The sequence below is a fragment of the Mirounga angustirostris genome, unplaced genomic scaffold (genome assembly GCF_029215605.1).
Source record: "Mirounga angustirostris isolate CCGP_5_RB_7025 unplaced genomic scaffold, mMirAng1.0.hap1 SCAF_2, whole genome shotgun sequence".
NCBI classification, from domain to species: domain Eukaryota; kingdom Metazoa; phylum Chordata; class Mammalia; order Carnivora; family Phocidae; genus Mirounga; species Mirounga angustirostris.
The window spans coordinates 154,808,573-154,952,751 of NW_026991710.1; the positions used below are offsets into that span (position 1 = coordinate 154,808,573).

A 144,179-nucleotide genomic window follows, 5' to 3' on the forward strand; every position below is an offset into this window, starting at 1 on the left:
TGAATCCCTGTCCTGTGGACGTGAAATTCCAGCATCAGACATGGAGAAAACAGACTTACAGAGACTGCTTAACCAGCTCTCCCAATTGTGTGGGGCCACATTCCTGTAACAATCCCTTGATCCCCTACCCCTTTGCATATTTTGGTCCTTTTTCCTATGGGTACTACTTCTCTGGTTAAACACACTAACACACCTGGAATTTTAAAATGAACTTTGCCTGCTTCCAGGGAGAGGAATGGGGCAGACTGGGCATGGAGCCTGTCTTGGAGAAATCAGAGCAGGAACATCATATGCTGCATGTATGGAGCACAAGAAGCCTGAAACAAGAGGTAACCAAGAGTTAGCACCAAAGAGGTAGCAGCCAAGCTTTCACTAAGCAAAGCATGGGGCTTAGGGGTGGAGCCAGGGTCAATTACTAGGGGTCAAACTCAAAACAGAACCAACTTGAGTGGTTGGTGGTGACAAGGGTCACACCTGTGCCATAAAAAGCCACAGTGGCTAAAATGGTCAGAGTGAGTAGAACAGAGATTGGCTTGGGAAGGCAGCGACCCCTCCCCTCTACACCCTCACCCTATGCACCCTCATCAGGATCTATTTATATCAGATAATTTGCATATTGTCTCAGTCAATATCAAGACAGGAAAACAGAAACCACTCTGGATAGAGAAAATGGGATGTAATGCTGCGAATTGGTTACAAATGTGTTGGCAGAACTGGGGAAGTAAAATAGGATGAGGATGGGGATTATCCAGAGATCAGGAATCTGCTACCTGAGCTGGAGCCACACTTGCTGCCACTGTGGTTTCTGGAACTCTGTCACTGCTGTGGCTGCAGCAATGCTGTTGGACCCTTCCATCACCTGCTTCTGCTGCTGCTTCCGGTGCCGGACACAGGGAGAGCCTTCTATCTCGTGCTTCCTGCTGATGGGCCTTACCTGCTAAACAGCCAGCAGGGGAGCCTGAAAAAGGCAGTTTTCAGACTTCTGGCCCCCTGCAAAATAGAGGAGAACACAGAAAGCAGCAATGGAGCTGAGTGCCAACAGACAGCATCTGACACGCATGCCGTGCTCTTTTTTTTCCCCAACTGTCTAGAGGAATAGGGATGGTTTTGTGAATGGGCATCTTGGGGCGAGATGGGGACAAGAGAGGAGATGGCATTAAATCTCTTCCCACCTAGACTTACGGGCTGATTCTGATCCATCCTGGAGCAAAGTCAGAAAAGTCAGTCGCTGTTTTCTTGCAAGTCCTTGCGAACAGAAAGCAGTCAGGCCCAGGTGACAGACTGTAACAAATCTGTAGGGATCAAGTTTGTTGGATTGCATGCAAGTGCTTAAATCCATAGGAGCATGAAGAGAGTACACAACCTGCTCGCACTAGTTGTAAGGGTGTAAGTTAGGGAGATGAAAAGACAGCTCTGCAACCAGAGGGAGTTTGTCAGTCTCTGAAGAGCCCTGTTTTATGTTGCTCAGGCTGCCATCACAAAGTACCGCAGACTGTGTGGATTAAACAACAGACATTTCTTTTCTCACAAGTCTTGAGGCTCTAAGTCTAAGATCAAGGTGTCAGCAGGGTTGGTTCCTGCCCAGGCTTCCCTCCTTGGCTTGTGGGTGGCCACCTTCTCACCATGTCCTCACATGGTCTTTCTTCTGTGTGTACATCCCAGTGTCTCTCTCTCATTTTGCAAGGACACAATCATATTAGATTAATGACTAATGACCTCATTTTAACTTAATCACCTCTTTAAAGAGCTTATCTCCAAAAACAGTCATATTCTAAGGTACTAGGGGTTAGGACTTCAATATATGAATTGGGGGAGGGGAAATAATTCAGCCTATAAGTCCGGAAGTTTGCAGGGTCAGGGGAGCCAAAGAATCTTCAGGAATGCCTCTGAGCTCTGAGCAGCCACGCTTCCTGATGGGAGAGACCCAGGTGATATTTTCAACTCAATAAGGCACATATAAGTGCACTGACGTTAGGATGCATGTACTACTGCAACAGAACTCACCTGATCACTGTCAGCTCATTTATAATTTCGGATGCAGTTGAAGTCAGTGCTTCTCAAAGTTTCTTGTGTGTACAAATGCTGGGAGTTTGTTAACACAGATTCTGATTCAGTGCGCCAGGGTAGGGCCAGAGCTTCTTCATTCCGACACACTTCTAGGGACCCCTCCCTTTCCCATGCTTCAGGTCTACAAACCATACTTTAAGTAGCAGGCAGTAGTTCTCAACCTTGACCATGTTAGAATCTGGGGAGCTTTTAAGACCCCCAAGGGCTGGGCTTTACCTCACACTAATGAGATCTGAATGCTGATCCTGGGACCCAGGCATCAGTATTTATAAAGCTCCCCAGGCAGTTCCAATAAGCAGCCGAGATGGAGAATCATTTCTATTGATGAACGGCCACTACCCAAAGTGTGATGAAATCGGGAAAGAGATCATTCCTCCAGCTGTAGCTTCACCATGCTCCCCTCCACCGGGCAGCTTTGACACCAGGCAGCATGCAGACGGCAGCCAGTGACATTACCAGAAACAGGCCGGTCTCAAGTGAGTCACTGCATCTCCACCAGAGACAGAGAGGCAGACTAATTCCTAAGGACGTGGGGGAAACACTGGGGAGTCCCCAAAATAACTAGAGGAGAATCTGAGGAAGCTAAAGTTTCACATCAGCACGTGGGAGATAGGAAGTTAGCAAAATCTGGGTGGCAGTTTTAAAAAGACCTCTTTCACCTCCGCAGTCTGGTGAGATGTGGGACATTCAGGTTACACAGGTTCAAAGGCCAGGGTAATAGACAAGGCAAAGGGAGATAAGGTTGTGGGCAGAAATCACTAGGCTGTCTGAGAACCTGTCTGGCACTTGGGAGGTAGGGAAGCGGTCACCAGTCACAGGCGTGAGTGCTATTGCGTTAAGTGTTCTTCCAAGTGAAAGGTACAAGGCAAGGAGTGCTGGTCTGGACTCATGGAAACATTGGCCTGATGGCTGTGTGTCTGGTAAAGCCTACTTCCATTAGCAGTTTTCTTTCTCAGTACATCTGGGCAAAGGTACTGGACATCCTAAGATGCCGCCTGTGCACATACCTTCAGAATAAAGAAAGAGACTTAACTCATGGCAAATATAAGATCAAACACTAAGTCTACAGGCTTTAACGGGAAGCTGAGTTTCCTCCGTATCTCAATCCCATGCCCCAGCTCACAGTCTCTGAAGAAGCCACACCTGAGCCCCACCAAAGAGCCAGAATTGAAATACCTGGCACTGACAAAGCGTGTCACTATTGCAAACCAGGTTTAGCCGAGAGCAAGCTATAGCAATTAAATTTAAAAATACTTTTTTTTTTAAAGATTTTTATTTATTTATTTGACAGAGAGAGACACAGCGAGAGAGGGAACACAAGCAGGGGGAGTGGGAGAGGGAGAAGCAGGCTCCCTGCAGAGCAGGGAGCCCGATGCGGGACTCGATCCCAGGACCCTGGGATCATGACCTGAGCTGAAGGCAGTCGCTTAACCAACTGGGCCACCCAGGCGCCCTAAAAATACTTTTTTAAAATTCCTTTCCTCAAACCTTTCCTCATCCCCACCCCCTTTGATCCCGAAAACGACAGAGACCTAAGGAAATGGGGAAAGGAGAAAAATGTGATTATGCTCCTTCCCCACTGTGGGTCCTGTTTTGGGCTTGTCCTGTTCTGAATTATGTCCCCCCAGAATTCATATGTTGAAGTTCCAACCCCCAGCACCTTAGAACATGACTGTATTTGGAGACAGGGCCTTTAAAGAAGTCATTAAGTTAAAAAATAAAGTGATTAGTGGGTCCTAACCCAATACGACTGGGGTCCTTCTAAGAGGAGAAGGACAGACATGTAGAGAAAGAAGACCGTGTGAGGACCCAGGGAAAGGACCGCCATCTGCAAGCCAAGGAGAGAGGCCCAAGAGGAAACTTGACACCTTGATCTCAAGCTCCACAGCCTCTAGGATTTTGAGAAAAAAAATTTCTGTTGTTTAAAGCACCCAATGTGTGGGACTTTGAAGCCCGAACAAACTACCCTAGTCCCCAGCCACAGATCAGCCTGGAATTGGGATGAAGGGTGAAAAAGCAGGATGTGGTATTTTGGGCTGGTCCTTTTCATTGTGAAACTAGGTTACGACTGTCAAATGGGACTTGTTTTTATTACTGAAAGCACTTTAAATGCCGCGGTTTCTGCAGGAGACGCCGCCGAAGAGTAGGAAGCACATCGCAGAGCCAGTCTGAAGGCGGTGCGGGAGGCGATACAAGTCACCTCCTGTTTGGACGCCACCGAGGTCAGCCTGTTCCATAAACCCATCACACCCAGCATGGTTTAGTGTCGTCCACTGGCCTCTTTTCCCTTCTGAGCCTTTCTTCCCTAATTATATCTTTTTGAAATCCTTTTGCTCCATTTTTCTGATTCCTGGAATTCTTTAAAAGGGGAAGCACTCTTTAAAAGATCTTAAATGTTAAGATCCGAGTGTTTTCATGTCATTTCTGAATTTTTAGTGTTCACCCATCATAGGGTGAAGAGGACTTCACATCTCAAGAGATTTTTCATGAGTAATTTCTTCTTGCGGCATACTCTCTCGTGCTTATGTAAAGCCCTTGTTTATTGAGCCATGAATTCAATTTACAGGGCCACTTCAGGTGTGAGCCATCTACATGAATCTGGACAGCAGTTTACTCTCAGCCACGAAGAAACAATGGTTTCCATGATGATCAGTCTCAGCATTTCCTGGATGAAAAGGGTCCCGGGCCATAGTAGTCAAGGCCCTTCCGTTATGAGCAACAGACTCCGGTTAGCTCTTCAAAGGGGGCGGGGAAGAATTGTACTGGGAAACACTGAATTAGTAAGAATTAAGAAGCCATACCTTAAGGAAGACAAAGTCCGGGAGCCCACGGAGCAGGAATGCACTGAACCGTTCCTTGTGTGCTGCATTATTACGGCTCAGCTCTACCGACTGTCAGACTCCGTTCCTCTGTTCAAATACACACAACGGACTAATACTGAACCTCAAAAAGAAAAGAAACCCTGACACATGCTACAATGAACCTTAAAGACATTATGCAGTCACAACAGGACAAATACTATAGGATTCTACCTATATGAGGGACCCACAGTAGTGGGATTAGTAGAGACATAAAATAGAAGGGTTGGGGGGAGGGGAGAGTGGGAGCTGTTGCTTCGTGGGTACAGAGTTTCAGTTTGGGAAGATAGGAAAAGTTCTGGAGGTGGATGGGGGTGATGGTTGCGCAATTGTGTGAATGTGCTTAATGCCACTGAAGTGTATACTTAAATATGGTAAAGATATTCAAAAGCAAAGAGAAAGAAAGAAAAAGAAAAAAAAGAAGAAGAAAAGGAAAAAGAGAAAAGAAATAGAAATGGCGACTAAGAGGTTAAGTCCAACCCTGATTCTGATGCCAGGAGCTAATCCCACTCCAAAGACTACAGGCTTGTGTTTCAGTTATCAAATAGACAGAGCAGACCCTGAGAAACAGACGACAGGAAGTGATTTGCCCACGAAGAAGAGAATTGATGTTGGGTGACGACCAGGTGCATACCCTGACATCGAGAACTGGGTGCTTACTGTCAGGATTGTAGGAAGGAACCATGGCCTGTGCTGTGCTTGCTATCTCCAGGGCAGTGAGCCTTTGCTCAGGTGGGATGCTCTGTTCCCAGCCACCTCTCTCAGTTCAGCTCACTTTGTAGCAGTAGCAGGTTATCCAGTGCTAAGAGGGGTCTAACCACTATAGTTTCTTCTGCCATTGGTCAAGATAAAGCCAGAGGCCTCTGTCCTAGTCAAAGTACAGTATACCTGTATACCTGTTACATAAAGCCATGGCTGATCAGTCCTGTGTGTATCAACCTGATAAAAGGAAACTCTTTTAAGTCAGAGAACATAGAGAGCCAATGTTTTACTTATATTTAGTGTCAAGAGGCTCTATTACTCTAAGCAGACCGCTTCAACATGTCAAGCAATTAACTCTCCTCCAGTCTTTACAAACAAAACAAACCACAGTCCCTTAATTGTTCGCATTTATAATCTAGTTATGGCTCCAGGCTCAGACAGTTTGGGGGGCAAGTCTTTCCAAACTTTCAAACAATAGACAATTCTTGTGCTATGTAAACTATTCTGCAGCACAGAAACAAATGGAAACAATCCAAATTAATTTAAGAAGATACCATAGCCCTAAAACCAAAATCTGATAAAACTGACATATGCATAAAAATTAGATCATTCTTAGTAATAAATATTGATCCAAATAAAGTTCTAACAAGTTGATATCATCTTTATGTTAAAAATAATATGCATAAATTAATTTGATTTATCACTTCAATAGATTTTTTTAATATAATTATCCCAATAGGATATGATAAAATTCAGATCCAAAATAGGATTTTAAAAATATTTTCCTAACATGATAAAGAATGTCTATACTAACACAACAGCCAAAGCTATATTTACTTGGTATATCTTAAAGTATGTCCCAAATAATTTTAGTTTTGATGGATTTTATTAGTAAGTATTAAATTGTGCTTTGAACAAATAAATTTGAGAAATGACCAATTAACCAAATTAAACAGGCTTTTATGTGTTTATATGTATTTTAACTGTGCATATGTTTCATATCCATTTGATCCTATGGCATATTATTTCTACCGAGTGTGTCACCAGACTAGTATTTTATAGAAATTCACTTTGGAAAATGTTGTAGTGATGGTCTCCCTAGTAATATGGACGACAAAATGGAATGCTGCTGACTCCACTTTAACATTGTTCTAAAACTTCAGATTAAATTATTCTCAGGTAGGAGCACCTAGGTTGCTCAGTCGTTAAGCGTCTGCCTTCGGCTCAGGTCATGATCCCAGGGTCCTGGGATCGAGCCCTGCACTGGGCTCCCTGATTGGAGGAAGCCTGCTTCTCCCTCTCCCACTCCCCCTGCTTGTGTTCCCTCTCTCGCTGTGTCTCTCTTGTCAAATAAATACATAAAATCTTTTTAAAAAATTATTCTCAGGTATACCATATTGGTATGAACTAATATAAGAAGCAGACAGATAATCAATGTGAACATTAGAAGATTCGAATGACTCTATCATCCAATTTGACCTACTGGCACTCATAGAGTATTCCATCTACCAACAGCAGAAAGTTAATTCTTCTCAAGTGCACTTGGCACATTTTTCAAGATGGACCACATTTAGGTCCATAAAACAATTCTCAATAAATGAAAAGTTATTTAAGTCACAGAAAATATGATCTTTAGTTATAATGAAATTAAAATAGAAACAATAACAGAAAGATCTCTGCACAAGCTCTAAATACTTAGAAACTAAATACCACATTTCTCAATAAACTGAAATAATATATAATCTATAACTAGATTATAAATTAAGGGACTGTGGTTTGTTTCTCAATAAAAGAAAGTAAAACACTAACCAAAATAAAATTTATAGCACTAAATGCCTATATTAGAAAAGAAGAAATATTTCAGATACACTTCAGGAAACTAGAAAAAGAAGACCAAATTAAACTCGAAGTAAATAGAACAAAGGAAATTATAAAGATCAGAGTACATTATCAATTAAATAGAAAAGAGTAACACAATAGAGAAAATCAATGAAACCGAAAGCTGGTTCTTTGAGAAGATCAATAAAATTGATAGCTTCTAGCCATTGTGATCAGGCAAAAAAGAGAGAAGACACAAATTACTAATATCAGGAATGAGATGGTGACACTGTACAAGTTCTACAGATACCAAAAACATAAGGAAATAGTATTGACATAATATTTATTAGCATAAATTCAACAACTCAGATGAAATAGATCAGTTCCTTAAAAGACACAAATTTCCAAAGTGTATGCAAAAAGAAATAGATAACCTAAATAGCCCTCTACCTTTTTTTTTAATATATTTTTAAAGATTTTATTTATTTATTTGAGAGAGAGAGAATGAGAGAGAGCACATGAGAGGGGTTAGGGTCAGAGGGAGAAACAGACTCCCTGCCGAGCAGGGAGCCTGATGCGGGACTTGATCCAGGGACTCCAGGATCATGACCTGAGCCGAAGGCAGTCGCTTAACCAACTGAGCCACCCAGGCACTCAGCCCTCTACCTTTTGAAGAAAGTGAATTTGTAATCTAAAAATCTTAGCACAGGGGCGCCTGGGTGGCTCAGTCGTTAAGCATCTGCCTTCGGCTCAGGTCATGATCCCGGGGTCCTGGGATCGAGCCCCGCATCGGGCTCCCTGCTCAGTGGGAAGCCTGCTTCTCCCTCTCCCACTCCCCCTGCTTGTGTTCCCTCTCTTGCTGTGTGTCTCTCTGTCAAATAAATAAAATCTTAAAAAATAAATAAATAAATAAATAAATAAAAAATCTTACCACAAAGATAATTCCAAGACTAGATGGCTTTGATAGTAAATTCTACCAAACAGTTTAGAAAGAAAGAATTCCAATTCTACACAAGGTCTTTTAGAGACTGAGGAGAAAATACTTCAAAATTTATTATATAAAACCAACATTACATGGATAGCAACCAAAGACATTACAAGTAAAGAAAACTCAGATCACTATTTCCCATGAACAAGATATAAACATTCTAAATAAAAGTTTAGCAAATTGAATCAAACAATGTAACAGAAGGATAATACATTAGGGCAGTTTTTCCCAGGAATGCAAGGTTTGAAGATCAATCTAGGTAATCCATCATACTAAAAATTTTAAAATAAAAAGCATAAGGTCATCTCAATAAATAAAGAAAAAGCACTTGGAAAAAATCTAACATCTATTCTTATTCTTTTTTTAAATTCTCAAGGGGTGCCTGGATGGCTCAGTCAGTTAAGTGTCTAACCCTTGATTTTGACTCAGGTCATGACCTCAGGGTTGTGAGATCAAGCCCCACACTGGGCATGGATCCTGCTTAAGATTCTCTCTCTCACTCTCCCTCTGCTCCTCCCCACCTCTCTCTCCCTCTCTTAAAATAAATAAAGAAATAAATACAATTTAAAAATAAAGTATTTTATTGGTAGTGACTTAAAAAAATAATTCTCAGGAAACAAGGAATAGAAGGGAATTTCCTCAAACTTATAAAGAATATCTACAGGTATCTACAGATATTCTTACAGACGACATCATACTTTAAAAGACTAAATGTCTTCCCCATAAGATGAGGAACATGATAAAGATTTCTCTTCTCTCTGCTTCTATTTAACATTAAACTAGATGTTCTAGCCAATGTAATAAGGTATGAAAAAGAAATAAAGGGACCTAGATTAAAAAGAAACAAGTAAAATTGTTTTTATTTGCAGACAACTTAATTGTCTCAACAGAAAATTCAATGGGATCTACAAAAAGCTACTGAAACAAATAAGCAAGATTAGCAAGATTGCAAGATCCATATATAAAGATCAACTGTATATCTAAACACTAACAACAAATTAAAATTTATAAAACAATCCCACTTTGAATAGCATCAAAAATACAAAATGGGAAAAATCTGACAAAAATGAAAGATCGGGGGGTGGGGGGGCTGGGTGGCTCAGTCCGTTAAGCATCTGCCTTCAGCTCAGGTCATGATCCCAGGGTCCTGGGATGGAGCCCCACATCGGGCTCCCTGCTCAGCCAGGAGCCTGCTTCTCCCTCTCCTGCTTCCCCTTCTGTGTTCTCTCTCTCTCTCTCTGTCAAATAAATAAATAAAATCTTTAAAAAAATTTTTTTTAATTAAAGATCTGTACATTAAAAATCTATATACTCTACCCCCAAAGAAGTGGCCCATAACTCCTCACTCCTAAGTGCAAGATGTGCATGGTGACTTTTTTCCAAAGAGAATAGTGTGTAAGGAAGGAAAAAAATAGTAACTTCACAGAAGAAAAACCTGAAATACTCTTCCTCAGCCAAGTGATCAAGATTCACATCAACAATGATAAATCATGTTGATAATATACACCTTTGATATGATGTGATGAGATATATGTAATGATAAGGATACTTTACCTCTGTGGTCATCCTCCCAAAACCAATAACCCCAGGCTAATTGTGAGAAAAACATCAGACAAATCCCTACTGAGGGACATTCTTCAAAGTACCTAACATATACTCTTCAACACTATCAAGATCATCAAAAACAAGGAAAGTCTGAGAAACTATCACAGCCAAGAGGAGCCTAAGGAGACAAGACAACTTGTCTCACTGGAGGGGATCCCATATCATCGAAAGCACATTAGGTAAAAACTAAGGAAATATGAGTAAAATATAGATTTTAGTTATTAATAATATATCAATATTGGTTCCTTAAATGTGACAAATGTACCATACTTACATAAGATGTTAATGATAGGAGAAACTAGGTGTGGGGGGCATGGGAAATCTCTGTACTATATTCACAATTTTTCTGTAACTCTAAAACTATGAAAAGTAAAAATAGATTTAAAATAAAAGTCTACATGCTGAAGGTTATTTTATAAAAGCCTTAAAAAATGGAGAGATATATTATATTTATGGGTTAGATAACTCAATGTTGTAAAAATTTCCATTCTCTCCCAAACTGATCTACCACACAATCCCAATCAGGCTTTTTCTGTAAAAAATGACAAACTCATTCTAAAATTCCTAAGGAAACTTAGGGGACCTAGAAAAGTCAAAAAAATTTTGAGGACTAACACTAACTGATTCTAAGACTTATTATCAAGACAGTGAAATACTGGCGTCAAGATACACAAATAGGTCAATGCCACAAAATAAGAAGTCCAGAAATAGGCCCACACATATATGAACATCTGCTTTTTAATAGAAGTACAAAAGCATTTCAGTGGAGAATGAAAAGACAACCCCACAGATTGGAGAAAATATTTGCAAGATATATATCTAATAAAAACATGAATCCAGAATATCTCAAACCCTCAAAAATGGATAAGTTCTGGTGTCACAGTGAAACACAGGGCCATATGCTCATTATCTTTATTCTGGTGTTGCTGTCATACAAGTATACAGGTGTCCAAGTGTGTTCGTTGAAGAATGAGTTATAACAAAAAAGAAGATATACAGATGGCAAATAAGTATATGAAAAGATGTTTGACATTATGCACCATTGGGAAAATACAATTTAAATATTAAAAAGACTGATCATACCACATGTTGGTCAGGGGAAGAAGCAACTAGAACTCTCATACCTGCTGGTGGAAATGTAAAGTGGTACAAGGTCTTTGAAAAATAGTTTGGCTGTTTATTTTTTTTTTTAAGTGAAACATGCCATATGATCTAGCCATTCCATTCCCAGGTATTTACATACAAAAGCAAATGTCCATACAAAGAGTATACCTGAAAGTTCATGGCAGTTTTTATTGTAGCAGCAAAAAAGTGGCAACAATCCAAATGACTCTCAACAAGTAAATGGATAAACAACTTATCTATGCAAGGTAACACTGTCCAGCCATGAAAAGGAATGGACTACTGATATATGCAACAACATGGATGAATATAAAAATAATTATACTGGGGCGCCTGGGTGGCTCAGTCGTTAAGCGTCTGCCTTCGGCTCAGGTCACGATCCCAGGGTCCTGGGATCGAGCCCCATATCGGGCTCCCTGCTCGGCGGGAAGCCTGCTTCTCCCTCTCCCACTCCCCCTGCTTGTGTTCCCTCTCTCTGTCAAAATAAATAAATAAAATCTTTAAAAAATATAATAATTATTATACTAAGAGTAAGAAGCCAGGTAAAATGAATCATACATACTATAGGGTTCCATTTATATGGAATTCTAGAAAATGCAAATTAGCTGCTAGTGACAGAAAGCAGATCAAAGGTTGCCTGGGGTTACGGATGGAAGGCAGGGCGGATTTACACGGGCACAATGAAACACAGGGCCATATGCTCATTATCTTTATTCTGCTGTTGGTGTCATACAAGTATACAGGTGTCCAAACATCAAATTGGTCACTTTAAATATGTATAGTTTAGTATATTTCAATTATATCTCAATGAAGCTGTTAAAGAACTAACAGACTTTTTAAATATATTTAAAAAGCAAATGATGAATGGGGCACATGGGTGTCTCAGTTGGTTAAGCAGCCGACTGTTGGTTTTAGCTCAGGTCATGATCTCAGGGTCCTGGGATTGAGCCCCACATCAGGCTCCATGCTCAGCAGGGGTCTGCCCGAGTTTCTCTCTCTCCTTCTGCCGCCCCCTGCCCCCCGCTCATACACACACACACACACACTCTTTCTCTCTCTCTCAAATAAATAAATAAGTCTTTTTTTTTTAAAAAGCAAATGACGAATTAAGGAAATATTTGCAAATACATTACAGAGAAAGTGTAAATATCTGTATACAAAGACTTCATACAAATCAATGGAAATAATAAACATATAAATTTTAAATGGACAAATGACATGAATATGCAATTTACAAAGAATAAGCACAAATATAAATAATAAATATAAACATAAGAAAATGAAGTAAGTATAAGAAACAGTAATCAAAGAACTATAAATAGCACAAAAAATAGAATTCTCCTGCCTATCCAATTGGCAAATACTATTTTTAAACTTAGTATATTCGGTGTTAGTGAGGATGTGAGGGAACTCAGGTAAACACTTTCTGAAGGTCATTTTGACAATGCATATCACAGTCTTAAAATGGGCATACCTTTTGACTAAAGAATTTGGTTCCTAGTAATTTGTACTAAGGCTAAAATCATGAATGAATGCAAAGATCTATCTGCAAGTGTGTTCGTTAAAGAATGAGTTATAACAGGAGCGCCTGGGTGGCTCAGTCGGTTAAGTTGCTGCCTTCGGCTCAGGTCATGATCCCAGGGTCCTGGGATAGAGCCCCACATTGGGCTCCCCGCTCAGCGGGAAGCCTGCTTCTCCCTGTCCCTCTGCCTGCCTCTCTGCCTACTTGTTCTCTCTCTCTCTCTGTCAAATAAATGAATAAAATCTTTAAAAAAAAAAAATGAGTTATAACAGAAAAGAATGAAAATCAACAAGAACAGGGGATTGGTCAAATACATTATACTTTTTTAGAACGGAGTACTAACCGGCCATTAAAAATGACATTACTAGGGACACCCAACTCCTATAGTGTCCTATAGCTGACAACACTGCTGAAAACAAGCCACCCCCAACAGAAAGACCACCTTACTTAATGGGGGGACTTGAGACTTTGGCCCCTAGTAATCAGCTTTTCTAGCGACTCCTGTTAATTCTCCACACCACTTTGTATTAACACATAACTCTCCAAACTTAGAGTCATCCACTGGTCTCCTCACAGACAGAACACAGCCCGTCTCCATATATAGTGGGCTGGGTGCTTGTTTAGGAATGGGCTGTGCCCGGGGCCTGGGTGGCTCAGTTGGTTAAGCGACTGCCTTCAGCTCAGGTCATGGTCCCAGAGCCCTGGGATCGAGTCCCACATCGGGCTCCCGGCTCAGCGGGGAGCCTGCTTCTCCCTCTGACCCTCTCCCCTCTCATGCTGTTTCTCTCTCTCTCTCTCAAATAAATAAATAAAATCTTTAAAAAAAAAAAAAAGAAAAGGAATGGGCTGTGCCCTGACTTAGACGTTGCGTTGGGTTCTGTTTCCAGTGTTCAGAGGCTTGCTCTTGCAGAGCTGCTACACTGCTGCCATCTAGTGGGGAAATTGTGCAACTTGCCAGAGTGGAGTTCTTGATACCCTTCATTCCAAACTCCTCACCAAATATTTTGTCAACTGAGACTGTCATGTCTTCAGCCGGGCATCCAGGAAGAAAAGGGCATGGCGAGGGCAGACAGGACTCCATATGAAAATGGAATTAAGCACTTAAAGGCAATCAGGTGAAGGACTGTTCTTCTAAGTAAGGACCAGAAGGACAGGATGGCATCCTGGAATGAGTGGAGGCTGAGCGGCAGGGTGGAGTGTGGAGAAGATGAAGAAGTGGGAATGAGAAACAGAAAGGGCATTAATAATTCCAATGGGGTAATCCTTTGTGAAAATTATAGTGTTTCAATAAGTGTCAGGTTTGCAAATGGATTACTAAGAACTGACAAATATTTCTTGGGGAATACAGAAGGACCAGAGGAACAGGACATCTGGTCACCTCAGTCCTAACACAGTTACATAAAAAGCTCAAGTTCAAGCATCAGATTAGTATCCTTGGAGATGAACTGGGCCTGAGGTATAGATACAATGGGCCTGGGGGTCTCTGCTCTGCAGGAGCAGACTTCCCCATTTTTGTCTTTCTTCCATTTTCATTGTTTAAGACTCATTAATTCGGGGCGCCTGGGTGGCTCAGTTGGTTAAGCGACTGCCTTCGGCTCAGGTCATGATCCTGGAGTCCCGGGATCGAATCCCGCATTGGGCTCCCTGCTCGGCAGGGAGTCTGCCTCTCTCTCTGACCCTCCTCCCTCTCATGCTCTCTGTCTCTCATTCTCTCTCTCTCAAATAAATAAATAAAATCTTAAAAAAAAAAAGACTCATTAATTCCTTGTGAAATCTTTCCCTTTCCCTCAATTAGTACATTCTCCTGATTGTGTATCTTGTGGCTTATAGTTCTGTTGCAACACTAATCTGAATTGTTTGTTTACAAGTCTGCCTTCTTCTCTAGAACGAAACCTCATCTGATCCATTTGCTGTTGTAGTGGGCATGCCCCCAGGCCCCTGGGTCTGGTACAGGTCTACCTCTCCACAAACTGTGCACTGGAGGTGAGTATAATACACACTACACTGCCCTCTCCTCTCTGCCCAGTGAGCCCCAGTGAGGGGAATTTACGATGCAGCACTGAGGACAATTGTGTCAAGAGCTGAGGCCCACAACCTAGAGAGCTCTGAGATGCAGCTGGGATCCATGCAGTCTGGCACAAAGGGCATGGCGAGGGCAGACAGGACTCCCTATGAAAGTGGAATTAAGCACTTAAAGGCAATCAGGTGAAGGGCTGTTCTTCTAAGTAAGGACCAGAAGGACAGGATGGCATCCTGGAATGCGTGGAGGCTGAGCGGCAGGGTGGAGTGCTTTGGAATCACTTTCCCATTTTTCTTTAAATGAAAGCGATAAGAGTATCACATGGTGGAGAGGCACTTGGGCCTTGCAAATAATCTTTAAATAATCTGAGCGTAGTGACATCAACAGCATTTTCCACTCCTCTTCTGCTCCTATCACCCTGCTTTTCCTTCGGAGAACTCTCTCGTCCCTGGTGTGGCAGAGATCATATTCTGTGTTAAGCGAACTATGACACTGTCCGCCTGGACACACAGGAAGCCTGTATTTCCCAAGCTCCTTGCACGGAGGTGGGTCCTAAGATGAGTTCTGGCCAAGGGAATGCAAGCAAAATGCCGCGGATGTGTCCAGGCCTGACCTAAAAATCTCTCTCTCTCTTCTGGCAGGTCATGTGCTAAGGATGGTGATTTCAGAAAACTAAAGGAGCCAGGGTCCACATGAAATCAGGAACCAGGGTCCCTTAGAAGAAAGACACACAGGAAAGCCAATGTTTCTGGCGTGGAACAGCCATGTTGGAATTTGCATGAATTAGGATGAAAATGAACAGCGGCTGCGTCAGCCACTGAGATTTGAAGGTTGTTTGTTCTAAAAAGCCTACAATCCACTTGAGAGATAATACAGGTACCTTAAAAAGAAAATGACAGTAACAGCAAGCACTTTACATAGTGCTTATGATGAATCTGGCATTGTCCTAAGCACTTCACATATACTAACTTCTCCAGTCCTCACTGTGAACTTCCAAGGTGGGAAATACTGATTATCCTTAATTTTCAGATGAGGAAGCTGGGGCTCAGAGTGCTTAAGTCACTTGTTCAAGAGCACACAGCTAGTAAGCGGCAGGTCTGGGATCTGAACCCAGATTAGTAAGGCTCCAGAGTCTATGTTCCTAAATAGCATGCTGGCTGCTTTACAAGACGGTTCAAGGGACCTTTATTCGGCATCTGCCTGTGCAAGAAACCATGCTAAATGCTATGGGGGGCGATGCATAAAGCATGTCTCTATCATTAAAAAGCTTACATATAAGATAAAACTGAGAAGCATCTACTGAGGAGTACTGAGTATCGAGCACTGAGTACTGAGGATCAGTAGCGTAAGAGGCCAAAGAACGGAGCACTGACGGTGCAGTGAGCGTAGCAAGAACCTATTGAGCTCGTGGTGGGCACAAGCGAGCTCTCACACGCCGGCACATTCAAGCCTCACAACCGCCCTATGAAGTGTGTACTGTTTTTGTCCCCATCCTACAAAGGAGGAAACCGGCACAGACTTTCAATGCCTCGCCCACGCACTCAGCGGGGAGATGGCTAAGCTGGGATTCGCACCCACACAGCCTGGCTGCAGAGCCCCCGTGCCTACCCACTAGTCTGTCGCCTCTCGTGACTCAGCAAAAAAGAGCCCAGGATGAGACTCACAGATTGCAAATTTTGCCATTTGCAGGAATAGGGAGCTGGGCTCATTATTGAGCTTCCCTTAGCCTCAGTTTCATCATGCATGAAACGAAGCTAACGATGTCTCCTCCACTCACTAAATTGTATTTAGGGCTAGGATCATCGATATTATTATTATCACTGGTATTGTCATTAGATACGGAGGCAAACAAAAGAATAGAGAAGGATGGTGTTTCGGGCAAGCGCGCTGAGGTAGAACTCACAAGTATGTATAATAACCCTGCCACAAAATGTCTTGGGAGGTCTGTTAGTTATAAGAAAGAACTCAATCTTACTGAGTCAGCTAATTGTAAATACACCTGGTGGGAACGTTTCTTTATTGTGTTATCAGAAACCTTCCCATCAAAGCCAGTTTTCCTGGCTTGCTCCCACGAATCTCTCCCCCACCGTTCCTCTGCAACCTTCCTTCCCTACCTTCTAACTTTGGGTCATTAGCTTTATCCTGTTCTCCTCCCTGTGTGTGAGCCAGCAAGTCCCACTGAGCAACATCTTTTATATCATAGGCTATGGATTTTTACATTCTTCAGAGACAAGTACCTGTATAACAGCAGGGGAAAAAGCTCAGCTTCTCCTGCTGAAATGGATCACCTCTCATTAGCGTAACTCCAAAGCATTACTTGCTAACAGGTCCCCTTCACACCAGGGATGAAGACGGGATGGGACAAAGGAAGTGAAAGGGACTGGCATGTTTGGAAAATAATAATGAGAGTAGTCTGGCCGAAGCAGAGATTTCATTTGGGTAATGTGAAGAATTCAGTGAAATAAAGCCTTAGAAATACCAAGTTCAAATTAGCATATGAGACCTGGGGAGGAGAAACTGTTTTTTTCCTTCAACCAAAGTAGCTCCTGTTAAGTCGACTCATGTACCAGCCAACCTCAGTACTGAGTCTGTACCTGGTGGGATTTATTGTGCAATTAATTGTATAGTTTCATCCAAATATTTTCCCAGACATTCTGCTTTCTAAAGTAAGCAGCTGCTCCTGGCTGCGGAAAACCAGTCAAAAATGTAAATCAAGTCAGGAAAAGGTCTATGAGAAAAGACACAAAGGACACTGGATAGACTCGCCTTGGCTTTCTTTCTCCTTTTCTCTTCTGCAGCATCTAAGCCTGGGTCTTGCCAACTTCTTTAAAATGTAGCCAAAGGAACATGTCTATCTGGCCCTTGAATGAGGGGATGTTTAACTCAATTAAGTCCAGAAAAATTTTGAATAATTTTTATGAGCCGGATGTGATAAAATGAAGAATATAAATAGAAATAAGGAGTTTAATAAAAAATAATGGAGCTTAATAATAGGAGCTTAATAAAAAATGGGCAAATGATTTAAACAGCCATTTTACAATATCTCTAGATGGTAAAAATGTAAAAGTCTGATCATTTCAAGTGTTTTTGAGTATGTAGAGCCACGGGAGTTCTCATATATAGCCAGCCCGTGTGATGATGGTACAACCACTTTGGAAAATAGTTCAGCAATTTCTTAGAAAATTAAACATGCACCTACATTATGAACCAAAATTCCACTCCTAAGTATCTCTACTAAAACATATGAAAACATATGTCCACAAAAGTCAGTATAAAATGCACAGCAGCTTTATTCACAATAGCCAGAAACTAGAAACAACCCAAACATCCATCCCCTGGTTAATGGACAAATTGTGGTATTTTCATACAATGGAATGCTTTTTACTAATACAAAAGAAAGGGTTATTGAATCTCATGAACATCATACTGAGAAAAAAAGCTGGACACTAAAGAGTACATACTTTATGATTTGATGTATATGAAATTCTAGAACAGGCAAAACTAAACTATGATGTTAGAAAGCAGAAGACTGGTTGCCCCGGGTTGGGGCCGGGGTTGTTGTGGCAAAGACTGACTAGAAAAACATACAAGGAAACTTTCTGGGTGATGGAAATATACTTCACTGGGGCATCGGTTCCATGGGGGTATACATCTAGAAAAATCAAGAATTGTACACCTAAAACCTGCACCATCTTTTGTCTCTATACTTCAGTCAAGAAAAGTTAAACAAAAAAAATGCAAATGGATGCAATAAAACCACTTAAGAGATTCTTTAGTTATCTAGGAAAATCATAATGGTGGTTGAGACTAAGGCAATAGAGCAGAGGGAAGATAATAGGAATAGATATGAGACTGTGCATTTGAGAGATACTGAAGAGGTGGGATCAACAGACCTTGGGGACAGTTATGTAGGATGGGTGAAGGATGACTAGGAATTGAAGGTTTAGATTCTTGGTTTAAAACTTGTGTTTCAATTCCGTGAGACATGGAAGTTGAAACAGATTTGTAAAGGAAAGAAGACAGAGAACTCTATATTTTTCACACGTGCTTGAGATGGCCATAAATTATACAAGCAAGGTTTGAGTAAGAGTTGGATTATATGGGTTTGACTGGGAAGAGAAGTCATCATCCCAGGACCTCTTGGGAATCATTATCATATAGATAGAAAGGGAACTGTGGAAGAATAGATTGCCTAGGGAGAGAATGTAGGGTGAAGTGAAATAAAAGAGCCATTGTGACAGAGCCTTGAAAGATTCTTTTTTTTTTTTTTTTAAAGATTTTATTTATTTATTTGACAGAGAGAGGCACAGTGAGAGAGGGAACACAAGCAGGGGGAGTGGGAGAGGGAGAAACAGGCTTCCTGCGGAGCAGAGAGCCTGACGTGGGGCTCGATCCCAGGACCCTGGGATCATGACCTGAGCCGAAGGCAGACGCTTAAAGACTGAGCCACCCAGATGCCCCAGAGCCTTGAAAGATTCTAAATACCAGGTCAAGTGGCAAAGAAATGGCTGGCAAAGAATACTGAATAATGGCTGGAGAGATAGAAAGAAAATAAGGCAAATGAAATGAGAGTTAAAGAAAGAAAGGAGAAGTCAATTGCACCAAGTGCTTCCAAGAGGTCAGATAGGATAAAGATGGAACATCTCCCTTGAATTTAGTAACAGGGAGGTCATTTTGTGGTCCGGTCAGGATTTGAATAGGTTAAGGAGTAAATGGGATGTGGAAATATGGATCCAGTGAACCAGACACCTCATCCGAGAAAGTTGGCTCTGAAGAGGGGAGGAAGAAGACAGTGGTATCAGAATGGAAATGTAGAGTTAAGGGAGGGATTTATTAAAGATATTTGAGCATGCTTTGATGTGATAAAATTAGCCAGGAGAGAGAGAGATTGAAAATATAGATAAAATTTTCTGAGAAGGTGGGCACAGTTGGCACGGGGAGAGGGCCTGACTTAGATAAAATCTAAGGATGGGGACCACCATCCTTGCAGAGGCCCAAGGCCCTGGGGCCCCGCTGGAAGGGTGCTTGTCACCCCCTTGTTCCAAACTCCAGAACAGCACAAAGTGGATGTTCTAAAGGAACACTCAGCTGGGATTGGGAGGGAGCTCTTGGGTATGTCTCTCCATAGCCTAGAGCTGGGCCTGGGGGACCTCAGGAGCCCCCTCCAGTCTAGGCTGACTGGGAGGGCCCAGGCTGCCTGGTGCCCCTTCCCCACTTTGGGGGCCTGTTGAGAATATAAATATATCTGTATATTTAAAAAAAAAAAAGCACATAAGTTAGATAAAATGTGGGATTGGAGAGGAAGACAGGGTGAGTGGGGATAGCTACGATAGTTTTATTCATCTAGTAAAGAGATGTCAAAGAAGTTTCTGCTTGATGGTTTATATCTTCCTTGTGAAATGGGAGGAAAGAACATTTCCTGAGGGGTACATGGGAAAAAGGGGGACAGAGATTCAAGATATGGAAAGTAGGACACCAGCCTATAAATTAAAAAAAAAAAAAATTCCTGGAAAGTGTTCACAGGTCAGTGTTCAGTTGGAGTCAGTGACCAGGATTTTCTCATGATAGCAACCTGCCTTGTGTAATTTTCTCTAGCAGAATTCTGTGGTTCATGCCCAAGTTGTAGAGCAGGATGGTTGGGTTCTTCTAGGGTTGTGGTTTGACAAAGAGGATACCATGAAAAAGGACAAAGCGTCAAGGAATTAGAATATTGGCAAGAGAAGAATGAAATGATGTACCATGGAATCTAGGTAGGATATGGAAGGAAGACAGGAGGAAGCTGGTGGATAGAGAAGACAGATGGAATGAGGGACAGCAAGACTTGGTGCTGCCAAAGAGCAGGAGCGTTGGAAGTATTTGAATAGCAAGCCAAAAGGATCAGAGGATTGGCTAGAGACGAAATGTCTACAGTAGCAATTTCAGCAGAGTATTTTGGGGAAATTAAATGGCCCAGGGAGTAGGTAGCTAAGGTAGAGTGTAGAATGGATCATACAACTGAAGGTCTAGCATACTAGATGGGCCATCTCCATGGATGTTGAAGTAACTCCTACTGATGACAGGAGTTGTGGTAGAGGGCAAAGCTACACCATGGTTTGATGCCAAAGTCTTCCATAAATGAGAAGTGTCTCTGAATCAGTAGATTACAGCAGTGAGCAGGGTGTGAGAGCAGTAGAGCCAAATGGCAGAGGATGGAGGAAGTATAGAGGCTTGAGCAGCACGTCAACCCCCTACCATCCTGGAGAATGTGGGGAGTGAGATACAGAGGAACTTCCACTTGAGAAGACTAAAGATGAAATTTTGTCCAAGAACCAGGATTTCTTTTTAAAATCAAAGCTGTAGAGGAGAATTTTCAGTGAGGCTGGGAGTTTATTGACTTATATGAGTGAGTTTGTTGGTCATGAAGCACATAAGTAGATTTTGAGAGTGGGAGGTTTGGTCAAGGGGAGGAAGCACAGAAGAGGACAGATGCCCAGGACAACACGTGGGTGACAAGTGAGAAAAGAATGGAAAGCTAGGTGTCCCCTGAGAATCTAGCCGTGGCCTAGAGGGAGGCCATGCTGCTGGGGGGTGGGTCATGAATTCTCATTCCTCACGATCTGGCACATAGCATGGATGCCAGGGAGCAACTAAGCAATTGTGAGAAGATTCTTCACCCCGAAGCAGTTGTCCTTGCCCTCTGGGGTTGATGCTCTGGATCAAGACAGAGCGGTACAGGGGCTGCTGGCTGGCAGGGTTGCTGTGGTCAGGAATCCAGAATTGGGTTTGTTCAACAGGTACAATTCGAGGACATGGGTTCAAAGAAATTGAGGGAACTAATAAGAGAGTTCAAGTGCCTGCCATGGGGTCTTGGTGAGTTGCTAGGGGGAGACTAACAGCCAGAGGACAACCAAGTCACAAGACTGAAGGTGTATGACATTAAAACATGGGTGTAGTGGGAATAAATGAGTGGGAATGCTGGTCAGAGTGGAAGATAAAGCTGGGGGCCCATCTCCCTACATCTAGGCAGGACACCCACAGTCCATCCCAGCAGACAGCTAACCCCCTCTTTGTTCTCTTGAGAAACAAGGCAGTCCTTGATTCCATTCTGTGCTTTCTCACCTAACACTTAAATAAGTAAGAAAAGATAAAAGGTGATTGTCTCCAGCAGAGGGAGCGCAACACCATGGATAAGTAGACTTGTAATAGGCTTATTGCGTACTCAGAGGACTTTTGAAAGACTGAGGGATAAAAATGGTGACCGTTTGGAGTGATAGGAAAAATCAAGGGGAATAACCACCAGAAACGGAAAGCCTCAGTGTAAAGTCCACCGTTCATCTAGTCTTCTCTGAAGAGGGATCAACCCTTAAGAGCTGTGAACAGCATACAAGTTCCCCCCTTCTGCCCCCTTCTTCCCTGAGGCGCCTACACTTGAGTCCCATCGAGGGTCCCTGGTGTCCCCACAGTTGTAAGATAAAGCTGGAAATAGTTGGTCCCCAGCAAGGTCATTGCTGGAAGAGTATGGGCCACATCTCTCTGACCTCCACCCCACGCCCAACTCACGCAGCAGGTTTCCAAATAGTTATATGTTATAGGATGAAGTTTATGAGGATGAGGACTGTTTGCGTTAACTACAGCACAGACAAAGCTTAGCTGCCAAAACTAATCAAACAAACATCTTAATGCAATACATTATTTGAACCATAAGATTTTATGTGCTATCGTGTTTGGTCTTCAGTCCTCCCAGAGTTCCTTCCTCTCATGAGTCTCTCATGCTATGTCCATCCTTCAAGGCCCCAAGCCCTGAGTGGAGGCCACATCCCTCATTACTAAGGGTGGCATCTGCTGCCCTCGTCCTGACCGCACCAGCCCTATCTTGATATCCAACCTTCAAAAACAACAATGCATTTGTGTGTCTAGGTCCCTTTGCTCCTTTTCAAAGTACTTTTTTTTTTTTCAAACTCATGACCCTGAGATCAAGACCTCTGAGTTGAGACCAAGAGTCAGATGCTCAACCGACTGAGCCACGCAGGTGCCCCTCAAAGTATTTTCAATAGACATTACTTTTGAGGCACCTGGGTGGCTCAGTCAGTTGAGTGTCTGCCTTCAGCTCAGGTCATGATTCCGGGGTCCTGGGATCAAGCCCCACATCGGGTTCCCCGCTCAGTGGGGAGCCTGCTTCTCCCTCTTGCACTCCCCCCTGCTTGTGTTCCCTCTGTCTCAAATAATTAGATAAAATCTTTCTCTTTTTTTAAATTTTTTTATTGTTATGTTAATCGCCATACATTACATCATTAGTTTTAGATGAAGTGTTCCATGATTCATTGTTTGTGCATAACACCCAGTGCTCCATGCAGAACGTGCCCTCCTCAATACCCATCACCAGGCTAACCCATCCTCCCACCCCCCTCCCCTCTAGAACCCTCAGTTTGTTTTTCAGAGTCCATCGTCTCTCATGGTTCGTCTACCCCTCCGATTTCCCCCCCTTCATTCTTCCCCTCCCGCGATCTTCTTTTTTTTTTTTTTAATATTTTTAAATTTATTTGACAGAGAGAGAGACACAGCGAGAGAGGGAACACAAGCAGGGGGAGTGGGAGAGGGAGAAGCAGACTCCCTGTGGAGCAGGGGGCCCGATGCGGGGCTCGATCCCAGGACTCTGGGATCATGACCTGAGCCGAAGGCAGATGCTTAACGACTGAGCCACTCAGGCGCCCCTTAAATAAAATCTTTCAAAAAAAAAATAGACATTACTTTTTTCTTTCCACATCCTTATAAAAATTAATTATATATATGTACGTGTGTGTATACATGATTTGTAATTTTTCACCAAATCAATACAATTTCCCTAAATCTTCTGTATAAAACTCAACTATACTCAAATTATTATTGTTCTCCTTTACACTTGGTGCCCTCCTCCAAACCATTTTTCTCCTAGCTCCTAGTGTATTTTGTAGGCCTCTCCCTTCTCTTACCTAGAGCCCACATGTCTCCAAATCTGTGTCGGCTGCATGAGATCGTCGTGCTCTTTCTCGCCAAGCGCTCGCCTGTCCACAATTTCCCTCCATGAGTCTGCCTAACTGCCTGCCCGGGCTTATTCTCTGCCATTTTCCACCTTCTCGCTTTCCCACGTGCTTCTAAGCAGGAACTTTCTCATAAGAAATAGTAAAACAATAGTGATGAAGAACATGGGCACTGGCCCCAGACCAGAGGGGTTCAAAGCCCAGCTCTGAGCAAGTTGTTTAACACTCTGCTTCTGTCTCGTCCCCTGTCCCCAGGTGCCGTCTCCTGGGCTGCTGCAAAGCCTAACTGCGCTAACATGCCTTTAGAAGAGAGCCTGGCATGTAGTAATAAGTGCTAGCTACAGTCAGCGGGGCGTTAGGCAACAGATTGTTTCGTCTGACAATCGACACCATCTCTGGTGTGGCATGGTTCTGCAGTCTCTGCGCTCAACCACAGACCTCTGCCGTCACCAGTCATCTGCTAATCTAGTTCTATTTTAGGACAGACACTGAGGATACTGTTTCCAGCAGCTTCCTATTGCTCTTTCGCAATCCTCTGCTCTGCACCACATCTGATTTATGGCTCGTCCTTCCCGATTTGGTCCTAAAACTGAGAGTTAGGTTGAGTAGATAACATCACATCTCTATCTTGCAGAAAGGGTAAATGAGGCCAATAGAAGCTTTCCGAAAGATGCGGACCTCATCAGTGGCACCATCCAGACTTATCCCCACCTCAATTGATGAGAAAAGAATAAATCTGCCTTTTCTTACGTGTGCTATAGAAACTTGCCAGAGAGTATTACTTTCAATTCACAGCTACACAGGACAGAAACCCTTCCTGAAGGGGCTGCATTCCACTTGCCTTCCCTAGATGCTTTAAAATCTGTCTTTGGAGGGGCGCCTGGGTGGCTCAGTCAGTTAAGCCTCCGACTCTTGATTTCGGCTCAGGTCAGGATCTCAGGGTGGGAAGATCGGGCCCTGCGTCAGGCTCCCCGCTCAGTGCGGAGTGTGCTTCTTTCACTCTCCCTCTTTCTCTCGGCCCCTCCCCCCCACTTGTGCTCTCTCTCTCTCTCTCCAAAATAAATAAATAAATCTTTAAAATAATAAAATAAAATCTTTGTATTAAATCACACCGCTGAAGAGTTCTCTACCTGACTCCATCGTCTAGCCATGTGGCGCCCATAGGACTTTCTCTTTAGGGCACCTGCTCTCTGGCTTCCCTGCAATTGCCCGCTCAGATGGACCCACGCCTTCTCCCAGCACCTACTTGGGCCTCTCCCAGAGGGCAGACCTCACAGCCGGGGAGGACAGCCTTGGGGCGGCTGTTTGCTAGGGGATGGGAAGAACTCCTGGGACATGGGGCTGAGCTGTCCACAGGCATGAGCAGGAGGGCTTTCGTGATGTGGATGAAGCCAGGTGGGAAAGGAGCACGGGCTGTGGGCCTGGGATTTCCTTTCTTGTCACAGGTCCTCTGTAAAGCTTAGGGTGAGCCTTTTTGCCTCCGTCTCCTGGACAGATTTGATTTTCCTAGCTCACGGTGATCTGTCACCTCATACAGTGAGGGCAGTAGCCAACCCTAGACACACAACACTGATTACAGGGGTCGCCAGGACTTGCCAGTAGAGCTGAGGGCGGGAAACCTGTTTTTCTTCTGAAGGACTAGTGTATAAATGTTTTGTGGTCTTCTGGCCACATCTCCCTTTTTTTTGTATTTGCTGTTAGAACACTTAGAGCTCCCTCCCAAGTGTACAACTTCATGGCAGGGGTGTGGTATGAACCCCGCTCAGGCCTTATCTTATTTTCCCTTAACTCAAACACTCTAGTTTATAAAGCTTGGTATGGTGTATATATTTTTGTAAACCACCTCATATCCTATTTGGACAGGGCTGGATAGAAAACAAAGAGAAAGGAAGAAAGATTTCATCAATTGCAGGATGGACCTGGGGAGCCCCAAGCACACATTTTCTTCAGTGTCTTCAGACCCAATATACCAGTGTCAGTTAACAAGGTAACTATGGGAACCTAGCAACCAGCCTGCTGGGGTTGGCGTGGCTCACCCCACCCCCCAATGTGCATTCCTGGCACTTGCTCTGGGGGTAGAGAAACATGTACTCTATGTCCTGCTTTCCTGCAAGCTTACTTGACTGGGCCTTGGATGCAAGTCAACCCCAGTCTCTTATCTTGCATGCCCCTTGTAGCTTGAAGATTTTCCCAGGGTGAACCAGCTATACCAATGCAGAGAGCACAGAAGTCACCACACCAACCTATATCGTACCCCCACCCCACCCCCAGATTCCCACTTCCAAACTTGTGCTTGCAGCTTGATTCTAGAAGATCTCACACCCTCTCTAGGGTAGAGTCTCTGAATGTCTCACACTCAGCTCTGCCATACAGAGTTCTGTTCGGCATTAGACCTCAGTGGCCTGGACATAAGCTCAGAGCTGCCTACGAGTTTACAACATGCAGTGAAAACTCTTGAATGGGTACCATCACCAAAGCCAGGCCAAAGACACCGTGAATGCTTCCAGAAGGAAGGCTGCAGGCGGGCCGGGCCAAGCAACTGCCTCCTTGAACATCTCAACACAGACACACCCCTGAAACAACCACATTTTGCTTTATTAGGCGTTCCATGGTAATATAACACAGAGTTCTTAGGGAATAATAAACACGAGACTTTTTTTTTTTTTTTACCATAATTATTTTGCCATTAAGACAGTGGTTACAAAAAAAAAAAAAAAAAGGTACTCTCCTGGCTACACACATTATCAGCTTTAGCACTGAAAGTTCCTCCACTCATGGGTCACGATCACAATTCCAAGGATTAGAAACCATCTATTATTAAGTCCTACACTGTTTTAGAGCATCAAGTCACTGTAGTTCTTCAGTTCGGAGACACTGTCCATTTATTTTAGCATTTACACATGACATTCATTGAACAGACACACAAAGCAAGCCAACAGGTAAACATGCTTACACAGCCTGCAGAAATCTTCAGGTTTTAAATCGTTTTAAGAAAACAATCAAAATAACCAAAATCACCATGACCTGGCACAGGAAAAACAGGAAGACTCAGTGAATACTCAAAGAGCTGCAAGTGTTTCTTAGAATTGAAACAAAAAAAAAATTTTTTTCCAACTTGTTCAAATTTCCTCTAAGTGCAGGTGAGAAAAAAAAAGCAAATATATTAAGTTAACCAATTATTCTTTAAAAGTGCAATTTACTTTTAAAATAACAAATAAACAACAACAACAAAAATAAACCCCAACCACAACCCCAAAGGCAAAATGTGTGGAGAGATGAGTGTAATGATGTGACCTACTTTTCCATGTTATGCTTTACAAAAGCAGATTTGGTTCGATAAAAGCCTGCAAACGTTAACATTGCTTAAGAGAACCTGTAAACGCGTTTGGAAGGAAATGCAACACGAATCAGCAAAGACAGGGCCCGGCACGAAGGCAGCTAGCGGGAAGGGTCACAGAGACGAGGGCGGGGATGTGGACACAAGGTCACCTGCGGTCTCTACGGGGGCCACATGCTCGATTTGTAAGATCTTCTCCCCACAACAGCTCTGACGGGACGTATCGCTCCTTCAACAGATTTTTCCCCTTACAAAGTAAAACAGACTCTAAATCGAATTTCCCAAAGATTTTCTGAGTTTAGAAGGCCTCCCTATACAGCAGTCCCCCCTCATCTGTGGTCTTGCTTTTCGAGGTTTCAGTTCTTTGCGGTCAACTGAAGTCCAGAAGCAGGTGCTCCTCGCTCTGACGTACTGTCAAAAGGTCAGCAGGAGCCCACCGCTACGTCACAGTGCGTGTGTCATTCACGTCACAGAGCCATCTTACCCGCTGACATCATCACAAGAAGCGTGAGCACGGTATATTTTGAGAGAGACCATTCACATAACTTTTATCATAGTATATTGTTATAATCATTCTATGTTATTATTGTTGTTAACCTCCTACTGTGCCTAATTTATAAATTAAAGTGTATCACAAGTACGTATGGGAAAAAAACAATATATATCAAGTTTAGTACTATTTGCGATTTCAGGTATCCACTGGGGGTCTTAGAATGTATCCCCCGTGTCGAGGTGCGGAATGATATCTTCCAAAATAACTGAACAAGAAAAAATATTTTTTGCCCCGAAGCAAGAAGCCCCAGCATGCTCTGGAATCCCAAAAGATACTTAGCTGGGAAACAGCAGGCCCCAGGGTCAGACTCCTACCAGCTCAAAACTGAGCTGGTGGCTGGCTTGAGGCTGACTGGCTCACTTGGGTCATGGGGCTCAAGGTACAGATTTGATCGTGTCTTTCTTTAGCTAGTTAGCATTGCATGGAGGAAAAAACTTATGTCCTATAGCCTCAGGTTTCTGCAACATCTCAGTACTGTTTGAGGTTCTATTCTGAGCCCACAGGTGATAGTGTGGGTAGCTCAGCCCTTCGCTGCCCCTGGGGGGATCCCGAACTCAAACGCGTATCCTGGTGTCGGGTGGGTAGCACCAGTCGTGTCTGGACTAGGACAGCATATTACTATGGTTGCAATGACAAAGCTCAAACCCTTCCAGGCAGGTTCTTAAGACCACACTAGAACAGGAGACCTGGTCATCTGAGCAGACACGGGGGGACAGAGAGAAAAACATGGGTCTCAGAGACAAGGGCTGAAGGAAACACAAAAAAAGGGACAGACGTGAAAATAGTCATGAATGAAAAAGCTAGAGAGAGAGAGAGAAAGCAGAAAAGACGTTAAGAAAGGAGAAGAGAATCCTCGAAAAATGTAATCTGCAGCAAAATCTAGGCCAAAAAGAAATCCTGCCCTTTATCAACAGTTGACCCAGAAGACGATGGACTGCAATGTGGACAGTTTGGAGCCTCTCAGGAGGGACATGAGTTTGCCAACCACCCTGAACCAGCTCGATGGGTACATAATTGCATCATTAGGATGTCCAGTTCAAGCCCCTTGTATTAATATTGAATTAGGCTTCCCAATTTAGTATGTTAAAATAAAACAAAACAAAACACTACTCTCCCCCCTCCCCTACCCACCCTCTCCCCAGACCCACGAAGAAAACTTTTAAAAATTTAAAAAGAAAAAGGCAGCTCTGGGCAATTCACTTTATCTTCCCCACCCCCCGCCCCCCCTCCCCCCCATGAAAAGGAAGATGGTAACAAGTACAACGGAGGTTAGAGATGAAAAATGCCCTCGTTGTGATTTGCTTTGTTTCGCATGTCTGAGTGTTGGATGCAGTTCCGTGTATGGGGTTAGTGGATGGACCTGGGTGTGATATTCCTTAGATGTATAGGGAAGTGGGTGAGCAAAATCAGTGACTCCGGGTGAGGGACGGAGTGCAGGGCCCAAGAGGGAGCCCCATGAACTGGCTGCCCCACAGTAACTATCACAGGCTCTTAAAAAAAAAAAGTTAGGAAGGAAGTCTCAGAATGTCCTCAGGTGTCCCATTCCCCCATCCCCAAGTAGGCTGCAACCCGGGCCTCTAGCCCAGGCTGGTGATGTTGGCACGGCCACCAGGGGGAGCCACAATGCGCTGGGTGGTGCGGCGGGGAATGTTGTCGTCAATCTGAGCACCTGGAGAGAAGACAGGGGTGGGGGTCAAAAACAGTCCGGAGAGTTCCCGCGAGGTCCCGCGAGGTCCCGCTCTCAACCCAGACAGCACGGCCCAGGAGAAAAAGGGCCAGGCCCATTCTCTGTCCCTGTCTCAAAACCTCACTGCAAGTTTAAGCTACAAAAAAGGGGGCCGACCTAAAATAGCCAAAGAAATCAGTGACCCTGGAAGGCAGTCCTTGCAAAAGCTGGTGGAGTCCCTTACTTGAAAGAGTAGAACTGTATATAAAATAACACTGTTTCAGCTTGTGACTGACTGAGCCTACATCCTGCCTCTACCCTCAGTAGTCAGACTGAGTGGGGCCTGCGCTGCGAGCACAGCCCTGCAGGACTGGGCCCTAAGCAAACCATAACCGTACCGGACAAGCTGAATCCAGACTGGTGCAGGTTCCGGACAGGTGGGGCCTGCTGCTTGGCAGGAGATGTCTTAGCCGAGGAGGCAGGAGTGACTGTCTTGGGTGTCACAGACACCTCGCACACGGGTCCGTCGTAAAGGCCACGAGGAACCCCTCTCAGCTCTGCCAGCTGCAAAACACAAGAGCCCCCTGATTCAGGCCATCTTCAGAGGGCGAGTCTCCCTGGCGACTCTCCAAAGGGGAGAAAATGGCGGTCAGGAAGGGCCTGTGAGATGTAGGGATAGAGGGCTTCCCTTATGGACACACTCGGCAGGGACAGATGTCATCGAAGAGCCAGCCCCCACCGTTCCAGGCCACAGTTCCCCCAAGGGAGACCAAGGGTAGCTGGTTATGCTTCAAAAACTGACTAACGTCTCTTTCCATTGTCCCCCCCAGGGCACTTTAACTTACACCCAAGGCCAAAACTCCAAACACGTCGTGAAGAGATTTGGTCTCACATTCAAGATCTGGCCCCCAACTTTCCTTTCAATCTCTCTCTCTCTGTAATTCCCTCACAGCTCCATCCATTCTCTGCCTCATAGTCCCCAAGCACCAGTGCCTTACCATGCCCTGAATACACTCTACATCTTCCATGCTCATTCTAATTCCCTTGGGTCCCTTCTTTGACTTCTCAAACTCCTACCTAACCCTCAAAACCCAACTCAAAATGCCCTCTCCCCATGACACTTTCCCCTAAGACTCCACAGCAGTGGCTGCCTCCTCTGAACCTCACTGTACATGTCTCATCCCAGCACATACCACAGTCTTATTTCAATCTGGCTGGCTATGGACACACACCTGACTCATCCACTGGTATTCTGAACTCCAGAAATAAAAAAGATCATGTATCCCTTATTCCTGAGCCACCCCCTCCTCCATACCCATCTCAATATTCTAACTCAAAGTGCTTCCTCAGCATGTATGGAATTGAACTTAGCCCATAATAAAAAGAGTTTGCAAGATCAAAGCTACTCACTCTGCTCCTCGCCTTGATACGCTTGTAAACAAAATCAGGGAAGGGCTTCCGGGGGATGTAGCGCCCAGAGCCTTCAGTGACATGAAGGGTGCCATCCTCCAGGACAATCTTCCCCTGGCTGATGACCACCAGTGGAGAGCCACGGCACTCCATGCCCTCAAAGATGTTGTACTCGAGAGACTAGGAAGAGAGAACACATAAACTTTAGCATACACCTTGCCCAAGATCTCGCAGACAAAAGCAAGGCCCAGAGATGAAGTCCCTGTCCCGACTGGCCACCCCAGCAGGCACTTAATCTCTGTCCCGATTTCCCTGTCTGGAATACGGAATCATCTTTTCCTGCCTCTCAAAAAACTGGGGGAAAAATACTTGAACAGAAAAACTGTGTGGAAAAAAAGCATGAGGGTTTGTAAATGCTACACAAACATAAAGGAAGTGATTCCCTGTATTAGCAGCGACTTTGTCCTCATTGACTTAAGCACCCATCGGGCTAAAATCCCAAGATCTTCTCTGACCAAGTTCTAAATTTCAAAATGGGCCATCCACGAGCAGGTTTTCCCACCGGCGGTCCTAATTTTCCAGTCTGTTAGCGACGTGGTTCAACGGCAGTCCCTGAATGGAAAGCCTGTGGGAACTCGAGCCAATGCCTTCAATAAAATGTTGGTGTCTAGTTAACTTCTGGAACCATGCGGCTATCCTTTTAGCATCAAGCTTTGCAGAGTGACCTATCCGTGCGTCCTCTTGGAAAACAGGCGGGATCTTCACGTGCATGTGAGTCTGCTGTTACAGAAGAAGGCAACAGAAAAGAGGGGGCACTAGCCCACGTGCCACAGGCCCATCCCCCAGCTTCGGCTCACCCCGTGCTCCTTCCCCAGGTTCCACAATGCCCCGCGCTTCTTCCTGCCTGCCCTGTTCACGGGCACGAACGGCTGTGGCTGGAGAGTTCACAGGGAGCTCTCACCAGAGAGAAAGAAAGAAAGCGTGGCCTTCTGGGGAAAGTGAGACAGCTTATCAGCATTAAGGAATCGGTCTGCGGAGAAAGAGCTGTAACAGGGACAGTGAGGTTCAGGAGAACATGTCTGCCTGGCGCAGTGGCTCAGAAGGATGGGGAAGCCCCGGGCTGGCTTCACAGCTCGCATTCAGTTTCAGGATGCTGTGGTGTTGGTTGAAAACAGCAAGGAAAGGCTATCGGCACTGTTCTGAGACCCCCAAAGAATCCTGTAGAAGCTACCCAAGGAATGAGGCAGAGACGCACCTGCCGGGTGGGGGGGGGGGAGCGGGGGCTCCACACACACACACACTCCAGGACCAGAGTGTGTCCCCAAGTCTGGGACTGTCTTTTACCCATTTGAAGACACTCATCCCTGGAATCAGTATGTTTCTCACAGCAACGGAGCTATGCAACCCCTTGTCAAGTCTCCCCAGAACTGAGCTCTGCCAGTGGGATCTGGCTTTGCTTTTCCCACTGGCCCAGAGGATGACCACACTGAGGCCATTTTACATTAAATGCTCGGCGTGGCATTTTTCTACACCACTGTGGCAGAAGGAATTCAGACCACCAATGTGCGGGAGGACCGGCTTACAGCTCCTCTTCTCAGGAGCCATTTTTGCCTGCTCGGCACCCAATGCCAGTGTTGAGACACACAAGAGTCTTTGTTCCCCCTTTCTCCAGGGCAGATTCACCTCTTAGTTATCCTATGCGAAGCACAGGTGAGCCCTAGGTATCAAAGTCTATCTGTAAAGGAGTCTTGTAGCAGACTCAAAGCGGTGTCTCTTCTTTCACGGTGGTATACAAACTCAGGGAACAGCTTCAAATCGAAGGCATCTCAGATCTGGTGAAATCCGGGAGTTGTGTGTGGAACTCTGAGCAGATCACCTGAATCCCATCTCACAACTACAGGTTCTCCATCTGCCTGTCCCATGCGACTTACGTGGATATGACAACACAAAAGCAACGTACGTGTGTAGCTCACGCTGTCAGAATTCTGTCATCTCCGAAGTGACCTTTGGACAGGGTGTGCATCATCCTGAGGGCACCAAGCCCCATCTTTTACTCCGCAGCTGTGTCTACACTCTGACAAGCTCCTACTGGAGGATTGGCGACAACCCTGTGTTCATATATCCCAGGTCTGCCACACCCCGGCTGTGTGACTTCGGACAAGTCCCTTACACTCCTGAGACTCAGCTCCAGGGATAAAGCCCGCCCTGCAGGACTGATGCCAAGATTCAAGGAAATAAAATGAACAAAAGCATCCAGCACGGTACTTGGCACAGACTAGGCATTTAGGAAATGTTCCCTCATCCACTGTCTGTTTTTTTTTTATTGTGCTTTCACAATAAGACTGCAAGCTCTTTAATGACAAAGCCATCATAAGACGCCTATGTTGAGTTTAATTGCCTGTAAATGACACATCACAAATGCCTAAAAGGGCTTTGAGCCATTCCCCCATTTTTAAAAGATGGGAAGAACCAGCCCCATGACTCTACGTCACTTAAAATTAACAAGCCCAGTGGTCCGATCCCAGCTCAGGGTACACAGAACCGACCCTCTGTCAAACCGCGAAGCAGTGAGGCTTCGTTGCTCGCCCGGTATAAACATTTTTAACCTACATCCAACCCTGGCTCCCTAAAATGACTCATCTGGCTGGATGCCTGAAAAGCCCAAGCAGAGGCTTTAGCAACGGGGCTCAGTAATAGTTAGCTAAATGCTCCAAATTAAAGCTAATTAGCCCAGTGGTATGAAACACTGTATTACGCAGGGAAAGCCTCTCATTTGTATTTTCCCGGATGATTAATGCTGCACAAATGTGTTTAGTGTGGACTCTCCGAATCAGGTGAGGACAGAACAGAGGCATTTTCCTTACATGGGGTTGCCTGGAGGTAAAGGTAGGGTAGTGCTATTGCTCCGGAAAGGTTTGGGAGTGATGCATCTTCTCGAATCATCTCTCCATCACATCCTCTCTTCTGCCACAGTCAGGGCTCCAGATGCAAACTCCGCAGCTAGGTCGTCCACAGCTTAAATAATGAGCCCAGTTCACCCATCCCCTCTGCAGAAGGGACTGCCAGGTTGGGGAAGCATTCTCTCCATCTAAGCCTGGCCAAGAGGCTGCATATGCAGTCTGGTAGGGAAGAACCCTGGACAATGTGGGGTTGTAATTCACGAAGTAGCTTTGTAGCATCAGACTGGTCACTTAAGCTCTCGAAGCTTCCGTGTACTATCTTCCCACTAAGTAACTGGGGTAATGGTGCCATGTCTTTACTGAGAAGGCCCCATGAAGAGTAAATGGGACTGTGTTGTTAATGCAGATGAACAGGTAAGGTTCACTGGGCAGGTCCCTAGGAGCTCTGCCGGCAGAGGCCATTCTGGACCCCCAAGAGGTTGTGATCTAAGTTACAAGGAGGTGCGGCTGTAACGCTAAGCAGTGGCTTAAAAGAATAAAAGTGCCCAATGGGCATCTGAATGTTTGCTGCGGGTCCCTTGTGGCAGGCACTGCCGTGAAAGGTGCTGCCCCCAACCGTTAAAATGGGACGGTGCCTGACTTCTAGAAGCTTCTGATGTCCTGGCATGACTTTGGAGGCTCTGAAGGTCTATAGACAGAGAACTCTACCTGTAAAGAACTCCAAAATGCTGGGGCGCCTGGGTGGCTCAGTTGGTTAAGCGACTGCCTTCGGCTCAGGTCATGATCCCGGAATCCTGGGATCGCGTCCCACATCGGCCTCCCAGCTCAGCGGGGAGCCTGCTTCTCCCTCTGACCCTCTCCCGTCTCATGCTGTTTCTCTCTCTCTAATAAATAAATAAAATCTTAAAAAAAAAAAAAAAGAACTCCAAAATGCTGAGAAGAGTAACAGTCTTACTGTCCTGACCAAAGATAAGAAGATACCTTTTTTTTTTTTCTCAACAAATTACAAGTTATAATACATCCTAGGAAAAAGTTCAGCTCTTTCACCGCAAGCTCTTTCTGGGGACTGTCCCTGCCTCAGTCCCTTTCTAGGACTATAACTCATTCAGGATTGGGTCCATGCAGTTAACGGGACTTACACTGTTGTGCGTCTTGGCAGAGATGGTTTTGACGCTGTCGGGGTCCCAGATGACCAGGTCAGCATCGGATCCCACAGCAATGCGGCCTTTCCGAGGGTAAAGGTTGAAGACTTTGGCCGCATTGGTGCTGGTCACAGCCACAAACTGGTTCTCGTCCATCTTCCCAGTGACCTGAGGAGTCGGATGGACACACACACACACACACACACACACACACACACACACACACCCAAAAGCAAGTTAAAAAGTGGAAGGGTGGAACACTACTTAGCCAAAATAGGGACACACTTCGAATCCACACAACAGTTTGGATGGATGTTAAGGGCACTGTGCAGAGTGAAAGAACCAATCTCAAAAGGCCACACACCATACAGCTTCATTTCTAGCCCATTCTCAAAATAACGAAATTCTGGAGATGGAGAACGGACGAGGGGCGAGGTGGGGATTCCTCGAGGGGTCAGTGTGACTGTCACAGGGCAGCACAAAGGGGGTCTTTGTGGTGATGGACGAAATCTGGGTCTTGCCGGTGGCGGTGGATACATGACCCTACATAGGGCAAAATGACACCGAACCACACGCACACGTTGCAACATCATCACTCTGTGGGCTTGGATATGGTGCCATAATCACGCATCGGTGAGACCGGATGAAGGGTACCCAAGACCCCTCTGTCTTGTCTTTGTTAACGTCCTCTGAATCTACAATTATTTCAAAGTGGAAAGTTAAAAAAAAAAAAAAGGGTTGAAGGGGCTGCAGTGCCTCTTCAGGAAACCTCACTTGGCTTGAATGACTGTTCTTTTCACAACCACGGGCCCAGTCCTAGGCTTCCAGTCCGGCCCAGCTAGAGGTCCCAGGCTGGTGACTGGCTGTCCGCGGCATGCTGTAGGCGCTAATCCCAGTCTCCTCACAGCCTTCCCTGCAGCTCCTCTACTCTACCGCTTGTGCGTCTCTTCCCTTTAAATAGAGAATCTGAGGAAATTTCTGCCTATTTCTGAGTTAGGGAACCCACTCTGAAGCTAGTAGAAAAATAAGCAAAGGAAATGAGCAGGTATTAAGGAGAGAGGAATACAAATGTCCAATAAGGACGTGAAAAAGAAATTCACTGTAATCAGTAACTGAAGAGATTAAATGTAAAACAAATTCACCAGCCAGATCAGAAATACTTCTGTTTTGCTGATGATAATACCAGTTTGGACCTGGAAGATGGCACACGCCATGGCAGCATAAAACTGATGCAATCTTTCTGGAAGGAACTTTGACAATATATAGCAACAGCCTTAAAAATAGACACGCCCTTTGACCCACGAATACCACTTCTAGAAATTTCTTCTATAAGCATCATTAAAGATCTGTCTAAGGATGTGTATACAAGATGTTCGTCCCAGTAAAAGAAAAAAAATCAGAAACAACGTGAATGTTCAAAGAATGACAAATGAGTTACAGTCCAGCATTAAGATGGAATCTTCTGCTACTAAAGACCAAGTTTTTCAAGTCCATTTAAGGATGTGGAGACATTTTCATGATAGACGGTTTTCATAAAACAGGCCACAAAATAGTACAGAGGAAGCCAGTGTTACTCATTCCCACATACACGTGTGCTCTTACACGGGCAAAAACTAGAAGGACGTTTGCCAAAATGTTCACTGCAGTCATCTGAAAGATGGTGTGATGAGGGATTTTTACTCACTTCCTTATTCTTTTTGGAATAAGGATATATTGTTTCCATCATCTAAAAAAAAAAATCCTAAGAACCAGAAAACCGGTTTTGTTTTTATGTTTTACAACACTGAAAATCAAAGAGCCCAAAGGACCCCGGAAAGGTCGGGGGACGTTCAAAACAAGCCTGCCAGAAGCCTGCAGTGGGCAGAAAGGCTAACTCCAGAGAGCCCTAAAAGACAGTTTTAAGGAAACTGAGTCCATTTCCCAGAGTGGAAGATTGACTGAGACCGTCACCGGGTTGCTAAGAAAGTTTTTTCCTGAGTGATCAAAAAAGTCCTTATTTTTAAAGGGTCTCTGGGTTTGTTTGGTTTTTTTTTTTCAGTCTCCACTGATCCACAGAGGACAACGATAATAAATACATATGTAATATTTAGGAGGAAATGACCTCTAAGGAGCGGTCGTGGATTCCCAAACCGAAAAAATATTGTCACACAAGGACCAACTTCTAGAATTCTCTCCACTGCCATTTCAAGGCCTCCATGAGACCCATGACCGTGAGACGAGGAGGCGGGGGCAAGCTGACACCAGGCCACAAGCGAGGCCCGGGCTCCTTACCACAGCCTTATCCCAGATGACGGACATCCGCTCCTCGGTGCCATTGGTGCCTTCGGGGATCAGGGTGAAGTTGTCCTTTCCTACAGCCTTCTGGGCAGTGTTGAATGTACAATGGGCACTGCCAGTGACCTGCAGATCTCCGCTGGAAGGAAAACACACAGCCGGCTTTTAACTCATCTTCGACGTCAAAGCATCCTTGGACAGATTTTTAATTTGCCAAGCCACTGAGTTTTTGAAATAGCCTCTCCTCCCCCCTCAGGAGACAGGACATTCAGGAGGAAGTGACACGGTACTGAAGCTTCGTTATAAGGCTGTGTGTATCTAAATCCGTTCTGTGAGATAGCTTATCTTAGGGTGACTCTGCACCGCAGTGGAACCCTTTTGATACCTCATCCCCGCTGGTTGACTTTCAAGATGGCCCGGGTTTTATCTGGAACTTCCCCGCAGAACAACGTCAGCACGATAATCCCCCGTTCCCGCTTAGTGATCTGAATTTCGAGAACAAAGGTCTCTCTGTGTGCAAGGCTGATTTTGCCCACCAGGCTGTACCCTGACGGACCGGTCAGTCGGTCCGGGGAGAGGCTGGGAATGGGGAGCGTGACCAGGTCGCCAAGACTCACCAGGACAGCAAGGAGTTCAGAAAGTCCGGAGTGGTCGGGTCAGGGCTCAGGGGTGGGGAGGTGACAAAAGCGGCGGCCTTGGCCCAGTTCTTGCTCCAGTAGTGGGAGCCATCAGTCCCCAGGCTGGCAGTGATGGGCTCACCATACACCACGGTTCCTGACAAACAGAAGGACAAGGCTGAGTACTCACGATACAGCAGGGGCAAGAAACCACCCCGGTGCGAATCAGTACCCGCCTGGCCGCTTGCCACGGGCTCTCACCATCCCCTCCAAGGAGGCGCCAGCCCCCTCTCGCAGGTGAGGACGCCGATGGCCAGATACCTCCTCCGGCCAATGTCACCAATCCAACGTGTGCTCCCCAAGACTCCCCCATTGGGCCCCACTCTTCCGCCTCTGACACTGATGCTTCCCACGTCTATTAACAACCTCCTGCTCAGAGTGCATCCAAGCACCCAGTCCCAAATGCCATCTAGACTCGATTATTGGGGTGACCCCATGGCACCTCAAGCTTAACCTCACTGCTCACCAAACCCTTTCCCTGCTCTCCCAACATTGCCCCATTGCCCCCCTTTGCACAGCCCCATTCTGGGCTGAGAGGGGAAGTCAGACATGAGATCAGTGGGCTGAAGCCCTTGAGAACACATCTACAGCCCTCTGGGTGGGTCCAAGAGACAGCCGGGATCCCGAAGTCACCACCTGAGGGCAGCTGTCCCCAAGAGCCACCAGAGGTACAGCCGACTTGGTAAGACTGAGAAATGAAGGGCCCTGCACAGTTACACTACTGAGATGTCAGTGTTTCCAGAAGCTTAGTCTAACGTAATACATCGTCCGAGAATGTCAATTCTCTGATGCTCACTCAAATCAGGTGTTCCTCTCTGTCTGTTCCAGTGCAACCCGGAAAATCAGGAGTCATAAAGCCACCGAATGCCAGTGCTTTGACACCTTAAATACATCCTTCCCTGGCCCCCCCACATTTCTTCCTTTCCATCAGGGCTTCTTCCTTTCTCCCCGGCTCATTCCGCGGAGGCTCCCAATCACAGTTCAGATTTGCTTTTGCTTTCCCCACGTTCTTCCCCACCCCTCTGCTCATTCTCCAAGACGATCGTCCCCTGCCATTCTCTTGCATAAACTCCTCCTAAGCAGCCCTTCTGCCTTCAAGAATTGAAACAAACTTCCCAAGGAAGCATCTAATGCCCTTCATTATCCAGCTTCGTATCAAAGTTCATCTCTTCCCCAACACCATCCACAGCTCACCCAGTCCTCCCCTCCAATAATCCAATAATCACCCAGTTTTGAATTTTCTGATTCTCCGCTTGATGGGAGAATTCCTGAAGAAAATGAGTCTGCCTGCACACAGTAGGCACTCAATAAATGTGTGTCACACTGATGGAAGGGCATAATACTTCATTAGTGGAAGGCATCAGCGCCGGAATTTGACCTCCTCCAGCCTTGACCGCCACCAGGAATGCACCTCTCCTCACCACCTCCTCCCATCGTACACAGGGCTGACCCACCCCCACAGCAGTCGGCCACAGGGTTCCCTCTTCTCCAAACACAGGGCCCTCAAGGCCAAACACTTCCCAGTCAGGAATGCACCGCCTTTCCTCTCCCCAGCCTCTTCTAAGGACTTATCTCTTGATAATACACCACAACACCCTCCCTCCTGCAGCTCTAGAGCTGGCTCCTCCCGGCTGCCCCCTCCAGCCTCAGGAATTTCACGGAGGAGTGGCTCTCCAGCCAAGGGAGTGTTCGAGGCCAGGGCAGGCAGCTCACTGGGGCAAAATCAGCAACAACCCCCAGGCAGGAGGGCTGGCTCCAGAACCCAGGGGAAAGCCTCACACAGCAGGAAGCCCCCAGCCGGCAAAGGCCAATGCTCAGAATCACCTGGAAGGACTCCTGAGTTCCTGACCCACTCAAAGCCTCCCAGGCAGGATTTGGTCCGAGGAGCCAGCCTGGCTGCACGAGCAGCTCCAGCTCATCCCGAAGTGGAAAAACACTGCACAATAGAAGCCCTTAGCTGCTGCCAGCACCATGTATAAATGCAAATGGCCAAGCAGACCAGGGCTGGGCCCTGGGCTCTCACAGGACCTCAGGCTCCCAGCTTTTGGTTTGCACGTTCAGTGGCACCTTCTGACCCAGCCAGGTCTGGAGGTCCCGATACCGCCTGAGCACAAAGGGGAGGTCTCTGCCAGTCATTAGGGAACCAAAGGATCCCACCCTAAAGGTTTCCCAGTTCTGTGGACATGAGTAGGTTTGAGAGCAGAACACTCGGAGAACAAGAGTGGTTAGGCTGTCTCTGAAAAATCTGTGGGTTAACATAAACATTGTCCTGATTTTCCTGTAACTTGCTCTTGCTCATAATCTCCCTGAAACTTTCGTGCAAGGAGCAGCTGGTTCCTGTAACACCTCCTGGATCCCACAAGTGTGAGTGCCCTTGACCGTGGCCTTGATCTCACTCTGTGAAATTCAACGCAGACTGGCGAGTGGCGGGGGGGGGGAGGGGGGGCGGCTCCCGTTCTCTCTGTACACAGGAACATGCACCTCCCGGCAAAGGGATGAACACAGCCTGCAGCCCCCGGAAAGCCCAGAACTGGGTCAGAGCTTCAAGGCCATCACGGACCAGAACCTGCCTCCTTAGACCGAGGCTGAGCAGGACTCCTGGCCCAGGGCCGAGCCAAGATGGGGATCCTGGAGAAGGAGAGAGGCATCTTGTGGCTCATTTCTGCTTTGTCCTGTTCACATTCCAAGGGATTCAGGGATTCTTGCTGGCTTTCGGTTGATTTCTTTTCTTTAGCTCCCAAAGACAGGGTAGGAGTTAAGCCATCCTGTAGGGGGCCTCCACTTCCACGGAGATGTGGGATCATAAGTGGGGGGCTCTGCCTCCCAGTCCTAATGGCCTCCCAGTCCCTTCCCAGGGCACCTCTCCCATTTTATAAACACTGTACCGGAGGGAGCCGTGGATGAGCTCTCAGACTTCAATCAGGCCACAGACACCATTAAACTGTGTGCCAGAAAGAATTACCAATAATAATAATAAACCATGAAATAAGCTGAAATGGCCTTTACGCACTCCTCTAAACACACTGCTGACTCTTTCTTGGAGACAGACCTTCATGATTTTCTTCTCCAGGCAAAGTCTAAACTAAAGGATGTGACCCTGAGCCAGCCTTTGGCAGGCTCTCTAGGATGGCCGGGAACTGCAAGGCCCTGGGGGTGGTGTTTATTCACCACGAGCCTGGGGCCTGCGTGCATTCATGAAGAATAAATGCAAGGCTGGGGTTCAGAAATGTTTGACAGCTCCCGGCTCTGACCGTTAAGTCATTTCCCATGAACGACAGCAGGAGGACAAATCCAGGGTACAAACAATGGGAAACCATGTATGTGTATTTCAAAAGGCAGCCACAAAAGCAGAGTAAAAAACCAACTGGGACATGGACACACACACACACACACACACACTCAGCCACTCTCCCTCTCCTCTCAGAGGGCCCAGGCCAGAATTCAACAGCCTAGGGCCTCTCCATGGATAACCCTGTCAGATTTGGGGACCAAGAGTGGTTCCAGTGGAATAGAATCAAAAGTTTTCTGAATCAGTCCTGGGGTTTCTAGAATTACTTCTCTAATCTGATTTGATTTAAAGGTACTAATGCTTCTATTCCTGGTAGTAAGGCGAGCACTACCAGTCCATGGCGTGTTGGGGCAATAGAGAAGCACAAAATATCATCCCTGGATTCTCCTATCAAATACTTCTCCTAAGAGGCTAAGTTTGGGTTGACCGTGGATTTGATTCCTTAGAACATTTCTGTCAAACTGAGTCTAACAAGACTGGCTGGTTGTTCCTAATTACATTGGACAAAGTGGGGGAAAGGAAAGGACGAGTCCGGGGATTCAAACTCCCAGCCCGAGTGGCTACAGAAATGACACAGAAGTTTCCACGTCTGCCCTGAAAGAGAGCCACATCTCCAGTAGTCTTAGAATTTAGATGGCTGCAAACCAACCCCAGCGTCTCATCCGGAAAGTGGCTACACCACAACTCAGCACTGACCCCCCAACCTGGCAAGGACACTGCTTGGGAAGGAAGTCTGCCTCCAGACAGCCTCGGACTCCCTGAGTCTCCAGGCCTGCCAACCCACAACCACGAGAGCCGGTTCCTTAAGACCAATCAATCTCCTTCTCTGTCTCTCTCTCTCACTCTCTCCCTCCTTCCCTCCCTCTCTCCCCACCCCCTCTCTCCCTGTTTCTCTGAAGAGCCCTAACCCAGATCCAGATTTTGGTAAGAACTTATGATATTCACAAGCCAACCCATGTGCCACTCTTCAGGTCAAGATGGTTAGGCTGTGCATTAGCTTAATGCTAAGGCTTCGTCCCCAAGTTGGGGTGGTCTTCGCAGGCCCCATGAACACAAGTTTCTCATCACGCCAGAGTCATTCCGATTGACCCACAGGGCATAGCAAGTTTTGGCTCCAGTTTGGGTTCCCAGGGTTTAACGTGCCTCAGCAGTCACCAGATGTTCTAAACATTTCCGCATCTGGGTTACAGGGGTGGGGCGAGGAGGAGGACGGAGAAGGCTGTCTGTCAGATGAGCTTATCAGGCACGCCGACACACTACGGTTCATACACAGAAGGCACCAGCAGCCACACTAGATTCCGTTCATGGACAAATAGAGTCTGAGAGAGTCCATTCTAGAGAAATCCTCACACTGGACCCTCAGTGGAAAGAGAGGTGGCCAGGAATCTGGAACTATGGGCTGGGCGATCTGGGGCAAGATATTTACTTTCTGCATTTTAATTTCTCTTCCATGATATGAGCTTATTAAATTAACCAACACCTAAGTTCTTTTGAAGAGTAAAAATTGCCCCAAATATTCTTTTCCGGGCTGTGTCTTCATTTCCTTATCTGCAGAATGGGGTTGATGATCCTCGGTCCTGCTGACAGGCACAGTGCGCCGGGGGCAGCCTGAGCAATGCAGTCTCTCGAGAAGATGGGAAGACGGCAGGTGGTCGCCCTGGGTCAAGTGCACATAGAAAATACTCTCCTTCACATTCATCTCACATCCTCACTAGCCTATACCTCCTGTCTTAGATTTAGGACCAGCAGGCTTCTAGGTGAGGAGGCACACGGGCATTAATAAGACATAAAATCATGATCTTTCAATCGCTCCCACTGTAGAGAAATGTTGAGTCTCTTTATGCAGCCTGACCTCCCTGAGACAGGTAGGGTGTGTGTCTATAAACAGTGGCCCCTTCCTCTGTGTGTTCTAACCATACCTGGCTTGCACCTCTTCTACAACACTGACCATTTCCCATTGTGACATTCTATCCAAGTGTCCCACCCCTACAAGTAAAGGAGCTGAGGGCTGGGACCATGTCTCGCCTCCAGCGCAAAAGCCTGCAGGATCACATAATAAAAGTTTGCCGAATAAATGAAGACTCTCTCTATTTTACAGATGAAGAAAAGAAGCAGCAGAAAGTTGGCAGTGCCTTAACACTGGCCACCAGGGGACCCGAAGAACTCACCTGAAATAGAATCCCTAGCAGAAAACCCCTGACCTGGGTCAGCAGGCATCCTTGCTGTACTTCTAACCAATGCTTTACTCTCTAATCATGAGAACAGTGGCTACAGTTATTATATATGTCTTTACATACATTAGGTCAGTTTAGGCACCATCCTCACCCTAAAAGATGAGTCACTATCGCTAGCCCCGGCCCTTGCAGATAGGAAAATGAGACCTAGCGATGGTAAGGGAGCTGCCCGGCATCACATGCTAGTGCCCGCGAGCTGGGATTTGATCCAGGACATTGGTCCCGGAGTGCAAATGAGTAATAAAACCTTATCCTGTTTTCCTTCTTGGTTGTTTGGGAATCTTTTCTTCTATATGATACACAAGTCTACTGGGCGACAAGCTCCAGTTTCTACCAGGTTTGTTAAGAAACTAAACCCCAACAGGGGCGCCTGGGTGGCTCAGTCAGTTAAGCATCTGCCTTCGACTCAGGTCATGATCCCAGGGTCCTGGGATGGAGCCCCGCATCGGGCTCCTTGCTCGGCAGGGAGCCTGCTTCTCCCTCTCCCTCTGCTTGCTGCTCCCCCTGCTTGTGCGCTCTCTTTCTGTCAAATAAATAAAATCTTTAAAATAAAAAAAAAAGAAAGAAAGAAACTAAACCCCAAGAGATACCAGCATTGCTCATACTAAAATAATCTCAAAACAGAAAGGCAATTGAGATACTCAAGTGGATCTTCAGGCCTGAAGTCAGGCACCTGACAATCAAAGCCCAATCCCAACACTCATTCATTAGCTCTGAGCTACAGTTTACTTGGCTGCAAAGTAAACCAAAGTACAAAAATTCCTGCCTTGGCTGCCTCCCAAAGTTGTTATGATGAAGTTCCAACAAGATGGAAAGAACCTTAAGAGCCCACAAGCAAGCAAGGATCTCTCATTCTTGCTCATTAGCACCTAAATGCACCGGAAATTCCCTTCTGGCAGCTCAGGCCCATCTCAAGCAAAGGGTTTCACAGACTAAAGGGGTATGGTTGGAATGCAAAAGCCACCCCAGGAACCATGATGCAGGCAGCGTGGGACTCACACGTGGAAGGTTCTGGAACAAATAGACCGAAGTAGTCCCTTCTTAGTACTCACTACCCAATACACACACAGGATCAAAGTCCTAAAGACAACAGAGGGACATCATCAGGCACTGAGGTGAGAGTATTAGAGCAGGACTGGACTCTATAGTAACATACTCCCGCTCTACCTCTTCAAATAAGGAAACTGAGGCACAGGAAGGAGAAGCCCCAGCGCTGCTGGCCGGGCTGGCTCACAGGCCAGCACTCTGCGCCCCAGACCAGGGCTAGCGCCACCCGCCAGGCCCAGGGTCTCATGAGAGACTGACTCCTCCACCCTCCGATTTGGACAAGTGAAAAGTCTGAATCAGAAAGCAGGTTCTTGGGTTTTCCATCTGTTACATGGAACATTTAATTATATTAAAATTATGTTAAAATGCCCTACGCCCTATGCCTAATAAGACTCTTAACTCTTTGCTTATTATCATCATCTGGGTACAGTATGGTTCCTAAAATAAATAAAGCTGCCTGCTAACTTCCCTTTTTCAGCCACCAGCCAACTGTCCCATGCTCCATTAAAGCAGCAGTTCTGTGATCGGTGTTGGGGGCTGGGGCTGAAGCAAACATGTGCCCAGGTGACAAAGAGCCCAGGCGAGGGAGGGTCACCAACAGTAATCATCCACAGCATCTCCTAGAAAACAACTCGACGCTGATTCTGAGTAGATGCCGTTACTTCAGTAAATGTCCCTTTATTTCAAAAAGGCAATTCCTACTAGCTGCCAGGAGAGGGCAGGTGTCCAGGAAGATAGGAAGGCAGCAACCACGCATTGGCAAAGCCTCCAGACAGAGGCCCCCGGGGAGAGCTCCAAAGAGCCCGGGGAAGGAGCTGCTGGGTCCGTCTGGAAGCCATCATCTCTGGGGACAAGCTGACTCAGTGGGCATTGAGCAATCTGTTCTCGGTCTTGCACCGAGTCACCCGCCAGTGAGAAACTCCTATAGTCCTCCTCCTCCACGCGGATCACATCTCGCGGAGAACTAGCAACAGAAGCATAGAGATCAAACGGCTCCCTTCTTCACAGAGAAAGAGAAAGGGATAGAAAGAGAGTGAGACAGTCCAGGAGAAAGCTAGACAGAAATCAAGAGAGAAATGATGGGGCCAGGATGCGCACCCTCACAAACTACGCGCTATCGGGCTGTCCGTGGAGCTAGACTTCTAAGCGCAGGACACGTGGCTGGTGTGATGACTCAGACTCAGTCAATGGCAGATGACAAGAGGGTTCTGCCGCATTTATAACGTATAAGGTGCGCCAGCCTTTGGAAGCAGCAGGGGAAGCTGTACTTAGTAAATTACTTTCCAAGAACCTTCTCAACGGACTCCCTAGTTCTTACAGAGAACCAGCCTCAGCCCCAAATATGTCAATATAATTTACAGGGAGCGACTCAAGCACCCGGCGAACTAGACATGAGGAGGCCCGGGGCAAAGTCCCCTGCCCTACGCCCCCACAAGACTCTCTTACTTACCAGGGCAGAAAGCACTACCAGCAACGGAGCAGGGACTCATTTTGCAATAGAATGTTCCCCAGAAGGATTCTGGGGCAGATGGAGACTGACACCATCTGTGTATGTGCCTAGTTTATGGAGACTGCATCGAATTAAGTCCAACTTCTCTATGGAAGTGGGGGCAGGAGGGAAACGTGCCTGCCCACCCACTCTTTGCTGTGCGCGGCTTTAAATAGACAGCGACGAGTCGGCCGCAGTGGAACAGCCGGGAGAAACTGGAGCTCCCGGTCTTGCTCGGCGGTAATTAGGTTAATGCTGGAACGTGATGCACGCAGCCCACTTGGCATGCAGGTCTGGAAAAGGAGCCTTCCTCCCTTGCGAACCTGCCTGCAGTCAGACAGCTGGTAAGGCAACACTCACCCTTTTTCCGGGCCTGGGCGATGACTTCAGCCGCACTCTTGCTCATCACCTTGGTGACGTACAGGGGGCAGTTGGTCTGGTTGGCGATGGTAATCGAGCGATTCACGGCTTCGGCCTCGACCTGCAGAGGAGCACGTGAACGTTGAGAAGGGGGGCCAATCTGTGCCCACCCCACGAGCCCGTCTTTGCCCTCAACCCACCGAGGGAAGTCAAGAGGAACGAGCAGCCCCCACCGTGTCCTCAAGGTTCTGCCCTGAGTGGCACCACAGGAGGGGGATGGGACTTTCCCAGGGTCACTCAATACTGATGGGTGGAAATGATGGGGCAATTTCTTCCTAGACCTTGAGTGGCTGGAAGGGTGCCCAGCAGACTGACACCATCACCATCAGCCCTGAGTTGATAAGAAATGCAGATTCTCAGGCCCTTCCTGGACATTCCCCCACCCCCGGCCCCGCCGGATCAGTAACTCTGGGGATGGGACCCAGAATGTGGGTCTTAACAGCTCTAGGTGATTTTTATGCTTGCTCCTATGAGAAAACCACCAGGCATGGAAAGGGATTGCCCCCAAGTCAGTGATGAGATTTTTGTGCTGGGCTTCTATCCGACACCCACAAATGGGACCAAGGAACAACGCGACCTCACAGGGCTCCGGGAATGGAGCAGGCAGATTTGTGTCAAGCAATGGTCCTCAGTATGGGAAACATGCCCGTGGTTGCACAGGCTGGTACGACCTTCAATGCGAGATGGGAGAGCTACTCCAATTAATAATATGATTCTTTAAACCCGAGGCTTCAACGAGTAATATTCCAAAGACCCCAAGTGATTACCGCTACCTACCTGGCCAGGTAAGACTACGGAGATCAAGGTACATCCTATAGATACATGTGTGTTAGAATGGGCAACTGCAGAACACGTGAAATGGTAGAATGATGGATCTCAAAAGGCCTTCTGCTCCCTCCCCAAATCCTGGTAGAAGCTGTGGCTTCTTCAACTCCTCGCAGCAAAGGGCTGGGTTCGACTCAGATTTTTTTCTATCTCCTGCGCCCCACCCCCAAGAGTTCCCAGCGTAGTACACAGCAGTCGCCCCAAAATGTTTACTGAGCAAATAAAATATTTTATTGTATGTTAATGGTTAAAGCGAGGCTGTTCCATACAGAGCTGCTACTTTTCATAAGACATAGCTGAGCTCCTAACTGAATTATCTTAGCTAACCGAGTTTCTACAGGAGCTTGGCAGAGAGCTGAAGTTCTGTAATTGCATTAACTGATAATCTAATTTAATAAACGAAGACAACTTCATTCGCGTTGGCCCTTTCGGGCATCAACTACGTGAAGAGAGAGGTCTCAAAATTCAAAGGCAAACCAAATGGCTCTTGAAAAAGCTCATTAAACATCCAAATGTTTTTAATTCCTGGAATAGCTGAGCCATCGGCCCTCCCTCTCCTTGACTCCAGTTACAATAGAAGTGCCTCCAGCCCGGAGAAGCACAGTGGAGGGATGGCCTGAATCTCTGCGGTCACTTCAAGAGTCCAAAGTGGGAAGCATGGAAAGGACTCCCCTAGAAGCCTCACGGCTTCCCGGGGGCGCCAGTGACTACCCAATTAATTGGCCCAACACCAATACCTCTGAAAGTGAACAGAGGCACTATTAATAACTCCATGGGAGCAATGGGTATGGACTGGGACTGTCCTGGGTGAACTGGAATGTGAAATCAGACTAATTAGGAAGTAAATGGAGCGAAAGTGCCGGTTCTATGGGGGGCCCTGCCCCTGCAGGACTGGCATCCGAGGGCTCTGTGTGGATTCGCTCATCCGCTGTGAGGTGAGCTCTGACCCCTCCCCTGGCCCAGCACACGCCCGGGCGAGGGCACAGGCCTAACTACAAGGTTCCCTCATGGAAAGAGAAGGTCACTTAAACCCCAAGTCTCTGGGTTCCACCCAGAACCGTGGAAGGACCCACATTTACCCTTCTGTGTGTACCTGTGCATGCCCCTTACACTCAGCGAATGGATTTAAATTATTATTTAAATATTAAATATTAAAATATTATGAAAACCTTAAAATATTTAAGAAATATTATGAAAATCGCTTTACAGCTCAAAAATAAAAAAAAACTTTTGTCTGCCTTATTATAGAGTTATCAAGGATTTGGGGGGTCATCTAGCCTTGCTGATTTTTAAGATCAGGCACCCCAAGATCCAGAGAGGAAAGCCACTTGTCTAGGAACACACAACAGTGTCAGTACACACGAGAATCAAAATACACAATAGTGTCTGTACACAACACACCCTTTCACGCCCAGTCCCCCACTGTCTGCATACTCCAGTCGCAGTTCCCACAAGGCCCAGCTGGAAAGCTCCCTTCTCTGGGAAAGATTCTTTGTCACCGTCACCCTCATCTCCGTGTCCCCAACTTTCTTCCCAGGTGCCAGCCTTTCGGCCCAGAGCCCCTGTCACCTTCTGCCTTCCCTAGCAACTTCCCCCCGTCTCCTCCTCTCCAACTCATCCCCCATCCCTTCCTCATGCATCTCGCTGTCCCAGCAGGGCCCAGGCGTCACATGTGCAGGGCACCACCGGTGGACAGGTGGTTTCTAGACTTCCGCGTTCCCGGCAGTGTCTCCCTCTCAATCTTCCCGGCTGGGACCTGGGAAGAACCCTGCTGGCGATCTCACATGGTGGGCTGGAGGGAACAGCAGAGAGGGGCAGGAGCACGTTTTGTGCAGCTCAAGCCAAGCTCACCACCACAATGCACTGACAGATGAAGACACTCTGTCTCTGTCTGTCTGACGTGTTTGTATGTTATTAACCGCTGTTGCCGGTGTATGGGCGGGCTCTCCCTCACCACCCTGTCCAGCTCGAGTTCCTGCTTTCTTCTCTTCATTGTCCACAGAGGGTTTAACACACAACAGATCCCTGGCGACGAACAGAAAAATCACCACCAGGAGCTGAGGGAGAAGGCACCGGCTCATGCCTGGCGGTTCATGGGGCTATCGTAAGGGTGTACCTGCTCAGGGGAAGCACCCAATATTGGGGCTGACAGGGAGCAGGTGCCTCTGCATCAGCTAAGAAGAGGTGACCCCGGAAAGCACCCAAGACAGCCTTTCGTGAGACAAGAGGACCCTCCCCAAAAGCCAAGAGCTCCTCGAATTAAAGCACTCCAGATCTGCCAGCCCCCAAAGGCCTCATAATCCACCGCTGGGGACCCCGAAATTCTCCATGCAACAACTGCTACAAGAGAAATCTCCTGTGTCTAATCATGGAACAATGGGTTTGACTTTTGTGGTCAAAACAGCAACCAGAACAACTCTCCTCTGATAGCTTTTGCCCGTTCCGTAAACCCCGGGCTCGCGTCCCGTGTTCAAGCCTGCAGGGATCCGGGGATGCGGAGCAGACAGGAAAGAGGAAAGCAAGCCCCCAGGAAGGCTCTTACAAGTTCAACAAGAGTTTGGCTCTCAGAAGTAGCCTCGTGAAACAAGCTAAGTGGCACTGGTTTTTCTCAGAGGGCAACACATTCTTGCTTACCTGCACAGCTGGAACAACTGGATGAAGGCGAGAGCAAACTTTCTAAGCCAGGTGTCATCACCTGGTTACCAGGGCCCACTGGCTTTACGGCGAGCTGGGGCTCCCGACTGTTGTGTCTGTGTGCGCAGGAGCGTGCACGCATGCGAACATGTAAGTGCGAGCATTACAATGTGTGCGTGTACACGTGTGTACATGACTGCACACGTGTGCACGTATACGCTTGTGCGTGCGCATGTTACACGTACACACTAGCGCACAAAGCCAACCCCAGGTACTCTGAGCATCAGCTACTGAGACTCTCGCCCTCTCTCTCCGATAAGCTCCTCCCCAAGTCCCTGTCCACCAGCCCCAGTGACAGCATGCAGCCCTAACCCCGGGGCCAAAAGAGGTCACCTGCAACCTCCCTCGCCTGTGTGCTGGCTCCGGCTCATCCGTTCGGCTTTCTAGTGTGCGTGGAAGCTTGGAGGGTGTCAGAGGAACTACATACACCCCCAAAGAGAGACCGGACAGTCCTGAGAATGTCACAGCTTCCGTCCTTCAACTGACGAAGAGGAGAGTGTCCTCAGGGCCACAGATGGTGCCGAAGGTGCCCTGGTGTGTGCGCACGTGCAGCAAGAAGGGCAGGACAAGGAAGTGCAAATCCTCAGTGGGCACGGGACATTCCAAGTGCCTCCCCCTTCTCTTTTTTCAGCCTCTTTCTGACATTCTTTCTCTTTTCCCAGCCTCACTTCTCCCCCAAAGTCAGAGGAAAAAGGCTGTGGATACCCTGCCCTCACACCCCAACCTGGACAAACTTATTAATGGCACCTTTGGTCTCAAACCCTTGCGAATCTATTTTCTTCTTAGGGAGAGCAGGTGCCCCCTATCCCACGGCTCCTGAAGTGAACACTTCCCAGAGCCGGAGGGAACCTCCCTGTTCTCAAGTTCTGTGCTTTGGGGGCACCGGTCCCATTCATACTCCTCTGAGCAAGCATCTCCCTCCACCTGTCTCCACCAGGAAAAATCCTACTGTTAAGTCAACATCCAGTTGCTTGAGGACTTTATCTGCCCTTCTCTGCCTGTCACTTCTTTCCTGTAAGGAGAAAAGTCTGTTCATTTCCAGCATTCTCTTTGCTCAGAGCCGCCAGGCCCTCAAAAGTCTGACCTGGAACCTTTCGTCAAGGAGCCAATTTCCAAAAAGGTCACAGATTCTAAGTTTAGAAAAACAGATTCCCCAGCACGTAAGATGTGAGTACCTCCCTTGTCTTCCAAGCCTCACCATCCAAGACAGTGACCCTCAGCCTATGCTCCTGATCTCAGTGATCCCTCCCGGGTCTGGAAGATCGTCTGCTACTCTGCTGATACCCCGCGCAGACTTAGCACGGAAAAACTTATAATTCCCCTTATGCTTTTTAGCAATTTAGAAGAGCTGTTAGATCCCCGTGACTATGTCTCGGTGATGGTGAGATTTTGGAGGCCCCCACGTTATGAACCACGAAACCCACGCTGCAGGATGCTAACAAAAAGCTGTTTGTATCTACCCAAAGAAGGGCGTAGAGAATCAGAGACACAAAGGAGAGCCTCCGGGCTAAAGAACCCCGACCGCTGTACTCCACAGCTCAGGCGAGGACTTCACTTTGCCTACGTAGACACCCACACAAGTAACCTGTGACTTCTCAGAAGGCCCAAATTCAGATCCTGAGAAGCCCCAGTCTCGACAGGGTATGGGCTCTATGTGGCGCCGGCAGCACCCAAGGGACACCAAGTCACGCGTGCCATTCAATAGATGTTCACCTCCTCAGGCCGGCTCAGCACATGCCCCTCGGGGCCCGTGATGCCCAGATCCAGGATCCTCTGCTGTTCCTGCAAGGTTTGAAGAAAGCCAGGCATCAGGGAGAGCTGGACTGAAAATGGCTAGAGATCTTTTACCCAAAAGTCACTCGGGCAAGATGTAAAAACGGCTTTGCTGACCACCCAGCCCTCATCCCAGGACCTCGGGAATAGAAGAAGGGTTCACTACCCTGTCCCCAGTCCTGCCTGAGCTCCCACGTGAGTTCAGCTCTTCCCCCGGGATGCTGAAAGCCCACATGTGCCCAGCCCTGGGCCACAGTGTCTGTGTCCCAGCACCGAGGGAAATGACTCCTCTGCGGAAAGGGAACAGGCTGAGTGTCCCACGGAACCCAGGGAGGCGCGGGTCACCAACATCCATGCTGCTGGTGAGACTGCCACCAGCCCCGTGCCCCAGGACGGTGGCACCAGGTCACCCTGCTTTTCCTCCTTGCAGCTGAGCTACAGAGCGGCTTCCCTTTGCAGAGCCCACCTCTCGCCCTGCAGGCCATGAAGACACCTCGAAGAGGAAAGCGCCATACCTCTGCAATGATGTCACCATTTTCTGCGTGGACTTGGGCGATCGCACCGATATCCCGGATCACGCTCAGGACTTCATAGATCTGAGGGGGAAGAGCAGAGGTAGGGAGGTCCATCTCCCTGTTCCTGAGTACAGCCACTCCCCTGCCAGCCACAGGGGTCAGAAACAGCACCCGCGGCTACTAAAGCCAGCTCTCTTGACATGCCCCAAGGTCAAGGCTTCTGGTCACCCGGGGCAGAGCAGGACCACTCAGGAATCAAGAGGCAGCATAACCTAAAGGACGCAGAGTAGGGGAGGCTCATAGAGGACACTCGGGCCTGCGCCAGGTTTGCCAAGAGGGCTCTGAGGACACCTCTGGGCCATGCTGTCCCACAGAGGCAGCTCCGAGGCTGACTCCAGAGCCTGGTGGAACACCAGTCCGGGGGGGCCAGGGCACTGGGGTCATACCCTCTCTAAAGGTAAACTTATGCCAGGGCCCTCATTCCACCAGCCATTTCCCACGAAGCTAAGGGCAGCTTCCAAGACAACAGCATTGGCCCCGATGTACCAAATGCCAGTGAGCTTATGCAGAAAAGCCAACTCTTCTTACCTGGGAATCAGTTAGCTGGAAGCGATCCTTGAAAGCCATGTACACGAGGAAGGAATTTACCCCTAGTGGACAGACAAAACAGAGAGGCGGAGACGTGACTTTAATCAATAAACCAAATAATCTGGAAGCAAGTAAGAACGGTATGATACAACGTATATGTGTATATATAGAGAGAGAGGAAGGACAAGAGAGAGACACAGAGACAGAGGTGGAGACAGAGAAAGAAGGATAGAGCAAATGGGGTAAAATATAAAGAATTGGTGTAAAAAAAAAAAAAATCTGGGAATAGGGTGCAAAAGTTCTTTTTAGTACCCTGACAGCTGTTCTCTAAGGTTATCAAAATTTGAAGTTGCCCATGTATACCCATCCAAATACACAGCAGTGTTATTCACAATAGCCAAAGGGCACAAGTGTCCACGGACAGATGACTGGATACACGAAATGTCATACAGCCATACAACAGAATATTATTCAGCCTTAAGCGGGAGGAAATCCTGTCACATGGATGAACCCTGAGGACATGATGCTAAGGGAAGTATGCCAGTCACTAAAGGACAGATAGGTAGGATTCATTAATATGTCAAACTTCTAGAGACAGAAAGTAGAATGGGGGTTACAGGGGCTGGAAGAGGGAGGGGATGGGGGGTTTTGTGTTTAACAGGTATGGTGTTTTAGTTTGGAAAGATTAAAAGTTCTGGGGATGAATGGTGTGATGATTGCACAACAATGTAGATGTTCTTGATGTCACTGAACTGTACATTTAAAAATGACTAAGATGGTAAATTTCATGTTATGCTGTATTTTACCACAATCTAAAAAATTAAAAAATAGGGCGCCTGGGTGGCTCAGTTGGTTAAGCGACTGCCTTCGGCTCAGGTCATGATCCCGGAGTCCTGGGATCGAGTCCCACGTTGGGCTCCCTGCTCGGCAGGGAGTCTGCTTCTCCCTCTAACCCTCCCCCCTCTCATGTGCTCTCTCTCATTCTCTCTCACACAAATAAATAAAATCTTAAAAAAAAAAAATTAAAATAAAAAAAAAATTAAAAATTAAAAATTAAAAAATAAAAACAAAAGTTGCCCTTGACTGTTGTGACTTTAAGAAGATGACGAATTAGAGATTCAGTGGATGAAGAGCTATAATAAATGTCTTTTCTTTGGTAAACAGACTGCACGCCAAGCTGATTTTTAAGAAACCTTTTTAAGTAAGAAAGGGTCCAACGAGCCGATGTCGCAATTCTCACCCTGGCATTTCAGAGTCCTTGTCACCTAAGGCACCAGACCAAACATCCCTGCCCCATATCCATCATGATGGTAAACAACTGTACTGACAACCTCTAGTCGTCCTGCAGCTTAATTCAAGCCACCTGGGGGTGCTGGACGCTGCCCCAGGGTTCAATGGCTCAGGACATCCCAGCCTTTCTCTCCTGCCGGCAACAGTTGCTATGGTAACCCTTGTGGGGTGATTTGAAGTCAATTCACTTTCAGTATGGAAAGTTAAACCCCGCTGAGCCTCAGTATTCTCAAAAGTAAGAAAGGTTAAGGGTTACCTGTTTTCTTTTAGGTGGGACCTTTGTACCAGAATCTTAGGATATCTAGTCCAAAACCCTCATGTGAGAGATGTTTTTGTTTTAATTCAGACTCATAAAACTTAAGTAATTCCCCAAGGTCATAAGACTCCAGACTTTCATTCTGGGCATTTTCTGCCATATCTGTGGATACCTACCATACCCATGCCTAGAGATTTCCCTCCTGCTATTTTACTCACAGCTCATGGTACTTCTGAGCTTAGAAGTCTCGAAACCTGAAAGCAATAGGTGCTTCCCTGACAGTTAAGATCCAATGAGGTCAACATGTCACCCTAGGAGTTTAGTCTATAGCCAAGCTCAAGAGGACCCCAGAAGATGATGGGACTCGGCGATACCACCTCAACTCCCAAGCTCCTGTGGACAAAACAATCCCGGAGGGACCTTAAGGTAGTCCAGATTCCTCCAGCCTCCCCGGGAATCTTCCAGGGCCCAACCTCTGGAATCCTACTCCCTAAAATAGTCCTATGGAATAAAAAAGACCTGGGGCACCTGGGTGGCTCAGTTGGTTAAGTGTCTGAGTCTTGGTTTTGGCTCAGGTCATGATCTCAGGGTTAAGCCACTTTGGGCTCTGTGGTCAGTGGGAGTCTGCTTGAGATTCTCTCTCTCCATCTCCCTCTACCCCTCCTCTCCTACTCTCTCTCCCTCTAAAATAAATAAATCTTAAATCAATCCATCAATCTTAAGGAAGGAAGGAAGGAAGGGAGGGAAAGAGGAAGGAAGAAAGAAAGGAGGAAGGAAGGAAGAAAGGGAGGGAGGGAGGGAGGGAGGGAGAGAGAGAGAGAGAGAGAGAGAAAGAAAGAAAGAAAGAAAGAAAGAAAGAAAGAAAGAAAGAAAGAAAGAAAGAAAGAAAGGAAGGAGGAAGGAAGGTAGGAAGGAAAGAAGGAAGGAAGAGAGAGGGAAGGAAGGGAGGGAGGGAGGGAGGGAGGGAGGGAGGAAGGAAGGAAGGCAGGCAGGCAGGCAGGCTCTTCAGGTTGTCCCAGAGCCTCCTCACCCTCAAATCTACCCTGGTTCTTATGGGTTTGTACAAAGAGCTTGCCTGAGTCGCCCACTCAGCGTCCTGGGCACCGGCCCCCACCTATGACTGCCCAGAATCATCACTGGCATAAGCATTCTCGGCCTCAACTCTGCAATCCGGCTGGGTGCAGTTCCCTCAAACCAGTAAGCTGTGAGCCGTTGTTACATAAGAACCGATCCCCGTGGTGAGGCTCAGGTTCTCTTGTCCGCAAAAGCTTCTACTGCTGCACTGGGTTTGGTCACCTCCAATGGGCACCAGCTGCAGTTCGACCCTCTCTCCTGGCAGGCATGGAGGTGAGGCACAGAAGGGATGTGCAAGCGCAATTCACAGAGCTGTCCTTCACAGAGCTCTGCTGGCTCGTGCACTGAACTGGGAATATCCCCAGGGCCGTTTGGTCAGCACAACCTACCGTGGTCCTTCACCAGGGCCTCCATCTCCTCCTGGATGCCCTTATGCCACTCAGTGATGTCCACGTGCAGAGAGTAGTCACAGCAGGACTTGCTGTCAGCCCATTCCCTCCACTGGTCGAAGGCTGCCAGCAGGCTTGTCCCGGGCTCGGGCACGACATGGTCAACTAGGAAAGAAGAGACACTGGTCGTCACCAACAGAAATTTCAAGGGCCACGGGCCAGCAGCCGTTTTCCCACTGCAACCTTGAACAGGCTCCTTGGGTTCACAATCGAGATGGTGATCTCTATAGCCAGCTTCTAAGAATCCACTGAAACCAGCGGACTCCCCAAGAGGAAGAAAGCAGAAAGCAGAAACTCGGCATGGCGTGATCACTCCGGTGAAACCACACGCGCACCGCCCGGATCTGCTCGCCCAGCTCAAAGGGCCCTGAAAGCACGTACCTCGGGTACATTTCACGGACACTGAGTCCTTATGGACAATGGCAGTGTCAGATGGCCGGCCGGGGCTGCCAACCCTTCCCATGTGTTGATAGCTGCCAGTAAGACACCCCCACCAGACAGCATGGAAGCTGAAGATGCTGGACCACAGCCACGCAGACTGGGGCTTTGAAAGGTTCCCGGCATATCCAATCTCTCCGCACCGCTCATATTTCTGCCGCATAATACCACTTTGTAATTTAAGGGAGATCTTTCGTCTTAAGAGTTCAAAGCGTCTTTTAAAACGGTGGTTATTGTTATATTGTTACTGAGTTAGGCTGAGATGGAGGACAGGGGACTTTGGACTCCAGCTGACCTGCGTTGGTCTCCTGGCTCCACCACCTACCAGTAACGTGCTCTTGGGTGCTCTTGGGTAAGCGGCTTAATCTCCACCACCCTAAGTTTCTGGAGTGGTTTAAAATGGGGATGCGAACTGCCACACACAGTTCTTAAGAGGATTGAATGAATCAGCATATCTATCGATCTTTTGTCATTCGCCTATTTAAATCTTCCAACAGTCTCCCCTTGGTCTTAAGATAAAGAATCAAGGGGCGCCTGGGTGGCTCAGTCGTTAAGTGTCTGCTTTTGGTTCAGGTCATGATCCCAGGGTCCTGGGATCGAGCCCCCGCATCGGGCTCCCTGCTCAGCGGGAGTCTGCTTCTCCCTCTCCCACTCCCCCTACTTGTGTTCCTGCTCTCGCGCACGCGCTCTCTCTCTCTCTGTCAAATAAATAAAATCTTAAAAAAAAATAAAATAAAATAAAGAATCGAGCCCCCAACAGGGTCCACAAGAGTCTGCCCAGCTTGGCCCTTGCCTACCTCTACAATGTACAACATCACTCTGGATTATCTCCCACCTTGCACTCTGCTCTCCAACCACGTGGGCTATCTTTCAGTTCCTGCTCCCTCCTGCCACAGGGCCTTTGCAGAGATACTGTATCTCTATGTCTCAGAGAGCTCTTGCCCAGTTACCCTGATGAGGAGAGGTTTGCCAGAACAATTACTCCCCATCTTCTGCACAGAGACACTAAAATATGAAGTGAAAAGACTTTTCCAAGGTCAAACCAAACTTATGCCACAAAGAAGATAAAACCCAGGACTCTAGACACCTAAAGCAATGAATCATTCTTCTAAATAAAATATTAGGTTGTCTACAGCCAGGTAAGCAATTCTCAGCTAAGAAAATGCCAGCCCAGGAACTCTAGTGAGCTCAAATTTCTGAAATGGCTCAAATCTTGCAGATGCTGCTGAACAATAATCAACTGAGCTTGGTTTTATAGGTCTCCAAAATGTGGACCTCTAAGCTGAATTTTCTTTTGATGAAATGTACTTTTTTTTAATAAGTAACAGTATATGTAACTAAATGGGTCCATGCACCACTGGTATTGTAACACATAGAGTATTCTCTAGTGAAAGCAACGAGGACATGCACTTGTAAAGCAAGTTGGTTCCATCTGTAAAATGCTAACATAGAAATCCTGACAAAACAATTCCAATTTTCTTAAATTGTGTCCGCCCCCCCACACACACACAGGAAGAAGAACGGGGAGTGGGAGGGGGGAGAGGAAGAGGAGAGGGGAGGAGGAAGAGGAGGAGAAGAAAATATGACTCTGTGGCCATCACAGAATCTCCGTAGTCACGTCCCTGGCTTCATCACCCATCCCACCACACCAGCCTGCATAAGCAGCCAGATGGATCTTCTTAAATCTTCCCCCAGGTCCCACCACTCTGCTGATGAATCCTTCAGTAGCTGGCCACCACCCTAGGAGTCAAATTCAAATCCCCTCCCTTGATCCTGCAGATCGGGTCTCATCTCACCATGTACTCTCCACCCCCTTGCCCTGCTCACCACCATCAGCCCCCAGTTTTCATACCTTGACCTGCCTGACTCCTCCCCACCTCCAGGCCTTCATACCAGCAGTTCTCTCTCTCTCTCTGGAAACCCATTCCCTTGGCTCTTTACTTCGGCATCCCCGGCTCCTTGTCACTATCCCAGGGTCGCATCCCCATCTGCAGTAATTTCTGCCCCGGTTCCTCTCGTTTGCTATCTGACTCCCCACTAGGATGTAAACTCCCTCAGCACAGGGATTAAATGCTTGGAAAGAGGAAGTGCTCGATAAACGTTTTCGGTAAATGAATGAATGCTCCCTTCCAGCTCACAAGATCTGCACAGAAGGAGCCCAGAAGGAGGTGCTCTCCCGGGAATGTGACCAGATTTTCCTGCTCACCCACAAGTATATGTAAGGTCGTCTGGTGCTAAGCTACTCAAACTTGAGTGTGTTTAAGAATGCTCTTGAGAGCTTATGAAAACACAGGTTCCTAGACATCATCCCCACAGTTTCAGATTCTGTAGGTCTGTGCTGAAACCTGAGAAATTGCATTTTTAATAATCTCTCTTGGAGCGGATATGTCTGCCTTGGACCACTGTGAACATCACTGAGTGCAAATCTTTTCCCACTTACTTCTCCTACCACCTGAATTCACTCCTGCCCATTTTACCATGAGGGTCCTGTTGTACGACCCACCAGCATGATCACTTACAAAAAAATATCAGGTTCCCTGTGGCTGTAATACGATGGCTTCCCTCCATTTCCAAAAACAGCCCCTAGAGTGACAAACTCTTGCAAATTCAGGATGCAGACAAAGCTGAGGGCTCCAGGGAAATCCACATGTTTCCGCTAAGAACTAATGACACTCAAGAAACGCGGCCACGAAAAGCCTCCTCGTGTTTTCCCACAGTCCTCTTTCCATAGGAGCTCTCTCTGGGGAAAAGCTGCTCCAGGGAACAGGGCAGAATGTCATCCTCGCTTCCGGAGGGAGAAGAGATTCCCCACTGAAGACACAAGCCTGCAAAGGATTTGCCCAGAACTCGCAGGCCTTTCCTCTGGTGATTTTCCTAAGCTATCTGTCCCTGCAAGAGCCTGGCTCCTGCCTTGCAGCTAACTTTTTCCGCTCATGTAATAGGTGAGAGAAAGCTCATCAACCCAGCCTTCCATCAGGAAGGGAAGAGAATGACCCTGGGGTCAGCAAGCTGGTTCTTGCTGAAGTTCTGCCCAGCTGTGTATACTCTTTGGGAACTCCATTTCTTCATGCATAAAACATGGGCAGTGAGGGCTGCCGGAGGTTTAAGAAAGCGTGTACGAGAGCACCTGGCAAAATGTCTGGCACACACTGAAGTTTACATTCCTCAGGGATTTCAGCGGTTTCAGTGGTAGGCCCATGAATCTGGTCGATGAGGGAGCCAAGAACATGCCCCGGGACAGTGGCCTGAATCGAGGGGTCACAACCAGGGTGTGGAAGTGCCTGCATCTAGAAGACACCAGCTACTTCCAAACAACTATTATTACTTCTCTTAAAACTGTCAAAAGACCCCCAATTTTTTTTTAACAGTGTTATTGAAATGTAATTCACATACTACACAATTCGCCCATTTACACTGTATGATTCAATGGTGTTTGGGCTAGTCAGAGAGTTTGTGTAACCATCGCCACAATCTAATTGTGGAACATCACCCAAAAAAGAAACCCCATACCCGTCTGCAGTCCTTCCCCATTCCCTCCTAAGCCTGCTGCTCCCAGTCCCAGGCAACCACTAATTTGCTCGCTGTCTCTATAGATTGGCCCCGTCTGGACATTCATGTAAATGGAATCACACAGTATGTGGTCTTCAATGTCTGGCTTCTTTGACTCAGCATCATGTTCTCAAGGTTCATCCACATTGGAGCAGGTCAGCCCTCCATTCCTCTTTACTGCCCTGAGTGCTTCTGGTACCCTATTTTTATATTTATAGGATATTAGCAAGGTGCTGGACTCAAAAGAAATAAGTTGCTCCTTGAAAATTCAAATACAGAACTCCTCTGGAGTTTGTAGGATTTAGAAGACCCTACGTTTTTAACTTTTTACTTTGAGGTAACTGTAGGTTCACATGCAGTTGTAAGAGATCCTCAGACCCTCCACCCAGTGTCCCCCAGGGGTAACATCTTGCTTCATGTTAACACGACATCACAACCAGGACGTCCGCCTCGACACAATCCAAGACCCCAACTTTTTAAAAGGCCAGCAGTTGGTGTTTGTGACCAGCTCTCAAGGGGCCAGAGTTATTGAAAACACAGAGGTGCCAGAAAAGTCATCACTGCAGTCCCTGTTCGGGAATTGAGGTGGCTGAGCAGGAACCCCATCCCAAAAGTCTGCTGGGGAGAAGCAGGTGGAGCAGGAGAAAGAGGGGGATGGCCCTGCTGGGTCCCTCTCTGGCCCCAGGCTCTCTGAAGCCTCATACATGGTTGCACGGAGGGCAGTAGTTCTAGAAACTCCATTTAGTACACACACCACCCCGCACTCCCCACGGCATTTACTCTATCAGAATTGCCCATCTCCTGCCTCCCCTTCCAGAATCGTCCCTGCCTCATTCTCTAGTCCCTGCACTTAGCTATCTGTGCGTCTGCCTGCCTCTCCCATTCTCGACCTAGATGGAATCAGCGGACTTGAATTAAAAGCAAACCATCAGGAAGACAATGGTTCATCCATGGGGCATCCAGCTGCTACCTACTCAGCAAGATGCTGGGTGACCTATTCAGCAGAGAACGGCTTTTGTTGGTGGAGAGATAAGAGCCTCTGGGAGCGGCCCCCGGCCTGCCAGTTAGAATAACATGGTTTTGTTCTGGAAAAAAGCCGAAAGGGAAGAGAAAGCACCTGCCCTTGGGAACATAAGGGGTCCCCCGAGGAGCAGTGGTGGAGAAATGGAGCGAACACCAGTACCCAACCCACAGGGTTCCAGTGAGGTGTAATGAGTTAGCGTGGGAACTCCCTAGAAGATGCCTGCTACGGAGCCGTGCTCAATAAACACCAGGAGGGAGACAGTGACACTCCTTTGTACGGAGAACTACCACACGTAAACCCCGTCAGGAGGTATTTCATCTGCCTCTAAAGCACACGCTTACAGGGCTCCGTACTTGCCTTGCACAAACGTACTGCTTCTCCAGCAATGCCAAGAAGCATTTCCCACAGAGCTGGAACCACCTGGAATGTTTGTGCCTGACATGCTCATCTACAAACCAGTGAGAGTATCATCTCCCAGCACCTTTGTGAGTGCTCAGTGAGGTGGTATTAGTTAACAACAAAGCGCTATTCCAGTATGAGCACATCCTCTTGCCTGTGTCCCCCAGAGCACCAAGCAGAGGGCTGGCATACAGAAGGTGCTTAATAAGCAGAGGAGAGACCAAACGTCACACATGCCTCTGGCAAGAAAGGTCCTTGGCTCACTCTAGGACCAGAGCACCGAGGAACCTCTTCCTCCAAGAGGCCCAGCCACAGGGCTCTGTGATTGAACACTTGATCAGTGGATCCCTAGCACTCCCTGGGAAAGCTCTTGGAGCGCACAGCTTTCCTGTCCGTCTGCCATATAGACTCACTGCGGCTGGTTGCGAAATCCCAGCCCTCCTGAATGCTGGCAAGGGGACTCACCACAGTGACTACCTTTAACCTAAGTGTAACTCACACGCTTCAAAACGGGAGGAACGGTAAAAATAATCCTTATCGAATACTTCCTATGTCTGATTCGATTTTATGCAACTTTCGTGGATTATCTCGTTTAATCCTTACACTGGCCCGCTACGATTGGAGCCAGTGGGGGTCCCAGTTTTCAGGTGGAGAAGCTGAGGACAGTGGGGTTAAGTAACCCGCTCATATTCCTTAAAATGCAGAGATGCAGGGCGACCGGGTGGCTCAGATGGTTAAGCGTCTGCCTTCGGCTCAGGTCATGGTCCCGGAGTCCTGGGATCGAGTCCCGCATCAGGCTCCCCGCTCTGTGGGAAGTCTGCTTCTCCCTCTGCCTCTCTCTCTCTCTCTCTCTCATGAATAAATAAATAAAATCGTTAAAAAAAAAATGCAGAGATGCATACAGAAGGTGTGCAACATTCATACCCCCGTGCCTCAGCCAAGCAAGGCCCTTGGGAGAACTCTAGGAGGTGGTCAATAACGTGGCCATAGCCGGTAAAACGGCTGACCAGCAGAGGTGGAATTCGAGCCCAGGAAGTCTGACTCCAGAGCCTCTACTCTTAAAAGAGTGGAGAGGGCTGGATCACTGAGATGTGAAATGGAGCCTTATCCCTTTATATTTTATAACTACAGCATGTAGCTCAATTAATTCAATAAACAGGAAACTGTATAATTAGCCTAACAAGTCCAGGGATATTAACTCAGGCTCCTAACTGCTCGACCTTGGAGGCACCAGGGTAGTCCCCTCATTTCTCTCTCTGCCAAACTTTCTTTAATGTAATCTTGCTTCTAAAGCTAAACAAGTACAGTCATACAAAGTAAGCTGAGCCAGGAGTAATTGTTCAGCATCCAGTGATCACTGCTAGAATCATTAAGCCAGAATCTGGAGGGAATAAGGGCTGAAGCGAGATCCAGTAAAATGTATTTATAAAACAAGCAAACAACCTCTGACGTGATCTGATGATCAATCAGCCAGCTTCGGAGGAAAACAAAGAGGTAGAAGGTACAAACCATACCCTTAAAATGTTGAAAATCTAGTTTGGGGGGGAAAAAAAAAGACATTCAAGAGTGCAGGGAGGAAGTGATGTTGCTCCATCCTCAGGCTACCCTCACCCTGCCCTTCTCACCAAGCTCTGCAAAAAGCTGAATGCTGTTGATGTCCCACTTTGTCACCTCCCATTCACTCTCGGCCCACTGCACCCTTGGCTTTACCGCGCCGACACCCCCGAACGAGCTCTCAATTCTTCCCATCCCCTGGGGACCATCACCGCCCTCCGCTGCATCCTGCTGCCCACGCCCGCCCCAGCTCCCAGACAGCACTCCGCATGTCTGCCTCTGCTTTTCTCTGAATAACTGTCCCCTGGTCCCCCTTGGGCCCCAACGTTTTCAATGCTGGTGTCCCCAGGAGCTCTGTCCGACTTCATTAAATTCCACTCACATGTCTGACATTTATTCAAAAGGTCCTGAGCCGGGGATCTGAACAGCAGAACCTCAGGCCCTGCTCCAGCTGGCCGGCACAGGGCCCCTTATTTCTTGCTCTTGTCTCTTTTCTGTTCTCCTTGCCCCCAGCCATGTCCTCTCTTTCTCCTTCCTGATCTTCCTCCTCCTTCCTCTGCTTCCTGCAATCTTCCTCAGTGCATCTTGGGCTCAGCATTTGACAGGTGACAGATCTGGGGACTGGGACTCTCTTCAGTCTCAGGCAAATCCTGGGATAAGCAGCTGGAAGCAGGACTAGAGCACCTGTCAGGGCTGGCTTCTGCCACGTGAAGGGAGCTGCCCATCTAAGAGCTGGGGGTGGGCACCAGGAGCTTCCCACCTGCAGTCCATGCCTCCTGCTCACCCATTTCCCTTCCTGTGGCCTGCGCCCACCAGAATGAAATTGCCATTCCTTCCAGGCTGCTGGAAGATGACTCTGGGAGTCCAGGAGCTAGAGCTGGAGTCTGAGGGTGGGAAAGGAGAGGTGGGGAGCAGGCCAGAGAAGGCCCAGCTTCCAAACCCCAGCATTCTTTCTGATGCTGAAGACAATCCTGGAAAGACATCCTGAGCTTTCCTCCGTCTTCACAACTTGACAGTGGCATAACCAGAGCTCCCCCCATCAGAGAAACACATCCACCCCTCCAGAAGTATGTAACTTCATACAGCCGTTCGCATTTATTTGATGGCAAGAATATCAGCCTCCCACGGGCACAGCTTTTCCACAATTCACAAAGTGCTGGCACAGGCCTTACCTCACTGGATGCTTACACTAGGGAGGCAGACGTGTTTCCGATGCTGACATCACAGACCAACTGTGGCGGTGAGACTTGCCTGTAGACAAGCAGACACCAACTCACAGAGCTGGAGTCTAACCCCCACCTTCCTTTACAGCCTTTACGGATGGCCACCTTCTCGGCGTTTCCATGAATACCACTCCCCTCAAGTCTTCAAACCTAGGCTGTTTTCTATCATCGAAAACAGCTGCAGGTTCACTTACATGCACAGCTAATGACCTTAACCGAGTGGACAGAGGAGGAAATGGCCAATGTGAGCCGGTGACAGTCAATTTGGGATGTCAGATAAAAAGCTTGTCAAAATGTCCGCACCTCGTACAACCCTTTTCTTTGAGGCCTGGCGTAGCCTGCACCATGGCCTAGCGAGCACATGGCCCGCAAGATCAAAGGCCAGGCTAATGAAATCTGTGTGTGGCAATAAAGGGTCATTTATAACGTGTAAATCCTCTCAGAGTGACAAACCACACCATGGGCAGAATCCTCTCCCTGACTTAGCAAGGGCAGACGTGGAGAGACTGCGGGAGTCTGAGAGCCCATCTGTAGGCAGGACAGGCTCAGCCTTCCCAGGAAGGGCCCATCAGAGTTGACCAGGGGGCTTGGGGAGGGAGAGAAGAAAGCCACTTCCCCAAGAAGCGTTTATTTCAAAATCAGCCTCTGGGGTAGGACTTGGTAGTTTGCTCTAAATTCACTCAGAAAGGATGTGCCTGGGCTGCGTAGTGCCCACAGGGAAGGTTCCCTCAAACCATGAATGGTGAGAACAAATCTGTGGGAGCACTGCTTAACCACCAAGAATGCTTAAAGGCCTTCAATTGTTGGTGCGCAATGATGCTCCTGAGTGCCCGGGAGTCTGTCTTACTGATAGGGGTAAGTCTGGCAGACTCTCCATGAAGACTTATCAGTGGCAAGAAGCAGGTTCAGATCCAGGATGCTTAGAAATTGCTCTTTTTACTGATGAGAAAATCTGAGTCCCAGGGAAGTTTCAAGAGTTGCTAAAAGATACATGAGATGAGTAATACCAGAATTAATCCTAGGTCTGAAGCCAAAATCTGTGCTCTTGCCTTTACTTTATATATATATATATATAAAAGGAGAAAATAGTACCTATAATCCCACCGTCCTAATAGTAGCCATGAATCTTTTTCTCTATCATCTTCCAGATCTGTCTTGTGCTTATATTTTATACGGGGATAATGACAGGGCACATTCACATTTCCTTAATTCCATGTTGCCTTTACAGTCTTCATAATTCCATTTTTTTCTAAGAGCTGTTTTGGGAGGAATCTCCTATAACTTTCTGAACCATCCCCCTCTGTTGACCCTGTAGACTGCTCCCAGTTTTCCCGTGTTACATAATGTTCTCAGGAGCACATTTACGCAAATACCTCTCCCCTCTTCTAGGTGCTTTTCTCTGGAGAGGGTCCTAGAGCTGGGATGAACTAGGGTTCTTAATAGAGATGACCACATACATTCCAAACGTGTCACCCCTTCACGCTGCCACCAGCAACACGTCAGGATGTCACCCCAGCCAATGCTGGTATTTTCATTTTATTTGCTTACCGTTTAAGGGGGTAAGAAACAAAGCTCTTTTCACTCTGCTATGCTGTCTTCTCTGTTTCAGATAAATGGCCACCTTCCAAGACCCAAATCGGGAACTGAGTAATACACGAGAGACCAGACCAACCAGCTGTACAAAGAAGTTACTGACAATCTAACAAGAACATGATTAAATGGCCACATCCACCATCTTAGCTCTGGTACCCCTCAATCCTTCCCCCAGCTTTGTCCCGGGAGGCCGAAGACGACTCCCACTAAGGCTGCCTTGCCAAGCATCCGAGATGTAGGTAGGGCAGCGGCAGAGCTGGACAGGGCCCAGACCCCCCAGCCCCAGGTGCAGAGAGAGGCTGAGCTTTGTCTCAGCTCCATGTATGTTCACAGGAAGACAGACACTCAAGAGGAAGTGCCATCCCCAAAGCACGATGATGAAATCGTGGCCCGGGGAGAAGGTGAGGAGAGCCAAAGGTGAAAATCCCAGCCAAATTCGTTAGAATGCAAAGCTTCAAACATCAGATCCATGGAGACGCTCTCCAAGAGATGTTGAAATCATTGGCTAACAGCGGGAGAGGTTTCTGTTTCCTGTAATTAGACAGGCATTCGGAGTCTGAAGAAAAGCCAGGTTTATGGCATCTCCTATCCATGCACCGGTGGGAGAACCACAAAGTTGGCTTCAGGCTAGCGTTTTGATCCTGGAATTCCTCGGAGGAGCATCGTGAAGTCCTGGAGAGTGACTCCTCCCTCCAGGGCTTCACAGGCCCCGCGGCTTGCTGGCTCTCAGATGCCCTGCTCGGACCACTGGGCCTCAGCACCACCATCTGCAAAACTGGGCTCTCGCTCATGAAGGAAATGCCAGAGAACCAGGGAACAGTGCTGTGTGGGGAATGGTCTCTGATGCTGTAAGTGTCCATGCCGAATGTGCTGGAAACACAGTGTGATGAAAACTCACAGGCAGGGGCGCCTGGGTGGCTCAGTCAGTTAAGCATCTGCCTTCAGCTCATGGTCCTGGGATCGAGCCCCACATCAGGCTCACTGCTCAGTGTGGAGCCTGCTTCTCCCTCTGCCTGTTCATGCTCTCTCCCTCTCTCTCTCTCAAATAAATAAAATCTTTTTAAAAAAAAAAGACAAGAAAGGAAGAAAAAAAAAACCCACAGGCAAGTGTGCCGCCAAGGTGCAGGATCCACAGCTCACCTGTCGGGCTTGAATCCCCGGCCCTACCACTGACTAGGTTCTAGGACCTTAGGCAAGTTACTTAAAAAAAAAAAAAAAAAAGTGCCTCAGTTTCCCCATCTGCAAAATCAGAACAGCAACAGTGACTTCTTCCTAGGATAGGGGTTAAAAGCATGAACTCCATAGTCAGACTGCCTGAGTTGGCACCCCAGCTCTATCATCCATCCACGAGCTGTATAACCTTAGCAACCTTGTCCTTCTCTGGGCCTCAGTTTCCTTACCTGTAAAATGGAGATTTATTTAATGGCACCCACTCACAAGGTCGTTATGAAATGGTATTTGTAAAGGGCTAAAGATAGTGCTTGCACAAAAGGTCTTATATAAGCATTCGTTAACTTAAAAGCAAAATAGGATTGTCTTGAGGATAAGAGTCTGCTTGAACCAATTCCTGGCATGAAGTCAGCCTTCCCTAAATGTTCCACTTTACTGAGAGGTATCACACAAAGGGGCCAGGGCTTCGGGCATCTTGGGGGTAGAGAATCGAGGAGGCCGAGGGTATTCTCCAGTGCTGCAGGTGGGCCAGGGGCAGAGGAAGGGCTCAGCGGGGTAGGCTCAGATAGAAAACCCACGAGGAGTAACAGGATATGGGAAGGGACAGGAGAAAGCCCTTACTGAATGGAGGAGGCCACAAGAAAGGCATGGAACTTTAAGTCTTTTGCATAAAACAGAGTAAGACCAAGACAAGCAAAACAGATCTGTCCTGTTGATACAGCAAGTAGGCACTGGCTATAAAATCCAACACAGTAAATGCTAATGCAGGAAGAATCAGAGACCCTCTTTCAAGCAACATAAATGTAGACTTTTCACCACCCAGGGAACCTCCCTCTCCAAACCCCTCCTAAACCCTGGATACTACGATGGAAACAATCTTCCTATCAAATGGAATGTATTAGGAATGAATAAACTCATCCCCATTTTATTATGAGTCAAATACAAGAAAAACAACCCAATCAGAACAGAAAACATAAACCATTAACAGAGTCCATGTAATTCCAATCACAAGCAAAGAAACCTGGGCCTACCCTGGAAACATCACTTCAGTTAAGTCTCCAGCCGGCTTCTAAAACATTGAAACGATTTATATTTTCAAAAACCCCTAGGGATATATATGGGCACCACAGGCTGGGATCCAGGATCTGGTTCTCCCCGGTCCCCTTTGGGGAGTAAAGGACCTAGCTAGCAGGAGGTGAGCTTCCTAAGAGTTGCTAGCAAAGGCAGCCCAGGGGTCTGCAGACTTCCTGAGCACACCTGCTCCCATCAGCTCTGTTTACAAGACCCAATATCCTGGACACCCGCATGCAGACGCAAGAGTGTGCACATGTGTACGTGTGTATGTGCGTGTGCACGTGCGTGTGTATGCCTGTGTGAGTGTGATAGGGACTTCGGGGTAGGAGGTGAGCTCCCTCCGCCTCCCGGGGCCTTCAGGCTGCTTTAAGGAAATGGGGACTTCCCTGTTTTTACCACAAAGTCTGCCATAAAATAAAATCCAGACTATGAACAAATTACAGAAAGAGTGCAGGAAAGTAAGGAGCCACAGGGACCCTCAGGGGTCAGGGCGCGACAACCTGCAGGGTCTCCGTGTGGGGCCTGGTCCGACTCCACACCTAGGAGCTCCACCTCCAGAAAGGGGCGGCAGCTAGCTGCGACGGGCCCAGATGAGGTGGCCGGGGAAACATGTGAGTAATGACACTTCCTCTGTTTGTCTCAGCTTTTGGTTGCCCAGGGCTACCGGACCACAGTTTCAGTGCTGGCTTGCCAAAAATAAGAGATTACAGGGCTGTGTGGAACATCACAAAAAAATAAAAGTCACACTGCAAGGCTTTCACGTGCAGAGTGGGTTTGTCTCAGTTTTCCTTCCTGCTGGTCCCTCGTTGGAAAGGGAATCCAACTATAAACTCAAGGACCTGCAGCTTCCTCGTTAGAGCCCAACAGAAACCCATGTACTCACATACATAATGGGTAGAACTGTGTCCAATGCTACAGCCGAAGACCCAAGGTCAAGGTCAACAACAGGAAAAAACAGGAAGCAAATTAAAGAAACAGGGTCATGTTTACATTCTTATTTAAGTAGCTAATCAGACAAACCCTATGACCTGATTACAATCATCTCTGTGCGGAAATAGGGTCTTAAACAATGTTCACGCCCACTGTATTTCAGGACATCATTTATGGACACACACCAAATAATATAAAAAAGACAAGAGCATCTAGTTCAAATAAGAACCGACATGTACGCAGGACTCTAATAAGCTAACGAGCAGCTAATCCACCCTTGTACAAAGTTGCTGAGACAATCTCCCTGTATCTGGAGAAGAACGTTATCAGCTATTGGATTGGAGCTCAACCCAGAACAAAAGCGTGAGGGGCCTGGTATCTGTTCTGTTTATTCCAATGTTACACAACTGTCCTCCTTGCATCCCCTCCAAAGAAAGCTGCGCAGGGAAGAGTTGGTGATGTCATATGTTGACTGGGCCCTATCTAGAGCCAACATAATTGACGCGTGTTTTCCTCCTAGGAACCTGGACTGAATTCAAAAACATAGCATAACATCTCTGGAGTCTGAACCATGGTCATTGTACCATCATGTGCTCTCCATCTCAGGCTGAGGGCTAACTGTTCAATGGGTCTTTTTCCCCTAGTCGATTAATAAGTCTCTGAATAACAGCCAATGTATCTGGACAATGAGGTTTAAGCCTGATAAGGGAACCAGTTGTTCAGGCAGTCTTTTTTTTTAAGAGAAGGAGAGACAGAGAAAGAGAAAGAAAGCGTGTATGCACTAGAGCGGGGGGGCGCAGAGGGAGAAGGAGAGAGAGAATCCTAAGCAAACTCTATGCTCAGCGTGGAGCCAGACGCAGGGCTCGATCTCACGACCCTGAGATCACAACCTGAGCCGAAATCAAGAGTCAGATGCTCAACCAACTGAGCCACCCAGGCACCCACAGGGAGCCTTTCATTAAACCTCACAACTGTGTGGGTAGTTGAAAGTTCACCAACACCAGCCTCCACCACTGTGCATAAAATTCAAACACTTCCTCACATTATGTTCTCTTCCTTCCCAAGAACGACAGGGGTAAGAGATAATACCCAGATGCAAAGGAGAGTTCCAAGGAAACTTTTCTTTTTATAAAATTCCTTTAAGTGAAAAAGTACTTAAATGCCAAAAACCTGGAAAACAAGAATTTAGGGAAAACCCAAAATTCTGTTATTTCATCATCCAAAGAAAATACATACTGATGTATGTCTACCCAATCTTTATTCCTACCCACTTACACACCCGCTTATATATTCTTTACAAAAGTGGTATCCTAATTTTAGTCTGTAAATTACATTTCAATAAAGCTCTTTTTTAGAAAAAGTAGTATGAAATTGGACATAGTGATCATGGTCTGCTTTCTTCCATCAATATTCAATATACTACAATATACTGTGAACATGTTCATATTAATATACATTTCCCACTATGGTTTTTAATGACTACACCCTACCTTTTCCTACAGATGGCCATCATTTACTTAGCCTATCACCTATTTTGCTCATTTAGCTTGTTTTTAATTTTTTCTCATTATAAATATTACAATGAACACCCTTAGAGGGAAATGTTGCACATCGGTAATTCAGAGTCAAACGGTATGAATATCCTCTGCTTATACATTGTCAAAGCTCTTGTTAGATATTGTCTTACTGGGATGCCTGAGTGGCTCAGTCGGTTAAGCGTCTGCCTTCTGCTCAGGTCATGATCCCAGGGTCCTGGGATCTGGTCCCATGTCAGGCTCCTTGCTCAGCGGGGAGTCTGCTTCTCCCTCTGCCTGCCGCTCCCTCTGCTTGTGCGCGCTCTCTCTCTCTAACAAATAAATAAATAAAATCTTAAAAAAAAAAAAAAGATATTGTCCTACTGCCCTCCAGAAAGGCCATATTCAGCCTCAGTTGCAGAGTGCCCATTTCACATTAACAAGGTATTACAATTCTTTTCAATATTTGAACATTTAGAAGGCAAAAACTTAGCTCACTGTTATTTTAATTTGTATTCTGCATTATTCAGTTGAATATTTTTTCATAAGTTTAATGGTAGAATTATTTCTTCTTTTATGAATACCATGTTCATATCCTTTAGTTTCCCTATTAGTGTTCATCTTATTACTGAAATGTTAAGATTTCATATTTTAAATGCATCAACCCGTTATCGTATTTTGCAAATCTAATTTCCTACTTCTGATGCTCCTTTTAATTATTTTACTCTGATGATGACTCTTTCATTTCTATGTTGTCAAATGTCTCTGTCTTTTCTGATTCTACCTCCGATAAAATATCTAAAGTACAGGACTCTTCATCTGTATTCTCTTCTGGTTCTCTTTTGACTTTGTTGTTTAAATTGAATTTAACCCATCTGAAAGATATTTGGATATAGGATGTAAGGCACAAAATTTACCTTTCTTTGTTTTTCAAATGGTTAGCTATGCCAGCATAATACTAGGACTGTGCCATCATTTCCCCATGAGCTTGAAATGTTCCTTTTTTCATACACTAAATACTTAGACACAGTTGGTTCCACTTATGGATTTTCTGCTTCATCTCATTGATGTAGATGTCTCACCCAGAGCTAGTGTCATTCCACTTTATGACATTTTTTATAGTTTTTAAAATATCCCATTAAGCATGGCTTCCTGCCCTTCTTCATTATTTTCTTTTAAAATATTTTCTTGGCTTTTACTGTCTGTGATTCAGTCAAGTGTCAAAAAGCCAAAATACCTTTTGAGGTTTTCCTTGGAATCACACTGAATTTATAGATTAATCCTTAAAGAATTTGCTTCTTTACAGTATTAGGTCTTTCTATTCATTAACATAGTATTTTTTTTTTATTAATGTCTTTTCTCTGTTCCCATATGTAAGAATGTATTCTTATAATTCCCAGTTATTTTATATTTTGTAGGCTATTATGAATGGGATTCTTAAATTATATTTTCTAATTGGTTACTTCTGGCATAGGAGAAAGCTGTTAATTTTGAATACATATTTTTAAACTGGTCATCTTAATAAACTTTCTTCTTAGATCCAATACTTCCTTCAGTGAATTCCTTTGAATATTTAAGGCCATCCAACAAATAACAATCACTTTATTTTTCCTTTCCAATATTTTCACTGCTTATTTTTCTTGTCTTATTACACAGGCTAGGACTTCCAGAACAATGTAAATAACAGAGATAATAATTGGCATTCCAGTCTCTTACTCAGCAGGGAGGGAGACACTGAAGTATGTGCTGGGTCAGCACTAGTATTCCTGCCCAAGTTCCATGGCCCAGAGACCTGATGCAAAATTAAAGTTCAAAGCAAAGAGAAGACACCGGCTTCTACACACTTTCCACAATGAACAAAAATGCCTTTGAGGAACACGTAAGATACCGGATACTAAAACAGACCAAATGAAGACAATGCTAATATTTCCTATGGTAAATACAAGACTTAACAGGGAAAGGGTAGAATGGAGATGGTCAGATGTCAGACTTTTCCTGGGACCTACACTGAAGGAGTGACAAAGCATAGTGGCCATGGAGCCCAAGGGGCAGCCAGGAGCTGATTTCCTAGCTTTGTGCTTCCTCTGACTCCAGAGGAGGGAGATACATTCTCTCACGCATGTATTCACCTCCTCTTTCCCCAACTGGGCCCATTTCCCCCTCCTCTAAGAAGTCTTCCAAGACCATCCAGATGGAAACTGTCCACTTGCCCTTCGGACCTGGTAGAGTACTCATCTGGCTTTCACCTCCTCCATGGCAGAATTTCCAAGACGCAATGACACCTCACTCTCCAAATCCGGCCACCTGACTCCTCACTCAAGCTCCATAAAATTGCCAAAAAATACTTCTACTCAGTCAAAACAAACTGCTCTCAGGGAACGGTGGTTATAGAATTTCATTCAGCACCTGTCTCTTCCTACTTTCACACAACAGTGAGAGTCTCAGTCATTTGGTCCCCAAGTAGAAGGAAGACTTGAAACATGAACTTGAATGAGGGAGGGTGGCAACCACAGTCAGATAGATACACTAACAGCACTAAGAAGGATAGGAAGGGAGGAGGCAGGAAAATGATGAAATGGAGACAAATATTCCCAACAGCTAGAGACCATTTGTGGGAGTTGTTAAAAGCCCAACTCTATGAAGGCAGCACGGTGCTCTAACATAGATCCTAACAATAACCCAGAGGCATCAAGAAAGGCTTAAATTATTCGATTCCCTTCACTTAGAAGGAACCAGGCACTACCCCTGAGGAGGTTTTGTTTTTTTTTTAATGCATGAGAACAGCAAAGAACATTTATTTCGTATTATTTTATTCTGTTGTTTTAAGTAAACTCTATGCCCCACGTGGGGCTCGAACTCACAACCCCGAGATCAAGATTCACATGCTCTACCAACTGAGTCAGCCAGGTGCCTTTGAAGAGGTATTTTTCATCAAAAGAGTTAAAAGTCCTTTTGTTTTAAAGGGCACAAAGGGGCCTTTCAGAAAGGAAGGGATTAGCATTTATTGTGTGCCAAGCATATGCTCGGCAGTTTGTATAATCTATCAAATTTAAGCTGCACGGTAACCTTGAAACCTCATATTACATATCAGAAAAATGTGGCTAAGAATTGCCATATGATTCAGCAACTCCACTTCTGGGTATGTATCCCAAAGGATCAAAAGCAAGGACTGCAACAGGTATTTTGCTCATAGAAGATTGCTCACAAGAGCCAAAAGGTGGAAACAACCCAACACATGCCCGTCAACAGATGAGTAGGTTGAAAAATACGGCGTATCCATACAATGGACTATCACTCAGCCTTTAAAAGGAAGGAAATTCTGACACATGCACCAACATGGATGGGCCCTGAAGACCTTATGCGGAGTGCAATAAGCCAGGCACAAAAAAAGACAAATATGTATGATTCAACAATTCACAGTCAAATTCATAGAGACAGGAAGTAGCATAGCGGTTGTCGGGGGCTGCAGGGAGGGGGGCCAGGGAGTTAGTGCTTAACAGGTGTAGAGTTTCAGGTTGGGAAGATAAACAAGTTCTGGAGATGGACGGTGGTGATGGTTGCACAACAATGGGAATGTACTTAATGCCGCTGAGCTGGACACTGAAAAATGGCCAAAATGGTAAACTTTCCGTTATGTATGTGTTAGGGCCTTTAAAAAAAAAATAAAATAAAAAGGAAGAAATAGAAAACTGTGGCTCAGAGAAATAAAAAGCACTTGCCCAACTGGTGTGCAGTGAAGGCAGGACTCAAACACCACCCAGGCAAATCCGGAGCCCATCTGTCTGTCACACCTCCCCAGGACCTGCCCGGCGCCTAAGGCTGCAACTCCCGAAGACCTGTCCTTGCACAAGGAGGGTTTCCCGTCAATGCCCTGGTTCTGTGCTCCAGGAACTGACTCTCTACAACCTGGAGTCCCTCAGCATTGCCTGTGACAGGACGGGCTAGATGGTGATGATAAATGGAAGGGAACAGAAACTGGAGAGTAGCGGGGAAAAAACAGGTGGCGGGGGCTCTCCTTTGACCACAGGGATCAGAGGCAACACCCCTGACCCCCCCAACAGGATGCTCTCTACAGTGTACCCTTCCCCACCAGCCTCCACTCCCCACTCCCGTTCCTTCTAGACTCCTCCCATGCCCTTCAGGCTAAAACTTGTTTTTTTTTTTAAATACCCAACAATACTGATTTACTTATTCTAAAATTCTAAAGCATGCCAGACTCTTATTTACCAGGTCCCACATGCCTCAATCCATTCATCCATGCCTCACTTTTGTCTGGACAACCTCCTCCTGCTGCCCACCCCACAACCGGACTCTAGGGCAAAATCCTGACCCGCCTTCAAGCCTCGGCGGAAGTCTCCCCCTGACCCTCTCGGGCTGATTTTAAAGACTTCTTCCCAGTTGCCCCTGAACCTTACTGTTGGGATTACCACATTACATGGTGAGCTTTCATTTGTTGGTCTCCCCAAGAGCCTGCAAGTTCTTTGAGAACAGGGACCACAGCTCTAATGCCTAGACGGGTACCTACCAAGTGGCATAACAAACATCAGCTGAATGGATGAATGAACAGGGTTTTCTTAGCAGGGGAAACCACAGTGCTAATTAACTTTGTTTAAACAAAGCAATAGCTGTGATGCCACCGGGAAAGTGACCACATCCTCGTTATCACCCTCCACCAGCCCACATGAATGCAGCCTCAGCCGCCTAAGCACAACACTGTCAGTTCTCGGATCCAGCAGGTTCTCATCGCCGTTACATCAGAAACATCCAGAAAGCAAATGATGGAGCCACTTCAAATCCAGCGCACATCCTGAAACCACATTCACATGCCTGATGTCCCCCAGCCCGATGACAAGAGACCCAGCAACATGCCACCAGATGACCAGGACGTGAGTCTGCTTCTGGCCTTGTACTAGCTGGGTGGCCTTGGGGAAGTCACTTAACCTCTCTATTCTGCAATTTCCTCATGGGAAGGGGGGGGGAGACATTTCTCACCCTATCTTACAGAATGTGAAAAGGAGGGTCCCGGGAGAGAGCGGCTGTGTGCAAAGGGCTCTGTAACTATCAGTGCAGAAGGTAATTATCTGGCCTATGTATGGGGTGGGGGGGATGCCCATCTGAGGCAGGAATGGACTGGCCCGGGAGATCTCCAGTACTCAGTCAGGAGTTCCCCGGGCCTGGCAGGCTAAAGAGCCTCTGCCAAGTTCCCTCCCTGGCACAGGGCAGTGACCTGTCCACCCCACCATAAAGCAGAATGAAGGATGGTCACAAAGGCAGCAAAACAGGACTCACTCTGGGCCATGCAGTGAGACAAAAACCAATCTGGAGGGGGCAGAGGCAGCCAACCAGGACAGTGAACACTGCTTTTCTGGGGTAGACCTGATTTTAGTGATTCTGTCTCTTAGAGAGGAGCATCCCTGTACTTGTCACATCAGATGCCCGCATGCAGGACTAGGAAAACATACTCAAAACCAAGTTCTCACATCACAGATCAAGACAAGTGTGACTAAGAGGCAGTGAACAAGCAAACTGGCCTCAAAATAAAGCCCTAGAGTCAAACCACAATGACATATCCCCTCCCCGCCCCCACCCGCCCCCAGCTCCCCGGATGGCTGTGATCAAAACAACAGACAATAACAAGTGTTGGCAAGGCTATGGAGAAATTGGAGCCTTCCTACACTGCTGGTGGGAGCAGAAAATGGCGCCACTAGCGAAGTTTGGCAGGTCCTCGGAAAGTTAAAGATAGAATTAGCATAAACCCCAGCACATCCTCTCCTGGATATATACCCAAGACAAGCGAAAACATATGTGCACATACAAATCTGTCCACCCACTGAACATTATATCACTCACAACAGCCACAGAGTAGAAACAACCCAAATGCCATCAACTGGTCGACAGATGAGCGAAACATAGTCCATCCATACAACATGCTACTCTTCAGCCATACAAAAGAATGAAGTGCTGATTCATGCTACGACAGGCATGAGCCTTGAAAACGTTCTGCTAAACACAAGAAGGCAGACACAAAAGGCCACATGTTATATGATTCCATTTATGTGAAATATCCCAATCCACAGAGACGGGAGAGTAGCTGAGTGTCTGGCATGAGTTAGGGGTGGGGAGTAGCTGCTAACTGATATGGAGTTTCTTTGTGGGGGTGAACGTTCTGACATCAGATGGTAGTGATGGCTGCACAATTCTATGAATATACCGAAAACCACTTATTTATACACTTGAAGAGTAAGTTTTGTGCAAACCAACATATAAATAATAAATAATGAGTGAGCGAAGGAAGGAAGGAAGGAAGCAAGCCTGAACTAATGAGACTGTTACTCAGCATCTCTTCTTGATGAAATTCCTAGGAACAAGCAGAATGGATAGGCAGGTTTTTGTGCAAACTGCCTTCAGGACAAAGAGAATGAGAAAAGGCAAGGGTCAAGCCAATCCATAAAGAGGGAACACAATCAGGAAAATAACATTTTCTGGCACAGTCATGGGTGGAAAACCCAACAGTCGCTACAGGCCACCTTTAACTGGCGAGGAGACAATGGAAATCGGGGATTTATGTCATAGAAACAGAAATGTTGCACGAAACATGGTCTCGGGATCATCTGACTCTCAGAACTGAGACATAAAAGTCATATGCCTACTCACTCAAGCCAAAGGCAGCAGGAATATAGTTGGATAAAAACTTTCCGACCCCCTAGAGAAGAGAATCTATTTCTTTTTTATTTATCAGCTTTTCCAGTCTGTCTTTCTAAGGCTAAGAGGCTTGGCCATTTAATGAAATCCCCCGTTTTACCACAAAGAGGAATGACACCTTTTCCAGCTAGTCTCTAGAAAGGAAGCTTTTCCGAAGAGATGAGCTTTGCACGGTAGAAAAGCTTCTCTTCGTGAGAAGAATGAGGGAACTTCCGCCAGCATTCACTGCTGTTAGTGAACGAAAATACACATAGGACATGCCTAGTACAGATGGAAACATGCCCCATGGGAGACAGGGCACAGCAGCGGTCTCTGTCCTGTCCCCAAGGTCACCCACCTCCTGGGCTTTGGTCTCCCTGCTGCAAAATGAAGAGATAGCAATAAACAATCTCTAAATCCCAGACACAGCCCTCACCTGGGGCTCACAATCAGGTGTTGCACTATCATCCATCCCCCAGGAGCAAAGATTTTGGTGTTAAAATTTTACCTGTCCTTGGAGCCAGCCATTATTTAAAAGTACCTTTTTCTAATTAAACAAATGGGCCTTTTCCCAGAATATAAGGGAGAAAATGATCAGGTATCTTAAATTTCCCACTAAGCAGGATATAAAATTCAGCAAAGCAAATCCTTCTTTTCCAAAGTAAGGTGGAAACTATGTTTCCTGGGGCCAGGGGAGAACTCTCCAATAACAGAGCTAAATGCTTTTAGCAAGAAAAGAAATTTGGGTGATGGAGAGGATGTGCTACCATAATGTCCAAAAAAAACCACTTCAGAGCTACCCTGACCATTTGATCAAATCTCGATGAAAGAAGGCGAGGTGTATAGATGATGAAATGCGAGGTGACTGCTGAAGTCGATCACTACAAAACAAATGTCCCCCTTCAAATATTTCAGTGTCCACTCATCATGATAAAAGTATTCACTGTCAGGAGCAAAACTGGACTGTAGGGTCAACCCCCACACCCCCACCCCCACCCGTAACCTGCCCAAGCCCTGTCAAATGCACCACCCCACTGAACCCTTCCTGCAATCCTATCAGGCAAGAAAGTCTGACCCAGGCCCTTCAGACAACTGACAAAACCAAGACAGAAATAAGGGACCATCTGCCTGAGCTAATGAATATGCAGCAGAGTCCCTTCCAGAATTAAGGTCTCCCGATTCCTAGCTCTATGAAGATGTGTCGTCAAGAAGTGTAGGCCTCAAATTCTTTCCACTCCACCTCATGCTTCTCTTGGATTATTTCCATAAAGGAAAACACAATGTGCAGAACAGCAATCCCAACTCTGAAAAACTGTGGGATTTTCCTCCCTGTCCTTGCTCCTCCTCAAACGATGCCATCTGCCTGAGGTGTTTCCCAATCAGACTCGAGAAGAGCTGAGCCCAGTGAACCTCGAGGGGGGACCATGCCAAAATGAGTCAGAGAAATGAGGAAAGACAAGGCCCAGGCAAGGGCAAGAAGACCCTTGAAACAGCTTGGGTGACAGACTCAGCACAATCAGGCCCTGCACAGAAAAGAGCTCCCGGGCCTCCCAGAAGCAGGGTCAAGTTCAGCTGATGAACACATGGCATTGGTTACCCTTCTTGATCACTCTCCGGATACACCCTGGGACTCAGGGGGGCAATCTAGGGCACCAATCCGGTGCTTCTGTTGGGACGGCCGGATACTCCCCTACCACCACACCTTGATGAGCATCTTCCCCCACTGGGCACAGCCTCCTGCTTAGAGAGGATGATCACTATCTGATCACTCCCTCCCTTAATGTTACAGAAAAAATACTTTTAAATGAAAGGGGGGGGGCACCTGGGTGGCTCAGTCAGTTAAGCGTCTGCCTTCGGCTCAGGTCATGATCCCAGTGTCCCAGGATCGAGCCCCGCATCGGGCTCCCTGCTCGGCGGGGAGTCTGCTTCTCCTTCTCCCTCTCCCTCTCCCCTTGCTCGTGTTCCCTCTCTAGCTGGCTCTCTCTCAAATAAGTAAATAAATAATTTTTTTTTAAAAGTAAATAAATGAAAGTTGGATCAAAGAGCAATATAAGAGCTCGAACACCAAAATCTTTCTGTTTCTTGGGGATGGATATTAGCCCAATGCCTGATCGCAAAGTCAAGGTGGGGGCTGCATCTGGGATATGTGCGAAGCACCTGCACAACGCTGGGCACAGAACAGCATTCATGAGCACACTTTTTAATTGTTAAAAAGCAAACAGTACCCCTTTATTCTGTGATCTGCAAGTGCCATCAGCCCAGAGCTTGGATCAGAATCCCAGCCCTAACACTTGCAAGCTCCATGGCTTTATGCAAGTCACCTGGCTTCTCTGGGCTTCCCATTCATTTCCTCATTTATGGCATGAGCAGAAGCCCACCCATCTTCAGGGCTGATGAAGAACTAGAAATGGCGGGCATAGGGCTGGCCGAGCATCGATGCCCCAGTAAGTAGTACTGATTACCTGCTCCCTCCCAGTTACCCCACATTCTTCTAACCATCTCAAGTGCAAAAGACAGTCATGCAGCTCCACCCTGGGAATCCCTGCAGGCAAGAGAAGTCAATGCAAGCCCTCTGCAAGCCTCTCAGAGGAGGAGTGATGTTCATTCGGGTTTACCTGAGACCACCCTGATTGACCATGTTGTCCTGGGGTGATAATCAGGAGCACCACCCCCCCGGCTCCCAGAACTGTAATGCCCATCCTACCTATAAGGGCTGAAGCCCCCCATCTAATGGTGTAAAATGACACTTAAAACACACCACCAATCCTGGGCTTGAGCTGCAACACTGTCGGGTTTGCATATGAAATTCTAAAGCAAAAACTACATTTCCTCCCAAATACCAATGCCATCCCCCCTCCCTTGGGCTCAGTGTATCCCCAAAATATCTGTCAACTCCTCAGGGCACAATTTTCTAACTAAACTCTCTTCTTGCCTTCACGATGGATTTGTTCCATCTGCTTTTTGTCCCTGGTGATTTTGTTGCTGGTGAATCCAGGCAAGAAATAAATAAATAATAAATAATAAAGACTCCCTGCTGGATGAAAGCAGCAGGAGATGTGCATGTCGAAGAGAAAGCAACTATTTGTCTCTGCCAGAACTGGCCAATAATGGATCAGGGACGGGCGCTTTCAATTCTAAGGGGGTCTGACACGGTCCCTTCATTCGAAGTCAAAAACAGGTCACTCACCATGCCTGCCCAGAGAGGAGAGAGCTCAGCATCCTGCCTGGACTCTCTCACCATGCTCTCTGAGTGCTGGGCCCCATAAGACTAAAGCCCTCCTTTGGTGGGACACCCACTGGGGGAGAATTTGTCGCCGATGCCACCAGAGGAATGACTCCGGGCTGTGCTCGGTGAGCTCCGCGAGCAGAGGGAAAGGAGGTATTTGCGCAGGTTCAGCAAGGAATGCAAACATCCTTGCTGAGACTGCAACGAGTCCACCACGGGAAAGAGAGGGGCCCGGGTGTCCAACCAGCTCAGTCACAGCCAAGTATCAAGTCGGCCTCGTCTGAATTCCTGTTTGGCTGAAAATTCAAATCTAGTAAGAGTTACTGACTTGATGAGCTGTTTCCAGGTGACATCGCTTTGCATCTATGGGGTGGAGTGTGTTGTCAAGAAATTTGAGCCCCAAATTTTCCAGCGATTATTTGGGGAGGGGCGGGACTTGAAAAGTAAAATTTTCAATTTCTGTATAAGAAGCCGTTTTAGAGGGCTTCACAGATAGACGGATGGATGGATAGATAGATAGTGGTTTCTCCTGCTATGTTCAGAATGCAATGTCCATTACAAGGGCTTGAAGACAAAACAAGCCTTGAACTCACCAGGTGGCAGCAAAGGGAGATAAGCCATCGGGAATCAGCTGGCACGTGACTGCACGCTTGGAGCAGGAGAGATGAACAGCTCATCAATAGACACGCTGACCCATCGATAGGCAGGTAGACATTAGATGACGCGGATGGATTAGAGAGATAATATAGATTTATCTAGATGCATAGACTAGATGGATAGAAAAGATGATGATAAATCACATACAGGGATGAGAGAGGAGATAAATGAGAGACAGAAAGACAGATACAGAGATCAGACAGACAGACACATAATAGGTAGATGGATAGATCAGTCGAGTCACGCGTGCCAAAAGTGTCACAGTAATCATTTCCAAATAGTGGTACAAACAACCTCACTTACTTCGCATATAACTCCAACAAATCGACTGCATTGTTCTCATGTTATAGACATGGAAACGGCCATCTAGAACTAAGGTATCACATGATCACACTCAAGCAGCGAGTCCTAGAAAGGGAAACTAAACCAAAGTCTTCGGCCCCTTGGAGCTCTCCCACCCCTGTCCTGTTGTGTCGCCCTCTGAAGCATGGTCCAGTAAATTTCACCCAGCTGGGAGACAGAGACAGGGACAGAAAATCTGAATGGTTGCCTTAAGAGTCTATGATTCTATGTTATTTCCAGGCTCTTTTGATTTTTTTCCCTCACAGGCTCCCGACAAGGGAGGATTCCAGTTCTCACCCTATCATTAGAGGGAGATTAGGTCATAAACACTATTGATTCAAGCTAAAGACAGTAGGGTTTTCTCAGGGAAACCAGCACAGCAGGTGGCCCACAGGGCTGGGGACATCAGTCCACATCCCAGCTCTAGCACTCAGCACTCCCCTGCCTTCAGCACTCCCCCCCATCCAACCTCCCACCCCACTTCCTCCAAGTCCTAACCAGTGCCCTATTAGGGCGTTAGCCAAGTACAACTTTCCAGGACACCAAGGACAGCAACTGAAGGAGGATGGCCTTTTCGGTAACATTAGCTCAGCTCCATCCTGTTTCTTTAAGATTTTATTTTTTTTATTTATCAGTCAGAGAGAGAGAGAGAGAGAGAGCGCAAGAGAGTGGCAGGCAGAGGGAGAAGCAAGCTCCCCGCTGAGCAAGGAGCCCAATGTGGGGTTCCACCCCAGGACCCTGGGCTCATGACCTGAGCTGAAGGCAGACGCTTAACGGGCTGAGCCACCCAAGAGCCTGATGGTTCTAGAGGGGAGGAGGGTGGGAGGATGGGTTAGCCTGGTGATGGGTCTTAAAGAGGGCACGTTCTGCATGGAGCACTGGGTGTTATGCACAAACAATGAATCATGGAACACTACATGAAAAACTAATGATGGAATGTATAGTGATTAACATAATAATAATAATAATAATAAAAAACTAATGCCCAGGCCACCTAGAACAATTAGGTCAGAAGTTCTGGTCTCTGCAGTTTGTGAAAACTCCCCAGGGGATCCCAGTGTGCAATTAAGGTTTGTAACTACTGCCCTGACTCCCTGCAAAATTCCCTTCCCTGGACAGGCAGCCTCGGCCACAGCCCCAGCCCCCCCACCACATCCTCTCTATCATTAGGGGAACATTTAGTCACATTCGAAGAAAGCTGCCTCCCAAATGGGTTAACCAGAAAGAACTCTAATTTCTACTCACTGTAATTACCCTTTATCATTACCATGGCAGTTAGGATGGCCTAAAAGCAAGAAATTTGGGTAAATGGCTTCACCCAACAAGAGCAGAAACTCAGAGGCAGAGCCCTCAAAACCCAAAGACACAAATAATCATTTTCCAAGAAAAAATACGGAGGTCTCCAAGAGGAAAAAGGGGCAAGGAGCCCAAATGGAGTGACCTGGGGCCAGAACTATGAATGGTAGGTAGGAAAACGCAAACACCTAGGCCAGCCACTCCCTAAGACAGGCATTGGTCCCTTTAAAACACTGTGTATCATTAATTTTGCAAATGAGGACATAGTGTTTACCTATTATGGGCTTTCATGAAAAGCCCAGCAAAGCAGTGGAAACCCAGGCAGGGAAAATGACATGGGTGCTCTGTCCCAGTTCCTGTCTTGAACAGAAGGAGGTATGTTACAAAAACCACCCCAAACTTCCACTGTGGTTAGGAGTTTTCTTCAATGACCAGTGGGTATGTCCCTTCCTACCAAACCCCCTCCTCCCCTACAACTCGATGTGGGAGCTGTGCAGGGAGCCGTCACGTGGCTGGGTAGGGAAGGGAAGCAATGGGGAAGGCAGTAATGGAATGGGGTGGTTTCCGAACTGTGCTTCCCCAAGCCCTAGGATTCCCCAAAGACAGAGGAGCTGCCAAGACGGGGAGCACAGCGAGGACCTGGGCTCTCCCACAGCCCACTGTTCAGCCAGAGCAGCTCTGCCTTCATCAGCCTTATCTGCCAGGTGGTGAGGGGCGGGAGGGGAGAGGGCTGCCCATGTAGGATTTCACATGAGAAGAGGGGTCCCAGGACAACGACGTTAAGCTACCAAGTTCTTTGCAGAAGGAGCAATGGGGTCCGGATTTTGGTCCAGGCTCATCAGCTCTTGATCAGGCAGACAGGAGAGGCAGCGTCCACGTTATGCTAGGTGCCATATATGAATGGATAGGGCATGATGTGTGCCCTCTGGAAGTCTTTGCCCAGCTTACTGAGCCAGGACACAGAACGAGGGTGTCCTCGGACATGTATGTGTCATGCAGGCTCTAACTTAACCACATAGAATCCCGATCCTGCAGGATGCTGACCATGGAAGCCCATCCCCCACATCCGGAGACTGGGAAGACTTTGCTGGAACTCAACATTTCCACTTCCCCCGCTACCATTCCTGGCTCTAGCTGCCATTGTGGGCAACAGGGTCGATAGGAAGCTCCCAAAAGTCTAAACATCCCGCTGTATGGGAAGTCTGGGAGCATCCGAGTACTGAGACTCCCCAAACTCCGAGGAGATTAGGATAACTGACACAGTGTCCATGACATAGGGCCTAGGGACCCAAAGAGGAACAGCCCTGCTTCTGGAGGGGCCTTACCCTAAACCCACAGGGCTGTAAGGCTGGCTGGTCAAGCCCAACCCAACGGCCTCCTTCAATGAAAACAGCATTTAATAAAGTGTATATGCGGACCTTCAGGAAGAGCTGAGCCATCTCTCAGGATGCTTCACCTTTCCCCTCCCTTCCTCCATTCTGCTCAGCAGCAGGTAGTAGGTGATCAGCCCAAAACACTGCGGGAAGTAGACGGATTCTTCCAATCCCGCCTTTCCTGCCTGAGACTTGCATGGCGCCACCTGGTCAGGCCCTTTCCAATGGTGTCTGCTCACAGAGTGACCTCACCAACGTGGGCCTGGGGAGACGTGAGCAGCGGACAGGAAGAGCCTACACCGACAGCCCATCGGCTAACGTGGCTTTCTAATCACCAGGCCACGGGCAGATTCTGTGGCCGTGACTTTGGTCCTGGACTTTGAAACTTTAGTCTGATGTGGTTGGCCTTTTTTGTAAACACTTTCTAACCCAAGTCAAATGAATGGTGCAAAGGGAATAATCAAAGTATCAGTTACAGACAATTCATATTATAGAGTGTGTGTGTTCACACATGTGTCCTCATCAGAAGCAGGGAGTGAACCCAAATGCCACATGGATGAAAAAATGACAAGCAGTGGATGTACCACAGTGACACCCTGAGCCACGTCTCCTGAGGAAAGCCCGGCCAGCAGGGCCGTGGGAAGCCACCTCGCCTTTCTGTCAGGCCTCCCGCCTCCACAGCCAAGGCTGGCCAGAAAGGACTGGGACGGACCTGCCCAAGGGGTGTCGGGCAAGGACCGCTGCGTCTCCCACAGTGCTCAGGACTCCTCCTCAAACAGATCAGACCCTGTGCGCTAAGAGCAAGCTCTCTCACAGGACGACTGTGTGAGACTGCAACCCCACCTCCTCCTGAAAGAATGATCCAGATGAAGGGGGAGGAGGGAGCTGTCCCTGATCATGACCTTAGGCCAGGCGTGGGCCCCGGGCTCTCCTCTCCTGCCTCCCTCCCCCAACTGATCAACAGGATGACCATGACAGACATCAGACACGCTAACCCTACCCTGGGATTCTCAGGACTCTGGCATTGCACTCAGATGAAGTGTGAAACCAAGTCCCCTTAGAGTCTCCATTCACTCATTCACTCATTCATTCATTCACTCAACTGGAAGCGTCAGTGGAGTGCCTGAAGGGTGAGACACAGCTGGGTGCGTGGGGAGGATGGTAATGAAAGGGGCAGGAGGCTTGATCAAACGGTAACACAGGATGCATGCCATAAGGGCCATGGGATAAAGACCCAACGTCTGCTGAGGCACAGAGAAGCCGCAGTGCATTACAGTGAAGGGGGCTGAGCAGGGGCTCTGGGACAGAGGTAACACCTAGCAGGGCCTCCAAGGGTAACAAAAAAAAGAAGGTAAGGGCATCCCTGGCCGAGGTGACAACGTGAGTCCAGACTGGGGCAGCGGGGCTGCGTCACGTCGTGGAGGGCTCTGCTGCTAGAGCTGCGTTCTCTGGGCAAGAGGGAGCCCGCTGAGGGCTTCACGGGAGGGAGATGGCACGATCCCCGCTGGGCCAGACAAAGAGCCCAGGGTGCAAGGAGATGTGCAGGCTGCAGAGACAGGCTCCTGGAGGCAGTGAGCCTCCTCAGGAGGCTGGGGCAAAAATCCAGTACAGGCAACAAAGGCATGAATCAGTGGCAGTAATGGGATGGGTGCCAGAGATAATACAGAGACAACATTCTCACCTCAGCACACGGTGAGTTTATGGGTTCAAGCCAGCATGACCGTGACGGAGGCCCTCTCTGGGGTTGGGCACCAGGAGAAGCTGCCTGGGGATAGGTGGATGGAGGTGCCTAAGGCACATCCAGACGGCCCCATCTTCAAGGTGACAAGTCCAGAGCTCAGAGAGAGAGAGAGGCCCCTTCCAGGCCTGCAGCAGCAGTCTGTCCTCACCTTCTCCGTGCTCAAGTCCTATCCGGATCTCTGCTGTATGGTGTATTGTGTTGGGGCTCCGCCCCTCCACGGAAAGCCTGGAGTTCAGGTTAGCAGAAATGACAGTCGGGCTCTCTTCTCTGAGCTGTGGCTCCTGGTCTTGGACATCTAGAGTCCGGAGAGCTGGCTTGGACCCGAGACCCATATTTGCAAACAGCTCAAGTGCATGTGACAATCACCATACAAGTTCATGGGTCCCACCAGCACACTCTCTACTTCAATAGGCTGGGTGGGGCCCAAGAAACTGCATGTTTTAGGATGCATGCAGGTGACATAGGGGTTCACAGCCTGCTGGCCACGCTTGGAGAAGCCCTGCTTCCTCCTGCAACTGGAGCCTCTTCTCTGGCTCCGTTAAGAAAGTAGAGATCCTGGGGCGCCTGGGTGGCTCAGTTCGTTAAGCGTCTGCCTTCGGCTCAGGTCATGATCCCAGGGTCCTGGGATCGAGCCATGCGTCGGGATCCCTGCTCGGCGGGAAGCCTGCTTCTCCCTCTCCCACTCCCCCTGCTTGTGTTCCCTCTCTCACTGTCTCTCTCTCTGTCAAATAAATAAGTAAAATCTTAAAAAAAAAAAAAAAAGAAAGAAAGTAGAGATCCAGAGGGGGTCTCTACGGAGATGGGAGGTTGCTGGCACCTAATGCAGATGGAATAACAGTAACTTACCACATCTGAGTGCTCACTACGGGCCAAGTACTGTTCTGATGTCTCCAAGTCAATCTTTGTAACTTTCCCCATTTTGCAGATGAAGCCACTGAGGCTTAAGGTCACACAGCTGGCAGGGTGAAGCCAGAGCTGCAGGTGTGTTTTCCACACCTACCACCTACACTAACCGCACATGGTAAAGTGTCAGCAAATAATGCGCTTCCCTCTGGCCTCAGATTTCCCCTCTATAAAATGGAGGTAACCATTCCCATCTGCTTCCCAGAGATGCTGGGGTCTTAACTCGGATGATCATAAAGCTCCCGGGGAGGCCAGCAGCATTTTCCCCAAGACGCAACTCCGTCACCTCCGCGACCCCGCAGCCGGTCTAGAAGCCGCCTGCAGAGCACGTCTGGAGGCTCCGCCCACCCATCACTGGATGGGAAGGGCAAAGTTGCCCGGCACTAAGCACGCCTTACAAAGATCTCCTTGTGCCATTCTCAATGGGAGGCTCTGTTTGATGGCAATAATATTATTTTCTGCTGCTGACGTGTCACCTCCATTTTTAAACTTGGACCGCTCAGCTACATTTTCCACCTTGGGCAGTGCCGATGCAGACGGACCTGAGAAGCACACAGCAAAGGGCACAGGCTTGTAGCAACACGGAGAGATGGAAGCACAGGGGTGTGGGCCGTGGGGCACCAATTTACTTCGATGGCTTCTTTGTGCAAGTTTTCACTTGAATCTTTTCAAGTGCTCTAAGCATTTCCGTTTGGCCTCCATACTCACTGAAGAAGCTACGATCTCATTGAAGGAGGAGGTCGAAGGTACCAACAAAGTCACGTAAAGATAGCTCTCCCTCTTTGCAAAACTGTCTCCGTAAAGCGTGCCCACGCCGGGGACTCACTGGAAGCCAGTGCAGAACATATGACCAGCAAGCAGAAAAAATCCTGACTTCCTCACCTGTATTATTCCCACTTACATCCTCAGGGAAGGGCAGGCCAGTGGGCATTCTGTAGAGGTCAGTAACCACGGGTGGTTATTTGCGAGGGTAGTTAGTATTTTTCTCAGGCTATAAAAGCAGTGGAGTTTGGGGTATGACAACTCTGACCACATCCCCACCACCGCTGAGGACGTTCACTCTTTGGGGTGTGCTCATTAAACTCCCCTACTCTTTGGCCTAACTGACTGTATCACAAACCCTACAATAAAACACGATCACGTTCTGCCCAACTGAGTAAGGCAGGCGGTCCGACTTCTCACTTCCCCTTCATTCTGACCTGCCATAAGGCCTTCCGCTGACTGTTCTCAGCCCCCAGGCCAGAGGCAGGACTGGTGGAGCTGTCCTTTGTCCCTGCTCAGAAGGAGCCCACCCTGAATGAAGGGAAAGAACCCCAGAGCTGCTGAGGAGGAAGGTCAAAGAGGAAGTCAAGGCATCAGCAAGAAGGGATATGCCCTGACTCGTGGTGAAGGTGGTGGGGGATGGGAACGCAGAGAAGAGACAAGAAGCGGGAAGGGGGGGCCAAAGAATGGGTCAAGTGTGAGGAGTGAAAGGCACATTCAGGGATGCAGGAGAGGAGAAAACAGAATGATGGGGTCTTTCAAATAAGTCTGAAAAGAAACAGGGTTTTTATGCATCTGCTGAGCGAAGTGCATTGGATCACAGACAAACTGTGTCTGAGCTCAGCAAATCACCAAATGTGGGAGCTGAAAGGGACATCCAAGGTCATCTTGAGCAAATCTTTCATTGTGCAGATGAGCAGCCCCACCAAGGGAGGTGACTTGCTCACGGTCACACAGCAACTTAATGCTGGATGGAGACCAGAACGTCAGACTCCGGGTTAGCGGCATTTCTACCATGGAGCGCTCTGGCCCAGCAATCCCTCTAGTGAGAGACACCACTGACCACTCACTCAGGAAATGTTATTTATGGTTTCTTAATACTCTGTGACCAAAGTGGGGGCCTACAGGGCCCTCATATGAACTCCAAACGGAGGCAGATTATAGCCTTGATTTGGCCCTGGAGGCTCTGCAGCCGGCGCTGAAGGACAGGCAGCCATGCCCACTGGTACCAAGTAAGTGTGAACAGACGTCACTGACAAAATGGCAGCCTTCTCCAGGAGGTCAGGGTCCTGAGGTGTGTGTGTGGGGGGGGGTCCCCTCACCCCTTGAGAATGTCCCCCACTAGGTTAGAAGGTGATGTGTGCAGCAAAAACAAAGAAGTAATAAGGCTTAAACCTGCAGGCTGTATCATTAGAGAGCTGAACCAGGAGAGAACGGTCCCTGATCCTTCAGACACTCTGAAGACGGGGACTGAGAGAAGACCAGGAATGCGCAATTTAAAATGTAGAGGAACTCCGAACTAGGAGGGGATGGCAGGGTAACGTTCACCTAGGTGGTAGGATAGAAAAGAGGAAGTGAGAGACTGGACCATAAAGTCATAGGGGAAAAGACCATCATTCTGAAAAATAAGCAGTAAAAGGGGTTTCTCTAAGGAATAAAATAGCGAAGTTCTTTCTACTTTGATCCTCTTCTGAACTGAACTATAAGTTTTGAAAATAGGCTGTATTACTTTCACTCTCAGATAAACTTGTTTTTTTTTTTTTTAACCTATGTGTCTGACAGGTCACTGTGTAGCTTGCTCACCTCCTCAAAAACAAGATCTGTTACAGAGACATCAAGAGACACATTGGAAATTGCCATTCTACAAGCAAACTCTTAAGACGTGTGCTAGGACTCCAGGAAATACAGTTTAGATTTAGCTGAAAGAAAAGCATAAATTCTTCGCAGCAATGCACGATGGACACCCAGCTGTTGGTGCCAGCAATTTTCATATCTAAATGACAATTAATAATATCTGTGGCTCCCTCTCCAAGCAGGACTGCCCAAATCCATTTATGTCAAAGCCAGGCCAGGAAATATTCCCCCCATTTGATTTTCTCAGCAGTAGAAGAGAAGTTCCCGCTTCAACATTTCATTTACTGCACCCCATCTTCATTCCAGTAAGATGCACCCTCAGGAATTCTTTAAAAACCCAAATCAAATACTTTGGAGCAAAGGCTCAAAACGGGTAGTTTTGACACCTACTCCAAACGCTGTGTCTTTAAAGTGACCACAAACAAATCACATTTTCAGGTTAAGGAAGACAAAAGTTCAAGCAGAGAAAGCAAGAAGCCATTCCTTCTATCCTACCAAATTCTCTAGAACCGTATTCTCCAGTTCAACTGGACAACTCCGAGTTGGACATGAAAATGAGGACAAGGACACCCAGACAAACAGCTGGCCCACCCCCACCCCCTTCTGCAGTCTATCAATCCACTGTTCAGTTCAGCAACTTTCAGAAGGAAAGAATCAAACAACAAAGACTCATTTTCAAACAATAATGGCTACCAAGCTCTAAGATGATTATTTTTAAGCTCTCTTACTGATCATGGTGGTTCCCCCAGCCAGGGCTGCCTTCGTGCCTTGAAAGAAGTCATCGGCGGAGGTCATTCCTTGGTCAGGCATCTGGAAGCGGGTATGGACATCAATCCCTCCAGGGATCACCATCCTAGAATGGGCTTCGATGGTCTTCACCCCTCCTGGCACAATCAGGTTTTCCCCTATTTGCCTAAATAAACAGGATGGATGATAACGGCTATAAATGAACCATCCCTGAATCAAATGGCATCTGAAAGACATTTCACGCAGCCAGAAACCATCCTTCCCTAGGTTCTGTAGACTTTTTGCATTATTGTTCGTTTTCATAATATGTGCAGTCCCCAGTCCCTATGCCCAACCAAGGGGCAAAGCAGAGCATACTAGAAAACAAAATTTAAATAAGACACCAGAAGCCCTGATCAAAGAGGTTTAGTTGCCAGAAAACCCCTAAGATCAAATGATAACAAAGCCCAAGATATTTACATAAAAGGTCACAACACTTTCGCTGTAACACACATAGTTGAACTAATTATCGTAGAGCAATTCTCTCCAGGTCTGGCTGCACTTTACATTTATTTTCAACCCTGAAAAAACAGGGGTGGAAAGGTAGTAGTAGGACAAAGCAAAAGAAAAAACAAAATGAAACATTAAAAGTGAACAGGATGATTACAACTATTTAAAAATCTGGAAGCATGTGCTCAGCAACTCAGATACTAAGGACAGAAAAGCTGATATTATGGGGCGCCTGGGTGGCTCAGTCGTTAAGCATCTGCCTTCGGCTCAGGTCATGATCCCAGGGTCCTGAGATCGAGCCCCACATCGGGCTCCCTGCTCAGCGGGAAGCCTGCTTCTCCCTCTCCCACTCCCCCTGCCTGTGTTCCCTCTCTCGCTGTGTCTCTGTCAAATAAATAAATAAAATCTTAAAAAAAAAAAAAAAAGAAAAACTGATACTATGTTGGGGGACATGGATTCATTTCCAATTTTTAAAAAACATCTGGGCTACATCTTGCTACCAGTTTTTGTTTTTTTTTTTTCCAGAAGGAAAAAGTAATCAAGGAGGAGTTGATAAAGTTCTAAAACAATTAGTGTTGACTAAAAATAGCACGCAGGCTTGCTCACTTCTAGGCCAGTATCATGCTGCCTTCTAATTGGGGGAAAATGGAACATGAAAGTCATGGTATTTGAGAGCCTGGAGTGGAGAATGTCACAAGCAAACACACATGGAGAAAACATTAAATGCGGAAATGTTAAAACCTATTTTAGGTTCATAAATCAGGGTGTGAGTTTCCAAGCAACAGACACATCCACTCCAGTTTTCCACTCCTCTGGACTGGTTTGCTGCTAGCACTTGATGAATGCTGCTTATTTAAAAGATGTCATTTGCTACAGTGTTTGTCTTTAAACAGATGTGCTCCTTCTCCAGGGCCCTGTGAGCTGTCCCAGTCTGAAGGGCAGGAGGATACTGGTATATACTCAGCTCACTTAACCCTCTGTTGGTTCTCCTCTGCAACACAATACACAATAAACACAAGGGCAGTCTTATTTGTGTTACAGAATGAAACCTACAATTCCCTCAGGATGAGGCAGTACTTTGTTACTTGGTTGTTAATTTGCTGTCCATTGGCCCCAGCAACTTGGATTCTTTTTTTAAAGATTTTATTTATTTATTTGAGAGAGAGAGAATGAGAGACAGAGAGCAGGAGAGGGAAGAGGGCAGAGGGGGAAGCAGACCCCCTGCTGAGCAGGGAGCCCGATGTGGGACTTGATCCCGGGACTCCAGGATCATGACCTGAGCCGAAGGCAGTCGCTTAACCAACTGAGCCACCCAGGCACCCGCAACTTGGATTCTTAATTAAGAAAGCAGATGTGTTATCTTGGTAGAAGAGGCTGGAACACCGCTTGTGTCTTAGATTGGGCAATCTACCGAAACAACTACATTCCAGGAAAAACCTTTAATATATTCAATAGATCATAAACCAAGTATTTGAACTGGCAACAAGAAGATATTGTGTCACCTCAGTTAAAACAGTGAATTGCATAACACAAAGAAATGGGTGCGCATTTAATTGTGGCTTTGAATTCCCTAAATCTGAGTTTTCAAATTCACTGATTACCACCAATCAAAATGAGCTTAAACAGACCCTAAGGTAGTCGGGTCTTTGAAGTCACCAAAGTTTGATGCTATGTACGTGAGCTGTACAGGAAGGTACACGAATTCGTCTCTGAGTTACACTTACTTGATCAACCCATCTTCCATGTATATGTCCGCATAGAATGACTGGTCATCATTAACGATTTTACCTCCTTTGATCAGAAGACGATCGCTCTGAAACAAAGAAAGTAATAAGGTCACAATTCATACCTGACCGATGAGAAACACTGGTACTAAGACAATGAGCTAAGGACATATTTTTCACTATTCCAAAGAGATGCTCAAAATAAGTCAATTTTGGAAAGGTTCAGTGACAAAGGTGAACCTGAAATGACAACTTATTCATCACTTGATGAATCAGAACATACTGGCAAAAGCTCAAAGCTTATCCTGGTTTAAAAACAAAACAAAACAAAAAAAGATCCCTTTTCACTGAAAGAAAATGAAAGAATACCTAACAATCTCCCTTTAAAGAGCAGTGAAAACATTTCAGATAAAGAAGACAATATTTTTTAAATGGCTTTAGGCTAAACGTCATTCTAAAAAAAAAAATACACCCACATGTAGGGAAGTCAATTCTTGGCAAGGTTGGTGTCGGGGAAAAATTAACCAAGTTTGTTGTCATGGGATACTCTATACAAACACACCTGGTTCAACCATTGCAAAGTTTCATTTCAATATGTTCTTTATATTTGCTTTTTATCTTTGAGGTAAATCAGAGATTGTAACAAGGGGGGGATATACTTCAAATATACACCACTTTAAATACCAAGCTGTTAAGAAAAAGCTAAGAGTTTTGTGATCAAGTAGATGAAAAGGCAAGTTCCAAAATCTACATTATTGATGCACTTGTATTTTAATTGGCGAAAAATACAGATCTATGACAAGCAGCACATGAGGGCCAGAAATGCAATAGAAATGTTACATGATGACTCATCTCTATCCCAACTGCTGTTGATGGAATGTGATATTAACAGCCTGGGTTCAGTGGATGCACCTGTATTCTTCCAGACTGGGTTACAAGTTGAACCACAGACTGCTCTTTTAATATACAAAACACTTCAGAGGATGACATTCACTTTGACAATGGTTAACTTAATTCAGTTACAAACCAGTATTCTTACTAAGTGCTCTTTTATAGTTAGTACCCACCAAAAAAAAAAGAAAATTATAGAGATCTTTAAAAAATATAGGGGGTGGGAGATATAAATAAATAAATAAGCTGCTAGACACCTAGGGGGAAAAAAGATACTTTTACACATAAATGCACACACAGCCGGGTACAGAAAGTATTTATTGTTTCTCTAACATTATGAAAAACAGTAAGATCATTTTAATTTTGTACACCGTAGGGTCCTTCATTCTGCTACAGACTTTGGAAAGTCAAATGAGAATAAAGAGCCAACAGTAATTCCTGGACTTGTATAAGGTAAATGTAAAGACCTTTACAAAATCCTGTCATGTACCCTAAGTCACCAAAGCCTCGAAAACACATCTGTGAGGTGGGTGGGGCCAGATTCTTACTCCTATGACACATAAACAGAGGCTGAGGGGTTAAGCCACTCGCTCAAGGTCACCTGCTCCAGTGTCCTTTTCTCCGTCTATAATGATCTTTCCCCCTTTCCCCAAGTCTCCAGCTCTAACAGGATAAATCTCACCTAGAAGGGAAGGAGAAGCCCTGCCCTTCATTACCAGCTCCCTTAGTCACTGCGGTACCTGTCCCAGCCATCACTGCGAATCCCCGAGCCAACATCATGCTAAGAAAAAAAATGAGACATCACAGCCCCGTCCACTCTAGTGCCTTCCAGAAGGCTTCTTACATAAGATGCTGGCCATGATGATGGAAGGAGGGAAACCACGCTATATAGGTCCTAAAATAATGCAATCAGATTTTTAAGCGTAGAGGGGGCGCTCTTTAAAGGAAAAAAAAAGTCTTGATTGTTTGCTTTTTAAATTTTTTTCTCCCCACACTGTCAAAATGAAACTGCCTTTTCCATTCACGAAGACAACAAATTATTTGAGGTTGCAGCACATCTGCTCCCCACCCCTTCTCCCCAGACTCCTTCCTCCGGAGCCGGGAACACGTAACGTAGGGTCGGTGCCCCTCAGCCCGGCCCTTTCGGATCTTGGGTCTTCGGCCTTCAAGAAAAAGCTAGTACCCACCCTCGCCGTAGCACAGCCTGGCTCATCCCATAAAGTCCTCCCGAGCACACGCCCCCTCCCCTCTGCATTTGTTTCCACGTCTCTCTCCTGCGGATGGGTGTGCCCTTGTGCATCCAGAGAAAGCCGGGGTGTCCGTGGCTAAGGAGGAAACCAGAGCGAAAGCGCGCCCTCAAATCCAGCCCTAAACACATCTTGAGTTTACCAGGATTCTTTCGGTCTCTGCCTCAGCCCTGGGTTCTACCCAGCAATCAACTGGCCAATTCCAATTGCACATCATTATATAACAATGAATTTCCCTCGCGTTCCTCCCTCCCCGGGATTTTATTCGGGGATGTAGAGAACTAGGGCTGGTGCGATTTTTTTCCAGGAAAAGATGGGGAGAGGGTGGGGGCAGGAGAGCGGTGAAGGCAAGAACCTGTGGTTCAGCGCTAAAGCATCGCAAATCCATCGCTTGGATGTTTTTTTCTCGTGATTTACAAACCAACAACCCCAGGCCCCAGAACTGCGCCGACACCTCCCGCCGCTGCGATCATTGTCTGGCCGAGGCCGGGCCGGGCCATCTGCTCCGCGCCTCGCGCAGCGCCATTACCTCCGCGAGCCCGGTTCGGCGCTGTCCCCAACGCCCACCCTCCCAGCCCGCTTTGTATGCGCCAACACAGGCTCCTCCTTGGCTGCAGAAGGGGCAGGAAGACACAAGAAAGCGAGCTCAGAGCCCTGCCAGGGTTCCGGCCCCAAACCGAGGGCGAGGAAGCCGAGAGGGCCACCGAAAACCAGCCCCTGATCAACAAAAAGCCCACGCCTGGCCCCCCACCCTCCTCTGCTCATCACCGCGTCCCTGTTTTCCCTTCCCGTTTCCACATCATCCCGGTACTCCCTGCCCTTTCCAGCATCCCTCTGCTGTCATTACGCCTCCGGGCTGAAACCCGCTCCTTCTTCTAAGAAGCCAGAGGAAGGCTCCAGAAAGCCTTTATGGTGGGGGCGGGAGGCACAGGGAGAATCCATTTCTCCATCTCCCCCATCCAGCTCCTGGAGTCCAGCCTCACAGCACGCAGCCCGGAGAACAATATCCGAGCTTCAACCATGCATATTCAATCTGGCATCCATTTGCTTACACCCCGCAGGCCAGCACTGCAGCATCTCGCACTGACAATAAAAGGATACAGCGGATCTGGCGCGCTATCTAAGACGTCCTTTAATGCACTTACGCTCCTATTTTAATGCCTCACAAATTATGTAGCTTACAATTCTATATGATTGCGTCTCCCACCACCCCGATCGCCTTCTTTAGCAACATGAAAAAGATTAAAGAAAAAAGAAAAGTTGTGCTCCTCTTCCTCCCCCTCCTTTTAAAAAATTCCTTAGATGTTCTTTGCCACAAAAGGTTGCTGGCCGACCGCAGATTTCCCAAGTACCAAACTCACCGTGATGCGTGGAATATTTTTCTTCCCCTGATAAGACATCTCTCTCCTGGGAAAAAAAAATAATTTCAAGAGGACAGCTTTAAAGCAAAAATTGCCAGGAAAGAGATGGTATTTTTTGCAGGATTGAAAAAACTGCAACCGCTTAGCTGGTCTTGCTGATAGCAGATTTCAGGAACGTAAGGGATAAATGCAATTCTCTGTCTCTCTTTCTTCCTCTGCTCCAACACAGCCCCAGCTAGGGCGGAAAAAAAGAGAGAGAGAGAGAGAGAGAGAACAGGAGGGAAGGGGTGGAAATAAACTACAGCAATAAAAGCCTCGGTTCAAGTCGGCCACCGCGGCGCATGCGCCGCCAGCCACTCCCTTTCCTCTCAGGCAAAAGCCATCCGCTTCGAGAGAGACGAGCCCTGATTGGCCATAATCGTGGGATATGCAAACGAGTGCAGGCGGGGAGGGGAGCGGCGCGAGAGCGCGAAATGCTGCAGTGTGCCGCCGAGGGCGGCGGTCGGTGCGTGCGCCCGAGCGGGGAGCGCGCCTTTCGCGCCCTTTCTTTAGGCCGGAGCCTTAGGGACTGTGGCTGGCAGCCGCCCCAAAACCAGCATCAGCAACTCAAGGACAATGGAAGGGTGGTCATTACGGGCCGGGGGAACCCAGCCCGGCGACGGCGGGCTTCGCTGCAGCCCGTGCGGCACGCACCCGCTCGCGCGCGCCCCGCTGGATGCCCGCCCGCGCGCCAATCCGCGGAGGCCGCCGCTGCAGCCCCGCGTGGGGTGACTGCGCCGAGCCAATGGCTTTGCTGGCGGCGAGCGCGCGACTGCGCCGCCGGCCGGCGCCGCGCCGCGCCGCCCGGGAGGGGCGCCCGGGCCCTCCTCCCGCCGCCCTCGCCCTTCGCGAAGGCTCGCTCGGCCTCCGCCCAGGAGTCGACGGGGGAATTCAAATGGCAGCGAGCGGAGGGAAGGGGAGCGGGCAGGGCTCGCGGCGCCGGCCACGCCCGTCCGTCGCCCAGCCCCCGCGAGGGGCGCCTAGACGCCGGCCTGCGAGCCGGGCGGCGCGGGGGCGTCGGGCGCGCGGTCGGGCTCCCTGGGGCGCTGGCGGCGAGGCGAGGCGAGGCGAGGCGAGCTGCGGGAGGAAAGCCAGCCTGAGGGCAGGCGCCGGGCCGCAGGCCTCCGTGGCCTGGCGGCCGGCAGCAGACCCCATAGCCCTTAGTACTGCGAGCAGGGAAGGGAGGCCGCGGGAAGCCTGTGGTCGGCTGCTGGAGCTGGGAGAGAGATGGGAAGCCTGGCCCGGAAAGCCCTTTGGTGCCCGCGGGCCGCCCGTTGAGGCCCAGTGTAGGGCCCAGCTCTCTTGAGCGGCCACGCCCACCCAGACCCATTTGGGGGAATAGAGGGTGCATTTCACCGGTGCCTGCAGATCTGTCAAGGAAAAACTTGGCATTACAGTGCTGTCGACGGGCCTCCACGTTACACAATGGGGCACAAAGCGGAGATGAACTGTGGGGAGGCTGGAGGAATGAAAGAAGGGGAAACTAAGTCATGGAGAAAACCTCCGGAATCAGAGTTAAAAACGCAGGCCACTCTTCACTCCCCACTCAGAGATACCAGTTACAATTCAAACGGCGTTCAAAGCCTGTCTTCTCGGCGCTACCAGTTGAACAGGCTTGGAACCCCTCCGCTTTGCTGGTCCAAATCGTATACTGGCGCTTGTACTTCAGAATAGGAGAAATAAGCCAGTCCGCTTGATCCCGAGCAATCTACGAGGGGTCTCTTTGGAGATGTCGCCCAGGCAGGTGCAATGACTAAAACATCTAGGGAGGCCCATGGCTTTGGGTTTCTCTGCTTGAGATCAAACGATTGATAGAATCCTTCCATAATCTAGGCCATCAGGCAGCCATGGGAAAAAAATAAGAGTCTATTTAATTGGCTCATACCTGCTCAGCAAAGATTAACCAGATAAATACAAAATAATCCTGGGGCTACTGTGGGCCACGTTCCAACGTCTTTCTGCATCCGGTCACTTTGGATGGTTACCTGTCTGTCCAGAAGGTGTAAGATTGTATAAGATTGTACTCTTTCACTCCTATTCTGGTAAATTCTAAAGTTCCAGAAAAGAGCTGTGGGGGCATGCAGCAAAACTCATAGCTGGTTAACTCATTCAAGTTCCAATTAGCTGTGCATCTTGAAAACAAAGTGGAAGCACTCCCCCCTCCAACTATGTGATGTGCTAAGAGCAAAGTGACTTGATGTCAGCAGGTATTGGTGTCAAGCTGTAAGGGTTAAAGTCACAAGTCTGAGAAAGCTAAAATGTGCCCTGCTACAAGTGAAAGCCAACTGTAGGTTCCAAAAGGGCTGGGGGTAAGTGTTCTATTAAATCATGAGTAAAGGGCGCCTGGGTGGCTCAGTTGGTTAAGCGACTGCCTTCGGCTCAGGTCATGATCTGGAGTCCCGGGATTGAGTCCTGCATCAGGCTCCCTGCTCAGCAGGGAGTCTGCTTCTCCCTCTCCCGCTCCTCCCTCTTGTGCTCTCTCTCTCTCTCTGACTCTCTCTCTCAAATAAATAAAAAAAATCTTTAAAAAAAAAAATCATGAGTAAAATACCACTAGGCAAGCACGCAAATAATGAGATTCAAATTAATTTAAAACAGAATGACTTCTAATTAAATTGTTAAATATTCTTGTTAAATTTTCCTGCTCCTGAACTGTTTGATCTTAACAGATTTATCTTGTTATTTACTACTTTGCCAGTGAGTACTTTGCTTTGTAATAAAAGCTTTAAAAAAAAATTATTATTTATTTGAGAGAGGGAGAGTAGGGGGAGGGGCAGGGGAAGAGGGAGAGAGAGAATCCCAAGCGGACTCCCTGTCGAGCAGAGAGCCCCACACAGGGTTCCATCCCAGAACCCTGAGACCATGACCTGAGCTGAAACCAAGAGTTGGACGCTCAACCGACTGAGCCACCCAGACACCCCTGTAAAAAAAAACTTGTACGTCAGTCTTATTTGTATCAGCCTTATTTCTATAGCCTTCCATATGAGGTTCTTAGTCCATGATAACTGACATTTCCACTCATACATATCCAAAGAGTTAAGTTTAAATTGATTTGTCTGTTCCGACTACAGCCTAAGAGTATTTGGCACAAAGAAGATACCAAATAGTTTTAATTGGCCAAGGAACTGTCTGCAATCCGCATTTCTTACCATACTGCTCAATGCACTGCAGAAAAGTAAAGAGGGTGGGGAAGAATTTTCCACCCACACTGCACTGATAGGCTTGTTAATATACACTGTTTTTTCACATTGTCTTTAGATAAACACTCAACGAAAATTCCTGTAAAGTTACACATCATTATCCCTGAACCAAATATTTTAGCCTATTCTCGGGCATGATTTTTCTAAACTTTTAAAAAATTAAATGCACATCAGGGCGCCTGGGTGGCTCAGTCCGCTAAGCATCTACCTTCAGCTCAGGTCGTGATCCCAGGGTCCTGGGATCCAGGCTCACATCGGCTTCTCCATCTAGACTCCCCCCCCCCCCCCCCGCTCATGATCTCTCTCTCAAATAAATAAATAAATAAATAAAATCTTTTTAAAAATTAAATGTGTATCAAACATGAAAAAAGAACGTTGTACCCAGGATCTCTATCAGTCTCTGCCCACAGCCTCCTCTGCAACTTCACCTCCCGTCCCTTGACACCCATGTCTCCATCCCCAGGCTCAGGGGGTGCATGCACACATGGGCCAGCACACACGCTGCCCCTCGAGGCCGTGCGCCTTTTCCAATCCGTGCCCTGCCCCATGTTTCCTTCATCTCCTTCCGTTTTCCCTCAACCCTTCCTCTAAAAGTGAGCTTAAAGGTCACCTCCTCGGTGCCGTCTGCCTCCCTACTGCCTCCGAAAACATTAAGCACAACCTCCTGTATTCACCACCACTGGAACACACGTCCTTCCGTATTGTAATTATTTGTCCTTTTCTTCCGTCAGAGCATGACTCCTAAAAGCCAAGAGCTGGGCATTTCTTTTTCCAGTGACCAGTACACTGCCTGACCTGTGGCAGGGGCCCTCAAGGTTTGGTATATAACTAAATGCTGTCATTGCTTTTCCAAGAGAATTTCCACGTTTCTTCCATGTCACTGCCACAGTGAGTTTTAATGTCAACAAAATCCTCAGCTCAGCCTTTCTCTTAGCACTGTCGCTTTGCTTGCTGGGTCTTCCTTCTCTCCTCCAAGTCCCGGAAACTGCAAGAGAACCTTGTTATAATGCAGCTCATTATTCCTTGTGTGGGCGTAGCTGCCTGGATTTTAAGCTAAGCATCCCCTAAACAAAGCTGCCACATACCACCACGCCTGATAAAATCCAGGGAGAGAGCATCCAGTTCAGAGCTCTAGAGTCCTACAAGGCATCTCAGGTCATTTTTTCCTGAGCACTAGTTTCCTTTTTTTTCTTTTCTTTTTAAAAATATTTTATTTATTTATTTACCAGAGAGAGAGAGCAAGAGAGAGAGGTACAGAGATCACGAGAGTACAAGCAGGGGGGGCAGCAGGCAGAGGGAGAAGCAAGCTCCTTGCTGAGCAGGGAGCCCAATGCGGGACTCAATCCCAGGACCCTGGGACATGACCTGAGCCGAAGGCAGACGCTTCACCGACTGAGCCACCCGGGTGCCCCTGAGCTCAAGTTTCTTAAACCGTTCTCTTCTTCACCCTTCCAGTATTCTTTCTACATGCCTGCATGTTACCCTTTATCACGTTCTACCACCTACACCATACCATCCTCACCTCTACCATGACGACGCGAGCAGGACTTTCCTTCCATTGAAAGTTGGAGCTCGCAAAGACTAGGAACTCTTTCCAAACGCTTCCTCATGTCTCACCCTTTACAGGGCCTGGGGGGGGGGGGGGGGAGGGGCTGCTCAAGAGGGATGACATCCAGTCAGGATTTTTAAGATGTTCAAGTCATACAGCTCGCCGGGCACTGGGGGTGGGGAGACAAAGTGCTGTCACCGGGGACACTGCAGGGTGACTGGGCTGCTTTCAGTTCCTCAGCAGCCGGCTCACTCCGCGACCCGTCTCGGACCAGGCCCACCACTGCTCTTGGTTTCAGCTTCCCCCTTTGGGAAGCTGCAGTTGCCGGTTCTGCTTCCACGGACCCCCTAGGCCTCTCTCTGTGGAAGTGCAACATTCAGGATGTCACAGAGGAGGGAAACCCCAAAACAGACATTTTGATCAGAAGAACAGAGCCCACAAGGGGCAAAGAAGAGAACACCCGAAGTTTCCCCATCGCGGCAGGACTGCCGCCAGGGGCTACGGCTTTAAATGCAGTCTGCAGAGGAGGTTACAGTTAATGCGGTGGTAAAGAGAAGGTGCTGGAATTCTTCCTTGCCAAAAACTAAGGGCACTGACGAGGACACTTGAGCTGGAAATGATGCCTTCTTCCCCGCAGATGGAATCCGGCCATAACAGTCGTTTTGTTTGGGTGCATAACCCTGAAGGGGCAGCCTGCAGAGGGACAGCCAAGGGCTAGCCCGTCCAAGCCTTTCCACGGGGTGCATCCTTTACCCAGGGTTGGGGAGCGGTGACCCATGAGGGTGGAAGTGACTGGCCCTCTGAGCCAGATGCCGCTTTTGCAGAAAAGAGTACTGGTCAGCTCAGTAGGCGCTATGAGAGCATCCCGACTAAAGTCCTTACTGGGTGAAGACAAGAGGCTCATCTGTCCCCGTCCCGTCAGACATTGGGACACAGAGGAAAACATACACTTCAGAATCTAGTAGCCTTTGGCTTTCTCCTCTTATCACTCCTTCCTTACCTACCTTGCACATCATCCTCTGTGTAACTATAGATTTTCTCTGGGGTCTTTTCCGCCCAGGGCTGGAGACAGCAGCTTGCTTTGGCCGTCATGCCTCAGGCCCGCCCTCTGGTGCTGAATGAGGAGAGTGCAGTTTTGGTCCCCTCTGTCCTCCACTCAGAACTAGGAAAGCGCCTGGTCCCAGGGTTCCTGGAGTGATTTTGCCTCTGCATTAGAATCAGCTGGACCCGCCAGACTTCTTGTTTAGAATCTCCAGTGATAAGGCCCAGGGATGTTTTTTAACCAGTTTACCTCCAGCTAGTAGCCCACTACACCCTGCTTTTTACAGAAGAGGAAGCTGGGAGAACATGGACGAGCACTCAGGTCTCAGGCCTACCCAGGACTTTTCCACTCCCCAAAATACATATCAGTGGCCCTGCTCTGTACCCCATGGAAACATCTTATGAAAGAGTAGTAAATATTCCCACTATCCTTCCACTTGATTGCCTTCTAGTAAAACACTCATGTAGTCAGCAGGAGGCAACTAATATTTATTGAGCACCTACTGTAGTCTACGTGAAGCAGAGTGCTTTAAATACATGTTATTTCATCCTCCCCAAAAATCTTACTAGGGAAATCTTCACATCCCTATTGTATAGCTAGGAGAATACAGCTCAAAGAAACCTCTTGTTCCAGGCCCAGGTGCGTGCAAGAGTGAGCACAGGACTCGAATCCGGATCTGTGTGACCCCACAACCCAAGGCGCTAGTTCTTTAAACGATAAAGTAATAGCAGAAACCAGGACCCACCTTGTGAAAGAAGTGGGTGTGGGTGGCCTGCTGTCTCTTTCTTTACCCCCTGTCCCACTCCCCCGGCTGCCACCACTCGAAGCTCCAAGGACTTAGTACATTCCATCGGCACTGCCCCTCGTCCCAAAATTAATTCTCCATCTCTCTTTCTTCATCATCCAGCAAGATTCAGATTCTGTCAGTGGTCAGCTCTCCTCTCATTGGAAACATAATAGATGAACACCAACTTTTAAAGGAGCACTGAACCCTTACAATGCTACTCCGGAGCTAAAAGGGCAAGACCCTGATTGGAGGGCGGCTTGCCTAAAGAAAATGCGAACTGTCCAAACTGTTTTGGTTTGGACATCCTTTCCCAGCCTCATCCTGCCCTCCTTCTTTCCCGGCCTCATCCTGCCCTCCCCGCCTCCCCTCCTCAGCACCCGGATTTCCTGTAGCTGCTACTGTCCCCTCCTCTTCCATCCACTGCAGGGACGGCTCCTTCTCACCCTTCAGTGCCCTCTTCTGGGACACTCACCCTGACCCCCTATCTGAAGTCCGCCCACATATTCGCTACCTTCCCTATCTCAGCAGCCCCTCAACAGCAGGGATCCCAGGCGGAAGTACTTTGTGTATTTGTTTCCATCTGTATTTTTTAGTCTCTACCTGACAACTGCAGCCTCCCTAAGCCACCTTGTTCTCCACCCCACCCAGCAAAGAGCTCACAGCACCCCATAAACACGAGCTGGGGGAGCAGCCCAACAGCAGAGCCTCTCTGGCAACCCAGTGCAGATTGCCTCCCACTGCCCTGCCCCAGCTTGCTGGCCCTCCAGCCTAGGCGACCCAGGCCTCGCCTTCCACCTCTGCCTCTCTGACGTGCACCTGCCACCCCGCCAGTCCTCATTCACCCGAGTGTTTAAAATGCCAGAGGGCAAGAATTCACCTGACCGGATTGGGTCACCTAGGCTTGTGGCTCCCCCCACCCACCCCACCCCCATGGCAGTGAATGCAGATTTCTCTCCCACTGGGACCTGGCCTTCAGGTGCACGGGCCTGGCCTTCACCAAGCATGACTCCAGATGCAGGTCCGCCCGTGGTACCTGCAGGTGGATTCCCTTTCCCAAGCCCACGCTTAGGGCTCGGGCTCCAACACAGTTAGGAAATAAAGCAGTTGCTCGTCCATGTGGGCCCTCCCTGGTTCAGAAGCTATGTCATTTCTACAGAGGGCTCAGGAAACATGTGAACTGTGTGTCCAGAGAGTCCAAATATGTCAGGAGCTTCAGTCTCTTAGAAGAATCAAGTCGTGTTCAAATATTGAGAACTACCCACTTAATTAAAAACATTCTGTGCTTCTAGCCCATTCGTCCAAACAGGTTCCCTAGAGACCTCTTTGGGGGCGATTTATTAGCTTGGTCTATGGATTTTTGGAAGTAGTCCATTTGGATACTGTAAAGATGTAAAGAATTGCTGAATTTTCCCTTCATCAGATTAGGCTTCCTGCCCCCCTTCCTCACTCCCCTCTCCCCTGCCCACCTGCCATTTGTCTTCGAGTTAGAGTTTATTATCCACAGTGTACCAGCCCAAGAAGACCAAAGGGTAATCGGGAGGTGAGCTCACAAGCTCCTCACGCACAGCCCCTCCGTGGGTTGCAAGGCCTTGTGCATGGCGAGGCCGTGGGCTGAGGACACATGGTGCTCCCACTGCCCCAGAGAAGCTGTGCCCCTCTGCCACGGGCCTGGGCCCCCACAATGTCACCCACCAAAGACTGAGCACCCCCAACTTCTGAGCATGCCTGGCCTCCCTCGAGAAGCAGAACGGGACCCGATAGGACACAAGCAGATAAGGAGGTGACTGAAAGCTACACCAACTGGAGTAGACTGCCCACCACATATGTGGGCTTTTAAACCGGATTCTATAGGTATGGGCCACACTGACTTCGTGTAGGCATGCAGTCAAACCAGGGGAGGAGGTGAAGTGCCTCAGGAATTGAGGAATGATGTTCAACTAGTAAAATGGCTGCTTTAAGGTGATTGGCTGACACAGGAAGAAAGTAATCCTGGGGGCCCAAGAGACGAAGGGCCACTGTCTCACTGGGGTGTCACCATCTTTCCTGTGCTGAATTAAGGGCCCCACTGCTTCTGGATCTTATGCGGTCCTGAATTAGTACTTGCCCCACAGTGCAAATCTGACCTTGTTACTCTCCCGCTTAAAATGCTTCCACAGCTCCACGATACCCGTGTGACAAAGTCCAAAGTCCTCAGTACTGGGTCCAGGCTTTTCGCATAGTCTGGCTTCTGCCTACTTCTCGTGCCTTCTTGGGCGCTGTCGGCATCCCTGTTCCACCCCCCATGCTCCAGCCACGTCAAGCTCTTCATCTTCCCTAGATGTGTCAGGCTGTTTGTAGTCTGTGTCTGTACACATATTTCCACCTCTCCCAGCACCGCACCCCTCTCTGGCCACTCACACCATCACCTCCTCTATGCAGCACTCCTGAGCCCCCAGAGAGATCTGACCACTCTTTCTGTTGTGCACCACTGGGCCCTATAAAGATTCCTAGCAGGGTGCCAGAAGCAGTTTCCAGTGTGACCCCTGGAGAGCCAGTGGTTTGAGACCTTCTCTTTCAGCCCTCTTTGGGGTCAAGGCCAGAGCTGAGCTCCACACCGATCCTTTCCTGAGTCCTCCTCTGCTGGGGTGGCCAGGTCTGGGCACTCACATGACAGCCTCCAAGTCAGATGGTGGAGAAGAAGAGGGGAAGAATACATCAAGGCCATTGTAATTTTGACTAGCAAGGATGCAACATCATAATAAAAAACACAGCATGCAATATCAGGATACGTGGCCATTCCTGGCTTAAGCCAGCCCCTCAGCCCACGGATAGCCACAGCCAGTTGGCCAAAATGCAGCTTGCTTGCGTCACTATTTCAGCCCACTGAGGTTAATGCTCAACAGCAGTTCTTACTGGGACAATCTGGAAGTTTCTCCCACTTGCTTGTGAAAGTTAGGTTGGTGCCCAGGATGACAGCAATGAGCAGGCCAGTGGACCATGGTCCAACCCATCCTCCCATCACCTTCCTAGGATGGCAACCTAACCAAATGCCTGGTTCTCCATCTCCTGACAGTTTCCTCCAGGCCCATTTAACATGCAAACCTGAAGTAGCTCTCCTATGGCCATTGTGTCTGCCCACACCAACCAGCAAACACATTCCCAAGAGAGACAGTGTCATTTGGAAGGTTCCAGGCTGTGGTTCTCATCAAAGCATGAGGAATAGAGTGACCCAAATGGCTTCATGCTCTTATTGCCGAAGCCACCAAGACAGAACTGAACAAAAATCTTTGCTGGCCTTTGCATCATCTTAAAACCACCCTCTAGGCATTAGTTTTCTCTGTGCGGTTATTATTCTCTTGCCTCAAATGTCCTGCAGATAACAAGAGGACAAAAAAGACCTTTGGTCAAATGTGGAGGGCTTCTTTTCTTTTCCTTGTCTCCTCATTTTTTTCTCCTTTCCCTTCCCTGTCAGATTTATGAGGTTTGCCTCAAAGGCATTGTAAACATCCATACCTGTCCCCAGTCCTATGAATGCCCATCACATTGTTGACCACATTCTTCAGTTTCCAGACAAGTCCAAATGGGATGCAAGTGTTGCAAGGTGCCACAGTCAGGGTTGGATATTAGGTATTTTTCTCTGAGAGGGGATTCAGGATTTTGCAGCTAACAGTGAGCTCTTGTTCCACTCTCTCCACTGCCCCCCTTCTCCTGCATGGACCCTTTGAAGGAGGGAGTTCCTGGAAGTTGGGAGTTGGGGCCCAGCCCCTCCCAGGTGCCATCAACCCCTATGGCCTGGGTCCTCCCTGGCTCTTGCTAGTTTCCCTTTTGAGGATGGAAGTCTAGCCCTGGACCCCAGCCTGGTGGATTCCAGGAACTGGGATCTGATATGCATGGAGGACCACCAAAGAAATGGCGGACCTCCCACAGAATGGCAGATCTCCCACAGAAAGGCTGTTGCCTGCCTACCAGCTAGTACTTCTCAGAGTGACCTATTCTTGGACCCCATCCCAGGGCTCTACTTAACTGACGGACCACTGGCCTTTGCACCTTGGAGATCCCCTCACCCCCCCACCAACCACTGCCACTGCTACCCATTTTGCCTAAAATGGGATGCAAGAGAGCTGAACTGTTTGATGGACTGTACTTGCCTGACTAAAGCACCAGTCCCTATCTCTGCCAAACAGTCACCTTCCTTGCATATCTGTTCCAACTTAGGAGGACCTAGGACAGATCACAGTCCCTTCCCACTGGAGGAACCAAGCGTCCTGCCTGAAAGGTGTTAGGATGTAACACCTTCTCCTCACACAGGGCGTGTATCTCATCTTGTACATTCAGAGTGCAGTGGAGAGAGCCAAGCTGGGAGTGGAGGATTCTCCATCCATCCGACACAGTCAAGTCTCCATAACTCACCAAAGTTACAGCCCAGAGATGGGTCTTACACTTGTGTGTGAGACAACATGAAACTCTGCGAGTCTTTCTTCTGATCACCATCTTGGCTGTGTGACAACACCAAATTCATCAAGACAGGCAAAACATAACAAATGTCTAAGGAAGGGAACCACTTGTAACGTGATACTACCTTTCATGCCTCTTCCATCCAGGGAGCTGTGCCTTGTAAAAGAACTTTCTTCCATGAGGGGAATATTCTATATCTGCTCTGTCCAACACAATAGTCACTACCCCCGCCCCCACCCATGGCTGTGGAGCATTCGAAACATGCTTAGTGTGATGGGGGGGGGGCTCAATTTTTAATTTATTTCATTTAAATTAATTTTAATATAAATAGCTTCTTGTGGTTATGGCTGTTGCGTTGGTCAGCAAAGATCCAGAAGCCAAGGCTTATAGCTGGCCTTAAGTGATGGAGAATATGAAAGTCACAAACTGGTAGCCTATGGGCCAGATCAGCCCAGAGACATATTTTGTTTCACCATACCGTGTTTTCAATGGATTTTTAATTGGGCCAACATTTTAGAGTGAGGAGACTTCTCATGAAAAAGCCACACTTTCACCTTCTGGAAATCAGAAGATCCAGGAAACTCTAACGTCTGTTCCCAGGTGGCTGGACGAGGGTAGCAGCTGCCCCTGGAGAAGGGTCCTGGGCTCTGCTTGTGTGATCCACACTCCACTCAGTGTGGGTTCCCCCCACACTGAGACTGAGTTACAGTTACTATACAGCATTTACCTGGACCCTCTTCATTCACGACTGCTACACATCTACCTACCTGGCTCCAGGTAGCCTTGATGTAAGGTCTGCTCTAGCCAACCACGGACCTCACCCAACTTCTTGAACAACATTGCTCTCAGTCTGTGACTTTGAAGAGCCTTAAATAAGCAGCAGAAGAAAAATGACTTACGAAACTGCTGCTATTCACTAAAAATTATGACATACATTATCCATTGAATACTGTGAAATCAGGGGCATCCGTCCCATTTACAGATGAAGAGACTAAGGCTGGAAGAAGTTAAATAATTAAATTGAATAACTGGGCCCAACTGAAAGCCAGAAAATAACATAGCCAGCATTCAAACCGGATAAATCTGACTCGTATACACTCCATCTGTCCACTGGACAAAGTCATTTCCAGACCATCACACTCCCATTGCCTGCAGAAGCCCCCACCCTCCAGTGCACTGGTATTTCTCAGTTTCCGGGCCACCTCTCCACATTTATCCAGGGTGTAAGCAATTGGATCAGTCTTTCTCTCCGTGGCACTGCAGAGGCTGCTACCTGTTCACAAAATCCACGTTCTCCTCTCTGGGACACACAAGTGCACCAATGTCCCAGCCTACTCAGCAACTAAATGTGGCGGGGTTCTAGCCAACTGAATGGGGCAGGGCGGGGGGGAGACCTATGGTTGTCTCTTCTAGAGACAGAGCTCTCTCTGTGCTCTTCCAAGCTCCTTTCTCCTTCTGGCTGACTGAGATGTTGCTCCCCAGACAACCTCGGGAGCCACATGTTGGCAGTTAGAGCCATCAGCAGCCTGAATCTCTAATTAACTGCATGGAGCAGGGACCCTGTGCCCACCCCCGCCTGCTGATCAATAACACACACCTTGTACTATTATATGATATGGACATAAACTCCTCTTGTGCTTGAGCCATTATACTTATTGGGGTCTATTTGTTACAGCAGCAATATTCTTTCTATCAACTCCGATCATAATGCTGTTTGGATTTAAAATTTTTGTGAAACACACACACACACACACACACTCAATTCCCTCACCTTCTTGATCCCAGCAACCTTGGCCTGCCCTTATCTTCAGCCATTGCTTCCAGGGCTTCGTGTAGCCTCATCACCACACTGCACTGTCAAGGCCAGCTGAGTCACCGTCTCCATCCCAGCTGAATTCCACAGTCCATCATCACATGACCAACTCTCAGCAGCATCCTTCCATTATTCCTCTTACCCTGCAACCTCCCGATCCTGGAGCAACCCTGAAACTCACTATTCCTGCGCCAATACTGCAGAGAGATGCTGGAGAAAACACACTGCCTTAAAGATTGGGACAGATTATCTCAGAAAAGCCTTGACTTGCTCATATCCTCAGCTGTGTGTCTCAGCAGCTGTCATGACCTTTACCATCTGCTCTCATGGACCTCAGTCTGGCTGGCCAGGCAGATGCTGAGTATTCCTAGCAGAGAATCATGTATGCCCATCTTCTCTCCTTGCCTACAGTCTCATTGGAAGAGGACAGCCTGTTCAAGTGTTCTTTCTTAATCCTTGTTGCATCGCACCCTCTTCCTCCTGAACCTCATCCTTTCTGCCACTTGTTCCCTTCAGCTTCGAAACACTCCCCAGCCTTTCCTATCCCCCTTGGCCCTGTGTTCTCACCAGCTATTGCCCTGGCATTGCTCTTCCCTCATAGTCAAGTGTCATGGTCTCCACCTCCTCAACTTCAGCTCCCACTAGCTTCTCAGCCGCTGTCATCTGGCTCTTCTCCTAACTGCACTGAAAGGGCTCTGGCAAAGAGCCCCCTCCTTGGTAAATGTAAGGAAGATTTTGCAGTCTTCATCTTAATTGACCTCCCTATGATACTTAACATTATCACCTCTACTGTTTTTCTTCAACTTCCCCTCTCTGGCTTCTTGGTACCTTTCTTCTAGCTCCCCTCATACCTTTATGCCCCTTCTATCTCAGTGTTCATTCTTACTCCATTGTAAATGTTGATGATTTTTTATTATCTCCTGAGCTTGTTTAATGATTAACCAGAAGCTTAACCACTTAAATGTTTCTGACTTCGAAATCTTCATTTCTGACCCCTCCCAACCTTCATTCATTCATCCAACAAGGATATATTAAGTGCCTCCTACATGCCCAGGGATAGAGTAATGGAAAAAACAAAATAACAAACCTTACAACCTGCCCTCATGGAAGTTACATACCTGAAACAGGTAAAGAAACATACACAAGATGACTACAGATTGCTCTAAGCACTATCCATGAGATAAACAGAGGATAGACAGATGGAGGCATTTTCTTTTTTTTTAATTTTTATTTTTTTAAAGATTTTGTTTATGCATTTGAGAGAGAGAGTGAGAGAGCAGGAGCACGGGGGAGAGGGGGAAGAAGACTCTCCCGACATGGGGCTCGATCCCAGGACCCTGGGGTCATGACCTGTGCCGAAGGCAGACGCTTAACCGACTGAGTCACCCAGGTGCCCCAAGACGGAGTCACTTTAGATATGGGTTTAGGAAGGTCTTTCTGGGCAGCTGACATTTAAGTAGGGATTTAGTCCCAAGAGCAAAAATCAGGTCTTTGCCTCTGGAGGCAAATTCTGGACTTAGCCTCAGGCAGCAGAAGTCAAGAGTTTGACCCTACAGGGAGAAGTTGACTGGGAACTGAGTTTAGGACTTCATCTTTGGAAGGAACTATTAGGGCTTCATCACTGGCAGCAAAGTTTTGAAGTCATTCTGTGAATTAAAGTGAAGACCTAGTCCAAACTCTGAGAAGGAGCCAATCATGCAATCATCTGGGTGAAGAGAGTTCACATCAGAGAGTACAAAAAAGGGTGAAAACTTTGAGTTTAGGATTAGGTGGTGTGTTTTTAGAACAGAAAGGAATCTGGTGTGACTGGAAAGCTGCGAGCAGGAGAGAGAGACAACGATAAGTATGGCAGTATGAAAACACTGCCATAATTCTTTAATATCCTCCTACCTTGGGTGGGGTCCGAGTGCCCTCCCCTTTAATATGAGTGGGATTGTCACTGCTTTGACTAAAAGAGTCTGTGAGAAGAGATGCTATTTGCCTTCCAAGTAACAGGTCATAAAAGACCATGTTCTGAATTCTGAGCCACCACGTAAGGAACCCAGGTACCCTGAGGCTGCCATGATGGAAAGAAGCACAAGCCATGGTGAGGTCGATGTAGGAATTCCAATGGACAGTTCTGGCTGAGCCCTGCTTTCCTGCCATCATTGCTAAAATTCCAGATGATTCCATCCCCAGTTGTTCAAGTCACTCCAAGCCATTCAAGTTTCGCCAGATGAGTCCCCAGACGTTATGGAGTAGGGACAATACATCCCTCCTCTACTGTGTCCAAATTCCCAGTCCACAGGATCCAGGAGCATAATAAAACCATTGTTGGCTTTTGCTGCTGCATTTTGGGGTAGTTTGTTATGCAGCAATATCTACCTCGTACAACTGAAGTGAAAGCAGTAGGGAGGGGCCACATGTGGAGGATTTTCTAGGCCGTGGAAATAAATTTAGATTTTTATTCTGTGTTTAAAAGGAAACCGTTTGAGGGGAGCAACAAAATCCTATTCATCCTTTCTATATATTGTTCTGGCTGCCGGACAGTAGGAGGATTGTTGGGACACAGTCTACAGGAAGGTGAAGCTGATCACGACTAAGAGTAGCGAGTGGGCAGTAGCACAGAGAGGAGTGGAGGGGTATGTCATTTACTTTGGGGATAAGGTAATATTAACAGTTACCACTTTTTCAGTAATTACTGTGCCAGGCATTGTTCTAAGTGCTTTACATGTATTAACTCGGGTTAATCCTCGTAATACTTATATTTAATCCTCACAAAACCCTGTGAGGTGTGGGGGAAAACAGAGAGAGATTAAGGAACTTTCTCCAGGACCCAAAACTAGTAAGTGGCAGAGCCAGGAATCAAGCCTCTGAGGTCTGATCTGAGTCTATGTCCCTTCTCGTTGCTCCTGGCAACAGGCATCATGGCTGGATTGGATGTAGGGAGGTGCAGGAAAACCATCAAGTGTGAATCCCAGATCTGAGGCCTGACTGGAGGGGAATGGTGGCGCTTCTGGTCAATATAAGAAAGGCGAGGAGAGCAGCAGGCTGATGTGGGGCTGTGCAAATATGAGGCAGGGCAACATTTCCATGGGGGTGAAAGGGATTTCCATTTGAGGCATGGTAATTTGGGATGTCTTTTAGACACCAAATGGAAATAATAAAGTGCTCAAGTGAGAAGTCAGGGCTTAGGTTTATTTAGGAGTCATTAACTCATGGATGGTAATTGCTATAGACTGACTGTGTCCTCCCAAAGTTTGTATATTGAATCCTAATTCCCAATGAGGTGATCTTAGGAGGTGGGGCCTTTGGAAGATGATTACATCATGGGGGCAGAGCCCTCATGAATGGGATGAGTATCCTTAAAAATGTGGCCCCAGGGGGCTCCCTTCCCCTTCGCCACAGGAAGAACTATCTATGAACCAGGAAGCAGGTTCCCACTAGACACCAATCTGCCAGTGCCTTGACCTTGGATTTTGCAGCCTCCAGAACCGTGAGAAAGAAATATCTGTTGTTTATAAGCCACCCAGGCGGTGGGATCCTGTTATGGTAGCCTGAATGGACTAGGACAGTGGTTAAAGCCAGAGGACACTATGAGACCTCCTGGGGACAAAGTGAGGATGGTGGACAGAAGAGGGCCCAGGTCTGATATTTCCACTGCAATTAGAAAAAAATCTGCCTGTGAAGACTCAAAAGGTGGGATGGGCACCAAGAGAGGACAGTGTTTCAGGAAAGTGGGAATGGCCGACTAAGGCTGCCAAGAGGCTGACAGAATATCCCCCATGCAGACAGCTAGCGGCACATCACATCAGGAACACTGAGTGACAAACTCCTGGATCAAACTTTCCCTTCCCATTTATCCCCTTGCTTCTGGAAGGTTGCTGTGGGTGGGCAGCGGTGAGATCACAGATGTTTTACAGCAATGGGATAATATAAGATGCCATTAATATACATGAATGACTGCTCTCTCCCTTTCTCTGGGAGACTCCAGTTCAAGTTCAGATTCCTCTTTGGATCTGGAGGCCCCACACTCATATAATTAATAATTAATGATGTTCTTTCCTTTCTGGTGGGAAACAAAGGGGATCAGCAAATTTTAACTCCTGTCAATTATACTTATGTGGATCACACCGAGGCCCGCATGCACCTTTACCAAAAGGATAAATTATATACATCACAGAAACAGAGCATATGATGCTTGAAAAATCCCCATAGGAAATCTCCCTGTACCCCAAAGTTATGGCTGCTCACGTTTTTAATGCTTCTATTAAAGAACAGAAATGAACCTGCTTCAAGCAACATTTTCGGGTGTCACCAAGACATTATCGGGTGTCTGCTCTAGGGAGTGGAGGTCCCCCAATGCTTTCCCTGACCAGTTCTCACTGAGTCCACCCCACAGAGCCTGGTTGTGAGCTATGGACATACTCACTAATGTCCATCTTCAAGATCAAGTAAATGGACGTCCAGAACTTAGACTTTTCAGCCAGAAGAAGTTCATCTCACCAGTAGAGGGCTGCAATCACTGTGAATAAAATCTAAATGTTATCTTAAGTAGTGAATAAAGAAAATCCTTTGACAGGGCTCTGTCTTTAAGTGTCCCAAGATTTGTTTATTGCTTGTTTGTAATTAATCCAAATGTAGCTCGGCCTAGAGAATGGAAACATACCTGGTTTTGTGAAAGTTCTAAAACACACGCCCGAGATCAGTCAGGATTACCCGCCAAGACCGTCAAACATGGTGGGGTCTGCTCTTGATGCATAATTACACTTGGCCTTTAGCTGAGCCAACTCTATTACTACTATTGACAGAGTATCTCCTATGGACTGGCTGTAGGGGAGCTGGGATGTGAGGCAAGGAGAAGAGGATAAAGGTCTTCCATGGGATGTTTCAATCCAGCACAGTGTGATTACTGAACCGTCCTGGACCAGTGCACTCCCAGGGCACTCCTCCCTGTGCCTCTGACCTCCTATTGGCTCGACTTATAGGCGCCAGAGAGCAAAGGAACGAGTGGCGGGTAGAGGGGGATTTGTGCAGTATGACACCAAAGCTAAAAACCATAAAGGAAAAGATTCATAGAAATGTCTCAATATCATACATAAAATTAAAAGGCAGGTGATAAACTATGAAATAAACATCTGGAACCTATGACAGTAAAGAACTAATATCCTTATTTAATTCCTTATAGATCAATAAGAGAAAGGTGAACATTCCAGTACATTTAAAGATGAAACTAAATTCACATTCATAAGAGAAGAAACAAAAAGGAAAACAAAGGAAAATATGTCTAACTTTACTATTATTCAAAAATAATATTTAACTAGTAAATATGATTTACTATTTTAGCCGTCAAGTAAATGAACCCTGAAAAGATTGGGAACATTCAGTTTTGACCAAAGTAGGAAGAAATGAGCCCTTTCATTTCTCTCAGAGGAAAATACACTGGCACAATCTTTATGGAGGGAAATACAGGTAAAAATTTTAATGTGCATACCCCTTGATACAAACTGATTCTTTTTCTAGAAATGTATCCTAAGGAAATAATTGACAGATATGCATGTTTACGGATGTTCTTCACAGTACTATTAGAAATTGTAAAAAAGTAGAAACAATGGAGAATTTTTAAGATTCATGAAACCTCCAACCGTGCAATTATTAATTTTTTTATGTTTGCAACATATTATTAAGTGGAAAAAGTAAGTTACAAAACAGTTTATATAATATAATCCCATTTTTAAAATTAATACTTTATTTTTTTAGAGCAACTTTATCTTTACAGAAAAAAATGAGCAGAAAGTACAGAAAGCTCTCATACAGCACCTTCCCCTCCCACAAACACAGTTCCCTTATTGTTAACAGACTAACATCTTGCATTAGGACGATAGATTTGTTACAGCTGATAAGGCCAATATTGATACATTATTCACTAAAGTCCATAGCTTACACCTGGGTTCACTCTTGGTGTTGTACATTCTGTAGGTTTGGACAGATGTAGGATAACATGCATCCACAACTATAGAATTACAGAATAATTTCACTGTGCTAAAAATCCCGTGTGCTCTGCCTATTGATCATTCCCTTCCTCTTCCTGAACCCCTGGCAACCACTGTTCTTTTTACTGTCGCCATACTTTCACCTTCCACAGAATGTCATATAACTGGAATCCTACAGCATATAGACTCTTCAGATTGGCTTCTTTCCCATAGCAATAAACATTTAAGGTTCTTCTATGTTTCTTCATGGCTTGATAGTACATTTCTTTTTAGCACTGAAGAATATTCCATTGTCTGGTTGTACCACAGTTTATTTATCCATTCACCTACTGAAGGACATCTTGGTTGCCTCCAAATTTTGGCAATGATGACAAATAAAGCTGCTACAAACATCTGTGTGCAGGTTTTTGTGTGAACCTGTTTTCAACTCCTTTGGGTAAATTCCAAGAAATGTGATTGCTGGATCATAAGAGTAGGTTTAGTTTTTGTAAGAAACAGCCAAACTGCCTTCCACAGAATGGCTGTACCATTTTGTATTCCCTCCAGCAATGAATGAGAGCTCCTGTTGCACCACATCCTCGGGAGCATTTGGTGTTGTCAATGTTCTGGATTTTAGCCATTCTGGAAGGTATAGAATCTCATTGTTTTGTTTTGTTTTAAAAAAAAAAGATTTTATTTATTTGAGAGAGAGAGCGTGAACAAGAGAGCAGATGCAGGGCTAGCAGCCGAGGGAGAGAGAGAAGTAGACTCCCCACTGAGCAGGGACCCCAATGCGGGGCTTGATCCCAGGACCCTGGGATCATGACCCAAGCAGAAGGTAGCTGCTTAACCGACAGAGCCACCCAGGTGCCCCTAGAATCTCACTGTTTTAATTTACATTTCCCTAAGGGCATATAGTGTTGAGCATCTTTTTGTTTTTTTTATCTTCTTTGTGAAGTATCTCTTCAAATCTTTTGCCCATTTTTAAAATTGAGCTATTTGTTTTCTAATTGTTGAGTTTTAAAAGTTCTTTGTAGATTTTGGATACCAATTCTTTATCAGATAAGTGTTCTGCAAAGATTTTCTTGCCATCAGTGGCTCTTTATTCTCTTAACAGTGTTTTTGAAAAGCAGAGGTTTTTAATTTTAATTAAGTCTAACTTATCAATTTTTTCTTTAATGAATTTGGCTTTTGGCTTTGCATCTAAAAAGTCACCTTCAAGCAAAGGTCACTAAAAATTTCTTCTATGTTATATTTTAGGACTTTTATACTTTTGTATTTTACATCTAGTTTTATAATCCATATTGAGTTAATTTTTATAAAAGGTATAAGGTATATGGCCAAGGTCTGTGTCTAGATTCATTTTGTACATATGGATGTCCAATTGTTCCAGTACCATTTCTTGAAAAGAATAGACATTTTTCATGGAATTGCCTTTGTTCCTTTGTCAAAGATCAGTTGGCTATATTTGTGTGGGTCTATTTCTGGGCTTTTACCTTTGCTCCCTCAATCTATTTGTCTATTCTTTCGCCAGTACCACACTGTCTTGATTACTATAGAATTAAGTCTTAAAGCCAGCCCCTCCTTTATGGTTTTTAGCTTTGGTGTCATGCTGCACAAATCCCCCTCTACCCGCCGCTCGTTCCTTTGCACTCTGGCTCCTATAAGTTGAGCAAGTTCCAATAGGAGGTCAGAGACACAGGGAGGAGTGCCCTGGGAGTGCACTGGTCCAGGATGGCTCAGTAATCACACTGTGCTGGACTGAAACATCCCATGGAAGACCTTTATCCTCTTCTCCTTGCCTTAAAATTGGTCCTTCAATTTTATTCTTGTCTTTCAATATTATATTGGCAATACTAAATCTTTTGCATTTCCCTATAAACTTTTTTTTTTTTTTGAGAGAGAGAGAGTGCATGAGCAGGGGTGAGGGGCAGAGGGATAAGGAGAGAGAGAATCCTAAGCAGGCTCCATGCTCAGCGTAGAGCCTGATGCAGTGCTTGATCTCACAACCCTGAGATCATGACTTGAGCTGAAATCAAGAGTAGGACACTTAACCAATTGAGCCACCCAGGCACCCCATTTCTGTATAAACTTTAAAATCAGTTTGCTAATATTAATGAAATAACTGATTGGGATTGCACTGATTGTATAGATTAAATTAGGAATAAATGACATCTTAACAACATTGAATCTTCCCATCCACAAACATGGATTATCTCTCTATCTATTTAGATCATCTTTGATTTCTTTCATCATCAGAGAATTATGGGTTTCTTCATTTAGATTGTATACAGGTTTTAATGAATTTATACCTATGATGCTAACAAAAATAGTAGTTTTTAATTATAAATTCCAGTTGTTCACTGCTGCTGTAGTAAAGCAATTGACTTTTGTATATTAACATTCTACAACTTTGTTATAATCACTTACTTGTTCCAGGAGGGTTTTCTTTGTTGTTGGTACTTCAGGATTTATGACTTACACAATATGTCATATGCAAACAAAGACCATTTTATTTCTTCCTTCCCAATCTATACACTTCTTGTTTCCTTTTCTTGTCTTATTGCATTAGCTAGGCCTTCCAATACCATGTTGAACAGAAGTGGTGAGAAGAGATATCCTGGCTTGTTCTTAATGTTAGCAGAAAAGCGTTTAGTTTCTCATCACTAGATATGATGTAAGCTATAATATTCCTAGTTTTCTGGGAGTATTTATCATGAATCAATGCTGGATTTTATCAAAGGCTTTTCTGTATCTCAACAGATATGATCAAATTATTTTTTTTTCTCTTTAGCCCATGAATGTGATGGGTTACACGAATTGGTTTTTGAATGTTGAACCAAACTTGGATACCTGGAATAAATCCCACTTAGTCGTGGTATAGAACTCTTTTTATATTTTGTTGGATTTTACTTATTAATATTTCATTGAGGATTTTTACATCTATGTTCATGAGAGACATTGGTTTATAAATTTTTTTCTTGTAATGCGTTTGCCTGGTTTTAGTATTGGGGTAATGCTGACCTCACAGAATGGGTTGGAAAGTAGTACCACTGCTTCTATTTTCTGGAAGCCATTGTGAAGAACTGGTACAGAGAGGGGGGAAAGATGGCGGAGGAGTAGGGGACCCTATTTCAACTGGTTCCCAGAATTGAGCTGGATATCTACCAGACCACTCTGAGCACCCACTAAACCAGCCTGAGATGTAAGAAGATCTGGATCTCTACAAACAGAATACCACAGGCGGTTGGTTTCGAGGTCCGAAGCGGGGAGCCCTGCTTCCGTGGGCAGATATCGGAGGATAAACAGCAGCAGGAGGGTGCCTGGCCGTGGGGAACCTACACCACCGGTGAGTGACAGCCTTGCACTGTGGACGGGGGGCACAGACTCGCAGACCAGTAGCTGAGGGGAAAGGACTTTAGGGCAGCCCCTGGGGCAGGAACCCAGAGCGGCGGGGTCGCGCCTGTGAACTGCAGCCCCCAGGACGGAAACCTGGAGCGGCGGGGTCACACAGACGAACTGGGAGAGGCTGACGGTTTTAGAAGCACAAGGGCAGAGACGTGCCCAACCTGGAGGCAGGACTGGGAGTGCTGCAGAGGGGCGCACAACTCAGGACCCTGTAGTTTATAGCAGCATGGACAGAAACGGAGACGGGGTGCCCTGGAGAGCTCACTGAAGAACAGACTGCGGTCTCTCTGCTCTGAGGCAGAGGGTTAGAAACAGTCTCCTCTGCTTTGACTCATGGAAGAGAAGTGGAAAGCTGCCAGGGAAAGCCACCAGAGAACAAAAGCCCCCAAAAACTGATTCTCCCTGAGCCCATCCCCCGCCACAGGGGGGCAGGGCAACTCCACCCAAACAGGGTTGCCTGAGTAACAGCACGGCAGGCCCCATCTGCACAAGACAGGCTGAGAAAACAAGAGGCCAGCAACGCTAAGGTCCCAAGAAAACAGGTGCATCTTGCTTGGGTTCTGGTCAATAATTTGGACTCTATACATTCCCTCAAACACCCATCAACAGAGTGACTAGGAGGAGGAGCCCCCAAAATAGAAAAGACTCAGAGATTATGACTTATGCTGCAGATTTACAAATGGATGCAGATATAACCAAGTTGTCGGAGCTGGAATTCAGGCTAGCAATTGTGAAGACGATGGCTAGAATGGAGAAATCAATTAATGGCAACATAGAGTCTCTAAGGACAGAAATGAAAGCTGAATTGGCAGAACTTAAAAATGCTGTCAATGAGATCCAATCCAATCTAGATAAGCCAACAGCTAGGGTAACTGAGGCCGAAGAACGAATAAATGACCTGGAAGACAATATAATAGATAAAAAGGGAAAAGAGGAGGCCAGGAAAAAACAACTCAGAATCCATGAAAATAGAATCAGAGAAATAAGTGACACCATGAAGAGTTCCAATGTCAGAATAATTGGAATCCCAGGGGGAGTGGAGAGAGAGAGAGGACTAGAAGATGAATTTGAGCAAATCGCAGCTGAGAACTTCCCTAATCTGGGGAATGAAACAAACATTCGAGTAAAACTTGCAAATCTTAGAACCAAGAAAACCATCTTAAGGGCAGTGGGGAAAGAGATTCCTTACATACAGAGGGAGGAACATCAGAATAACGTCAGACCTATCCACAGAGACCTGGCAAGCCAGAAAGACCTGGCAAGACATATTCAGGGTACTAAATGAGAAGAACATGCAGCCAAGAATACTTTATCCGGCAAGGCTTTCATTTAGAATGGATGGAGAGATGCAGAGCTTCCACGCCCGGCAGAAACTGAAAGAATATGTGACCACTAAGCCGGCCCTGCAAGAAATATTAAGGGGGGTTCTATAAAAGGAGAAAGACCCCAAGAGCGATCTACAACAGAAATTTACAGGGTCAATCTATAAAAACAACATCTTCACAGGCAACATGATGACAATTAATTCATATCTTTCAATAATCACTCTCAACGTGAATGGCCTAAACACTCCCATAAAACAGCACAGGGTTGCAGATTGGATAAAAAGACAGGACCCATCCATATGGTGCCTACAAGAGACTCATTTTGAACCTAAAGATACATCCAGACTGAAAGTGAAGGGATGGAGATCCATCTTCCATGCCAGTGGACCTCAAAAGAAAGCTGGGGTAGCAATTCTTGTATCAGACAAATTAGATTTTAAACTAAAGTCTGTAATTAGAGACACGGAAGGATACTATATCATTCTTAAAGGTTCTATCCAACAAGAAGATCTAACAACTGTAAATATCTATGCCCCCAACATGGGAGCAGCCATCTACATAAGCCAACTGTTAACCAAAATAAAGAGTCATATTGATAACAATACGTTAATTGTAGGAGACCTCAATACTCCACTCTCAGCAATGGACAGATCATCTCAGCAGAAAATCAACAAGGAAACAAGAGCTTTGAATGATACATTGGACCAGATGGACCTCATAGATATTTACAGAACATTCCGCCCTAAAACAACAGAATACTCATTCTTCTCGAGCACACATGGAACTTTCTCCAGAATAGATTTTCTCCAAATCAGGTCTCAACCGATACCAAAAGACTGAGATTATTCCCTGCATATTCTCAGACCACAATGCTTTAAAACTGGAACTCAATCACAAGAAAAAATTTGGCAGAAATTCAAACACTTGGAAGCTAAAGGCCACTCTGCTCAAGAATGTTTGGGTCAACCAGGAAATCAAAGAAGAACTTAAACAATTCATGGAAATCAATGAGAACGAAAACACATCGGTCCAAAACCTATGGGATACTGCAAAGGTGGTCCTAAGGGGGAAATAGATAGCCATCCAAGCCTCACTCAAAAAAAAATAGAAAAATCCCCAATTCAACAACTAACTCTATACCTTAAAGAACTAGAGAAAAAACAACAAATGATGCCTAAGCCACACATTAGAAGAGAAATAATTAAAATTAGAGCAGAAATCAATGAATTAGAAACCAGAAACACAGTAGATCAGATCAACAAAACTAGAAGTTGGTTCTTTGAAAGAATTAATAAGATCGATAAACCACTGGCCAGACTTATCCAAAAGAAAAGAGAAAGGACCCAAATTAATAAAATTATGAATGAAAGGGGAGAGATCACGACTAACACCAAGGAAATAGAAACAATTCTTAGAAATTATTATCAACAACTATATGCCAATAAACTGAGCAATCTGGATGAAATGGAGGCCTTCCTGGAAACCTAGAAGCTGCCAAGACTGAAACAGGAAGAAATTGACAACCTGAATAGGCCAATAACCAGTAACGAGATTGAAGCAGTGATCAAAAACCTCCCAAAAAACAAGAGTCCAGGGCCTGATGGATGCCCTGGGGAATTCTACCAAACATTCAAAGAAGAAATAATACCTATTCTACTGAAGCTGTTTCAAAAAATAGAAACAGAAGGAAAACTTCCAAGCTCATTCTATGAGGCCAGCATTACCTTAATCCCCAAACCAGGCAAAGACCCCATCAAAAAGGAGAATTTCAGACCGATATCCCTGATGAATATGGATTCCAAAATCCTCAACAAAATCCTAGCTAATAGGATCCAACAATACTTTAAAAGGATCATCCACCACGACCAAGTGGGATTTATCCCCAGGACTCAAGGGTGGTTCAACATTTGCATATCAATCAATGTGATAGAACACATTAATAAGAGGAGGGAGAAGAACAATATGGTCCTCTCAATTGATGCAGAAAAAGCATTTGACAAACTACAACATCCTTTCCCGATTAAAACTCTTCAGAGTATAGGGATAGAGGGAACATTCCTCAAGTTCATAAAATCCATCCATGAAAAACCCACAGCAAATACCATCTTCAATGGGGAAAAGCTGAGAGCCTTTCCCTTAAGATCAGGAACACGTCAAGGATGCCCGCTCTCACCACTATTGTTCAACATAGTACTAGAAGTCCTAGCAACAGCAATTAGACAACAAAAAGAAATAAAAGGTATTCAAATTGGCAACGAAGAAGTCAAACTCTCTTTTCGCAGACGACATGATATTTTATGTGGAAAACCCAAAAGACTCCACCCCCAAATTACTAGAACTCATCCAGCAATTCAGTAATGTGGCAGGATACAAAATCAATGCACAGAAATCAGTTGCTTTCTTATACACTAACAACGCAACTGTAGAAAGAGAAATTAGAGAAACGATTCCATTTACAATAGCACCAAAAACCATAAGATACCTCAGAATAAACCTAACCAAAGAGGTAAAGGATCTATATATACTCTAGGAACTACAAAACACTCATGAAAGAAATTGAAGAAGACACAAAAAGATGGAAAAAGATTCCATGCTCATGGATCAGAAGAATAAACATTGTTAAAATGTCTATGCTACCCAGAGCAATCTATACCTTCAATGCCATGCCGATCAAAATTCCAATGACATTTTTCAAAGTGCTGGAACAAACAATCCTAAAATTTGTATGGAATCAGAAAAGACCCCAAATCGCCAAGGAAATGTTGAAAAAGAAAAACAAAGCTGGGGGCATCACGTTGCCCGATTTCAAGCTATATTACAAAGCTGTGATCACCAAGACAGCATGGTAGTGGCACAAAAACAGACATATAGACCAATGGAACAGAATAGAGAACGCAGATATGGACCCTCAACTCTATGGTCAAATAATCTTTGACAAAGCAGGAAAAAACATGCAATGGAAAAAAGACAGTCTCTTCAATAAATGGTGCTGGGAAAATTGGACAGCCACATGCAGAAGAATGAAACTCGACCATTCTCTAACACCAGTCACAAAGATAAACTCAAAGTGGATGAAAGACCTCAATGTGAGACAGGAATCCATCAAAATCCTAGAGGAGAACATAAGCAGTAACCTCTTTGACACCGGCCACAGCAACTTCTTTCAAGATACATCTCCAAAAGCTAGTGAAACAAAAGCAAAAATGAACTTTTGGGACTTCATCAAGATAAAAAGCTTCTGCACAGCAAAGGAAACAGTCAACAAAACAAAGAGGCAACCCACAGAATGGGAGAAGATATTTGCAAATGACACTACAGATAAAGGGCTGGTATCCAAGATCTATAAAGAACTTCTCAAACTCAACACCCAAAAAACAAATAATCAAGTCAAAAAGTGAGCAGAAGAGATGAAAAGACACTTCTCTGAAGAAGACATACAAATGGCTAACAGACACATGAAAAAGTGTTCATCATCATTAGCCATCAGGGAAATCCAAATCAAAACCACGCTGAGATACCACCTTACATCAGTTAGAATGGCAAAAATAGACAGGGAAAGAAACAACAAATGTTGGAGAAGTTGTGGAGAAAGGGGAACCCTCTTACACTGTTGGTGGGAATGCAAGTTGGTACAGCCATTTCGGAAAACAGTGTGGAGGTTCCTCAAAAATTTAAAAATAGAGCTACCCTATGACCCAGCAATTGCACTACTGGGTATTTACCCCAAAGACACAGATGTAGTGAAAAGAAGGGCCATATGCACCCCAATGTTCATAGCAGCAATGTCCGCAATAGCCAAACTGTGGAAAGAGCCGAGATGCCCTTCAACAGATGAATGGATAAAGAAGATGTGGTCCATATATACAATGGAATATTACTCAGCCATCAGAAAGGATGAATACCCCACATTTACATCAACATGGATGGGACTGGAAGAGATTATGCTAAGTGAAATAAGTCAAGCAGAGAAAGTCAATTATCATATGGTTTCACTTATTTGTGGAACATAAGGAATAGCATGGAAGACATTAGAAGAAGGAAGGGAAAAATTGGGGGGGGGGCAGAATTGGAGGGAGAAATGAACCATGAGAGACTATGGACTCTGAGAAACAAACAGGGTTTTAGAGGGGAGGGGGGAGGGGGGATTGGTTAGCCCGGTGATGGGTATTAAGGAGGGCACGTACTGCATGGAGCACTGGGTGTTATACGAAAACAGTGGATCGTGGATCACCACATCAAAAACCAATGATGTATTGTATGGTGACTAACATAACATAATAAAATTAAAAAAAAAAAAAGAACTGGTACACTTTCTTCCTTGTTTTGTAGAATTCACTGGTATTTTCTGTTTTAGAAGATTATTAATTATTGATTCCAGGTCCTTAATAGATATGTCTATTCAGATTTTGTATTTCTTCTTCTGTGAATTTAGGTCTATGTGCCTATCAAGGCATTAGTCCATTTCATCTATATTACCAAATTTATGGACATAGAATTGTTCATAATATTCCTTTATTATCCTTTTCACATCCCTGAAATCAGTAATGATGATTCCTCTTTCATTTCTGATATTAGTAATTTGTTTCTTCTCTCTTTTGTCTTTAGTTAGCATGCCTAGAGATCTATCAAATTTATTTATTCTTTAAAAAAAAACAGTTCGTAGTTTCATTGATTTTTAGTCATTTCCTGTTTCAATTTTATTGATTTCTGCTCCAATTTTTATTACTTATTTTCTTCTCCTTACTTTGGATTCTTTTTTTTTTTTAAGTTTTATTTATTTATTTGAGAGACAGAGAAAGCAAGAGAGTACAAGCAGAGGGATGGGCAGAGGGAGAGGGAAAGGCAGGCAGGCAGCCTGATGTGGGGCTCAATCCCAAGCCCCTGTGATCATGACCTGAGCCAAAGGCAGACGCTTAACTGACTAAGCCACCCAAGAGCCCTTACTTTGGATTCTAATTTGTTCTCCTTTCTCCAGTTTCCCAAGGTGGAAGCTCAGATTAGTGACTTGAGATCTTTCTTCTTTTCTAATATGTGCATGCAACTCTATAAAATTCCCTCTATGTGCTGCTTTTTCTGATTCTTTGTTCTTTTTTGTTGCTGTTTTTTCCCCACTCTTTGCTGCCTTCTCTGGTTTTAATTGAGCATTTTCTCTCCTCTCTAAGCATATCCATTTTACTTCTTTTAAACTTTTTTTTAGTGGTGTTCATGGAGTCTGCAATACACATTTACAACTAATCCAAGTCCACTTTTAAATAGCACTAAACTGCTTCACTGGTGGTGCATGTACCTTATAACAAAGACTTCCCAATTCCTCCTTCCCATCTCCTACATCATTGCTTTTATTCATTGCACTTCATAAGCGATCATTACAAATATGTTTGTTGGTAATATTATTTTGAACAGTTATCTTTTAGGTCGACAAAGAATAAGAAAAATAAATGATTGCATTTTTATCTTTATGTACTCCTCCTCTAATGCTGTTCCTTCCTTTATGTAGACCCAAGTTTCTGACCTATATCATTTTCCTTCTCTCTGAAGAATTCCTTCTTGCAAGGCAAGTCTACTGGCAACAAATTCCCTCAATTTCGTTTGGGAAGGTATTTATTTCTCCTTGCCTTTTGAAAGATAATTTCCCTGGACACAGGATTCTAGGTTGATGGGGCTGCTGCTGCTATTGTTGTTGATGTTTTTCGTCACCACTTTAAATATTTCACTGCATTCTCTTCTCATTTGCATGGGTCTGAAGAGAAATCTGAAATTTTTCTTGTTCCTCTCTACATAAGCTGTTCCCTCCCCTCTTTGGCTTCTTTTTTTTTTTCTTTTTTTTTATTCATGAGAGACAGAGCGAGAGAGAAAGGCAGAGGGAGAAGCAGGCTCCCAAGGACCAGGGACCCCGATGCGGGACTCGATCCCAGGACCCCGAGATCGTGACCCGAGCCGAAGGCAGACGCTCAACCATCTGAGCCACCCAGGCGCCCCGTCTTCCATTACATTTTGCAGCATGTGGCTTAAAGCATTATTTCTGATATGTATTTTTTTTTTAAGATTTTATTTATTTATTTGACAGAGAGATAGAGCCAGAGAGCACAAGCAGAGGGAATGGCAGAGGGAGAGAGAGAAGCAGGCTCTGCACTGAGCAGGGAGCCTGACGCGGGGCTCGATCCCAGGACCCTGGGACCATGACCTGAGTCGAAGGCAGACGCTCAACCATCTGAGCCACCCAGGCGCCCCGTCTTCCATTACATTTTGCAGCATGTGGCTTAAAGCATTATTTCTGATATGTATTTTTTTTTTAAGATTTTATTTATTTATTTGACAGAGAGATAGACAGAGCCAGAGAGCACAAGCAGAGGGAATGGCAGAGGGAGAGAGAGAAGCAGGCTCTGCACTGAGCAGGGAGCCTGACGCGGGGCTCGATCCCAGGACCCTGGGACCATGACCTGAGTCGAAGGCAGACGCTTAACCATCTGAGCCACCCAGGCACCCCCCCTCTTTGGCTTCTTTCGAGATTTTATTTCTCTTGAATTTTGTGCACTTTAAATACGATACGTAGGGATGCATTTTTGAAGTGTACCCTGCTTCGTGTCCTCTGAGATTCCTAGATTTATGTTGTAATGTCTACTATTAATTTTGAGAAAATCTCGGTTATTATTGCTTTGAGTATTTCTTCTGTTCTTTTCTTTATTTCTTCACCTTCTGGTATTCCCACTACATATACGTTACACTTTTTATGACTGTCCCACAGTTCTTGGTTTTTTTTTAAGATTTATTTATTTATTTGAGACAGAGACACAGAGAGAGAGAAAGCACGGAGGGGAGGGGCAGAGGGAGAGAGAATCTTGAGTAGGTTCCCCACTGAGCACGGAGCCCAATGTGGGGTTCCATCTCTCAACCCTGAGATCATGACCTCAGCCGAAATCAAGAGTCAGACACTTAACCGACTGAGCCACCAGGCACCTCTGTCCCACGGTTCCTGTATATTCTGTTCTGTCATTTTCATTCTTTTTTTTTCCTCTCTGCATTTCAGTTTGGGAAGTTTCCATTAAAGTTTCTTCAAACTCATTGATCCTTTTTGTCTGTGTCTAGTCTCTTGATAAGCTTATCGAAGGCATTCTTCATTACTGTTACAGTGTTTCTGCTTTCTAGGGTTTCCTTTTGATTCTTTCTTAGAGTTTCCATCTGTTCTTGCATGTTTTCTACTTTTTCCATGAGAACTTTTAGTTATATTAATATTAATTGTTTTAAATTCCCTGTTTGATAAATCCAAAATCTCTGTCATATCTGAGTCTAGTTATGATGTTTGCTCTGTGACTTCAAACTATGTTGTCCTTTAGTATGCTCTGTAATTTTTTGTTGAAAGCCAGCCACGATGTCCTGGGTAAGGAAATCCATACTTGTTCTTATGGAGGGCCTCTGCCGCCGTAAGCTGATTCTCTGTATTAGTTTATCTCTCCAATTGTGGGTGTAATAGTTTGGCCTGTAACCTGGGTTATCTGATGGATCTAAAGAGAGTTGATTTTTCATTTGTTTAGCTTTTTTCTTATTGTGAAAACAGAAGTCATGACTTCCAAGCTTCTAGCATGTCAGACCAGAAACCAGAAATCCTCTCATCTGATCCTGTTTTTTTAAATGTAATATACACAGTGTATATACACACAAAAAAATGTAAATAAATGCATGTGTATAAATTCCTTTAAAAGACTCTAAAAGGATATAACCGACATACCAGCAATAGTCTGCTCTCCCCTGAAATTTCTTAACATGCTCTGTCTACATTGATAAATGCACTTAGGGAAAACTAACAAATTAAAGCTCATTTTAAAGTTAAAAAAAAAAGACTCCTTTAAAAGACTCTAAAAGGATATACACCAAAATGTTAATATTATTAATATTTCTTGAACAGCCACTGTGTGCCAAGTATTATTTTAAGCTCTCCTTGGTAATTAATTATTACTATATTATATGTTATAATTGTGATGCTATTATATAATTATTAATAATGATGATTAATTATTTAGTTAAATAATTAAGTAATTATTTAATTAAATAATTGTTTAAATGTTTAAATAAATAGTTCATTTATTCCTGACACCAACCCCAGACACAGTTTGATATCATTGTCATTTCCTTTTTAGATGAAGGAACTGAGGCACAGAGAGGTCAAGTAACGCACCTAAGTAAGTATTTGAAACCAGGCAATTTGTTTGCTGCATCTGTACACTTAACTTGTGGTTATCCTTGAGGTGGGATTAGGTAAGAGTCACCTCTTTATTCTTTTCTTTAACGTCTGATTTTTTCACAATGAGCATATATTACTTCTTTTTTTTTTTAAGGATTTTATTTATTTATTTGACAGAGAGAGACACAGCGAGAGAGGGAACACAAGCGGGGGGAGTGGGAGAGGGAGAAGCAGGCTTCCCGCAGAGCAGGGAGCCCGATGTGGGGCTTGATCCCAGGAACGTGGGATCATGACCTGAGCCGAAGGCAGACACTTAACGACTGAGCCACCCAGTCACTCCGAGCATATATTACTTCTATAATAAAATAAATAAAGATATTGTCTTGAAAAACAAACCAAGTAGGAATGCAAAGCAGCTGGGGGAGGAAATCAGAGAAAACATTTCAAAGTCAAATCTAAATTACTCTTACATTATCCACTGCTAAGGTCACATTACCACTTGTCTCCATAATGAGCTGTGGCCCATATATTCATCTAGCAGAAAATTTTAGACCAGTGTTTTGCAAACACTTGACCAAGATTCTTTGTTAAAAAAATACATTTTACATCACGACCTAACATACAAATATGTCTGTGCAACTAAAATAAAACAAAATAGGGGCCCCTATTTTGTGGCTCAGATGGTTAAACATCTGCCTTCAGCTCGGGTCATGATCCCAGGGCCCTGGGATCGAGCCCCACATCGGGTTCCCTGCTCAGTGGGGAGCCTGCTTCTCCCTCTCCCTCTGCCATTCTCTCCACTTGTGCTCTCTGGCTCTATCTCTCTGTCAGATAAATAAATAAAATGTTTTAAAAATATAAAATAAAATAAAATAAATAAAATAAAACAAAATATTTTCTCTCTTAAAAATTGGTCACAACTAACTACGGTGATCCAACCACCCATTAGCCCCATTTGAAAGATTTTTAGATAACTATAATGAAGAGTAATTGGGACAACATGACTATAAGTCCCTTTCCCTGACTTTTAGCAAAATATCAGAAGTTTAGAGGGTAAGTCTACGCATACATTCTGTCTTCACAACTCATCTGCCACAGAGTCCACTTCTCAGGTGGCCAGTGTTCAAAACTGGACAAATCCCATGGTCTTTTGAGGTTCTGGTGTACCATACAGCAGGCAACTGCTGCAAAACTCACCAGCTCCCAGGACCTGGACTTCATGAAATCCTCAGAGGATCCCCTCTCTAGGCAAACTCAACCTTGAAGATGGAGCCTTAGGACTCAATAGTCCTGCATGGTCAGCAGGTGCTGGTCCTACTCAATAACTGCAGGAGATCAAATCTGACCTTGGAGCTCAAGACAGATCACTCAGATTCCTGCAACCCCACATCCAAGCAGCCAGTAACCCAAACTCCCAAGAACAAAGACTTTGCATCAGATGAGAGCTATCTGTCTACCCTGGCCTCTGCTTTTCATTAGGAACAGTGCAATTCCCTTCCTTCCCCCAGCCCATTCAACAAATAAAGTACCAAGCACACTGCTAGGCCCTAGGCATGTAAAGACAGACAAGGTTCCTATTATCCAGAAACTTGCAGATTAGAAAAGGAAATAGACAATTAGATAGTCACACTAATGAAGTGAGAAGCTAGGATTACAAGTTAATAAGGGGCACTGAAGGAATGAGCACACGTGTGTTTTGAAAATACCTGCAGTGTGGAGAATGGGTTACAGGAGGCTCAAACTGGACAAAGGGAGAGCAGATAGTAGGCTATCACGGGATGTCCTGGGGAAGCAGAAGGTAGCTAGAACAGTGTTGCATAGTGGAAGGAGACCAAGGCTCGTTCCAGTCCTGCTCGTTTCAGAGATTAACTGTGTCACCATGGGCAGCAACACCTTGCTGAGCCCCAAACTCGTTAGAGTCAATTTTACAGGGTATTATGAGGGTTAAATAAGAAAAAGCCTGAAAATTATAAAATGCTACACATTGACATAAGAATTCTTTATGGTAAGCAGTATTCTTTATAAGTATTCTTTATGGTCAGCAGATTTCTAAGGTGCTCCCTAGTAGCCCCTTCCTCCTGGTATTCACACCTTTATGTAATCTCATGAACTGTTCCAGATTGAAAGATATTAAAGAGATAAAAACTAAGTATAAATCCTAACTCACAGGGCACCTGGGTGGCTCAGTTGGTTAAGCATCCAACTCTTGATTTCGGCTGGGCTGGGATCATGGTCTCAGGGTCGGGAGATTGAACCGCTCATCAGGCTCCACACGGGGCATGGAGCCTGCTTATGATTCTCCCTCTCCCTCGGCCCCTCCCCACCCCGCTCTCACTCTCTCTCTCTAAAAAAATTTAAAAATAAAAAATAAAATCATGATTTGGATGTTAAACCCAAAAAAGGACATTACTGGATAATTGGCAAAATTTTAATGGTATCTGAAAATTAGATGGCAGTACTGTATCAATGTTAATTTTCCAATTTTGACAGTTATACTTGGTTATGGAGGAGAGTGTCCTTGTCTAAAGTATTAAGGAGTAATGGGCATTATATCTGTAAGTTTCAAATAATTCAGAAAAAACACATATAGAGGTGTGTGTGTATGTTTAAAGAGAGAATAAGGCAGATGTAGTAAAATGCCAACAATTTAGAGAAACTGGATAAAGTTACACAGAAAGTCTATACTACTTCTGCACTGTTTCTCTAAATTTTAAATTACTTTAAAATATAAAGTTAAAAAATAAGCTTAAAAGCAGAAGTTGATTTTTATTAAATACTGTATAAATAATAGTACAGACTGCATGCAGATGTAACAAAACTAGCAAACGCCTGGAGTTAGGGACTCTACGCTGAATCATCCTGCAGCTTCTGCACTTGCCTTAACTCCGCAGAGCTGGGGCAACCTGCCCACATCAGGCTCCACGAAGTCAGAAAGTGGAAAACCAAGGCCATCCCTCAGCTTCTCCCAGAACACTTGATTTTGCCCTAATTACCCAAATATTTAGGCAGTTGTGAGGAAACTATTGCCCAGTCATTTCTGTAAGAATCACTTTTCGTTCCTACAGTCCATTAACATAAATCTAGCTGTAAACAAATCTATTGGAGGAGATTATGCTAAGTGAAATAAGTCAAACAGAGAAAGTCAATTATCATATGGTTTCACTCATATGTGGAACCTAAGAAATAGCATGGAGGACACTAGGAGAAGGAAGGGAAAAATGAAGGGGGGTAAATTGGAAAAAGTGATGAACCATGAGAGGCTATGGACTCTGAGAAACAAACTGAGGGTTTTAGAGGGGAGGGGAGTGGGGGGACGGGTTAGCCTGGTGATGGGTATTAAGGAGGGCATGTATTGCATGGAGCACTGGGTGTTATACGCAACTAATGAATCATGGAACACTACATCAAAAACTAATGATGCACTGTATGGTGAATAACATAATAATCATCATCATCATCATCATCATCATCATCATCTATGCCACTAATCAGAAAATCAAATTTTTTAAAAGATTTTATTTATTTATTTATTTATTTATTTATTTATTTATTTATTATCAGAGGGGGAGAGAGATAGAGAGCACACACAGAGGGAGAGGGAGAAGCAGGCTCCCCACTGAACAAGGAGCCCAATGCGGGGCTCGATCCCAGGACCCTAGGATCATGACCTGAGCAGAAGGCAGACGCTTAACCGACTGAGCCACCCAGGTGCCCCCAGAAAATCATTTTTTAAAATTTTCTATCAAATAAATATATCCTTATTACCTATCATAACCTTCCTTCACATGCCTGTCAGCGATGAAGGGACATCAGGGTTCATAGGCATTTTCTCATGCATTACAAGCGTCTCCCTCTCCTACTCCCCCTGCTTGTGTTCCCTCTCTCACTGCATCTCTCTCTGTCAAGTAAATAAATAAAATCTTTAAAAAAATAGAAATGTGAAAACGTATGTCCACACAAAAACTTATACATAGATATTCATAGTAGCATTATTCATAATAGCCAAAAAGTGGAAATAATGCAAATATCTTTTTTAATTTTTTTAAGATTTTATTTATTTATTTGCCAGAGAGAGAACAAGAGTGAGCCAGAGAGAGAGAGAGTGCACAAGCAGGAGGAGTGGCAAGCAGAGGAGAAAAGCAGGCTCCCTGCTGAGCAAAGAGCCTGATGCGGGACTCAATCCTAGGACCCTGGGATCATGACCTGAACCAAAGGCAGACGCTTAACCGACTGAGCCACCCAGGCATCCCAACAATGCAAATATCTGAATGGATAAAGAAAAAGTGGGATATTCATACAATGAAATATCATTCAGCCATAAAAAGGATAAAGTACTAATACATATTCTAACATGGATGAATCTTGAAAACATTACACAAATTGTCTTAGTTTGGGCTGCTATAACAGAAGGCCATTGACTGTGTGGCTTAAGTAACATTATTTATCACAATTCTAGAGATTGGAATTCCAAAATCAGGGTACCAGCATGGTCAAGTTCTGATGAAAATCCTCTTCCTGGTTTATAGACAGCCATCTACTCAACATCTCCTCACATGGTGGAGAGGGAAAGAGAGAGAGAGAGCAAAAGAGAGAGAAAGAGAGAGAGAGGACTAGTTCTCTTTCTCTTATTATAAGGGCACTAATCCCATCATGGGGGTTCCACCCTCATGACTTAATTACCTCTCAATGGCCTCACCTCCTACCACAATCCCATTGGGGTTAGGGATTCAACATATATATTTGTTGGGGGACACAAACATGCAGTTTACAAAACTAAGGAAAAGAAACAAGTCACAAAAAGCTTCTTACTGTATGATTTCATTTATATGAAATGTCCAGAATAGGCAAATCAGTGGAGATGGAAAGCAAATTAGTGGTTTCCAGGAGCTGGGGGTGGAGGGAATAGAGAGTAACTGCTTAAGGGTTTCCTTTTGGGGTGATGAAAATGACTTGAAAGTAGATCATGTGATGGCTGCACAACTTATGAACAAACTAAAATCACTGAATCATACACTTTAAAGAGGTGAAATCCTATGGTGTGTGAAGTATATCTCATTTAAAAAATGCCTTTATCAAAACTCATTCCTCTCCTGAAGTACACCCTGGCCTCACTTGCCTTTGAACATACCCTCCCTTCCTCTTTTACCTAAAAATCAAGCCCACCAGACATAAACTCCCTCAAGTGCCCTCCCTTCACCTTCACCCCCCCATCCCTGGTCACACAGTTTCTTTCCAACTGCAAGAAAAAGCCTTGATCATCCTCCAGCAACCACATCCACCCCTGTACTTGAAGCCAATCCATCTTTCCTAGTAAGGAAACCACACCCTCACTCTCTATCAGTCCTGCCCTTGCACTGGGGCCCTCCTCTCACTACCCAAAAGTGATCAGGGCTCCCCATTGTATCAAAGCAAATAGGGGTGCCTGGGTGTCTCAGTTGGTTAAGCGATAGCGATCGGCTCGGGTCATGATCCCGGAGTCCCGGGATCGAGTCCCATATTGGGCTCCTGGCTCAGCGGGGAGCCTGCTTCTCCCTCTGACCCTCTCCCCTCTCATGCTGTTCTCTCTCTCTCTCTCTCTCTCTCTCTCTCTCTCTCTCAAATAAATAAATAAATAAAATCTTTAAAGAAGCAAATAAACTTACAAAAACACAAAGGGCCTTCTCATGCCTGCCTCCCCAGCAAACTACCTGTCTTCCCTAAGGACATCAAGATGAGATCTATCCATCCACCCCACCCCCTCACCTCCCAATCTCCCCAACCTCACAGCACATATCTGCTACCATCCACCCTCCACCACCCCCCACTACTTGTTCAAAGATCCAGAACTTAACAGCCAACTTGTGGTGTCCTTTCAGGTTTCATCCTATTTCATTTGATTCTGCCTTTCACACTGCTGACCATCTTGCACCTTCTGAAATTTCCTCCTCTCCCCTTCCTATCTTGACTTTTATGATGCTAAATAAAATACAATCGCCATTTATTAAGCATCTGGTAATACCAGGCACTGTACTTCCACCAATCCTCTGGGTTAATCTGAATGACGCTATGGAATAAGGGTTGAGACAATTAAAAAAGAACTGTTTCTATTTTTCATACATGGCTCCAGAGCCAATAGATTAGTTACACTGAGGCCCAAAATTAAATAAGTGACTCACCTCCAGCTCTGGATGACTCCAAAATCATGTACCATGATACCATGCCTGCCTGTTATTGGTCTTATTCCTCTGACCGCTGCTTTTCAATCTCTTTTGGTCATTTTGCCTCCAGACTCTACCACGTCTAATAAATTCTTCACCCTCATGCCAGAACAATCTTTTTACAACAGGTGTCTAAGCATGCCATCCCTGTTGAGAACCCTCCAGAAGAGTTCCATCAGACCTTCAAAGAACAGGTAAACCTAATGTTATTTAAACCATTCCAGAGCAGGGAGTGCCTGGGTGGTTCAGTCAGTTAAGCATCGGACTCTTGATTTTGGCTCAGGTCATGATCTCAGGGTCGTAAGATTGAGCCCCGAGTCGGGTTGTACACTGGGTGTGGAGCCTGCTTAAGGTTCTCTCTCTTCCTCTCCTTCTGCTCCTCCCCCTCCCACTCTCTCAGAAGAAAGAGAAAGAAAGAAAGAAAGAAAGAAAGAAAGAAAGAAAGAAAGAAAGAAAGAAAGAAAGAAAGAAAGAAAGAAAGAAAGAAAGAAAGGAAGAAAGAAATGTGGCTAGTCCAAACTGAGATGTGTTGTAAGTATAAATAAGATATACACCAGATTTCAAAGACTTGGTATGGAGAGACAGCAACAAGATGAATGAATAAAACACCCTTCACTTGTACCCCTTCAAAAACAACAATTTAGCATCTTTCTACAGACAGAAATGCCTTTGCGGGAGCTATGGGATCCAGCCCCATGTGTGTAGGGATCCTGGAGTAGCCTTGCTCCCCTGTGTGTTGGGTAACAGGCACACAGGCCTCAGTCCCAGCTGTGGACTCTGCAGTAGCCCATGAAACTATTCCAGTCCCTTTCAGCCACAGCAGAGAACCCCCTGGAGAACACTGCCTTAGACAATCATTCACAGATAAGCCAGCAGAGGAGTTCTAGAATACCACTGGAGGAAAAAAAAAAAAAACCCATGAATTTGGATGCATTGGCATGGTATGAGGAACACCTTTACTTTACCTGCATCACACCTACCCCAGGACAGCACAGCTCTGTGCCATGAGCCCTTCTTGGACTGTGATTTCTCCCACAGATAAAAGTTAGAACATGTGAATGAGCACTCAGTTTCCCCAGCTGTGTGGGATGCTGCCAAACAGGCCTTTTTTCTCTCATCCAGAGTACTAAGTCCTGAGCTGCATGATTGGGGGGCATGTAGAGGCTGGAAGAGCAGCAGATAAGGCATTCAGAGGGCATTAAAGTAGTATAAACTGCCACTACCAAGAAGCAAGTCCAGGAGCCACTGGGGATGCCTCATTTGTGGACCTCCCAGTTGGCTCACAGGTAGGCTCAGTGCTGTGAGCTCCTCACCCACACACACTCCACTCTGTGCATGCTCCCTGTGCATGCTCCTGACAGGGCAAAAGTGGCAAGAGAAAGCTTTGGTAGACAAATAGTGAGCACATATGAATAGCTGACCCAAATTTGTGGGACAAGGAGAGGATCACAAACTTGAGCTTCTGCTCCACCCTTGGGAAAGCAAAAGGGAGGCTATCAGAATCTGACTCCTGCACTGCATGATGGAGAGAAAGCATACAAGCTTAAAGATTCTGCCACAAGAGGGAGCAAGAAATGTGGAGCAGATATATCATAGAAGATCTGAAAAGTCTCAGAATCCCTAGTAGGGCTGACAAAGGGCACTTCCTTCACAAAGTCAGTTGGTAAAGACTGAAGGAGGGGGGCCTGGCTGGCTTAGTTGGTAGAGCATGCAACTCTGGATCTTGGGGTTGTAAGTTCAAGCTGAACTTTGGGTATAGAGATTACTTAAAAATTAAAAAAAAAAGACCTCAAAAATAAAAAAGACTGGAGGAGATGACTGCTACTTCAAATCTGAAGACAGCCACCCTAGACTTTAGAAAACATAAAAAAATCAAAGAAACATAACACCACCAGGGGATCACAATAATCTTCTAGTACCCTAACCCCAAAGACATGGAGATCAGCAATTTACCCAATAAAGAATTCAAAATGGCTGTTTTTTAAAAAAAAAATAGCTGTTTTAAGGAAGGTCAATGAGCTACAAGAAAACACAGAAAGATAATTCAACAAAATCAGGAAATAATATATGAACAAAATGAGAAGTTTAATAAAGAGAAATCATAAAAAGAGCCAAACAAAAATTCTGGCACTGAAGAATACAAAGAATGAAATTAAAAATACAATATAGAACATCAACAACAGAAAAAGTAAAGGAGAAGAAAGAATCTGTGAATTAGAAGAGAGGACCTTTGAAATTATTCAGTCAGAGGAGAATGAAGAAAAAGATAGAAGAAAGCCTATGTGATCTATGGGAAACTATGAAAAAAAAAATCTGCAAATTATTGGAATCCCAGAAAGAAAAGAGAAAGAGAAGGGGCCAAAACATTTATTTAAAAAAAAAAAAAAAAAAGGCTGACACTGTTGGTGGGACTGTAAATTGGAGAAAAAAAAAAATTTTTTTTTTATTAAAGGTTTTATTTATTTGTTTGTCAGAGACAGAGAGAGCACAAGCAGGGGGAGAAGCAGGCAGAGGGAGAGGCAGGCTCCCCACCAAGCAAGGAGCCCGATTCAGGACTCGATCCCAGGATCCCAGGATCATGACCCAAGCCAAAGGCATGACCCAAGCCAAAGGCAACTGAGCCACCCAGGCGTCCCTGGAGCAGACATTGTGAAAAATCGTATAGATGTTCCTCAAAACATTAAAAATAAAACTACCAGATGATCCAGCAATTCCACTTTGGGTATTTATTCTAAAAGAAATGAAAGCACTAACTCAAAAAGATATATGACCCCCATGTTCACCACAGCATTATTTACGATAGCCAAGTTATGGAAACAAACTAAGTATCCATCAGTGGAGGAATGAATGAAGAAAATGTGATATATATATATATACACACACATATATATATACATATATATATATACATGGAATATTATTCAGCCAAAAAAAAAAGGAAATCCTGCCATTTGCAACACCATGGAATTATCTTGAGGACATTATGCTAAGTGAAATAAATCAGACAGAAAGACAAATATCATATTACCATATGCCTTTACTTATATGTGGAATCTAAAACAAACAAACAAAAAAACCCTCATACATACAGAGAACAAATTGGTGGTTGCCAGAAGTGGTGGATGGAGAGTGGGCAAAATGGGTAAAATCAAAGGTACAAACTTCCAGTTACATATCGTGGGGTTGTAATGTACAGTTTGGTGACTATAGTTAACTGAATTGTATATTTTAAAGTTGCTAACAGAGTAAATCTTAGAAGTTCTTATCACAAGAAAAAACTATTTGTAACAATTATGGTAATGTATGTTAACTAGACTGATTATGATAACCACTTTGCAATATATACATATATTGAATCATTATGTTGTGCACCTGAAAGTAATATAATGTTATATGGCAATTATATCGCAATTAGAAAAAAAGAAAAAGAAAAAGATGGCTGAAAATGTCCCAAATCTGGAGACAGACATGGATATCCAAGTTCATAAAGCTCATAGGCCACCAAACAAACTCAAAGAGATCTTTTCCAAGACACATTATAATAAGATTATAAAAAATCAAAAACAGAGGCACCTGGGTGGCTCAGTCGTTAAGTGTCTGTCTTCGGCTCAGGTCATGATCCCAGGGTCCTGGGATCAAGCCTTGCATCGGGCTCCCTGCTCTGCAGGAGGCCTGCTTCTCCCTCTCCCACTCCCCCTGCTTGTGTTCTCTCTCTCTCTCTCTGTCAAATAAATAAATAAAATCTTTAAAAAAAAATCAAAAACAGAGAATCTGAAAAGAAGCAAAAGAAAAGAAGCTTGTAATTTACAAGATTACAGCATAAGGCTCTCAGCTGTTTTCTTAGCAGAAATCTTACAGGCTAAGGGCACCTGGATGTCTCAGTCAGTTAAGCATCTGACTCTTGGTTTTGGCTCAGGGGGTTCAGGGTCATTAGATTGAGCCCTGCATGGGGCTCCACCCTGGGCGTGGAGCCTGCTTAATATTCTCTTTCTTTCTCTCCCTCTGCCCCCTCCCCCTCCACTCATGCTTTCTCCCACCCTCCTGCAAAAAAAAAAAAGAAAAAAGAAAGCTTACAGACCAGGAGAGAATGAGAAGAGTTGGGAGGAAAATATGAACCAAGAATAATCTATCTGGAAAAGTTGTCCTTCAGAAATGAAGGAGAGATATAGACTTTCTTAGACAAACAAAAGCTACAGGAATTCATTGCCACTATACCTGCCTTACAAGAAATGCTGAAAGAAGCTCCTCAAGCTGAAATGAAAGGACACTAGTTACATGAAAACATATGAAAATATAAAGCTCACTGGTAAAGGTAAGTATATAGTCAAGTTCAGAATAGTCTGATACTGTAATATAGTGGTATGTTAACCATTTAACTCCAGTATAAAGGTTAAAGGCCAAAAGTATTAAAAACAACTATAGGTTTAAAAAAATAAATAAATAAAAACAACTATAGGTATAATAATTTGTTAATGAATACACAATATAAAAAAGACAAATCGTGACATCAAACACATAAAAGAAGGGAAGTAAAAAGGTAAAGGTTTTTGTATGCTATCAAAGTTGTTATCAGCAAAAAACAGACTGTTATATCTATAAGATGGTTGATAAACCTCATTGTAACCACACAGGAAAAAAAAAAACAAATACGCAAAAGATAAAGAAAAGGGAATCAAAGTGTACAACTATAGAAAATCAGTTCACAAAGCAGGGCAGCAAAAGAGGAAGAAAGAAACAAAGGAACTACAAAACAGCCACAAAACAATTAATAAGATGGCATTAGTAAGTCCTTAACTATCAATAATTACTCTAAATGTAAATGGATCAAAGTCTCCAATCAAAAGGCAAAGAATGGCTGAAAGAATTAAAGGAAAAAAAAAAAAAGACCCAACTATATGCTACCCACAAGAGACTCACTTCAGCTTTAAGAACATACAGAGGCTCAAGGTGAAGGGATAGAAAAAGGCATTTCATGCAAGTGGAAACCAAAAGACAGCAAGGGTAGCTATATTTATACCAGACATAATAGATTGTAAGCCAAAAAAAGTAACAAAAAACAAAGGTCATCATAAAATGATAAAGGGTTCAATTCAAGATGATATAATGATTATAAATATATACACACCCAGCATCAAAGCACCTAAATATATTAAGGAATACTAACAAATCTGAAGTAGACAATACAATAATACTAGGATTTGCAATACCTCATTTTCAACAATGGATAGATCATCAAAACAACAAGGAAATGTTGCATTTGAACTATGCTTTAGAACCAATGAACCTAACAAATATAACGAACATACTATCCAACAGCAGAAGAATACATATTCTTCTCAAATACACATAAAACATTCTCCTAAATAATTCATGTGATAGATCACAAAACAAGTCTTAGCAAATTTAAGATCGAAACCATACCAAGTATCTTTTCCAACCACAATGGTATGAAACTAGAAATCAATAACCAGAGGAAAACTGTAAAATTCAAAAATATGTGAAATTAAACAACATACTCTTGAACAACCAATGGACTAAAGAAGAAATTAAAATGGGGAGCCTAGGTGGCTCAGTCAGTTAAGCATCTGCCTTTGGCTCAGGTCATGATCTCAGGGTCCTGTGACTGAGCCCCATGTTGGGCTCCCTGCTCAGTGGGCAGTCTGCTTGTCTCTCTGCCCCTCCCCCTGCTCGTGCTCTCTCTCTCTCTCTCTCTCAAATAAATATATAGAATCTTTTGAAAAAAGAAATTAATATGGAAATTTAAAAATATCTTTAAACAAATGAAAATACAACATACCAAAACTTGTGGGATACAGCAAAAGCAGTTCTAAGAGGAGAATTTATAGAAATAAACACCTACATTTTAAAAAATAATAATAAAGGTCACAAATAACCTAACTTTATACCTTAAGGAACTAGAAAAAAGGAACAAACTCAGCCCAAAATTAGCAGAGGTAAGGAAATGACAAAGATTGGAGTGAAAACAAATGAATTGGAGACCAGAAAAAAACAATAGAAAAACGAAACTAAGAGCTGAGTTTTTTAAAGATAGAGAAATAGGCAAAACTTTAGCTACACTAACTTGGGAAAAATGAGAGAGGACCCAAACAAATAAAATCATAACTGAAAGAGGAGACATGACAACCAATACTACACAAACATGAAAGCTAATAAGAGACTACTCTGAACAATTATACTCCAATAAACTGGACAACCTAGAAGAAATGGATAAATTCCTAGAAACATAGAACCTACCAAGACTGAATCATGAAGAAACAGAAAATCTGAACAGATTAACGAGTAAAGAGATAGAATCTAATCAAGACCCTCCCAACAGAAGTGCCTGGGTGGCTCTGTTGGTTGAGCATCTGACTATTCATTTCAGCTCAGGTCGTGATCTCAGGATTGTGAGATGGAGACCTGCATCAGGCTCTACACTCAGTGGGGAGTCTGCTTGAGATTCTCTCTCTCTTTCTCCCTCTGCCCCTTCCCCCTATTCTCTCCCCCCACCAAATAAATAAATAAATCTTAAAAACAACAACAACAAAGAAAAGCCCAGCACCAGATGGTTTTCCTGGTGAGTTCTGTCAAACATTTAAAGAATTAACACAATCCTTCTCAAACCTTTCCAAAAAATCGAAGAGGAGGGAACACTTCCAAACTTATTTTACAAGGCCACCATTACCCTGATACTAAAGCCAGTTAAGGACATAACAAAAAAAAGAAAACTATAGGCCAATAATTCAATAGCACATTAAAAGGATCTCACACCATGTTCAAGTTGGATTTATACCAGGGATTTAAGTGTGAGGCAACATCTGCACATGAGTCAATGTGATACACCACATTAACACAATGAAGGATGAAAATTTATATGATCATCTCAATAAATGCAGAAAAAGCTTTTGATAAGAAAAATAATATCCTTTCATGACAGAAACAATAACAAGAAGGGTGTACTTCAACATAATAAAGGCCATATAGGACAAGTCCATAGCTAACATCATACTCAATACCTCCTAGTCCTGGAAGTCCTACCCAGAGCAATAAGGCAAGAAAAAAATTAGTAAAAAGCTTCTAAATTGAAAAAGAAAATGCAAAATTGTCTGTTTGCAGATATATGATCTTTTGTATAGAAAATCCTAAAGACTCCACAAATAAATCTATTAGAACTAATCAAGGAATTCAGTAAAGTTGCAAGATACAAAGTTAACATACAGAAATCAATTTTATTTCTATACACCAACAATGAATTATCTGAAAAAGAAATAAATAAAGCAATCCCATTCATAATAGCAAAGGAACCACCTTAACCACAGAGGTAAAAGATCAGTACGCCAAAAGACCTTGATGAAAGAAATTGAAGATACAAATAAATGAAAAGATATCCTGTGTTCATGCATCAGAAGAATTAATATTGTTAAAATGTCCACACTACCCAAAGTCATCTACAGATTCATTTTCACAGAAATAGAAATAAAACAATCCTAAAATTAGTATTGAACAACAAAAGGGCTGCAAATAGCCAACGCAAACTTGAAAAGAACAAAGCTGAGGCATCACACTTCCTGACTTCAAACTATATTACAAAGCTATAAAAATCAAAACAGTATGGTACTGGCTTAAAAAGACACATAGACCAGTGGGACAGAATCCAGAGCCCAGAAAAAAATTCATATTTAGTCATAGGCGGCCAAGAAATATTTGACAAGGAAACCAAGAATACTTAATGGGGTAAGAATAATTTCTACAATAGATGATGCTAGAAAAACTGGATAATCAGATACAGAAGAATGAAATTAGACCTTTAACTTACAGTATTCACAAAAAATAACTCAAAATGGATTGTAGATTTAAATATAAGACTGAAAACTGTAAAATTGCTAGAAGAAAAAAAGGGGAAAATCTCCTCGGTATTGGTCTTGGCAATGATATTTTGAATAGGACACCAACAGCACAGGCAGCAAAGCAAAACCCAAAAATTGGTACCACATCAAACTAAAATGTTCTCTGCACAGCAAAAGAAACAATTAACAACATAAAAAGGCAACTTACAGAATGGGAGAAAATATTTGCAAGCTATCTATCTGATAAGAGGTTACTCTCTTTTTTTTTTTTTAAGATTTTATTTATTTATTTGACAGAGAGAGACAGCGAGAACAGGAACACAAGCAGGGGGAGTGGGAGAGGGAGAAGCAGGCTTCCCGCGGAGCAGGGAGCCCGACGCAGGGCTCGATCCCAGGACCCTGGGATCATGACCTGAGCCGAAGGCAGACGCTTAATGACTGAGCCACCCAGGCGCCCAAGAGGTTACTATCTTAAATATATAAGGAACTCATGCAACTCAGTAGTAAAAACAAAGAAAAAATGATTTAAAAATGGGCAGAGAAACTAACTAGACATTTATACAGATGGCCAACGGGTACACGAAAAGGTGCTCTACATCACTAATCATTAGGAAAATGCAAATCAAAACCATAAAATATCACCTCACACCTATGAAAATAGTTATTATCAAAAAGACCAGAGACAACATTACTGGCAAAGATGTGGAAAAGGGGAATCCCTGTATACTGTTGGTGGGAATGTAAATTAGTACAGCCACTATGCAAAACAGTATGGAGGTTCCTGAAAAAATTAAAACTAGAACTATCCTATGATGTAGCAATTCCACTTCTGTGTATACATCTAGAGAAGATGAAATCACTAACTAGATTTCTACACTCCCGTGTTCATTGCAGCATCATTCACAATGGCCAAGATATGGAAACAACCTAAGCACCTATCTGTGGATGAATGGATAAAGAAGATGTGATACACACACACACACACACACACACACACACAGGAATATTATTCAGTCATGAGAAAGAAGGAAGTCCTGCCATTTGTGATTACACAAATGTACATTGAGGGCATAATGATGCTAAGTGAAGTAAGTCAGACAGAGAAAGATAAATACTGTATGATATCACTTATATGTGGAATCTAAAAAAGCCAAACTCATAGAAACAGAGAGTAGAATGCTGGTTGCCAAGGGCTCTGGGGTGGGGGAAGTAGGGGACATATTGTTCAAAGGGTCCAAATTTCTTGTTATAAAATGAATAAGGTGATATACTTAACAATACTATAGTATATATTTGAAAGTTGCTAAGAGAGGAAATCTTAAATGTTCTTGCCCCCAAAAAAGAAACAGTAATTATATGACGTAATGGAGATGTTAACTAACCCTACTGTGATAATCATTTTGCACTATACACATATATCAAGTCATCACATTGTATACCTTAAAGTTTCACAAGGTATGTCAATTATATCTCAGTAAAGCTAAAAAAACAACTTAGTATGAGTAAAAAACAACTTAGTGTGAGCAAAAGATGTCATTAATGGAGCACCTGGGTGGCTCAGTCAGTTAAGCTTCCAACTCTTGGCTTCAGCGCAGGTCATGATTTCAGGGTCGTAAGATCGATCCCTGCATCAGGTTCCGCATTGGGTGTGGAGCCTGCTTGGGATTCTCTCTCTCTCTCTCCCTCTGCCCTTCGCCCCTCCCCCTCAAATAAAATAAATTAAAAATTAAATAAATAAATAAAGCAAATCCTAAGTATCTTTAAAAAAAGAAGTCATTAATGATTTTATAACAATTGCATATTGAAGTTACATTAGTTTGGATATATTTGGGTCAAGTGCATTTTATTATTAAAATTAATTTCACATAGTTCTTTTTACTTTTTCAGTGTGGCTACTAGAAAGTGTGAAGTTACCTATCCCATCAAATTTCTACAGACGGCACTGTTTAGATAAAGGGCAGTCTTTCTGTAGGGCTTTCTGTAGGAAGAGCTCGCTGTAAGGGTGACATTAAAATCGAGACCTGAAGCATAAGAAAGAATTATTCACGCAAAGAACTGAGGAAAGAACAATTCAAGTAGAGGGAAGAGATGATACAAAGACTGAAAGATGAGAATGAGATTGCCATGTTCAAGGAAAAGAAAAGAATCTGACGATGGACTCTGAAAAACAAACAGGGTTCTAGAGGGGAGGGGGGTGGGAGGACGGGTTAGCCTGGTGGTGGGTATTGAGGAGGGCACATTCTGCATGGAGCACTGGGTGTTATGCACAAACAATGAATCATGGAACACTTCATCTAAAACTAATGATGTAATGTATGGGGATTAACATAAGAATAAAAAATATATATATATATATATAAAAAAAGAAAAGAATCTGAGAAACTGGAGAATAATAAAGAAGGGGATGAGTGATCTGAATGTGGTTGGAATGGAAGGCAATTGCCAAATCATGGGAAACTAACACTAAAGCCAGAAGGAGTTTAGGTAGAAGAATGGCACAATCTAATTTGCATTTTTAAAAAAATCACTGTAGCTGCTGTGGGACAGTTGGATTATAGTAGCACAAGAGTTACTCAACAGTAATAATGGTCCAGGTGAAACAAGATGGTAGCTGGGACCAAGTGGGAAGTGTAGAGATGGAGGAGTCAGTGGATTTTAACTGTTATGAAGGTAAACCCTACAAACTTCCTGATGGGATGGATATAAGGGATGAGGAACAGGGAAACATACTGGATGTGTACTGTGATTTCTGAACTTGCACCTTCATGTCGGTGGTACAATGCATTGATGATGACTGGAAGATGAGCATATTTGGGGGAAGTCAAAAGTTCTCTTTTGGGCATGTTAATTTTGAGATGTCTGTTAGATATATGGGTGAAAATGCTGAGTAGGCAAGTGGATAAGTCCAAGTTGGAGATACAAATTTCAAGTCATTAACACATGTATTTAAAGCCGTGGGTTTGGAGGACATCATCTAGGTAGACATAGAGGACTGAGGCTCTAGTCTGAGTCCTAAGGCACTCACTCCACCACTGGGTTCCTGCAG

At 45.6% G+C, this 144,179-nt stretch overlaps 1 protein-coding gene across 1 annotated transcript; it reads right to left on the reverse strand.

Moving 5' to 3' along the window:
• Window positions 1–26,562: 26,562 nt before the first annotated feature.
• Window positions 26,563–95,697, reverse strand: DPYSL2 (dihydropyrimidinase like 2). The gene is made up of 14 exons (XM_045880050.3): window positions 95,363–95,697; window positions 91,864–91,952; window positions 89,632–89,816; window positions 55,541–55,705; window positions 52,532–52,593; window positions 51,944–52,024; window positions 51,369–51,437; window positions 46,077–46,197; window positions 37,598–37,754; window positions 36,978–37,119; window positions 34,704–34,874; window positions 30,665–30,844; window positions 29,653–29,818; window positions 26,563–29,257 (listed from the first exon to the last, which is right to left on the reverse strand). Exons 1-14 carry the CDS (start codon window positions 95,399–95,401, stop codon window positions 29,166–29,168), a joined length of 1,719 nt encoding a protein of 572 aa, XP_045736006.1. The 5' UTR covers window positions 95,402–95,697; the 3' UTR covers window positions 26,563–29,165.
• Between the last annotated feature and the right edge of the window lie 48,482 nt (window positions 95,698–144,179).

What these genes read in the sequence shown, in the direction of transcription:
- DPYSL2 (XM_045880050.3), bottom strand. Translation starts at nt 95,401, where the DNA reads ATGTCTTATCAGGGGAAGAAAAATATTCCACGCATCACG. An exon ending in CGCCCAGGCCCGGAAAAAGG is followed by an intron (nt 37,755 to 46,076) that starts GTGAGTGTTGCC and finishes TCTGTTTGTCAG; the next exon opens with GAACCGTGGTGTATGGTGAG. An exon ending in CTGCCAAGACGCACAACAGT is followed by an intron (nt 30,845 to 34,703) that starts GTAAGTCCCGTT and finishes CTCTCTTCCTAG; the next exon opens with TCTCTCGAGTACAACATCTT.